The sequence below is a fragment of the Oncorhynchus kisutch genome, linkage group LG3 (assembly GCF_002021735.2).
Source record: "Oncorhynchus kisutch isolate 150728-3 linkage group LG3, Okis_V2, whole genome shotgun sequence".
NCBI lineage: Eukaryota > Metazoa > Chordata > Actinopteri > Salmoniformes > Salmonidae > Oncorhynchus > Oncorhynchus kisutch.
Genome location: NC_034176.2, coordinates 11803997 through 11948175, shown reverse-complemented (window position 1 = coordinate 11948175; position 144179 = coordinate 11803997). Strand labels below are relative to the sequence as shown.

Genomic DNA, 144179 nt, shown 5'->3' with positions numbered 1-144179 from the left:
ATAATAATACATAAATACTTAGAATGTACCTGCAAGCCCAAAAGCCCGTTGCTTTCTCTCGCATGTTGAATGTGTTTTCAGGAACGAAACTGACTGGTGTGAAGCCCGCAACATTGGCGAGATCGAGGTCGTTAGTTCCGGGTGACGTTTTAGAAAAACCTTCACAATAAAAGTACGGAACTAAAGGAAAGAAAAAAGCACGAACATGACGTCAGTGAAATCAAATTAATGAGGAAGCCAGAGGTCTTAACGACACATTTCGGGAAGTATTATGAATTGTTAGATACTACTGCACTGTTGGAGCTAGGAACACAATCATTCCACTACACCCGCAATAACATCAGCAAAATATGTGTATGTGACCAAAACAATTGTATTTTATTTTAATGCAGGAAATGATGACTGACAATGTTATGTAGCCTAAGTAAAATACTTATTTTACTATTGCATAATCAATATCTAACCTCAAGGAGAATCAAAATGATGTCTGGGTCAAGCCCATGGAACAATTCAGGGCGGATAATCTGGGAAAGAATTTGCAGTTTTAAAGCCAATTTTCTGAAATTCTAAACATTTTGCCAAAGCCATGTTCATATGCTGTCTGAGTGACTCAAACATTAGCACAAAATCAATGGGGGCCCCCTGGAGGTTGGGGACCATGGGCACACGGTCCTGCAGAAAACTCATAGCATGGCATAAGTTTGACAGTAACGTGTCATATAACTTCTAAACAAAACCTCTATCATCGACTTATGGCACAGACATCTGACTTCAATAATATTCATGGCTAGTCATGGCTCATCCTATATAACTACTTTTCTATTCATATAGTATCCATACTGTCTATACATACCATTATATATATTCTGGACTCTGACATTGCTCTTTCTGATATTTCTTAATTTCTTTATTTTTACTTTTGCATTATTTGTGTAGTATTGTTTTGTATTGCTAGGTATTACTGCACTGTTGGAGCTAGAAACACAAGCATTTCACTGCACCTGTGATAATAACTGCAAATCTCTGTATGTGACCAATAAACTTTGATTTGATTTAGAATGTATTTCTACAGAAGTCAAAAAATGTTTTATTTAATCCTGCAGAACAAGCTAAACCTGCACATCCTCCAAAACGATTACCAATTGTTGGTATTGAATGAAAGTTAAAAAATATTTTTTGTGTATATATAATGTTAAATGAGAATCTAACATAAAATACTCCAATACTAAGGCCTTTGTTTTATTGTATGCCTTTAATTCGCGGGACTTATATTTTGAAAGGATCTTGCAGAAATCGTAGCATGTTTGTTGCCAGAAGCTGTTGGTTGGCTTTGCTGGCTTCACACAGATGAAACTCTACGCGGAAAAAAGTTTTGTCTTCATCATTTCCGCTGTCAAAATTGCCGCGGTCGAGTGCATGTTGATGTTGCACATCAAGTAGACGATAGCCTATGCATTTAATATAACTTTTATTATTAAAGGAGCTGATAAAAAGCTGAGTTTATTTCGTATTGATATATTGGGGAAACAAAACAAGTGAGATGTACAAGAATAAAGTTACAAAAATTATTCAATGCTGTATGATACGCAGTTATTTGAATTCGTATTTAGACTACAGTGTTAATTAAGACTAGTGTTAAAAAGTCAGAATCACCTTTATTCGTCAACCATTTACTTGGTGATAACGGTGCTGCTAGTGATAGACAACATTTAAAGACAGAATACGGACAGCAGAATTTAAACAATGTTTACATAGATATTGGTTGAAACTCAGTGTTAAATTAAAATCTCCCTATCATCATATCTAAGCCAATATCACACCAATCTGGATTTTTTAAATTCGCAAGCAACTTGATTGGAGGTATTCAACACACTCTCCACCTCTCCTCGTGAGCCGTCTGTCCATTACTAAGATTCACATACCGGAATTCTTAACAGTGTCATTAGCGATTGAGTTTTACGATTTCTTGCACCTACCTATCTCAAATTCTAGACTTCAGATTAGAACGACGACACTACAGCGTCCATAAAGTGATCATTGGAATTTTAAAAAGCCCAGATTTACTAAATGTATAGGTGCAAGAGTTTTGTATTAAATATATAATTTATAGCTCTCACGTGCTACCTTTTTTGTGACATAGCTAACGTCTTTTCCCAATGAAACGCATAGTTCTAACACAGGTTTGGTTGCTTGGCAACAACACAGCTGCACCATGCTGCCAGTTGTAAGAAGTATATGCGAACAAACCTAGACTATTGTATATAGCTAGCTATATGGTGGTATTCAAACGGAGGTTAATCAATAAATGCAAACGGATATTTTGATTAGCTAGGTAGCTAATGTTACCCTGCTAACGTTAGCATGCTTGTACAAAGTTCAGCAGCTAGCCTCTGTAGCTAGCTAACACCAGTCAGCTAAAAGCTAGCTAACAAACAGGCAAGGTACTGTAACTAGCCAATGAATGTGGTTTTGTTTTGATTAGCTAGCTAGCTAACGTAACATTATACCAGTCAGATGAGAGCTAACATTGGCTAGGTAGCTAACCAACAAGCGATGAAATCTAGCTAGCTATATTTCGCCAAGTACCCAGTCAACACGGTGGGTTCTGACCTATTCCGTTTGAGACTCGGGGGACTTGGCATCGACTCGGACTCTGGGGGCTTCATACGGGCTAAACTCTTCCCGAGTCCGGCAGAATCATATTACTCTGGGTTCCGGCTAATGGTACTCGGGCCGAGTCCAACATATCTGTCCCAATTAACTTTTTCAGAAGTAGGGCCGTATTAAGTTTTATTCGGCAGGTGATGGAAGAATATATATTTTTTAATTAATGTATTAATTTCACCTCGAATTTGCTAGATAATTTGCAAGCTAAAAGTTGGCCCACTAGGCTATTCGATAGAGAAGGAACGTAGAGAATCTATGCTATAAATGAATTCGATTTTACTACTGTGTTAGCTAACTAACTCAGTATCGCTTCTTAAAAATGTCCAAAGATGGATTCATGCAAAACGGCCATTTTATGTTCGGTAAGGAGATGCCACAACACTTCGTGGACAAGAGGCTGACTGAAGAGCATCCTTTTCCTGAGAAGTGGTTGCGCTATGATGCTCAAAATCAAATCAAACTTTATTTGTCACATGCGCAGAATACAAGTGTAGACCTTACCATGAAATGCTTACTTACAAGCCCTTAACCAACAGTGCAGTTCAAAAAGGAGTTAAGAAAATATTTACCAAATAAACTAAAGTATAAAATAATAAAAGTAACACAATAAAACATTTTAAAAACAAGTCTATATACAGGGGGTACCGGTACCGCTGTAGAACTTGTTGTGGATCTTGTTGTTGGGACCCATGCCAAATCTTTTCAGTCTCCTGAGGGGGAAAAGGTGTTGTCGTGTCCTCTTAACAACTGTCTTGGTGGGTTTGGACCATGATAGTTCTTGGTGATGTGAACACCAAGGAACTTGAAACTCTCGACCCTCTCCGCTACAGCCCCATCAATGTTAATGGGGGCCTGTTCGGCACACCTTTTCCTTAGTCCACGATCAGCTCCTTTGTCTTGCACATTGAGGGAGAGGATGTTGTCCTGGCTCCACACTGCCAGGTCTCTGACCTCCCTTTAGGCTGTCTCATCGTTGTCGGTGATCAGGCCTACCACTGTTGTGTCGTCAGCAAACTTAATGATGGTGTTGGAGTTGTGCTTGGCCACAGTCGTGGGTGAACGGGGAGTACAGGAGGAGACTAAGTACACACCCCTGAGGGGACCCAGTGCTGAGGATCAGCGTGGCGGATGTGTTGTTGCCAACCCTTACCACCTAGGGGCGGCCCATCAGAAAGTCCAGGATCCAGTTGCAGAGGGAGGTGTTTAGTCCCAGGGTCCTTAGCTTAGTGATGAGCTTCAGGGGCACTATGGTGTTGAACGCTGAGCTGCAGTCAATGAACAGCATTCTCACATAGGTGTTCCTTTTGTCCAGGTGGGAAAGGGCAGTATGGAGTGCGATTGAGATTGCGTCATCTGTGGATCTGTTGAGGGCGGTATGCGAATTGGAGTGGGTCTCGGGTATCTGGGAGGATGCTGACACATGTGAGCCATGACCAGCTTTTCAAAGCACTTCATAACTACCGGTGTGAGTGCTACGGGGAGGTAATAATTTAAGCAGGTTACATTCGCTTCCTTGGCCACATGGTGTCTGCTTGAAACATGTAGGTATTATAGACTCGGTCAGGGAGAAGTTGAAAATGTCAGTGAAGACACTTGCCAATTGGTCCGCGCATGTTTTTAGTACACATCCTGGTAATCCCTCAAGCTCCGCGGATTTGTGAATGTTGACCTGTTTAAAGGTCTTGCTGACATCGGCTACTGAGAGCGTTATCACACAGTCATTCAGAACAGCTGGTTCTCTCATGCATGCTTCAGTGTTGTTTGCCTCGAAGTGAGTGTAAAAGGCATTTCGCTCGTCTGGTAGGCGCGTCCCTGGGCAGCTCGCGTTTGGGTTTCCCTTTGTAGTCCATAATAGTTTTCAAGCCTGCCACATCTGACGAGCATCAGAGCCGGTGTAGTAGGATTCAATCTTAATTCTGTATCAACGCTTTGCTTGTTTGATGTTTTGTTTGAGGGCATAGCGGGATTTCTTATAAGTGTCTGGATTAGTGTCCCGCTCCTTGAAAGCGGAAGCTCTAGCCTTTAGCTCGATGCGGATGTTGCCTGTAGTCCTTGGCTTCTGGTTGGGATATGTACGTACGGTCACTGTGGGGACGACATCGTCAATGCACTTATTGATGAACTCCTCAATGCCATTGGATGAATCCCGAAACATATTCCAGTCTGTGCTAGCAAAACAGTCCTGTAGCGTAGCATCCGCGTCATCTGACCACTTCCATATTGAGTGAGTCACTGGTACTTCCTGCTTTAATTTTTGCCTGTAAGCAGGAATCAGGCGGATAGAATTATGGTCAGATTTGCCAAATGGAGGGCGGGGGAGAGTTTTGTATGCATCTCTGTGTGTGGAGTAAAGATGGTTTTGAGTTTTTTTTAACTTTGAGTGCACATGTAACATGTTCGTAGAAATGAGGTAAAACGGATTTAAGTTTGCCTTCATTGAAGTCCCCGGACAGCTTCTGATCTGAGTGTGCTAATACCACCGCAGCATAAAGATGCTGATACTCAATGGGAGATTCCAGCACTGACTGATCACAGCTATGTGTCAAGAGAACCAGTCAACAAGCCCATCTGCCACAAACAAACCCAATGTGGTGGTGCAGAGCCATTGACCCACACCATCCTGAAGAATGACACTAGCTCAATGTTGTATACTGGCCTATCTCTTAGTGTTTTCTTTGACCATGCAGCTTTTCTGGAGAAATTCTACACGGCTAACTTCAAAATGCATATCACTGATGAAATACTGATCACCTTGATGAAGCTGAAGCTGAATCTACTCCAGGGTGATCTTGCTGAACGATTTGCTGTGTCCCAGTGAGTAGTGAGCAGAATACTTTCCTTCTGGATTGATACAATGGAGGAGCACATGAAGATCTACATTCCATGCCTGCTGAGGGAGACAATCCAGAACACAATGCCTCAGTGCTTCATAGTGAAGTTCCCCAACACAACTTGCATCATCAACTGCTCTGAAACCATTCTTCAGAAAGCACATCATCTCGATTCCAGAAGGGAGTCATACAGACACTATAATTCCAGCAATACTCCCAAGTATTTGGTTGTCATTGCTCCATGTGGACTCGTTATGTTAATTTCGCCTGCATATATGGAGTGACAAGTTTATCACCCAAAACTCTGGCTTCCTTGGAATACCTTAGGCCTGGCGAATAAGTTATGGCAGACAGGGGCTTCACCATCCATCCATCATCTTGCTCTGCTGTATGAGAGGAAGTTAAACCTTGCCATACCAGCCTTCATTCAAAAGGAGACCAGCTGTCTGATAAGGATGTCACAAGCACGAGAAGGATAGCTAATGTTGAGAGAGTTATCAGACGACTCAAGGTGTTCAAAATCCTCTCCCAGACTGTTCCCGTCAACCTGACGCCCAAAATGGACAGTCCTTAGAATCAGTGCAGCTCTTGTTAACGTGCAGGGTGAGATCATCCATGAGGATGCTGAGTCAGCAGTGAGAACGTTCATACATATGAAATGTAACTTTATACACTATCATTTCATCCACATGAGACTGTACTGTGTGTATATATAGTCATTTTAATGTTCCTTCATTAGAAATGTATTGTAACTTTGCATGTTCCTGGTAATTACAGGAATCCAATAGGTGCTGTTATTATGCCTTCTTCAATCTATTTCAAATACATTTTCTTCAACAGCAAAATGTCTCTAAAAGACCAAGAGGGAAGAAAACTGTTTACGAAGTGCCACATTGTTTTCTTAATTTGTTCCCTTGAAAACCAAACCCAGAATCAAACTGAAAACACATTTGAAACCCTTAGACATGCCTCCTCATCCTTCATTTCAAAATGTGAAGTATCAAAGAAAATGTCAACAAAGTTGAATTTCAAAGTGTTTTTATTAACATCCTAATTTGCCAAGTGCAAGATGAATTATGGTATACTTAGATACGTAAGTTCATGAAGTGCCATAAGAAAATAAATAGATATATAAGGTTGTCGTGACGTGACTTTCATTAATGTGATGATTGTTGTTTATAGAGTTACCATCTCCCGAATTCAACTCTAGACGATATACACTACCGTTCAAAAGTTTGGCCTAGAAGGCCAGCATCCCGGAGTCGCCTCTTCACTGTTGACTTTGAGACTGGTGTTTTGTGGGTACTATTTAATGAAGCTGCCAGTTGAGGGCTTGTGAGGCGTCTGTTTCTCAAACTAGACAATCTAATGTACTTGTCCTCTTGCTCAGTTGTGCCCCGGGGCCTCCCACTCCTCTTTCTAATATGGTTAGAACCAGTTTACGCTGTTCTGTGAAGGTAGTACGCAGCGTTGTATGAGATCTTCAGTTTCTTGGCAATTTCTCACATTGAATATCCTTCATTTCTCAGAACAAGAATAGACTGACGAGTTTCAGAAGAAAGTGCTTTGTTTCTGGCCATTTTGAGCCTTCAATCGAACCCACAAATGCTGATGCTCCAGATACTCAACTATTCTAAAGAAGGCTAGTTTTATTGCATCTTTAATCAGAACAACAGTTTTCAGATGTGATCAAATAAATACAAAAGGTTAAAAAATAATTTTTTTAAATGTACCCCCTTTTTTTGGTATCCAATTATTAGTAGTTATTGTCTTGTCTCAAAGACAACTCGCGTACGGGCTCGGGAGAGACGAAGGTTGAGAGCCATGCGTCCTCCGAAACACAACCCAACCAAGCCGCACTGCTTCTTAACACAGTGCGCATCCAACCCGGAAGCCAGCCATACCAATGTGTTGGAGGAAACACTGTACACCTAGCGACCTGGTCAGCATGCACTGCGCCCGGCCCGCCACAGGAGTCGCTAGTGCGCGATGAGACAAGGATATCCCTACCGGCCTAACCCGGACGATGCTAGGCCAATTGTGCGTTGCCCTAAGGACCTCTCGGGCGCGGCTGCCTGAGCCTGGTGGCACAGCTAGCACTGCGATACCCGGGAGGCCCTCAAAAGGTTTTTTTAATGACAAATTAGTCTTTTAAAATTATAAACTAGGATTAGCTAACACAGGAGTTATGGTTGCTGATAATGGGCCTCTGTATGCCTATGTAGATATTCCATAAATAATCTGCCATTTCCAGCTACAATAGTCATTTACAACATTAACAATGTGTACACTGTATTTCGGATCAATTTTATGTTATTTCAAAAACAAGGACATTTCTAAGTGACCCCAAACTTTTGAACGATAGTATATATATATGTATGTTATATATCGATAACAGTCACTTATTAATCATTACCTCATATCAGTCTCATTCTGGACGTCACAGACTTCTTGAATCCATAAAAGAGCCCAAGCCTTTTCTGATTATTCAGTACTACACAAATTGATTAAATTATTTATTTTCTAACCTATTTTCTACCTAAATAATAAGAGTACACATATACACTTACATGAGACAAAAGTCCCTAGTGGACTGTCAAGATATGACAGCTTATTACACATATGGTGAGAGAGGGGTAGATAGATAGAGGGAGAGACAAAGAGAGTTAAACTTATCGTACATTTGTAAACTACCCTCAAACTAATAATAATACTTTGCTCATGTACCACCACCCGTTTGGGTAAGAAATGTAATGTATTTATGTTTATTTGTCTTTGTTCATCGTCTCTCTGTTGAAACCAATCAGTCCTTCTATGGGAAGGTCTCAATGGGTGTAAGGCTCTGGTTGTCCACCAGATGTCACATTGTCCTTCTTAGTTGTCTTGGTCTTGCAGTGGAGTGTTTTCAGAGCAGATACTCAGATGTTTGTCTGAGATGGGATTCCTTAGGTAGATAGTCAAAGTTCCAAACTCACTTTACACATGCCCAGCTGCAGACTGGCAATGTTAAGGTCTAGTCTTTATCTTCTTCACCTTGTGTTGAGAGTTTCAGAGTTTCTAACCATTTCAACGTGTGGACCACGGTCAAACGTCTTTTTGTCTGGGAATTTCAACTATTTGTAACGTTTAACTTACACTTCACGTCTGCTGGTCTGGTATGTTGATTCTTAGCGAGTCCTTTTAAGCACTCTACTCAAAAAGGGAGGCTCAGTTGCACTGACACACTCTTCTGACCTCATTCGGGACGTGGCTTAGTTAATGTGCAAAGGCCGTGAAAACTGATCTCGTTCGAAAACTAAAATCACATGGCTGGGACGGTTTTATGACACCTCACGCCTGTCGTAAATCTTATGCAGCAGAGAATCCTCTCCAGTATCAACCAAAGGAATGCCTTTGTCTAGAGAGCCTGTCGCCCGCCCAAAAACTGTAACGTCCAAAAAGTGATGATTAGATCAATATATATATTTTTTATAATAGTATTTTTTTATATTTTTTATTTTATTTATTTATTTTTATTTTAAAATTATTTTTCTCCCCAATTTCATGGTATCCAATTGATAGTTACAGTCTTATCTCATCACTGCAACTCCCGTACAGACTCGTGAGAGGCGAAGGTCGAGAGCCCTAGAAAGCCCTAGAAATCACATAGATTAACATATTTGCAGCACAGAGTTAGTCTGCCTGACTGGAACTCATCCACTATCCTTGGCAGCATATGTGTGAAATAGAATGCCTTCAGTTTAGGGACAAGATCAGCACAGAATTTCACATCAAAAGGCACATCAATAACAACCTGTTCGGATGGAGCCCAGACAAGCAGGTTGCATCTCTCCAGTCCTGTGCAGAACATGTCCATTTGGACCTGCATGTAGTACCGACGGGCTCCATTAGGTTGCAGCTGAGGAACCCCATCCACCAGTTTGCCAGAAAACAGTTCAGTCAGAGACTTTCACTTCTTACTCAGAACAGGACATTTGATGTCTATAAGTTCTTGAGAGTTTAACACTCCGTCTGGGCTTGCAGAAAGACATGGCTCCTTGACTCTCACTACTGTGTCTCTACTCTCCAGACTAAACCCACAGCTCTCCATCCATGTGTAGACCACCTGCTCGTTCTCCTTTCCATCTTCAGAAGAAATGCTCCCGCACAAAGTTGTCGGGATTTGCTGAGGTGCGCACAGGAACCTTCTTTGCTGAGCTAGCAGTGATCTGAAGTTTACACTTGTCAAACCGCGCATGGGAGGCATTCTGTGCTTTACTGACCTCCTCCAAGCTGGCACATTTACACTGCTCCAGTGTTTTGCTCTGACTGTGCTGTAAACACTGAAAAATCCTGACAAAATGCATGTAATACCCTGTTAAAACATGTACAGTTGAAGTCGGAAGTTTACATACACTTAGGCCAACATAAGTGTATGTAAAGTCATTAAAACTCGTTTTTCAACCACTCCACACATTTCTTGTTAACAAACTATAGTTTGGCAAGTCGGTTAGGACATCTACTTTGTGCATGACACAAATAATTTTTCCAACAATTATTTACAGACAGATTACTTCACTTATAATGCACTGTATCACAATTCCAGTGGGTCAGAAGTTTACATACACTAAGTTAATTGTGCCTTTAAACAGCTTGGAAAAGTCCAGAAAATTATGACATGGCTTTAGAGGCTTCTGATAGGTTAATTGACACCATTTGAGTCAATTGGAGATGTACTTGTGGATGTATTTCAAGGCCTACCTTCAAACCCAGTGCCTCTTTGCTTGAAATCATGGGGAAATCAAAAGAAATCAGTCAAGACCTCAGAAGAAAATTGTAGACCTCCACAAGTCTGGTTCATCCTTGGGAGCAATTTACAAATGCCTGAAGGTATCACGTTCATCTGTACAAACAATAGTATGCAAGTATAAACACCATGGGACCACGCAGCCGTCATACCGCTCAGGAAGGAGATGCGTTCTGTCTCCTAGAGTACTTTGGTGCGAAAAGTGCAAATCAATCCCAGAACAACAGCAAAGGACCTTGTGAAGTTGCTGGAGGAATCAGGTACAAAAGTATCTATATCCACAGTAAAACTAGTCCTAAATCGACATAACCTGAAAGGCCGCTCAGCAAAGATGAAGCCACTGCTCCAAAACCACCATAAAAAAGCTGCAAATGGTGACAAAGATCGTACTTTTTGGAGAAATGTCCTCTGGGCTGATGAAACAAAAATATAACTGGTTTGCCATAATGACCATCGTTATGTTTGGAGGAAAAAGGGAGGGCTTGCAAGCCGAAGAACACCATCCCAACCGGGAAGCACAGGGGTGGCAGCATCATGTTGTGGGTGTGCTTTGCTGCAGGAGGGACTGGTGCACTTCACAAAATAGATGGCTTCATGGGGATGGAAAATTATATGTATATATTGAAGAAACATCTCAAGACATCAGTCAGAAAGTTCAAGCTTGGTCGCAAATGGGTCTCCCAAATGGACAATGACCCCAAGCATACTTCAAAAGTTTTGGCAAAATGGCTTAAGGACAACAAAGTTAAGGTATTGGAGTGACCATCACAAAGCCCTGACCTCAATCCTATAGAACATTTGTGGGCAGAACTGCAAAAGGAGGCCTACAAACCTGACTCAGTTACACCAGCTCTGTCAGGAGGAATGGGCCAAAATTTACCCAACATATTGTGGGAAGCTTGTGGAAGTCTTCCCAAAATGTTTGACCCATGTTAAACAATTTAAAGGCAATGCTACCAAATACTAATTGAGTGTATGTAAACTTCTGACCCATGTGATGAATGTGATGAAAGATATAAAAGCTGAAACAAATCATTTTCTCTACTATTATTCTGACATTTCATATTCTTAAAATAAAATTGGGATCCTAACTGACCTAAAACAGATAATTTTTACTGGGATTAAATGTCAGGAATTGTGAAAAACTGAGTTTAAATGTGTTTGACTAAGGTGTATGTAAACTTCCGACTTCAACTGCATTTAGAACTATGGTTTAAGTAATAATAATATGTATATTGTAATGAAACATATAGGGAGCAGATCCGAACCCTCAACCTTCTAGTCCGAAGTCCAGCGCGCTATCACCTGTGCCCAAAAAGCATGATCGAGCGGCAGAGTCGATGTCCGGGTTTATAAACCCAGGTCGTTACAATGTTTTGTATACTTTGTATACATTTAATCAGATTTGTTTTATTTTCATAAGCGCAACATTTTACTACAGCCTTCGCTGTTGGGCCTATGTTGGTTAAATTCTTGTGTACTGTTACTTTAAATATGTTAGGGACAGTTTCTGTTCATGTGAAGAGTGTGTGTCCGTTTTGGCCAATCAAGTTGGACTATGAGTTGTGTGCAGAGGGTTCACGGGTTTTTCCGTTGATGCTTAGGAGAGAAGAAAGGGTGAAATATGCTCTTGGGAAGTGGGAATACATGTTGTGTAGTTAAAAGAGGTTTTCCCAAATTGGTTTTAACAGCACCCTACTTTACTTACCTTAAATAAAGAAGATGAATAAGTTAATATTTTAGCAATCGTGTTGTCTCATTTCGCATGAGTGCGCGATGAGACAAGGACATCCCTACCGGCCAAGCCCTCCCTAACCCGGACGACGCTAGGCCAATTGTGCGTCACCCCACGGACCTCCCGGTCGCCGCCGGTTACAGAGCCTGGGCGCGAACCCAGAGTCTCTGATGGCACAGCTGGCGCTGCAATACAGCGCCCTTAACCACTGCACCAGGCCCTTCCCTTCTCATTGAGAACTTGTGGTCAAGCCTCAAGAGGCGGGTGGACAAACAAAAACCCACAAATTCTGACACACTCCAAGCATTGATTATGCAAGAATGGGCTGCCATCAGTCAGGATGTGGCCCAGAAGTTAATTGACAGCATGCCAGGGCGGATTGCAGAGGTCTTGAAAAAGAAGGGTCAACATTGCAAATATTGACTCTTTGCATCAACTTCATGTAATTGTCAATAAAAGCCTTTGACACTTATGAAATGCTTGTAATTATACTTCAGTATTCCATAGTAACATCTGACAAAAATATCTAAAGACACTGAAGCAGCAAACTTTGTGGAAATTAATATTTGTGTCATTCTCAAAACTTGGCCACGACTGTAGATTATTCCATGCATCTGGTGCACAAGATGAAAAGACAGTCTTGCCTAATACTGTGAATGTCTTGGGGATATTTAGTGGTAACACCTAGCAGACTGGGTATGGTAACTGCTGGTGGTGAAGGAGACCAGTCTACAGAGGTAAAGAGGGAGTTTTCCCATAAAGGGCTTTGTAGATGAACACATTCAAATGTATCTTTCTGCGCATATAAAGTGAGGTCCAATCTACCATTTGGTACAAGGTGCAATGGTGGGTGAGTGACTTGGCATTTGTAATAAAGTGCAAAGATGCAATAAATAGAGTCCAGTCTCTGTAGGACAGAGGAGGTTGCATGCATATACAACAAGTCACCATAATCAATTACAGAGAGAAACGTGGCCTGAACAAACTTCTTTCTAGCCATAAGCGGGAAGCAAGCTTTATTACAAAAATAAAAACCCAATTTAAATTTAAGCATTATCACAAGATTATCCACATGAACTTTAAAGGATAACTTGTCATCCAACCAAATACCTAGGTATTTGTAGGATGACACTTTTTCTATGGATAAGCCACCAGATGTGACAATGCTTAATGTTCTCTGGCAGAGTTCTAGCTCTGGTAAAGGTCATGAATTTAGTTTTTTGTACATTCAAGACCAGTTTGAGACCATAAAGGGAGGCCTGCAGTGACTGAAAAGCAGTCTGGACCAGAGAAGGAGCACATGAATATATGACTATCATCTGCATATAGATGTAACATTGCTGGTTGCATCCCATTTCCCAAATCATTCATACAAATTGAGAACAACACAGAAGCTAAAATGGAACCCTGGGGCATATCTCTATTAATCTCAAGAATGCCAGACTTGTGATTGTCAGTATATACACATTGCGTTCTGTCAGAAAGATAGTTCCTAAACCAATTTACTGCCCTTTTACTGAGCTCAATGTTACTGAGCTAGCAACAATTCATGGTCAACTGAATCAAAGGCCTTTGATAAATCCACAAACAGAGCGGCATAATGTTGCTTTTTATCAAGTGCATTAATGGTGTCATTTGCCACTGCTATAGCTGCAGTAGTGGTGCTGTGCCCCGATCTAAAGCCAAACTGAACACCTCTCAGTATGTTCTTTTCAATTAAGACATTTTTTTACTAGGGATTCATAGACTTTGGCCAGGATAGGGAGTTTAGAGAGAAGGTGATAGTTATTAGCATCTGAGGGATCTCCCTTTAGCACCGGGAGGACATAAGCTGATTTCAAAATGCTGGGTATGGAATTGGTCAAGAGACTCAAGTTGAAAATGTGAGCCACAGGTTCAGTAATAATACCAGCTGCTATCTTTAAGAGGTAGGCGTCCAGGTTGCCTGGACCTGCATACTTTTTAGTTTCTATAGCCTTTAGTGCTGCATAGACTTCAGTATAAGAAACTGGCTCAAAGTTAAAATGGTTCACATGAGGGCCTATATCTTAGTTGACGGTAACTGGAGATTACATTAGAGGCCTGGACCCCACCATTATCAACAAACTGAACCAGCAGATATGAAGTGATTGTTAACAACCCCATACAATATCGGCTTTATCCTTCACTTCATTAGAATCCATCATTAAATGGTCAGGAAGACCAGAGAATACATTAGAACCTGACACTGATTTGATTCGCTTCCAGAACTTGGTAGGGTTGATTAGCTTCCAGAACTTGGTAGGGTTGATTAGCTTCCAGAACTTGGTAGGGTTGATTAGCTTCCAGAACTTGGTAGGGTTGATTAGCTTCCAGAACTTGGTAGGGTTGATAAGCTTCCAGAACTTGGTAGGGTTGATTAGCTTCCAGAACTTGGTAGGGTTGATTAGCTTCCAGAACTTGGTAGGGTTGATTAGCTTCCAGAACTTGGTAGGGTTGATTAGCTTCCAGAACTTGGTAGGGTTGATTAGCTTCCAGAACTTGGTAGGGTTGATTAGCTTCCAGAACTTGGTAGGGTTGATTCGCTTCCAGAACTTGGTAGGGTTGATTCGCTTCCAGAACTTAGTAGGGTTGATTAGCTTCCAGAACTTGGTAGGGTTGATTAGCTTCCAGAACTTGGTAGGGTTGATTAGCTTCCAGAACTTGGTAGGGTTGATTAGCTTCCAGAACTTGGTAGGGTTGATTAGCTTCCAGAACTTGGTAGGGTTGATTAGCTTCCAGAACTTGGTAGGGTTGATTAGCTTCCAGAACTTGGAAGGGTTGTTTAGGTTTTCTGTGACTGCATTTAAATAGTCATCTGATTTGGACTTTCTGATCAATCATGTGCATTTGTTTCTTAGCGCTCTGAAGGAGGCCCAGTCAACAGGAGCATTTGTATGTCTAGCTTGAGCCCAATAGATATTTCTCTTTCTACTTAATTCTGCCAAGTTATCTGAAAAGCAGGGATTGTCCCTTCCACTGGTTCTATATTTCTTCACAGGGGCATCCTTATCACAAATCCACACAAATTTCATATAAAAATAGGAATCAGACTTACTCTGTCAATATTATGGTACCGATCATGTAAGAACGTTTGCTCTTCAAACTGTCTAAAATGTCTTTTAAAAATATAACGGGGTTTGGATTTGGTCATTTTTGTATTTCTAACACAAGCAATTGCACAGTGATCACTGACATCATTACAGAATATCCCAGTCAATTTGTATTTGAGGGGTATTCGTTAGAATAATGTCTAGTAGCGTTGATTTGTCAGGTGCTCTGGTATTCGGTCTTGTAGGCGCATTAATTAATTGAGTGAGATGCAGAGAGTCACACAGTTCTTTAAAAGAGTCTGATACAGATGCAAGTATGTCCCAGTTCAAATCTCCTAAAATAATGAATTCAGTCATTTAACTTGTGCAGAACATCAGAAAGAGAGTTTAGTGCATCTCCTGAAGCCGAGGGCGGTCTGTAGCAGCCGACTACAGTGATGTGGGAATCCTTATATATGTTTGTTTTAACCGCAAGCAATTCAAAATGTTTGGCTTTGGTGATCGAGATAATTTCAGAGGTGTTAAACTCGTATTTCACATAAATTGCAACCCCACCTCCTTTCCTCATCCGATCCATTCAAAAAAACGTGTACCCATCAATAGAAATGCAGTTATTTGACACAGATTTCTTCAGCCAAGTGTCTGATAATGAAGCCCTCAGTCATATCAAACCTTTTGGGAAGGCTTTGGTGTGCAATTGATGCTCGCATGCTTCTGGTAAAAAGCACTATGTCTTGGTTGAGAGGTCACAGGATGTGACTAAGATCGTATTACCAGATGTTGTAGGGATACCTGGAGAGGTTGGTCCCTGGCCTGTGCGTGTCATTCTTCCATCACCTGCATCTCCTGCTGAGGGTGAAGATTTCAGTCTAAGCTGCTGTCATTTCCGAGAAATGAAGGGAAGACTGTTGCAGATGTTACAGGTCTGATAAGTCCCTCCCCTTTTGTTGATCTAAACACTGCATTGGTTAGTGCCATTAGTTCATTGGTGGAGAAATGTCACCGTGCGGCTACTGAGATGCAAAGTTAATGAAAGTTACGCATGTTCTCTGGTGTGAAGCCTACTCCCAGTGGAGAAGAGGAGTATGATGCTTGGGCTGAGCAGACCACTCATCTGCTGGATGAATGGCAATGTAGTGTTAATGTGAAGAAGCAGAGAATACTTGAAAGCATAAAGGTTCTGCTGCTGACATTGTGAGGTTTTTGAAGATTGGAAATCCCACAGCTACTGCTACTGATTACATGAATGCTCTTAACTGTAGCCACTGAAAGTGCATCTTGTCTGATGGCAAGGTTCAGAAACATGTTCCAGGAGGGAGAGAAACTTACTGCATATCTGCTGAGATTGAACAAACTGCTGCACAGTGTGCTATGCAAAGGTGTAATTTAACTGTCTGAGATGAATAGCAACCGCATTGAACAGGTTGTGAGACGTGCACTGTCGCATGACATGGTTGCTCTTCGCATACGGATGACCTACAAGCTGCGTGATCCATCTACCTTCTCTGAGCTGCTTCACAAGGTAAGGGAGGAGGAAGATATGCTTCAAGACAGGACTGTTCTCACAAGTGTTGTCATCAGCTCTCACTCCAGTTGTTGCTGCACCCACAGAAGTCAGAGACATGAAGCTGCTGAGGAAAGAACTGAATGGTTTGAAAACTGAGATGACTCGTCTTAGGTCTGCTGCTGTCACCACAGGTAAGCCTGACACGCTCACTCAGAAGACAGATTCCGCATTCAAAGTCAGAAGGAAGAACGCTGATCCACCTAAAGGTCCCACTAAGGATAAAGGCCGACCTGGCATCTTCTGCTATAAATGTGGAGAGGATGGACACTTCAAACGAGACTGTGAGGGTGAAGAAAATTTGAGGAAAGTCAACAAGCGTCTCATCAGCCAGAAACGGTCAATAGGAAACTACAGCGGGACCCAGTAAAGGAGCTGCCTGACGGCATCAGTGAAGATAAGTTTCACCATGTGCAACAAGAAACGTGAAGAAGCTAAATATATACTATTGTACTTACCGGGTGAGTTGGCCCTAGCGCTGTTGTTTCTGTACAGTTTGAAGGCATCTATGCTAAAGCTAGAAAGCGTGTCTCAGATCACCCTACATATCCTTTTACAAGTACTTGACGCCATTAAATCCCATTGAACACTTGGAGCCTTAGCTCAGTGCAATACCCACCCCTATGATGGCTATTTGTTGTTGAAGTTTTCAGGATCAGTAGTAGGTGTAGTGGAGCCCATAGAAGCACTTGTGTTGCTTTATCAAACCCGGCCATGAAGTCTCTATCCTAGTCGGTACAAACACTTCTGTGGTGAGAAGGCTGATGGCCTGGGAAGAGAAAGGAGGTGAAGGCTTCCTGAGCACACTACAAGTTCATCCTGCTATCAAAGAGGCTTATGAGATTTCATTTTATGTTTTATTTCTAACCTTTATTTAACTAGGGAAGTCAGTTAAGAACAAATTCTTATTACAATGACAGCCTACCCCGGCCAAACCCTAACCCAGAAGACGCTGGGACAATTGTGTGCCGCCCTATGGGACTCCCAATCACGGCCTGTTGTGATACAGCCTGGAATCGAACCAGGGTCTGTAGTGATGCCTCTATCACTGAGATGAAGTGCTTAGACCGCTGCGCCACTCAGGAGCACCCTGGAAGAGAAAGAGATCCCAACTGATGTTGATAACCGGAAAAGAGGAACTTTATGGTTTTCATAGACAACCTGTAACATTGCCCCCTGGTGAACTACCAAGAGTCACCGGGACTCAGAAGTTTCCTAGATCACCTTGGTGCTCAGACCATTTTGGTAGATAGGCCTGAAGAATCCCAGTGTCCAGAAGATTCCCGGTTTCCATAAGAACTTCTTGTGAGAGCTGAAATTCAGAGGTGTACGCCTGTGTCATCTAGAAGAATAACAGTTACAGTCAGAAATGTATCGTCATGGGAGATAACCTTAAAAAGTGGTATGCGCATTGCTTACCTGTTTCCTGTAGATGTAGCTCCTGTTCCTGCTGCCCCTGAGGGGAGTAAGCATAACTTACCTGAGAAGCTGACTACTTCTTCATTTAACTTCGGTGACTCACCTTTATGTGATGAATGGAATAGGAGGTTAAGAGGTGTTGAAACACAAATGATAGTCTCACTAAGCTTGTTGTCTCTGCTTGGCCGGTTCCTCTCTCTCCGCTGGGATTATCTGCCTCTAACCCTATGATGGGGGCTGAGCCACTGGCTTTCTGGTGCTCTTCCATGCCGTCCCTTGGAGGGGTGCATCACTTGAGTGGGTTGAGTCACTGATGTGATCTTCCTGTCCGGGTTGGCGCCCCCCGTGGGTTTGTGCCGTGGGGGAGATCTTTGTGGGCTATACTTGGCCTTGTCTCACGGTAGTAAGTTAATGGTTGAAGATATCCCTCTAGTGGTGTGGGGGCTGTGCTTTGGCAATGAGCCCGTACGGGAGTTGTAGCGATGAGACAAGATAGTAGCTACTAAACAATTGGATACCACGAAATTGGGGAGAAAAATGGGTCAAATTCAACAACAGAAAAAGAGAAAAAAGGGGGAGAGATACTCTTGTGAAGTGGGAAAACATTTTGTGCACTAAAAATAGTTTTTTCCTGAATTGGTTTTAACTGCGCCCTACTCTCCTTAAATAAAGGAAATGTATAGTTTAACTTTGCAATCGAGTCGTCTCAATTCGCTTGCTGCTTGGGTGGATTGACGAAGGTTCCAGTTGCTTTGGGAGCTAGTTTGGGTTCGACGGATCGGGAGCTGGGGAGGATGGTTTGGTTTTCGGATACATGCAGGGCACTTTCGGATTATAAATAGGCAACGTCCTTGGAACTATTGGTTTCAAGGGGGTTTCTATGAACCCGTGAGTAACTGCGGGGTTAGTCTAATGTTCCAATGGCGCCAATGACCATTTTCCGTTTAGCAACCGGGTTTAGGTTTAGGCTATTAAAATTGTATTGTATCATGTGTGTTGCAGATTGTTTGCTAGTCCAATAACACAGCAAGAGAGGCAATCTGTGTGTGGGAGATCTTCACCTCGTACTTCTTCAAAGAGGGTGCTGTACCCTGGCAACACCATAGACTACACTATGCACAACCACAGGCTCTTTTAAAAAACGTGTTCAGGATCGGTGTCCCGTCCGTGGGACGGTTGAGCTAACGTAGGCAAATGTGATTAGCATGAGGTTGTAAGAAAAAAAATAATAATCCCAGGACATAGACATATCTGATTTGGGCAGAAAGCTTAAATTCTTGTTAATCTAACTGCACTGTCCAATTTACAGTAGCTATTACAGTGAAATAATACCATGCTATTGTTTGAGGAGAGTGCACAATTATGAACTTGAAAATGCATGAATTAACCCATTAGGCATATTTGGGCAGTCTTGATACAACATTTTGAACAGATATGCAGGATTTCACTGGATCACTCTAAAACTTTACACATACAGTGCTGCCACCTAGTGGCCAAATTCTAAATTGCGCCTGGGCTTGAATAATTCGTTATGCCCTTTCTCTTGCATTTCAAAATGATGGTACAAAAAAATACACAAAAACATATTTTTTTTCTTTGTATTATCTTTTACCAGATCTAATCTGTTATATTCTACTACATTCCTTTCACATTTCTACAAACTTCAAAGTGTTTACTTTCAGATGGTATCAAGAATATGCATATCCTTGCTTCAGGGCCTTAGCTACAGGCAGTTAGGTTTGTGTATGTCATTTTAGGTGAAAATTGAAAATAAAGGGGTGGATCCTATATATATATTTAAGAGTGTTGTTTCATTTACTTAGCTGTGTCAACTGCAGTATTTCAATTCCCAGTTTCTCTCCCTTTGATTTCTACTTTTCAGATGGGTGTGCTGTTTAGGTCAGGGTGATGTCTGTACAAAAACAAAACAGGCTATTTTAAGTCACCCATATTGAAAAGAATTAGAACAATTAGACACCCTATTACACACGCATGTATCAATCTGATTAATGTGTTGTGCGGTAAGCAGGCTCAGGTGTATACAGTGGGGAGAACAAGTATTTGACACACTGCCGATTTTGCAGGTTTTCCTACTTACAAAGCATTTAGAGAGGCCTGTAATTTTTTAAATCATAGGTACACTTCAACTGTGAGAGACGGAATGTAAAACAAAAATCAATTTTCAGTATAGGGTACCCTTCAGCCACTTAGTGTGGACACCAGGTGAGGCCACACACACAGATTCCTTTTGAACACTGTCTCTTTAACTACCTTATATTCTCAATATTAGTCTCTCTCCTTCACTTCACCCCTCTTCCCCCTAAATCCTCTAGGTTATATCAGCTGCAACGGTAAACCCCTCTTGCCTCTGAACTGGCTACATAGAGGGCATAGCATGAGCAGAGGTCACTTGGTCGGGTCAACAGGAAATATTATTAAAGAGATGCTTTAGATAGAGATGTAATAGTCCCAGAGTTAATGATCCAAGGTCAGTTTTGCATTTCACCTCCTGATGATTATGATGACTGACAGAGCCCAAGGCTGGTTAGGAGACGCCACTAGGGACACTTATGTAATTGTGATGAACTGAGAGTATATTAATTCTAGCCCTGTGATTCATTAATCATATGCTGTCTTCCCTGCTCCTCTGTTCTTACCTCTTTCCCTTTCTGTCTTTTACACCTCTATCACCACCTCCTCTTTCCCTTCCTGTCTTTTACACCTCTATCACCACCTCTTTCTTCCTCTGTTTATATAATGCACACCAGATGTGCATTGCCGTACATATTTAACTTGTATTTATAATATATTTATAATGCATGTATTATCTATTTATAACACTTAGATAATGAATGTCGTTCAGAAAGGCGTTTCACATTCTCTACTGGTTGAAATTAAGTCTCTCATTTGATGAAATACTACACATTATCCTGTGTCCTCAGATAAATGCAGATTAAGGAAATTAGATATTGAGATGAATTGGTTTTAGACTATTTACATGATACACATAGGAAGTGTAGTGATGTACTGTTTAAATTTGTATTTGATTTCTGTATATATGAATTACAAATCAGCTTTTAACTAGTTAAATCATGATTCTAGTCTATTGCATAGTTACAATTTGTAACCATTGAGGTCCCAGGACCAGGATTGGTAAACACTGTTGAAGTGTATACCACAGGTATGACAAAACATTTATTTTTATTCTTCTAATTACGTAACCAGTTTATAATAGCAATAAGGCACATCAGGGGTTTGTGGTATATGGCCAATATACCCCGGTTAGTGGCTGTGTCAAGGCATTCCACATTTGGCTGTATGTATTTTTAGATATAGGCCTATTGTAAATGTGCATTGCTGTGTTGTCTTTATTGAAGAAAGAAAAAGTACACATATAACTTGAAGCTACACATTATTGACAGAGGTAATGAACAGTCCATTGATCAGTACAGCAATTGATAAAACAGGACTATGTTTGAAACACAAGTGGTTCTGAGCTTTTGTCAATATTACACAGGTAAGCTAACAGCTAGCAGACATCTGTCTCCATCACACTACCTATCACCTGTTATGTTGGGCACCTGTTGACCAAAAAAGGATGTTATGATCATTTATTGAAATGACATGTATTGCTATAATAAAGGTTTAAGGAAATACAGCCATGCACCAGAATACTACAAGACAAAACAGCTCAATCATGCCTGATGGTCTTGTAAGTGTTGAGCGGAGCGACACGGGGGAACCCAAGAGCAGACTCAGATGAGGACACGGGGGAACCCAAGAGCAGACTCAGATGAGGACACGGGGGAACCCAAGAGCAGACTCAGATGAGGACACGGGGATGAATGAACCAAAATATTTGTTGCACAGAGAGATATGGAGTGCAGATCCAGGGAAGCTCAGATGAGTTGCAGAAAAACAGATGTGGAGACAGGTTGGAGTTGGCTGAGTAGAACAGGGTGAACAGGTCCTGAGGGGAATCAAGGTAGTGATGGTGAATAAAATCCAGAGCATGGTAGATGTGGAACAGGAGACAGAGAGAGCGGTAACTGCAATGAGAGGATAAACCGTGTGAGGGAAACAGGCACAACAGCGTAACAGGATCTTGCCTAATCATACATGGCTAGAATAATAACTGACTGAGCAGAGATTACAATCTGGCAGAGTGGAAGTGGAAGGATTGAGTATTTGTAGAGGTGTTGATTATGGAACGAGTTGCATCTGCTCTGACTCCAGAACACCTGTCTCCAACCCCACAATCACACAGAGAGGGAGAGAGAGAGAGAGTGTACAGGGGGAGTAACTGCAGGTTAAGGAGACACCGGATGAACACCAGAGGGCGTAGCAGGAGAAGATGTGACAGTAAGTATAAAAGCTAAGCTAGCTTTCATTTAATTAAAAAAAAGCTTTAAAAAAGGTACAGTGAGGGAAAAAAGTATTTGATCCCCTGCTGATTTTGTACCTTTTTCCCACTTACAAAGAAATGATCAGTCTATAATTTTAATGGTAGGTTTATTTGAACAGTGAGAGACAGAATAACAAAAAAATCCATGTCAAAAATGTTATAAATTGATTTGCATTTTAATGAGGGAAATAAGTATTTGACCCCTCTGCAAAACATGATTTAGTACTTGGTGGCAAAACACTTATTGGCAATCACAGAGGTCAGACATTTCTTGTAGTTGGCCACCAGGTTTGCACACATCTCAGGAGGGATTTTGTCCCACTCTTCTTTGCAGATCTTCTCCAAGTCATTAAGGTTTCGAGGCTGACGTTTGGCAACTCAAACCTTCAGCTCCCTCCACAGATTTTCTTTGGGATTAGGGACTGGAGACTGGCTAGGCCACTCCAGGACCTTAATGTGCTTCTTCTTAAGCCACTCCTTTGTTGCCTTGGCCGTGTGTTTTGGGTCATTGTCATGCTGGAATACCCACCCACGACCTATTTTCACTGCCCTGGCTGAGGGAAGGAGGTTCTCACCCAAGATTTGACGGTACATGGTCCCGTCCATCGTCCCTTTGATGTGGTGAAGTTGTCCCCTTAGCAGAGAAACACCCCCAAGGCATAATGTTTCCACCTCCATGTTTGACGGTGGGGATGGTGTTCTTGGGGTTATAGGCAGCATTCCTCCACCTCCAAACACGGCGAGTTGAGTTGATGCCAAAGAGCTCCATTTTGGTCTCATCTGACCACAACACTTTCACCCAGTTGTCCTCTGAATCATTCAGATGTTCATTGGCAAACTTCAGACGGGCATGTATATGTGCTTTCTTAAGCAGGGGGACCTTGCAGGATTTCAGTCCTTCACGGTGTAGTGTGTTACCAATTGTTTTCTTGGTGACTATGGTCCCAGCTGCCTTGAGATCATTGACAAGATCCTTCCGCGTAGTTCTGGGCTGATTCATCACCGTTCTCATGATCATTGCAACTCCACGAGGTGAGACCTTGCATGGAGCCCCAGGCCGAGGGAGATTGACGGTTCTTTTGTGTTTCTTCCATTTGCGAATAATCGCACCAACTGTTGTCACCTTCTCACCAAGCTGCTTGGCGATGGTCTTGACATCCTTGGAGAGCTCTTTGGTCTTGGCCATGGTGGAGAGTTTGGAATCTGATTGATTGATTGCTTCTGTGGACAGGTGTCTTTTATACAGGTAACAAACTGAGATTAGGAGCACTCCCTTTAAGAGTGTTCTCCTAATCTCAGCTCGTTACCTGTATAAAAGACAGATGGGAGCCAGAAATCTTTCTGATTGAGAGGGGGTCAAATACTTATTTCCCTCATTAAAATGCAAATCAATTTATAACATTTTTGACATGCTTTTTCTGTTTTTATTCTGTCTCTCACTGTTCAAATACACCTACCATTAAAATTATAGCCCGATCATTTCTTTGTCAGTGGGCAAATGTACAAAATCAGTAGGGGATGAAATACTTTTTTCCCTCACTGTAGCTTAATGGGATAATGTCTTACTGTGGTGTGTGAAGAATCCAATACTTTACCTTGCAGGCAGTACAAATGGCATTCTTGTGGAAACACCTCCTCTAAGAGTGTGAACTAGGCTGTTTGAGAAGGTTTGAATCCTAAGCAACCTGCCTACACACGGTTTGAAGTACAATACCAACATAGCTACTGTAGTTGGTCAAAGCTGTGTGCTGGAAAACCTTGGTAGAGCATGGATGGAATAGACATTGTGGTGCTCGTGAATTTCCTTCCTTTTTCGGGCTTCAGACCAACAACTAGGTAGAGTGAGCATAGAGCTATAAGAGAATTAGTAGATATACAAATATACTGTGGGTATACACAGTTGATATACAGTGGCTGTACAAATGTGCAGTATCAATATGAATATATCTAAATGCAGAAGTGCAAATGCAGTACAGCGCAGTTATTTCTGTGTAGGCTACCGTTCAGAGAATGCTTGATGCAGTGTGCAGCATAGAGTGCATAGTGCATAGGATGTTTTCAGGTGGTGTGGTTCTGGTCATGAGTGAACTGAACTGCCTGCCAGAGGTTCATTTTTTTCTTCTTTCCTGCACGCTTCCTTGCTCTGGAGCTAGGTGCATGACCCTCTGCAGACAGAACAATGCGTGGCAGTTTGCCCTTGTAGCGGACAGACGCAGACCCAAGCCAGACTGTGATGGAGGAGGTGAGGATGGACTCAACGATTGATGCGTAAAACAGGCTTGACTGGGAGACATTGAGTTTTTTAAGCTGTCACAAGTAGGTAATACATGTATCTGCTGGTGTGTGCCTTCTTGGTGACTGCTATGATGTTGCCTTCTTGGTGACTGCTGTGATGTTGCCTTCTTGGTGACTGCTGTGATGTTGCCTTCTTAGTTGTCCTCCCACTTGAAGTTGTGGGAAATTATGGTCCCCAGGAATTTTTATGATTCAGCAGTGCCATCAATCTTCAAATCAAATTTTATTTGCCGAATACAACAAGTATAGACTTAACATGAAATGCTTACTTACAAGCCCTTAACCAACAATGTAGTTTTAAGAAAATATTCACTTAATAAACTAAAGTTTAACACAATAAATGAACAATAATGAAGCGTCATACAGGGGGTACCGGTACCGTGCGGTAGCAGAGAGAACAGTCTATGACTTGGGAGAACATTGAGGAGGGAGAGACGGTGGGGGTGTTTTCTGAAGTCAACCACCATCTCCACAGTTTTGTCTGTTGAGTTCCAAGTTATTGCGACTGTACCATTAATCTTGAGTCATCCTGATCTCGCAAGCTCACATTCCATTTCGCTACACGGGTCATCCTGATCTCGCACACTCACATTCCATTTTGCTACATGGGTCATCCTGATACATCTGTGTAGTGAAAGAGAATGCGAGATCAGGATGATATCGTATGAAGCTATTGCACCAGGCCACCAGCCAGTTGACCTCTCCACGGTACATGGACTTTCACCATCAGTCATGAGACCGAACAGTGGTGTCATCTGCAAACTTGAATAGTTTGACAGATGGGTTGGAGGTGCAGTCATGGCAGTAGAGGTGAGAACATGCATCCTTGAGGCTTACCGGTGCTGAAAGATAGTCAGAAAGGTGTTTTCCCATCTTCACGTGTTGTGTCCCGTTTGTCAGGAAGTCAGTCATCCACTGACAGATAGCGCTGGACACATTCAGCTGGGAGTTTTGTTTTGTAGCAGTTCTGGGATGATGGTATTGACACAGAGCTGAAGTCCAATAACAATATCCTTGCATATGTCTTTGGGTTATCGAGGTGTTTGAGGATGTAGTGTAGGCCCATGTTGACAGCGTTGTCCACAGACCTATTAGGTCTGTAAGCGATCTGCAGTGGGTCAAGGGAGGCGTCAGTGATGGTTTAGAGAGGGGACAGTACCAGGCTCTCAAAGGTTTTCATGATGAACGAGGTGAGCGCGACAGGTTTGAAGTCGTTCAGGTAGGACACTTGTTTTTTTCAAGACTGGAACAACAACGGAGGATTGGAAACAAAAAAAATACAATAAGTCCTTGTAACACTAAATACAAAAATGTAATACATTGTCAATGTAGATTTGGTCATAGTGTTTTAATCATCTCTATAATATATGTATTGATAAATTAAAAGGACTAGAAATTAGGCCCGACTACCCATTCCATACACCTCGGTCGTCAGTAGTTACAACAAAGTCATAAACCCCCCCATTACTACAATATACCTTCTTAAAATGTGATTTTAAACCTAACCTTAAAATTAACCACACTGCTAAACGAATTGACCCACAATTCTAACCTTAATTTAAGATCCAAAAGCACATTTTTGTTTTTATGAATTTTTACAATATAGCAAAGTAGAAATTAGTTTGTAGCGACATCTGGTAAAGTGAAGCATTTTGCTTTAATTTAGAGACAACACAACCCTATTGTCCCATCTGGAATTGTCACCTGATGTTGAATTTAATGCCAACCATTTCAGTTTCCTCGCTCACATTAAATTCACATTTATTCTACAGACATTGTTATACCTTTAACTAGGCAAGTCAGTTAAGAACACATTTTTATTTTCAATGACTGCCTAGGAACAGTTAACTGCCTTGTTCAGGGGCAGAACGACAGAGTTTGTACCTTGTCAGCTCGGGGATTCGATCTTGCAACCTTTCAGTTATTAGTCCAACATTCTAACCACTACGCTACGCTGCCAACACAGAAACTCGCATCAGTTTAGCATCAAAAAAGTTTCCAATTCAAGAGAGGAAAACAGCCCAACATGAACAACTGTATTCATTCGAACATTGAAATCAAGGAGACACACCTGGACAAAACAAGAGAATCTTTCAGCTGTTTATTGATTTGTTTAAATTACTTATAGGTAATGCTCATAGTATTATAAGTTCAGTCATTCATTCATTCATTCAGGGGTGAGCAGCTGAAGGTAATTGCATTACTGTCTCTAGACACAATCCCATCTTGCCACATGGAAACAGGACATTCTTCTGGCAGTAGTGTACTAAAATATTTTGGTATTCTTTCCATGAAGTTGACCACAAACAGATTACAAAAGTATAAAGAAGCCTTGGGTTGTCATCATTCCATTTTTAGCACACTGGATATAGAGGTGTCATGCTGTGCAATGTCTCATCCAATAATTTGACATACTCCAAATGTCATAGAATTAAAAAAGGGAACTGTAACTCAGTACAAAATGTCCTCCTAGTGGCAGATTTTTTAAAAACATAGTAATTAATAACATACAACTGATCATTCACTCAGTCACAATCACATCTATACCAACCACCTGTAGCCTGTTCAGGATCTTTACTGGCTTTCCACAACTTGATTTTCCATTCCTTGTCCTGCCATATGTTTGGCACAAGTAACAGACTTGTCTAAATCTACCAGTCTAGTATGGTATGACCAGGAAACAGAAAAGGCCCCCCTAAAAAATATAAAACATTAAAACTGGGTTATGCCATTATCGGTAAATGTATATATAAAAAAAAGTGACTAATGAAAATACTGTGCGTTAGATCTGGCCAAATGGATTGAGCCATTGTCACAAACGAACAAAAATTGCACTAAAGGTGTGGTTTGGCAAAAACGAAAGGCAGATAAAAGCATTGGGTAGGCCTACACTTATTAGATTACTGTCAACGACAGGTTTGGGAGGAAAATCATAAGGCACAGGTTAAAAAGAGAGAGAGAAGAATGTTCTAAATATGTAAACCATTGCTTGAGCAAAATTAATGTGGTATAAAGAATGAATGCACCGGTGTTCATTCTTCTATGGTCCCCCTTTCAAAACCTCCGGTGAAATGGAATGAAATGCATTTTCTCAACTATGTATATGTACTGATTTCTATTACGTGTCAGAGACACTCAATTCAGGAACAATCAGGGGTCATCCTTTCTTTTGTGAATATAACAATGGTAGAACACAACAACGATAGAGAAAGTGATAAGTGATCGTAGTTTCTGATTGAAAAAAAACTACAACAAAAGACAGTAAATACAAAGGTTTTCCTTAAAAAAAAAACATCCAAAATGTACCATAGACTCATAGAAATGTAGTGACAGACAGTCATAGGACAACACATCATATTCCCACTGGCCCACAAGACCTAAAAATACCAGGAAAGTGCTGCTTTTAGAAAATCAACCAGCTCCACAGACTGCCCCAAGGGTTTGGAATTTTAAGGACACGCTCTCTGGCATTAAAATCAAGGTATTTCGGGGTGAAACAATCCTGCGAAGTGACAAGTGCCCTTTCTAATAATGGCTAACAGCTTGGCTGTGAGGTGAGGGGGAGGGAGGGGCGCCTCAATGGCTCTGAAGCCACTCCACCCTCAGTTCAGCCACCTCTTTTCCGTACCAGTCGTGAAGTTTGGAGAAGCACCCAGTCCCGGGGGAGACAGGACTCTCAAGAGATGCACCCCTCCTGCGCGGAGGGACGGGCGGAGGCCTGAACCCATCGCCCCCTCCATTCCCATTTCCCTCCCACGGCACACCAGAGTGGGGGCCCTCACCAAACCCATTGACCAGAGCAGAAGGCTTACTCCAGGCCACCCCGTTCTCTTTAGAGGTGCCTGACGGGAGCTGCACCTCCTCCTGAAGGCTGCGAGCATGAGCCGAACCCTGTGCGAGCGCTGCACCTGTAACCTGGGTAGAGGGCACGTGGGAAGCGCTGAATGATGCTCCGGATTTGGAGCGTGCCACCCCCCCAGCCTTCTTGGAGGACTTGGACCTGCCCTGCAGCCCAGCAGCCCCCTCCTGGATTTCTTCCAGCTGCCTCTCCAACTCCCGCACCACCAGCCGCATGTAGTCGAAGCTGGCTCGCGACAGAGCCTTAACCCACGACTCCATGGCCGCCTGGTTCTCCGCCGCCATCTTGTAGACACGCGCCTTGGCGCAGTCAAACTTGATGGCAAAGGCGAACTCCTCAGCTGACTCACAGAGCTCTACGGTGCAGCCCTCCAACACGATGACGCCAATGGGTTCCCGGCTCTCACGCTCCTCAAAGTAGAACAGCATGTTGCCCTTCAGGATCAACCAACGCCGGTGGTAGGCTGTGTTTCGCTCCCCCTTCTTGAAGAGGAAGCCTGTCTTGTCTGGCGGCGAGTCGCAGGTGGCATAGTGAGCCACACTACGTTCATTCAGCTTCATCACACCTTCTCCACAGGGGTGTTCTTAAAAAATAAAAAAATAAAAAAAATCACAATACAGCATCTGGGTACTAGTCCAGCTCATCAATAAGATGAATTAATCAATTGTTTAGGTATACACACCTCACGCAACAAAGGTCAGAGGCATCTAGGATTAGACTACTGTAAACAAATTAAACAGCTCACAAGTCCTATACCTGCCAATTTGTAGTTTACAAGTACTGTCGCTTGCGAACAAAGACAGGGGTCAGGCAAGACGTCACTGTAACGATCTCTGCTAGCTAGAGCAACTTAGCTTAATGCAGCGTTTCTCAAACACTGTCCTGGGGACCCCAAGGGGTGCATGTTTTGGTTTTTGCCCAGGCCAGCAGTCTCGGGAGCTCATCAACTTGATTATTTGAATCAGCTGTGTAGTGCTAGGGCAAAAAAAAGAATATAAAAAAATCCCGAGGACCGAGTTTGGGAAACGCTGGCGTATTGGCACCGCTGTTATTTCATTGAACAGGTGAAAGTGAGTGATCTGCCATATATTTAACCTTTCCAGATAAGTCTAATCAGTGATAAATGTTTTATGTATCACAACAGGTTAGTGGTGCAAAAAAAGTGTTTTACATTTAACAGCATTTTCAGTCAATAGCGCCGAAGACTGGATGTAGACTAGGGATATACTCACAGATCGCTCTCATATCCAGTTGGTGAACCCTTTACCGCAGGCCTGTTTGATCTCACAACAGCATCGCAGGTCAGAATTCACCATCCCCTTTCTCTCCGCTGGAGCTGGAAAAACACCGCAAATCTTACACTGTAATTTCGAAAACAAAAGGACAGTCTCACACCACTGGGAAAAAAAACGGCCTTTAAGTACCAACACATGAATGTTTCAGGAATAACGTTAGCCAGCTATACTTTCAATGGCTTAGATTTGACACGTCACCAGCACAAGGATGCAACGTTACCAATAACTCCCCTTGAAAACAGTACTAGCTAGCCAATCCAACTACTGAAAGAAAGCTAACGTTAGCTAGCAAACACACACCTAGCTTGATGCCCCTAGCTAACTGGCTAAATGTTTTTGGTCCAGACAGTGAAAATTATCCAACGTCAGCAAATACAGTTTCCTCGCCTTAAAACAGGATACTTAATACTATGTCTGACATTTTAAATATATAACATTATATACATACATACAATTGTCCCATTTCCACAAGTGTTTTTTCTCATACCTTGCAGTGTTGTTTTAGCTCTTTTTCACCTTTTTCTCTTTAGCCTTTCATTCCTTTCCCCCCTATTCAGTCACGTGTTCTTTCGACACAGCATCACCCTAACCAGCAGAAGGCACACTTGCTGTCCCTCTCTCCGTGCGGGAGGTTCTTCTTTCAGTTTAATTGGCAAATCACTACCAACTGACATGTGCATACACTGCCACCTACTGTACTGGAGGGTAAGGCTGGTCACGACCGAAAGTTGAAGTCCGAGGTTTACAAACACTTAGGTTGGAGACAATAAAACTCGTTTTTCAACCACTCCACACATTTCTTGTTAACAAACTATACTTATAGGACTATAGTCGGTTAGGACATCTACTTTGTGCATGTAATTTTTCCAACAATTGTTTACAGACAGATTATCTGTTTACAGACAGATTATTTATCACAATTCCAGTGGGTCAGAAGTTTACATACACTAAATTGACTGTGCCTTTAAACAGCTTGGAAAAATCCTGAAAATTATGTCATGGCTTTAGAAGCTTCGGATGGGCTAATTGACGGAATTTGAGTCAATTGGAGGTGTACCCGTGGATGTATTTCAAGGCCTACCTTCAAACTCAGTGCCCCTTTGCTTGACAAGTGGGAAAATCAAAAGAAATCAGCCAAGACCTCAGAAAACAAATTGTAGACCTCCACAAGTCTGGTTCATCCTTGGGAGCAATTTCTAAACGCCTGAAGGTACCACGTTCATCTGTACAAACAATAGTACGCAAGTATAAACACCATGGGACCACGCAGCCGTCATACCGCTCAGGAAGGAGATGCATTCTGTCTTCTAGAGATGAGCGTACTTTGGTGCGAAAAGTGCAAATCAATCCCAGAACAACAGCAAAGGTCCTTGTGAAGATGATGTAGGAAACAGGTACAAAAGTATCTATATCCACAGTAAAACAAGTCTTATATTAACATAACTTGAAAGGCCGCTCAGCAAGGAATAAGCCACTGCTCCCAAACCGCCATAAAAAAAGCCAGACTACGGTTTGCAACTGCACATGGGGACAAATATGGTACTTTTTGGAGAATTGTCCTCTGGGCTGATGAAACAAAAATAAAACTGTTTGTGGCCAAAACTGTTTGGCCATAATGACCATCGTTATGTTTGGAGGAAACAGACGCAGATACACACATATCCACACACACATGCACACAAACAGACGCACACACATGTCCTGCTACGCACACACGGTCTGTCTCACTATCCAGCCGACAGAGATAGTGACCTTGTCCTTGAGACGTACTCCCCGTTCTCTCCCAAATCTCTAGTCAGGTCAGCACCGAGCTCAGACAGTCTGTGTTTAAAATACCATAAAGACATATTGTTTAACCCTAATTCTGACTAGGACTACACATTTATTGATTCTGATTTTATACATTCTAATCAATTCCATACAATTATATGTTTCAGGGTGGGAATATTCTAATCATTCAATGAACAGACAATTCTCACCTATCACAGCATCATGTTGTGGGGGTGCTTTGCTGCAGGAGGGACTGGTGCACTTCCCAAAATAGATGGCATCATGAGGATGGAAAAGTATGTGGACATATTAAGCAACATCTCAAGACATCAGTCAGGAACTTAGAGCTTGGTGGGAAATGGATCTTCCAAATGGACAATGACCCAAGCATTCTTCCAAAGTTGTGGCAAATGGCTTATTAAGGACAACAAAGTCAAGGTATTGGAGTGGCCATCAGAAAGCTCTGACCTCAATCCTATAGAAAATTTGTGGGCAGGACTAAAAAGTGTGTGCGAGCAAGGAGGCCTACAAACCTGACTCTGTCAGGAGGAATGGGCCAAAATTCACCCAACTTATTGTGGGAAGCTTGTGGAAGGCTACCCGAAACGTTTGAGCCAAGTTAAGCAATTTAAAGGCAATGCTACCAAATACTAATTGAGTGTATGTAAACTTCTGACCCACTGGGAATGTGATTAAATAAATCAAATCTGAAAGAAATAATTCTCTCTACTATTATTCTGACATTTCACATTCTTAAAATAAAGTGGTGATCCTAACTGACCTAAAACAGGACATTTTAAATGTATTTGGCTAAGGTGTATGTAAACTTCCAACTTCAACTATATTTATACCACTATATTTTCTTAATTAACTGACCCAGAATTTCTAATAAAATTCCCAACAAACCTCACTACTCCCATTACCCCAACCCAAAATACCAGCCACTCCCCTTTCCCATCCAACCTCTCTGACCCTATCAAACAACCTATCCCTTTCTACATCATACATTTCACAATATAAAAATACATAATCAACCATTTCCTCTACCATACAGCCATTACACATTCCAGGACCATGTTTCCCTATCAATTTCAAAGATTAATTCAATCGCATATTCCTAATGTCATCCTACACAACACAACCTCCTCCCTTCTGTTCCCATTATATCTCCCGTGCAGATTTCATTGTATTATAACAATTTCTGCCCTTACTATTTTCATCCCATTGTCTCTGCCAGCAATCTAACCCATTTTCCCGAATCAATGTTTTATTTTCCCCTCTACCCAACTGCACCATTATATCCACAATATTCTTTCTCACTGCTCTTTTTGTTATTATATCTACTGTGTCATTTCCATTAACTGTATGAGCCGGAATTCAAAAGAACTGAATTTCAATACCATGTCTTTATAAGCCCAACAGCATCATTATTTCTACCCATAAATCCTCACGTTCTAGCGTTCCTGATCTTAAACTACACTAAACTGATGCAGAGTCCCAACATATTACTAGTCTTCTTGATTGTGCCTCTTCTATCCATTGGACTCCAACAATTATAGCAACCATTTATGTTGAATATACAGATAAATCATTTGTTAGTCTCTTGCATAGATTAATATAGAAATCAGGAATGAATACACCTGCTCCTGTCTTCCCATTCATGAGATCCTTTGAACCATCTGTATACACTGCAAGACAAGAATAAAACGTACTACTACTATATTGACCCACTATTGTTTCTACATTATCTTCTCACACCACTGTTTATTTTCTTCTGTCAGGCTCAGATCAACATGTGGTCTTGTATAAAACCACAGTGGCACATTTCCTATTGCCACAGATGGCCTTATAACAACATCTCTGAGTCCATATTCATCAACCCTTTTTCCAATCTCTGGGCCAAAACCCCTCTTTTGATATTGTTCATATTCCCAGCACTCTTCCAGTACTGACAGTATATGATGGTCTACCATACTACCCTTCAATCCAGTATGCCAGGGCTGGCTTAACTCTTCTAAGGGATAGTGGCATTTACCCAGTATCTACTTGTGAAGCCTCAACCGGTGTAGTTTTAAATGAACCATTGCACATCCTGAGTGCCCTCGCTTGCATCCTATCAAGGTGCAACAGCGATGCAAAAGCCGCAGAACCATATACAAAGACTCAATCTAAATATTACATCTAAATATTCAGTAAATATTGCCTATCTGCCCCCCAATCATGCCCAACTATTGTCGTCACAATATGTAAGACTTTCTTATATTTAGTATCAATATACAGTGGGAGAACAAGTATTTGATACACTGCCGATTTTGCAGGTTTTCCTACTTACAAAGCATGTAGAGGTCTGTAATTTTTATCATAGGTACACTTCAACTGTGAGAGACGGAATCTAAAACAAAAATCCAGGAAATCACATTGTATGATTTTTAAGTAATTAATTAGCATTTTATTGCATGACATAAGTATTTGATACATCAGAAAAGCAGAACTTAATATTTGGTACAGAAACCTTTGTTTGCAATTACAGAGATCATACGTTTCCTGTAGTTCTTGACCAGATTTGCACACACCGCAGCAGGGATTTTGGCCCACTCCTCCATACAGACCTTCTCCAGATCCTTCAGGTTTCGGGGCTGTCGCTGGGCAATACGGACTTTCAGCTCCCTCCAAAGATTTTCTATTGGGTTCAGGTCTGGAGACTGGCTAGGCCACTCCAGGACCTTGAGATGCTTCTTACGGTGCCACTCCTTAGTTGCCCTGGCTGTGTGTTTCGGGTCGTTGTCATGCTGGAAGACCCAGCCACGACCCATCTTCAATGCTCTTACTGAAGGAAGGAGGTTGTTGGCCAAGATCTCGCGATACATGGCCCCATCCATCCTCCCCTCAATACGGTGCAGTCGTCCTGTCCCCTTTGCAGAAAAGCATCCCCAAAGAATGATGTTTCCACCTCCATGCTTCACGGTTGGGATGGTGTTCTTGGGGTTGTACTCATCCTTCTTCTTCCTCCAAACACGGCGAGTGGAGTTTAGACCTAAAAGCTCTATTTTTGTCTCATCGGACTACATGACCTTCTCCCATTCCTCCTATGGATCATCCAGATGGTCAATGGCAAACTTCAGACGGGCCTGGACATGCGCTGGCTTGAGCAGGGGGACCTTGCGTGCGCTGTAGGATTTTAATCCATGACGGCATAGTGTATTACTAATGGTTTTCTTTGAGACTGTGTCCCAGCTCTCTTCAGGTCATTGACCAGGTCCTGCCGTGTAGTTCTGGGCTGATCCGTCACCTTCCTCATGATCATTGATACCCCACGAGGTGAGATCTTGCATGGAGCCCCAGACCGAGGGTGATTGACCGTCATCTTGAACTTCTTCCATTTTCTAATAATTTGTTTGAAACAGCCATAACATCGTCCTCAACTAACATAGTTATCTGTACTGTCTTTTCTTTCCCCATCATCCTCTTTAACATTTTCCACACATCCCCCAGTTGTTTCCCTCCCTATAGAAGAACAGAATTCCTGCCATGCACCTTTCTTGGCGCTCTTAAGGATGTCCAACCGCTGGGTTAGGAGAAGGTCCTGATCACTGCAAACAGTACAATTCAGCAAGAGAAAGTTTTGAAATTGAACTTACTAAATGGGGGTCGGGTGGAATGTCACATTCCCAGTACTATGTCTCAAATGAGAGTAGTAATTGTTGGAATGTCAATGGAAATGGAAGAAGTTAAGGCTTCCCTGAAAGGAGGAAAAGTTATTGACGCTAAAAGGATGAAAAGCAAAAGAAGTGGCAGTCGAGTGGACACTACAACTGTACTGTTACAATTAGAAGGGAAGCTGCAGAATAGGGTGCAGCTAGGATCCCTCAGTTATCCGGTTAGAGAGTACGTGTCGCCTCCACTTCTGTGCTTCAAGTGCCAACGGATGGAGCATGTTGCTAATGTGTGCAAAGGTAAAATGAGAAGTGCAAAGTGTGGTAGTGATCACGTGTATGGGAAATGTGGGCCTGATGCTAGAGTTAAATGTTATAACTGTGAGGGCGGATTTGAAGTACAACAGGAAGCCATGGAAGCACAGAGGTACACAATTACAAACAACGTATCCTATGCTGAGACTATTTGGAAAGTGAATGACAAACCTAGTGTTCAAAATACCCCAAATACAACATATTAGCGGATAGTCACCGCTCCTAGGACGCCTGTTGAACCTCAGCCCGATTGATATGCGAGCATAAACGCTTGATTACATAGAAAGATCATGGTAGAAGATTGTGTACACTTCTTGGCCTTCATGTGTAGGGCAATCAATATGACTGCTCCAGGTAAGAACAGGACTGCACAAATAAAATAATTAGTGAAGGCAGCCAAAGATATTCTGGGGATTTCTGAAGTTATGTAGAAATGATACATTGGATGCTGAACCAAAATTCAAATGATGATCAGCATAATACATAGTATTAATAATAATAGTAACAGTATTATGGTGTTTCATGTTGTTCAATGGAATGCTAGGAGTTTGATTGCCAATGGACAAGAATTTAAGAAGTGTGTACATGATTTAGATGTTTTACAGGACGTGATGTGTGAAAAGGAAACATGGTTTAAACCTCAATTGGATTCTATTATACCTGAGTTTATCTCTGTGAGAAGTGATAGAAATTAGAGTTGGTGGGTTTCATTAATTAAAGAAGATGTAGCACTTAGAGAGATTCATGGTTTCAAAGAACATGAATGTGTGGCACTGGAGATTTGTAGAGAAGGGGGTAATATCACATTGTTTAATACTACCATAAACCTTGTAAACCTGTCTCTGAAAACCCGTCTCTGGGTTGTAAACCCGTATCTGAATCTAGTTGCGATATCCAGTAAAGGTGATAATGAGATACAGTATGGTGTGGAGATTTCAGTGTGCATAACAGCTTGTGGGGCAGCAATACCACAGATGCTAATGGTTTAGTGGCTGAAGACTTTATGGAGCGAAGGGGACTAGTTGGTATAAATTATGTTCAGGGGACATGGATAAATGTGACTAAAGCTGCATTGTCATGCTTAGATCTTACATTGGGTCCTCCTCCATTGCTGGTACACAGTATGTACGTGGGGTGTAAAGATAGAATCCACAATAGGTAGTGATCATTTTCCAGTCACATGCAACATAGATCTTGAAGTACAGTATCACTCAAAAGTTCAGACACACCTTCTCATTCCAGGGTTTTTCTTTTTTTTTGCTATTTTCTACATTGTAGAATAATAGTGAAGACATCGAAACTATGAAATAACACATATGGAATCATATAGTAACCAAACATGTGTTAAACAAATCCAAATATATTTTAGATTTGAGATTCTTCAAAGTAGCCACCCTTTGCTTTGCATACTCTTGGCATTCTCTCAACAAGCTTCATGGGGTAGTCACCGGGAATGCGTTTCAATTAAAACATGTGCCTTGTTAAGTTCATTTGTGGAATTTCTTTCCTTCTTTAATGTGTTTGAGCCAATCAGTTGTGTTGTGACAATGTAGGGGGGTATACATAAGATAGCCCTATTTGATAAGAGACCAAGTCCATAGTGTCACGACTACCGCCAAAGTTGGCTCCTCTCCTTGTTTGGGCGGCGTTCGGTGGTCGACGTCACCGGCTTTCTAGCTATCTTTGCACCATTTTTCCATTGTTGCATTAGTTTTGTCTTGTTCCCTGCACTCCTGGTTGTCATTCCCTAATCACACTGCATATATTTATTCCTCTGTTCACCTCCATGTCTTTGTGTGAAATAGTTTTTGTTACATGTTCGTGTGTACGCACCAGGCTGGGTTTTCTCCCGTTATTCCGTGGCTTTTCACGAGGGATGTTGATTGTACAACATTTTCAAAATTTTTGTTTTTGACAGTTTCGCCCATAGCACTTTTACCTTTGGCTGGAGGTTTGGACGCAGTGGCGTCTGACTGTTTTATTTGCCTCTGCCTTAATAAAAAATGGTTTATTAACCATTTTGCCTCTGCAAAAACCATCAAGCGCTATGATGAAATTGGCTCTCAGAAAGACAGCTACAGGAAAGGAAGACCCAGAGTTACCTCTGCTGCAGAGGATAAGTTTATGAGAGTTAACTGAACCTCAGATTGCAGCCCAAATAAATGCTTCACAGAGTTCAAGTAATAGACACATCTCAACATCAACTGTTCAGAGGAGACTGCGTGAATCAGGCCTTCATGGTCGAATTGCTGCAAAGAATCCACTACTCAAGGACACCAATAAGAAGAAGACTTGCTTGGGCCAAGAAACACCAGCAATGGACATTAGACTGGTGGAAATCTCTCCTTTGGTCTGATGAGTCCAAATCTGAGATTTTTGGTTCCAACCGCCGTGTCTTTGTGAGATGCGGAATAGGTGAACGGATGATCTCCACTTGTGTGGTTCTCACCGTGAAGCATGGAGGAGAAGGTGGGATGGTATGGGGGTGCTTTGCTGGTGACATTGTCTGTGATGTATTTAGAATTCAAGGCACACTTAACCAGCATGGCTACCACAGAAATCTGCAGCGATACGCCATCCCATATGGTTTGCGTTTAGTCAAATCAAACTTAATTTGTTACATGCGCCGAATACAACAAGTGTAGACTTTACAGTGAAATGCTTACTTACAAGCCCTTAATAACCAACAGTGCAGTTCAAGAAGAAGAAAATATTTACCAAGTAGACTAAAATTAAAAGTAATAATAAAAAGTAACACAATAAGAATAACAATAACGAGGCTACAGTATATACTATATCTGGCACCGGTATCGAGTCAGTGTGCAGGGGTGCAGGCTAGTTGAGGTAATCTGTACATGTAGGTGGGGGCGAAGTGACTATGCATCGGTTACAAACAACCAGAGAGTAGCAGCAGTGTACAAAAGGTGGGGGGGGGGGGGGGCTCAATGTAAACTGTCCGGTGGCGATTTTATGAATGGTTGGGGGTAGAAGCTGTTGAGGAGCCTTTTGGCGCTCCGGTACCCACATGTCCTCCGGTACCTCTTGCTGTGTGGTAGCAGTGAAAAAAAGTCTATAACTAGGGTGACTGGAGTCTCTGACAAAGGACAATCATTTGTTTATCTCTGACAAAGGATTATCATTTGTTTATCAACAGGACAATGACCCAAAACACACCTCCAGGCTGTGAAAAGGCTATTTGACCAAGGAGAGTGATGGAGTGCTGCATCGCCCTTGCTGTCTCTGCCTGGCCGGTTCCCCTCTTTCCACTGGGATTCTCTGCCTCTAACCCTATTACAGGGGCTGAGTCACTGGCTTGCTGGGGCTCTCTCATGCCGTCCCTGGAGGGGGTGCGTCACCTGAGTGGGTTGATTCACTGTTGTGGTCATCCTGTCTGGGTTGGCGCCCCCCCCCCTTGGGTTGTGCCGTGGCGGAGATCTTTGTGGGCTATACTCAGCCTTGTCTCAGGATGGTAAGTTGGTGGTTGAAGATATCCCTCTAGTGGTGTGGGGGCTGTGCTTTGGCAAAGTGGGTGGGGTTATATCCTTCCTGTTTGGCCCTGTCCGGGGGTGTCCTCGGATGGGGCCACAGTGTCTCCTGACCCCTCCTGTCTCAGCCTCCAGTATTTATGCTGCAGTAGTTTATGTGTCGGGGGGCTGGGGTCAGTTTGTTATATCTGGAGTACTTCTCCTGTCCTATTCGGTGTCCTGTGTGAATCTAAGTGTGCGTTCTCTAATTCTCTCCTTCTCTCTTTCTTTCTCTCTCTCGGAGGACCTGAGCCCTAGGACCATGCCCCAGGACTACCTGACATGATGACTCCTTGCTGTCCCCAGTCCACCTGGCCATGCTGCTGCTCCAGTTTCAACTTCCACCTGACTGTGCTGCTGCTCTAGTTTCAACTGTTCTGCCTTATTATTATTCGACCATGCTGGTCATTTATGAACATTTGAACATCTTGGCCATGTTCTGTTATAATCTCCACCCGGCACAGCCAGAAGAGGACTGGCCACCCCACATAGCCTGGTTCCTCTCTAGGTTTCTTCCTAGGTATTGGCCTTTCTAGGGAGTTTTTCCTAGCCACCGTGCTTCTACACCTGCATTGCTTGCTGTTTGGGGTTTTAGGCTGGGTTTCTGTACAGCACTTTGAGATATCAGCTGATGTACGAAGGGCTATATAAATAAATTTGATTTGATTTGATTTGATCAGACGACCTGGCCTCCACAATTACCCGACCTCAACCCAATTGAAAAGGTGTGGGATGAGTTGGACCTCAGAGTGAAGGAAAAGCAGCCAACAAGTGCTCAGGACATGTGGGAACTCTTTCAAGACTGTTGGAAAAGCATTCCTTATGAGTCTGGTTGAGAGAATGCCAAGAGTGTGCAAAGCTGTCATCAAGGCAAATGGTAACTACTCTGAATAATTTGTTTAACACTTTTTTTGGTTACTACATGATACCCAATGTAATATTTCATAGTTTTGATGTCTTTACTATTATTCTGCAATGTAGAAAATAGTACAAATAAAGAAAAACCCTTGAATGAGCAGGTGTGTCCAAACCTTTGACTGGTACTGTAAGTATACAGGTGGTAGACGAAAGATAGTTCCTTGGTGCCTGAAGTATGTAATAAAGCCATCAATGATCGTGATAATGCTTTTAGAAGTTTGAAGAATAATTTGACATTTGATAGCATGATAGTCTCTCAGGGAAAGAGAGTGTTGGCTAGGAAAGTCATTAATAACCCCAATCTCTTCCCAAATCATTTTTTTGTCAAATGCAAAGGATGGAAGTACTTACTTGCTGGTTCTGGGAACACTACCATAACTTTACAACTTTCTACTCCAACCTCTTTGTCTAGTGGTCCTGCGCTTTACAGATCTACTCTCAACACTCTCACGGTTTCCCCAGCAGTGTTCGTCCCTCCATCACCCTCATTGCCATTTCTCTTACTCCTGTTCCTCCTATTTACAACAGGTGTAAATAGCTGATCATCACTGGTCATATCATCATTTACAATATCAGTTGCCCTAACGCTACCATCTGAACTATCTGCCATGCCGACCCCAGCCACAGAACAAAGATACAGCTTGTTACTGAGCGTCCGTAGGCCCCGTTCGCAGCTACGCTCGCGCCTGGGAGGTTGCAGAATGGTTCTAAACTAGAGCACATGGCATGCCCAGCCTGCCAGACACGCCCGATACGATAAATCAATGGCATTATAGGGGTGGAAGAGGCGGTGAGGGTCTGCAGTCTGTCACACAACGTGGGTGTAAGGTGTTGTTTCTGGACTCTTGTTTTGCTTTTAACCCATTGACAGTAAAACAATAAGGTTGTTAATATTCACTACATGACCAAAGGTATGTGGATACCTGCTCATCGAACAGCTCATTCCAAACTCATGGGCATTAATATGGAGTTGGTCCCCCCTTTGCTGCTATAAGAGCATCCACTCTTCTGGGAAGGCTTTCCACTAGAAATTGGAACATTTCTGCAGGGTCTTGCTCCCATTCAACCACAAGCATTAGTGAGGTCGGGCACGGATGTTGGGCGATTAGGCCTGGCTTGCAGTCGGCGTTCCAATTCATCACAATGGTGTTCGATGGGGTTGAGGTCAGGGCTCTGTGCAGGCCCTGTTCTTCCACACTAATCTCGACAAACCATTTCTATATGGACCTTGCTTTGTGTACGGGGGCATTGTCATACTGATGCTACAACGTTGGAAGCACAGAATCGTATAGAATGTCATTGTATGCTGTAGCGTTAAGATTTCCCTTCACTGGAACTAAGGGGCATAGCCCGAACAATAAAAAACAGCCCCAGATAATTATTTCTCCTCCACCAATCTTTACAGTTCGCACTATGCATTGGGGCAGGTAGCATTCTCCTAAACCCAGATTCGTCCGTCGGACTGCCAGATGGTGAAGCGTGATTCAAATCAAATCAAATTGTATTTGTCACATGCACTGAATACAACAGGTGTAGACCTTACCGTGAAATGCTTACTTACAAGCCCTTAACCAACAATGAGAGAGATAGAAGTAAGAAAATATTTACGAAATAAACTAAAGTTAAAAAAATTACATAACAACAATGAGGCTATATACAATAATTGTTCAGCAGTCTTAGGCTTGGGGGTAGAAGGTGTTAAGGAGCCTTTGGTCCTAGACTTGGTGCTCCGGTAGTGCTTGCCATGCGGTAGCAGAGAGAACAGTCTATGACTTGGGTGACTGGAGTCTTTGACAATTTTTTGGGCCTTCCTCTGACACAGCCTAGTATATAGGTCCTGGATGTCAGGAAGCTTGGCCCCAGTTATGTACTGGGCTGTACGCACTACCCACTGTAGGGTCAGATGCCGAGCAGTTGCCATACCAGGCGGTGATGCAACCGGTCTATAATGCTCTCGATGGTGCAGCTGTAGAACATTTTGAGGATCTGGGGACCCATGCCAAATCATTTCATTCTCCTGAGGGGGAAAAGCTGTTGTCGTGCCCTCTTCACAACTGTCTTGCTGGGTTTGGACCATGATAGTTCTTTGGTGATGTGGACACCAAGGAACTTGAAACTCTCAACCCGTTCCACGTCAGCCCCGTCGATGAGAATGGGGGCCTGTTCGGCCCTCCTTTTCCTATAGTCCCAAATCATCTCCTTTGTCTGGCTCACATTGAGGGAGAGGATGTTGTCCTGGCACAACACTGCCAGGTCTCTGACCTCCACCCTATAGGCTGTCTCATCGTTGTCGGTGATCAGGCCTACCACTGTTGTGTCGTCAGCAAACTTAATGATGGTGTTTGAGTCGTGCTTGGCCACACAGTCGTAAGTGAACAGGGAGTACAGGAGGGGACTAAGCACACACCCCTGAGGGTCCCCAGTGTTGAGGATCAGCATGGCACATGTGTTGTTGCCTACCCTTACAACCTGGGTGTAGCCAGTCAGGAAGTCAAGGATCCAGTTGCAGAGGGAGGTGTTTAGTCCATGTGTCCTTAGCTTAGTGATGAGCTTAGGGGGCACTATGGTGTTGAACGCTGAGCTGTAGTCAATGAACAGCATTCTCACAAAGGTGTTCCTTTTGTCCAGGTGGGAAAGGGCAGTGTGGAGTGTGATTGAGATTGCGTCATCTGTGGATCTGTTGGGGCGGTATGCAAATTGGAGTGGGTCTAGGGTTTCCAGCATGATGGTGTTATGTGAGCCATGACCAGCCTATCAAAGCACTTCATGGCTACCGGCGTGAGTGCTACGGGGCGGTAATCATTTAGGCAGGTTACCTTCGCTTCTTGGGCACAGGGACTATGGTGGTCTGTTTGAAACATGTAGGCATTACAGATTCGGTCAGGAAGAGGTTGAAAATGTCAGTGAGGACACTTGCCAGTTGGTCCGCTCATGCTCTGAGTACACGTCCTGGTAATCCGTCTGGCCCCACGGCTTTATGAATGTTGATTTTTACTCTTTGCGCACCTCAGCACTCAGCGATCCCATTCTGTGAGCTTGTGTGGCCTACCACTTCGCGGCTGAGCCGTTGTTACTCCTAGAGGTTTCCACTTCACAATAACATCACTTACAGTTGACCGGAGCAGCTCTAGCAGGGCAGACATTTGACAAACTGACTTGTTGGAAAGGTGGCATCCCATGACGGTGCCACGTTGAAAGTCACTGAGCTCTTCAGTAAGGCCATTCTACTGCCAATGTCTGTCTATGGAGATTGCATGGCTGTGTGCTCGATTTTATACACCAGTCAGCAACGGGTGTGACTGAAATAGCCGAATCCACTAATTTGAAGGGGTGTCCACATACACGTGTATATATAGTGTAGGCTATATATTTCCTTACACAGTGTAGTATCGTGGATGACACCTCTGGAAGTGTGCTCCAGTTGCATAAAAATCTGCTCTAGCAACAGCTGGGGCTCTTGAACAAAGGTAGACCACTATCAGAGGGATCTATTTGACCCAGTTCCTTTGATTCCAAATGGAGAATCTATGGGTATTATAATTATATTCATTCCATGTTTGTTTTTTACATTGAACGTCTTTAGCTAATTGGGACGATGGTCTTACATGGTACAATGATTACATTTTTTATTTAACCAGGCAAGTCAGTTAAGAACAAATTATTATTTAAAGTGATGGCCTACCCCAGCCGACGCTGGGCCAATTATGCGCCGCCCTATGGACTCCCAATCACAGTCGGATGTGATGCAGCCTGGATTCGAACGAGGAACTGCAGTGACCCCTCTTCCACTGAGATGCGGTGCCTTAGACTGCTGCGCCACTCAGGAGCCCAGATATCAATTGTCTTCCTTTTGCCTCTTGTCTTCATTCACTTTGAAATCGGTTTTTGACTCTCACTGGAAATCTGAGATAACGACAGTAGCACTAGCTTGGATGAACGTTAATAAATACTAACTTGTTCATTTGACTTACAGCGGGGTGATATACTGTAGGTCATTGACCTTTCAAATAGCTTTAGAAGCAAGCATTACCATTTCAAATCAACACAATCAACACATACTTGAAAGATTCTGTAATTAACCTGCTAAACGAAAAACAAAGTATAAAGACTAACATAAGTGCAAAGTGCAAATGATGTCCAAAGATGTGGACATTGTTTCCCCAACACGTCATTGACAATGTTTTTTTTATTTCCCGAGAGAACACAGTCACAAAGTCCGCATCGACTAAGGGTGGGCCGAAGTGAGGTGCACTCCAGTTGGTGGATCCTAACAGCCGCTCCAGGAAATGCATAGCAGACCACAGCGATGACAGGAGGAAGTGGAAAAAGAATCAGTCATGCATTCATTCAGTATCATTCCTCCTCTGATAAGCACAACAATGTATTTGGTTTAATCTAGTTTGCTTTCACATTTTACACAATTTTTTCCGCCCCTATACCATAACAATAATGTGTTTATATATATATATATATATATATATATATATATATATATATATATATACTCTCTCACTATATAAATAAATGATCCAGATATGCCCTGCAGAAACACATGTACTTTCAGAAGAATGACAGCCTTCTTTAAAACACGCCTTTCATCCCACGGAATAAAAAAAATATCCTCTTTTTAAATGTTACAATCTCTGTAGAAAGGTTTTATAAATATATAAATATATACAAATACAATGTAATGCAAGTTATTCTTGCTTTAAGTGCATGCCATATCTTTGCAAACAACTTGTATGACATTGATCACACATAGATTTCTATACGCTCAACATAGCATTCCGAACACAAATTAGTGAACATCCTCAATTCCTATATTTTAGCCATTTAACTTGCCTCATATTGTATGATGGATTTTCAATATGACACATGTATGTATTTCATGTTCCTGTATATTAAGAGCAGTCACTGCAGATCAACAGATCTTGTCCAGCAGATTTTACTGGCTGTTTATGTCTAATATCCCACAATTCACAAAAACCTGTAACCAACACATACAATTATGAACTGAGTGTGTCTGTTCTTGTTCAAATTATGTCATAAGAAAGTAACATGAACATGGTTATGTTTCTCTCTTTCTCACTTTCAATAGGAATGTCTGCTATAAGCAGACTTCCCACCCTTGAAGAGTTCTCAGAATGCTGGGGACATCAGTAATTCCACTGCCTATAATTATACATAGAATCTCCATTTCAATTGTAAATGAACCAGTCACATTTGGATGCAATGTTTTCATCTTATGTTTGCATTACATTTGAACTTTTACCATGCTTATCCCATGAATAAAACTGTGCTACTATGTCTTCCAATTCTCTATGAGGATTAATTATTTGGCCTTGGCTCAGAGGATTTGGTATTCTGTCAAAGGTAGGGAGCCTCGTTCTCAGTGACTGTATGATGAACCAAAATTGATCCGTTTCATGTCAGTAAAGGCTGTTTCGACTTTTACCCAGAAGGACCTGCAGGGGAAACAAGGAAAACACATTAATGTGAGCATTCTGATAGGAAGAGGAAAATGCAATTGAACTTGCATAACAGCAGTAGCCATGGGAATGAACAGATTAAAAAAGAACATGACCACAATTCAAATAAAAGGATGGGGATGTTTTTTTTTCACAATTCCTTTCAGTACATTCAAGGTTACATTAAACTTATTTGTTCATAAAATCACAAAAATGGTAAACAAAATAGTACATTGTGAATTCTCTTATGTTTTTGATGTGCATGCAGCTACACCATAATAGCCAACATCAATAATCCAGTATGTGGTCGGAACCTTACACTTTTTAACTCACAGATAGATGTTGGTCAACTTGAATGCCTTGTACTTTGACAAAAAATCTTTATCTAATCATCAAATTTAAATGGATTACTTCAATGGTGATTACACATTATAGTAGAATGTTGATACTGTCCCTTTCTTTACAGTCTCTGGGTGACATAAAATCTTCTGCATTTTAAGTGTCAGACAGAGGAAGTGTCAGACAGAGGAACTGTGTGTGTTTCGTACATTCTTCATAGTCTCTTGACCAATTCTTCCACTTGACAAATTCTTGACTGTAGATCTGTACAGCTGTATCACCATTTGAAAAACAAACAAGTCCCAATTGCAATATTGTTTATCTTAAAAAAGGAGATGCAGCTGATGTCTCTCCCTTTAGTCTCCAAAGGAGCATCATAATCTGATGTCTCTCCTTTAAATAGTCTCAAAAGAAGCATAATAATCTGATGTCTCTCCTTTTAGTCTCCAAAGGAGCATAATAATCTGATGTCTCTCCTTTTAGTCTCCAAAGGAGCATAATAATCTGATGTCTCTCCTTCAAATAATCTCCAAAGGAGCATAATAATCTGATGTCTCTCCTTCAAATAGTCTCCAAAGGAGCATACTAATCTGATGTCTCTCCTTTTAGTCTCCAAAGAAGCATAATAATCTGATGTCTCTCCTTTTAGTCTCCAACAGAGCATAATAATCTAATGTCTCTCCTTTTAGTCTCCAACAGAGCATAATAATCTGATGTCTCTCCTTTTAGCCTCCAAAGGAGCATAATAATCTGATGTCCCTCCTTTTAGTCTCCAAAGGAGCATAATAATCTGATGTCTCTCCTTTTAATGGTCTCTAAAGGAGCATATTAATCTGATGTCTCTCCTTTTCAGTCTCCAAAGAAGTATAATAATCTGATGTCTCTCCTTTTAGTCTCCAAATGAGCATAATAATCGGATGTCTCTCCTTTAAATAGTCTCCAAAGGAGCATAATAATCTTGGATTACTTCACAACTTTCTCAAAAATGCTTCACAACTTTCTCAAAAATGCCCTCTCTCTCTCTCCCAATATGTATGAGATGTATTATTAGCACTCTAATGTTTTGATAATGTACTGTAGGTGAACATTATTTTGATATCTCCATTATGGACGGAACGCCTCTGGAACAAAACTGTATTATTTGTCTTTTCACTTTCCTTTTTGTTTAATTTCTTTTCACTTTATTTCAATTTAGGAAGCTTGTATCCAATTGAAATTAAAGACCTAACCAAGTGATACATGTTGAGTATATCAACAATTGTGTCTGGCACTGTAGGACGATATGGAAGAGTATGATAGCTAATTGTTAATTGAAACAACTGTAATTGTGTCACACTTATGCATATTCCTCTTTGCCAGGTCGGCAAGTGATGATGTCACGCAGAATTTTTAGCCATCAGTTTTGCACAACAAGTTTTACACCAGCATTCTAAATGTCTAGAATAGTTTCCCACCCACAGGTACATGCAGAACATGTACTGTAGCTGGGTGGGTGGGATTCATCATTGCGATAGATATCTCTATATATAGTTCTGCTGTGGGCACACTCTTGTGGAAGTCTTTTCTAATCACCCTACAATGCCCATTTCCTTTTAGTACATTTATGCATTTCAAGGGAATTGTTCTTAATTTGTTAGTATTCAATATGACATACATAGAGCTGTACTACTTGATGAAGGTTAAGACATTTATTTTATTTCTCCAGAATAAAATGTTTTTTACTAATCTCCTCCACAATGCGACCAGGCGAAGCAAGCCTGCAGGGCATAAGCTGATATCGCTACATCCTTCATGGTATTCCTCATGTTTGTTACATTTCTTCATGTTTCTGTTTATTTAAAATGCTTGAATAAGCACCAATCCCTATCTAAATGTTGAATGTGGGTTAGTAAGCTTGTCCATGAGAGCAAAGACATTGAATCTCAGCAGCGTTCACATCCCACTTTTTTGTCTTTGTTCCCACAGACTCACACACATTTTACACACACATCGCTTTCCCATGTCTACTCTAGAGCATTGTCAACATTTGTGTTGGTACAAAGGCAGTATGAAATAGTGTTATCGGCACAGTAATAGCCTAATCCTGCTCATTAGAAGGCTTGCTAGTAGGAGGTGCTACTATTTCCATCCACCTCCAGGGTATGCCTAATTTCTTCCCTTCCAAAGCACTGAAATGCTTTCATACCCTTTTGATCATTCCTTTCTGAATGACACGATAACATAATGAAGCACCCACACACAGCCACTACTGTTTAATTACAGTTCTATAAATGTATGGTAAATTAAGATTAAAATACCAACATATGTTGAATGGTAATACATCTAACTAAGATTTAACCTCAAAACATCTGAGGTTAAACACTTTCGAATAGTGTCTGTTCAGTTCACCATGGGAGATTTGACATGGTTCGTCTTCGCAAGCTAAACTCAATGTGACTATATTTATTTGACATCTTCCTATAACCTAAGCCACCAGTAGATGTTGCTCTAGATTCAGTAGTGTGACACACCCTCCCCATCTCAAGAAGTGAAGTATGGCAGTGAATCAATATCGGGTGACAAAAGATAGTATATGCCATCATTGTATTACTGTCTCAGCCCTATACACAGAGGTGTACTGTAGAATCTGGGTCAGCGGTCGAATTTGAGGCAAGCTTGATTTGTTGTTTAACCCAGAGCATAAATGTTCTAACACAGCTTCTTGTTTCTGAAAAAATCCCTTAAAAAAATATGATACAATGTTACTTCACATCTCTCAAACCAATCCTGCCAAACCCTTACACTAGCAGGACAGTTGTTAGCTGCCACTCACTCACCTCACCGTTGATTCTCTCCTTGTGCATTTCTGAGCTCAAGGCCACGTCTTCTAGCGCTCTTTTTTCCTCATCGTTTAGATAATCCACGTTTGACTGGAGTAGAAAGTGCTCATGAAATAGAAAACACTATAAATTATTTAGAAATATTTAAATGAAGGGTGATTAACATCAAACCGTTGTGGTGGTTGATTTTCGAAGGATGGTTTTCTGTGGTTTCAGGGAAGGGTTAGAATGAGGCACACAAGGCAGTTTTGTAGGAGGGAAACTATGGCTGACACTTAGACCGCCATTTTCTAACGTGAGCTGGGATGGTGGTGAGGAGGAGGAACACTGATGGACAGGGCTCATGTCATCAGTAAATTCTGTCTGTAAGTGCATATCTGTGTTGTCAACGTCATATTGCAGGTCACAGTCAGGGCAGTACCCGTGATACTGGACCTTTTCACTGAATCGGACCCTCTCCCGGGTTGCCTGGGGGCATTTGGTCTTTTCATGCCGTAGCAAAGGCATAGGCAAAAGTCCTCTCTCTTCCTTTGTACTATTAGAGATGCAACACGATAAGTCTCTGTTTGGCTTCCCTGGGAAAACACCATTACGCATAAGAGTCCCGTTAGCCTTGGCTAGTAGGCTCCCTGATAGTGGGTTCTTGTTGTGCTCCTCTGCTTTGATAGGTGTCAGCCTGGGAGGGGGCAGCGGAGGGTGGGGCTTCTTCATCACGGTCAGGATGGCGTGGCTGACAGACGGGGGCCTAAAGATGGCGATCTTGATCTTGTCGATGCTGGAGGCTGTGGTGGTGGTGGTGGTGCTGCTAGAGCTGCTGTTCAGGGTGTCTGTCTTGGAACTGTCTGTCATCTCCTCCTCCAGCTGTAGGTCACACGTGAGGGAGTCAATCTCATGCACAACCTGCACCAGGAGAAAAAGAAAAGGAGGACAGTACATATTTAGTTTGACAGACAAAGAAATATACAGCAGCAGCCAAAATGTTACCGTATGAAGCACTTGTTGTTGTGCAACCTGGCTAGTAAATAGTTAGGCAGGGGGAGGGGGCTTCTACTAGGCTAACATATGGAATTGTTTTAAGATGGTCATACCAAGGATCATTTACCCATTTGATTTTGAGTTTTAGGAACCCTTTAGGTATATAACAAAAAAATATATGTATACTGTATATAAAAATAATATTTGATCAAACATTGAATTTGGCCTTACTGCTATTAGCCCATAGAAACACATTGAATAACAGATTCATACATAGTCCAAAAAATGTGTGCAAAGGAATTTTGTTTTAAAGTGTCTGTCCTATAGCTGAGAGATATAAGAAAGATACGGAAATTATTTGTAATTTTTTTTAACCCATATTTACCACATTTTTATTTTGCACTGAACTACTTCCATATAGATATACACTACATGACCAAAGGTATGTGGACACCTGCTCGTCTAACATCTCATTCCAAAATCATGGGCATTAATATGGAGTTGGCCCCCCCTATGCTGTCCATTCTTCTGGGAAGGTTTTCCACTAGATGTTGGATCATTGCTGCAGGGACTTGCTTCCTTTCAGCCACAAGAGTATTAGTGAGGTTGGGCACTGACGTTGGGCGATTAGGCTTGGCTCACAGTCGGCATTCCAATCCATCCCAAAGGTGTTCGATGGGGTTGAGGTCAGGGCTTTGTGCAGGCCAGTCAAGTTTTTCCACACTGATCTCGACAAACCATTTCTGTATGGACCTCGCTTTGTGCACGGAGGCATTGTCATGCTGAAACAGGAAAGAGACTTCCCCAAACTGATGCCACAAAGATGGAAGCACAGACTTGTCTAGAATGTCGGAATAGAGCTAAGCACAGGTATGCTGTAGCGTTACGATTTCCCTTCACTGGAACTAAGGGGCCTAGCCACAACAATAAAAAACAGCCCCAGATAATTATTCCTCCTCCACCAAACTTTACAGTTGGCAGTTTACATTGGGGCATGTAGCGTTCTCCTGGCATCTGCCAAACCCAGATACGTCTGTCGGACTGTCAGATGGTGAAGCGTGATTCTTCACTCCAGAGAGCGCCTTTCCACTGAGTCCAATGGCGGCGAGCTTTACACCACTCCAGCCGACGCAGGCATTGCGCATGCTGATCTTAGATTTGTGTGCGGCTGCTCTACCATGGAATCCCACTTAATGAAGCTCCCAACGAACAGATGATGTTGCTTTCAGAAGCAATTTGGAACTCTGTAGTGAGTGCTACAACTGAGGACGGACTATTTTTACGCACTGCGCGCTTTAACTCTCGGCGATCATGTTCTGTGGGCTCGTGTGGCCTACCACTTCGCGGCTGAGCCTTTGTTGCTCCTAGACGTTTCCACTTCACAATAACAGCACTTACAGTTGACCGGGGCTGCTATAGCAGAACAGAAATTTTACGAACTGACTTGTTGTAAAGGTGGCATCCTAAGACTGTGCCACGTTAAAAGTAAATGAGCTCTTCAGTATGGTCATTCTATGGCCAATGTTTGTCTATGGAGATTACTTGGCTGTACCCTCAATGTTATACACCTGTCAGCAAAACAACCAACGTGTATGTGTTTGTGAGAGTCTCACTTTTTCATAGAGGCATATTCATATGTAGCCAAACAGTTTGGATGCTACTGCAGACGTTTTTGTGAGATGTCTCAGGGTCTGACAAACACCGCTGTAGCTCGGCCACCTTCCACCAAAGATGCGGAAGGCCGTCATTGGTGGATGCGGTAGAATGAGACATAGACATGGACATCGACTCTAGGGCGTTATAAAGGCCCACTGCAGTCAAAAACTTGTTTTACAGTGCCTTCAGAAAGTATTCACAAATTTTCCACATTTTGTTGTGTTGAATTTAAAATAGATTAAATTGAGATTTTGTGTCACTGGCCTACACACAATACCCCGTAATGTTCAAGTGGAATTTTGTTTTTAGACATTTTTACAAAGTTTATATTTTTTTGAGTCAATAAGTATTCAACCCCTTTGTTATAATAAGTTCAGGAGTAAACATTTGCCTAACAAGTGACATAATAAGCGACATGGACACTCTGTGTGCAATTGTAGTGTTTAACATGATTTTTGAATGACTACCTCATCTCTGTACCCCACACATACAATTATAAGGTCCCTCAGACTTGCAGTGAATTTCAAACAGAGATCCAACCACAAAGACAAGGGAGGTTTTCCCAATGCCTCGCAAAGAAGGGCACATATTGGTAGATGGGTAAAAATCATAAAGCAGACATTGAATATCCCTTTGAGCATGGTGAAGTTATTAATTACACTTTGGATGGTTCATCAATACCCCCAGTCACTACAAAGAAACAGGCGTCCTTCCTAACTCCGCATGCGGAGAGGAAGGAAACCGCTCAGAGATTTCACTATGAGGCCAATGGTGACTTTAAAACAGTTACAGAGTTTAATTGCTGTGATAGGAGGCTGAGGATGAATCAACAGCATTGTATTTACTTCACAATACTAACCAAAATGACAGAGTGAAAAGAAGGAAGCCTCTACAGAAAGAAAGAATTATGTTTGCAATAAGGCACTAAAGTAATACTGAAAAAGGTGTGGCAAAGAAATTAACTTTATGTCCTGAATACAAAGCGTTATGTTTTGGGCAAATCCAACATAACACATCACTGAGTACCACTCTTCATATTTTCAAGCATGGTGGTGGCTGCATCATGTTATGGGTATGCTTGCCATCAGCAAGGACCAGGGAATTTTTTTAGGATAAAAAGAAACGGAATAGAGCTAAGCACAGGTAAAATCCTAGAGGAAAACCTGGTTCAGTCTGCCTTCCAATAGACATTGGGAGACAAATTCACTTTCAGCAGGACAATAACCAAAAACACAAGGCCAAATATACAATGGAGTTGTTTACCAAGATGACATTGAATGTTCCTGAGTGGCCTACTTACAGTTTTGACTCAAAACGTCTTCAAAATCTATGGCAAGACTTGAAAATGGGTGTTCAGCAATGGTCAACACCCAACTTGAAAGAGTTCGGAAAAGAAGTACTAATATTGTACAATCCAATCTTAAAAAGGTACCCAGAAGGACTCCCAGCTGTAATTGCTGGCAATGGTGATTCTAACATGTATACTTACAGTCAAAAGTTTGGACACCCCTACTCATTCCGGGGGTTTTCTTTATTTGTACTATTTTCTACATTGTAGAATAATAGTGAAGACATCAAACTATAAAATGACTCATGGAATCATGTAGTAGCATAAGAAGTGTTAAAGAAATCAAAATATTTTTTTATATTTGAGATTCTTCAAAGTAGCCAACCTTTGCCTTGAGGACAGCTTTGCACACTCTTGGCATTCTCTCAACCAGCTTCATGAGGTAGTCACCTGCAATGCATTTAAATTAACAGGTGTGCCTTGTTAAAAGCTCATTTGTGGAATTTCTTTCCTTCTTAATGAGACAATCAGTTGTGTTGTGACAAGGTAGAGGTGATATACAGAAGATAGCCCTATTTGGTAAATTACCAAGTCCATATTATGGCAAGAACAGCTCAAATAAGCAAAGAGAAACGACAGTCCATCATTACCTTAAGACATGAAGGTCAGTCAATCTGGAAAATGTCAAGAACTTTGAAAGTTTATTCACGTGCAGTCACAAAAACCATCAAGCGCTATGATGAAGCTGGCTCTCATGAGGACCGCCACAGGAAAGGAAGACCCAGAGTTACCTCTGCTGCAGAGGATAAGTTCATTAGAGTTACTAGCCTCAGATTTCAGCCCAAATAAATGCTTCACAGAGTTCAAGTAACAGATACATCTCAACATCAACTGTTCAGAGGAGATTGCGTGAATCAGGCCTTTATGGTCAAATTGCTGCAAAGAAACCACTACTCAAGGACACCAATAATAAGAGACTTGCTTGTGCCAAGAAACACCAGCAATGGACATTAGACCAGTGGAAATCTGTCCTTTGGTCGGATGTGTCCAAATTTGAAATGTTTGGTTCCAACAGGCGTGTGTTTGTGAGACGTAGAGTAGGTGAATGGATTATCTCCGCATGTGTGGTTCCCAAAGTGAAGCGTAGAGGAGGAGGTGTTATGGTGTGGGGGTGCTTTGCTGGTGACACAGTCAGTGATTTATTTAGAATTCAAGGCACACTTAACAAGCATGGCTACCACAGCATTCTGCAGCGATACGCCATCCCATCTGGTTTGCGATTAGTGGGACTATCATTTGTTTTTCAACAGGGCAATGACCCAAAACACACCTCCAGGCTCTGTAAGGGCTATTTGACCAAGAAAGAGAGCGATGGAGTGCTGCATCAGATTATCTGGCCTTCACACTTACCCGACCTCAACCCAATTGAGATGGTTTGGGATGAGTTGGACCGCAGAGTGAAGGAAAAGCAGCCATTGAGTGCTCAGCATATGTGAGAACTCCTTCAAGACTGTTGGAAAAGCGTTCCTGATAAAGCTGGTTGAGAGAATACCAAGAGTGTGCAAAGCTGTCATCATGGTAAAAGTGTGGCTACGTTGAAGAATCTAAAATCTCAAATATATTTTGATATATACCTTTTTGGTTACTACATGATTCCATATGTGTTATTTCATCATTTTGATGTCTTCACTATTATTCTACAATGTAAAAAATAAAGAAAACCCCTTAAAAGAGTAGGTGTGTCCAAACTTTTGACTGGTACTGTATGTAAATGAGATATTTCTGTATTTAATTTTCAATAAATGTGCATTATACGGTATTGGGGGTAGATGGGTGAGAAAAAAACTTTCTGAAGGCACTGTATATAATGTATATTTCCACACTATGTGGTTGGAATAATATTGTGAAAATGATGATAATGTCCTTCTAGTGTAAGAGCTGTTTGAAAAGTCTGCCTGAAATTTCAGCCTGTTTTGTTGGGATGGAGTTTTGGCCTGCCTGGTGACATCACCAGGTGGTTAATTAGTTAATAGACCAATAAGAGAGTTTTCAAACCTCTTCCAATAACAGCTTGTCTTCCGTTTCCCCTGCCCACTCAGACCACTCGCAGACAGTCCTAGCTACATTTTTGCTTGAGAAATTGCTCATTGCTGAGAAGCTATTTTTGCTTCTTTTTGACTATTTTAGTTGAAAACAATCACAGTAAGGTACTTAATTGTTACCAGAAATGATTTGATATGGAAATAAAAACTGCTTAATTTGGCATTTAAACTAATTAATTATTCTAATAACTTTGTAGACATATGGTCCTCTCAAGCCAGATTCGCATGCAACACAACAATATTACACAGTATTCTCTGATTAATTGCAGGTCGTGTTTGATTAATTAATTTGCTAGACGTGTATTTGTAAGGTAAGGGCAAACTAGAAACTACCCATAATAATCCAATGAAAAGAACACACACCAAACTGTATGAAGACTCTAAATCAAAAGCAAGACCCTCCGGCTATAGCAATACTAACTTGATAACATACATGATCAGTTTATATAAGAATGAATTCTGTGAGTATGCTCTTGCACGTGTTGGACATAATAAGATGAAATTGAAATTGTTGAAAGCACATACTTGGCCCCTCCATACATTCATGGTTGAGGTGATAATAATATACCTACATGACAGGCAGTGAAATGTGCAAAGACATCTCTTTGTAGCAAATGACTACATCTTCCCTTAGGTATGTTTACTAGTTTTGAGTAGAAATAAACCTTGATTACTCTATGTGTATGTGCATGTATAAAATACACAATGTTCAACACTATTATGGAGAGAGTCTGAAATGACTTGTTATTTTGTAATCTATTACTGACACAATACCTACTAATTAAGACCTATGGTATAAGTTGCCTATCATTTCACATTTCAGTGGTAGCCAATACTTTGCCAAACCATATCTGCGAACAGTATCCACATATACCATTTTAAAAGTCATTATATTTTAAAGTAATTGACGCTAGTGAAGTAATATCAGCACATCCACATTTAATGGAATATAAAACTGAGGTTGGGTAAAAAGCTCATGTAGAGTGAAATCTCCATACAGTCTTAAATGGATCATTTAGTGGGACACAAAAGAGAGTCACAGTATCCATTGCAACATGCTTAGGGGCATGATGGTTCTCTCTGTGCCAAGCATCTGGGTTCAGCTCCTCTTAAACATAGGCTTGAATCCAATAATTCAAGTGTGTGAGTTGCACTAGATTAATACTGCATCTAAATGGGATTTACTGAAACATTGGCTTTGACAATGAACTGACAATCCCCGAGGTGGGTTGTTTTAGTAGTGCACACTCTCCTAAATAGAATATTGATTTGTATGTTTTATTTCTTATTTAACCTTTATTTAACTAAGCAAGTCAGTTAAGAAAAAACATCTTATTTACAATGGCGGCCTAGGAACAGTGGGTTAACTGCCTTTTTCTGGGGCAGAAGAACAGATTTTTACCTTGTCAGTTCAGGGATTCGATCTAGCAACCTTTGGGTTAGATCGACGCTCTAACCACTAGGCTACCTTCCGCCCCAGATTGATGTTTCTATAACATTGTGTTTAATTCAAATACTTGTTGAAAATGTTGAAAAAGCAGCATTATGTCAGAGGAAATGTGTGTCATGTATCCATCCATTACATCCATCAATTAAGAAGAACAGTGTAGGTTTCATCTAAAGTGACAACCTGTCGTGTAAGGGTGGGTATTTCAGGACCAGCAGGCCGGACAGTTCCTTTCGTACTAACATCTAGGTAGGCTACATCCACGCGTCAAAGCAGGTTAGATTGCGTGTCATTATAGGGACGATGGAAGACCACAAGGATCAATGTGTGAAATCAACAGAAAACAAATATAGTATGAGTTAAATGAATGAATGCTCTAAAATTGATATTCCTAACAATTGTATATCACTTAGACACAATGACAGCGCTGATACAATCCTGATACTGTAACAAGGTGCCTATCGAGAAGAGAGCTGCTGTATAATTTGACAGGAGACAATTATAATAAAAACAGTAGGCTAGACTGCATTTAGATGATGAAATGCAATGCAAAACCATACCGGTGAACTACACGTGATTAATCATGATACATGTTTGCACTTAAATTATCAAAGCCCAGTGTTCGCACTAAGGCGCAGCTGCGTTGTCATCCTTCGCACATACAACGTGTCCTATATGTCTTTCATGTTCACTGATAAGATATGTGGTCACATACGAAAGGGCAATGCACAGGCCATGGACTTAATTATATCTGAGCCTTCAGATGTTTAATATAGAACAATCTTTTTCCCAATCAGTAAAAAATTAATACCCTAAACATACCTGCATTAAAACAAAAACAATGTTCACCTCAAATAAAAAACATAAGCCAGACATAGGAAACCTATTCCACTAACCTCTTTGAGTTCCTTAGCTACATCCCTCAAGTCTCCCAGTATGGTCTCCAAATCCTTCACGATAGTCTTGATCTGCTTTTTGACTTTAACTTTGGAGACTACTCCTTCAGCAGATTCTACATTTGATGTCCCTGACATTCTTCGTTGGCACAACGTATTTTTAAGGATTACAAGTAAATCCTTCCGCTGCCGTCAGACCACTTTGCCTATGCATTTTAATGTTCTGTTTTCTTCACTTTCCTCCCATACAGGCTAAATCACGCAATAATGTAGCGAAGCGTGGTGACAGCGTCCCGGCCAGCACGCATGCGCAATAGAGCATAGCAAAAATAATATTATCTTAAAAATGTTTAATAAAATAATGTTGCTGAAGAGGTGTTTCTAGACATTCGCTCGTGATCATTCCGCCGTTACCTTTTAACATTTCTGTCAAAAAAACAAATGCTGATATGTCACATTTCCTTGTGGCAAGATGCCTAGTCAGATATTCGGTCCGTCATTTTAATCAGACTGAAATAATAAGAGAATGAAAAGGAACATGGTACATAGTACACATCAATCCAATCCAAGTCCAATATTCTAATCATAATGGTCCATAGGCTGCGCCAGACATCCCCATTGAACGGATTGTCTCTAAAAAAATACATGTATATTCTATAGGTTACATACGACAGGCATAATATATTCATAAACTGCAGTTACTTTGCTGAATAAATGACAAGTGATAATAATCCCTTCTTCACATTGCATCTACATCGAAGCCTCCGTGGTGTCTGATAGCCTGCCCATACACCAGGGGAGAGAATGGTCTCTGCACGGCTGCGCGTGTCATGACACGCGCGCCGCAGAAGCAGGTCACCTTAGGCTGCTCTTCATGTTTTGATTCGAAAAGTGATACATTCGTGTTACTCACCATTATTTCCATATTGTTATGGTTAAAACAATGTTTCCCGAACCGGTACACGTGACGTGTCATTACCCTCAGCCAGCACTTTCACATAGGCTATGTCATCTATTCCAACACTAGCACACCTGATTCAAGTAGCCAACTACAGTTGGATCAGGTGTACTAGATGAAATAGCCTTTAGATCACATTTGTCGAACGGCTGCGGTTCCCGATGACAGGTTCCTGGGTTAAAGCATGGCTGCATTGAAGCAGTTTGGGAAAGTTTTGCACATTTCTAGGCTTTTGTTTGGGGGGTAAATATTACGGCCTCTTTAGACTTTCTAACATAGGAACAACATAGAAAGCTTTCCAACTCACTATTACATAACATTCATCAAGTTCCTGGAATATTTCCCAATGGGCTTGTTTCTTCTGTTGGGACAACTCATCTTATATTGCCTGCATGTTTATATGAGAAAAGCGTTTGACTTCTGCTTTTTGGGTGATTATGCCTATAGACAAACTTTAAGATGTAATGAAATAATATTTCCAACCATACTAATCGGCAATACTGTAGGCTATTTTAATAGGCAGGGTAATTTACTCTCGAAGATCTCACATCCAAGTTAAGCAATCACATCCATCATCATTGACCTGTGTGTGTCTTGCACACAACACAAGGCATGGATGGCTTGCCCAGGGTAAGCAGTCATTTATAATACTTAGGCCCCACTTGGACATCTAGTTCAATTTTGGAATAAGGGTGCTTCTGGTTTGGTCTGTATCCTCAAACCTTGACCCTATAGGCTATTTTTGCCATATATGATCAGAGACAGGTGTGATCAATGATTTCATTTGAATAACTTCATATAGGCCCTATGACACGGTAGGCTATGTGAACAGACTAGAGATATTGGCTTTGTGAAGCTGTGGTTTTTAATTTGAGAAAAAAAATGAAAGGACATTTAAATGCTCCCACTGCTTTTCATTGATTTTCTCATAGTAATGCAAAATGCTGAAGGCATACAATTGCAAGTATGTATCAGTCCAAGTTGAGTCAGTCAAACGCCCACTAAATTGTCATAATTCTTCCTCACTCAAACAAAGTGATTTGGCTGGTAGTGCTGCAGCCTTGGTTGTATGTCAAGGATTTATCTAAGATCCCATGATTGAGGATCCCTTTAAAAAGTGCTCCTCATTGTAATTTTCGAACTATAGCCTAGACTATAGCCTATTAACTCACCTGTATGTCTTATTGGCCAGAGTCAGAGCAGGGTCATCATCACTTATGTTGAGCCTAGTATTAAATTAGGCTACAACCTTCTTAAGATATATTTTGTTTGCTTGGAGAAATCAATGACAATGCCGTGCCATCCACAATGGTTTGGAGAGTTGTGACATTTGTTTGACCAGCTTCTTTTTGTTGTTGTTGTGCATCCGATGCCTTTAATTTGAATTCATTTGTGCATCAAATAAGCACTGGATCATTATAGCAAAAGGTTCAGCTCAAGACGTAAGCACTTTTCAGCAGAGGGCATTTAAGTAATTAACAGGTTAAATTATCTTGGATTTATAATGGTTTGTACTTGGATCTCTGTGATTGGTTGTTGTTACCTTTGATTACCCAGCGCCCCTCTTGCGGAAGTAAGGCAAAGTTCACCCTGATAGCTGTTAACACTCTAGTCGTTGCCCTGCTGTCTTCACATACTACCAGCACAGTTTTGAATCTGGACACAAAGTTAAAATCCAGAACTACTTCATCATGTCTGTGCCTTTGGTTTTCGACGGGAAAGTTGTTATTGTCACTGGGGCCGGTGGAGGTAAATGACTGCTATCTTTTGCTAACATAGCTAGCTTCTTTGGGATATGCTCATCTTGTTAATTGGTAACGTTTCGTTGTGCAAGGTGGTGTTGTGTTTTAGTGGTGGTTGACATGGTTGTGAATCCATTGTAAGGATTATGGCCAGGGTTATTCTTATTTGTCTGGTAGCAACCGTGGCTAACTAACTAGCTATCCTAACCAGTAGTAGTGCTTGGTGGCTATGCGCTTTGTCAGAAAGTAGCCAGCTTGCTAAATTACTGGAGCAAGTTACCCACTGCTGTCATTGTTGCAACACTTTAAACTTGAATCTGACATCGCTCGGCCACACAGGACAAAGTACATTTTGCTAATTCAAGATACCTTATGTGAGGGCATTCTTGCAACAAAGTGCCCAGTAGCCCATCCCATCCACGCATGAATACAACATGTACTGTGCTGGACACTTTGCTGCAACCGTAAGTCTCATTTTACTTTTTCATTTGACCAAGTATTAACTTAAACTTATTTCCATAGGACTTGGGAGAGAATATGCATTGGCTTTTGGTGTGAGGGGTGCCTCAGTAGTTGGTAAGTATTGTGAATATTTTTAAGATGTACATTTTAAATAAGCTGGCAACTATACAGAAAATATGCTGTTCAATGCTTAGTTATTGGTTTAATTGTTTATCTTTTCTCTGCACACAGTTAATGACCTCGGAGGAGATATTAAAGGGGGAGGGAAGAGCTCCAATGCTGCTGATAAAGTTGTGGAAGAGATAAAAGCCAAGGGAGGCAAAGCAGTGGCTAACTATGGTGGGTAGATGGACCAAGTTATCTAACTCCATTTGAACTTTTGCACATGGTTCCAGAGTCTTGCGTGGCCAGCCTTCCAAATCCTGTCTAGAGTCAAAGTCTAAAATCAAAGCCTTGAGTCTCAAATTCCATCCTTCCATTGCCCAATTTGACTTCCTTATGTTTTTTTTGAGCCCTCAATGAAACTACGACTGTAGACATCCAGAACTGTTTAGGAGCATTATTATATCAGCTGTGAAAAGAAGCCATGCACATTTGTCTACTGTTTGACGTTTCCCTTTTTTTACCTTGCCACCCAGAAGAGCATAGACTGGTTTCTTTCTTCCCAGAGTTTCTTTGCCACCCTCACACCTTGGTTAGGCATTTATTTATTTATTATTGTCATGTATGCCCCACAGATTCTGTAGAAGATGGTGAGAAATTGATCCAGACTGCCCTGGATGCTTTTGGGCGAATAGGTGCGTATTTAGACAACTGTTTTCCTTGTTTTAAAACCAATAACACAATGCACATTTTAACAATTTTAAACATAGCATGGCTGATGGTGTTAAGTCAAGCATGATTATACAGTGCATTTGGAAAATATTCAGACTCTTGGACCTTATAAAAACATTTTTTTTATGTTACAGCTTTGTCTTTTTGGGTATGATGCTACAAGTTTGGGGAAAAACTCTCCAAATGCAGATGTGATGTTCTTTGCAGAACCCCTCAAGTTCGGTCAGGTTGGATGTGGAGCGTCGCTGCACAGCTTTTTTTAGATCTCTCCAGAGATGTTCAAGACCGGGCTCTGGTTGGGCCACTCAAGGACATTCAGAGACTTGTCCAGAAGCCACTCCTGTGTTGTCTTGACTGTCCTTAGGTTTGTCCTGTTGGAAGGTGAACCTTCGCCACAGCCTGAGGTTCTGAGCACTCTGGAGCAGATTTTCATCAAGGATCTCTGTACTTTTCTCTGTTCATCTTTCCCTCGAGCCTGACCAGTCTCCCAGTCCCTGCCACTGGAAAAACATCCCCATAGCATGATGCTGCCACCACTGTGCTTCACCCTAGGAATGGTGCCAAGTCTCCTCCAGGTGTGATGCTTGGCATTCAGGCCAAAGAGTTACATTTTGGTTATTAGCCCAGCGAATCTTGTTTCTCATTTTCTGAGTCTTTTGGGTGACTTTTGGCTAACTTCAATGGGACTGTCATGTGGCTTCCCTCTGGCCACTCTACCATATAGGCCTGATTGGTGGAGTGCTGCAGTGATGGTTGTCCATCTGGAAGGTTCTCCCATCTGCACAGAGAAACTCGAGAGCTCTGTCAGTGACCATTGGGTTCTTCGTCAAGGAGGTGACCAAGGCTCTTCTCTGATTGCTCAGTCTGCTAGCTCTAGGAAGAGTCTTGGTGGTTCCAAACTTCTTCCATTTAACATGGCTGGAGAACTGATTTCTTGGGGACCTTCAATGCTGCAGACATTTTATGGTACCCTTCCTCAGATCTGTGCCTCCACACAATCCTGTCTCTGAGCTCTACAGACAATTCTTCGACCTCATGGCTTGGTTTTTGCTCTGACATGCACTGTCAACTGTGGGACCTTTATATATATATAGAGAGAGAGATATGTGTGCCTTACCAAATCATGTCCAATCAATTTAATTTACCACAGGTGGACTCCAATCAAGTTGTAAAAACATCAAGGATGATGACTGGTAACAGGATGCACCTGAGCTCAATTTCAAGCCTCATGGCAAAGGGTCTGAATACTTATGTAAATAAGGTATTTCAGTTATGTTATATAAATTTGCTAACAATATAACCTGTTTTCGCTTTCTCATTGGGGGGGGGGGGGGGTCTGAATAAGGCTGTAACAAAAGTCAAGGGGTCTGAATACTTTCCGAATGCATTGTATGTTCAGGCTTGCTTGATTGTGCAAATGGTTTGTTTTGGTATCTTACAGTACATGATTTGGTGACAAGAATTTTGATTTTAAACAGACCTGTTGCTTATCTTTTCCAGATATTGTTGTTAATAATGCTGGGTAAGGATGTGATTTATCTAAATCCTTTTAATCAGATTTGATGACCACTTTTTACAAAATAAACTAAACTGTAGTGTTTCAGATGGATATGTGACATGGAAAACTATTCCATTTTACTCAATGTATATAATAGAATAGAGGCCAAAGTGAACAACACCCTGTTTAATTGATTTCAAGGATACTTCGGGATCGTTCCTTTGGCAGAACGAGTGATTTGGATTGGGGTAAGGAGTTTATTTCTGAGTACACATTCATTCTGTCAATCATCACGGAAGGAGAATATTGCATATTAAACAGTCCTATGGAATGAATAGTAAATGTCTATCAGGCTGGAGAAGAGCTTTAATTCCAAGGACTTCAGCGTAGAGAAATGAATGACAAATACAGTCTGAGTAGTAATTTGCAAGAACAGGATAACCTCTACATAGTTATTGTAATGCATCATTTGAGCCTGGTTCCTTTCTAGGTTTCTTCCTGGTTCTGGCCTTTTTCTAGGGAGTTTTTCCTAGCCACCGTGCTTCTACATCTGCTTTGTTTGCTGTTTGTGTTTTTAGGCTGGGTTTCTATACAGCACTTTGTGACAACGGCTGATGTAAAAAGGCCTTTATAAATACATTTGCTTGTATTTCAGACCTCATCCATAGAGTCCACCTGAGAGGGTCCTTCATGGTCACTAGAGCTGCCTGGAACCACATGAAGAAGCAGAAGTTTGGGAGGTGATGTCAAGGGTCAGACCCAGCACCATGTTGCCTATGTAAAAGGAAGTAGAGCTGACTGTTCTGCTGAATCCCAAATAGTTCCCATAGACAGGCTCTGCAGTCCTGTAGATCAGTGTGGATTGGATAGGAATAAGCAACATGCCTTCTGATAGCCTGGATGGAATTCTCACCACCGCTTTGCTGTCATCTTTTCCAGGGGTTCTTAAAGTGGTCCATGGAGGTACTTCAGGGGGTTGCGGCTAGACCCCCCCCCCCCCCCCCCCACACACACACAAATTATTATTATTATTATTATTATTTAAAAAAAATATATATATATTTTACATTTGATCTAATCTGCAACTTCTGTTCTCAACTCTGGCCTACATGGGCCTGGTTGGCTCACAGGGATATTGGTGTCCACAGTACTCCACAAATTGTATTTTATTTTCTTTTTTCCAACTCCATACGACAAAATTCCCAATGACAAATTGTGCAGAATTGCAGGAAATTTGCTTGAAAATGGCACAATTTGCAACCCATGCCAAGAGATGGGCCTTTAAAATGTTCCTGCTCTGGACTTGGTTTGTCCGGACATGTACTGCCAAAGTCCTAGTAAAACTCCCTGCATGCTGTTTTTTTATCTCACTCAAGTTGTTCTGATTATGAGGGGGGTCCCTGATGACTCGGTCCAAGGACCCCAAAAGTTTGAGAACCCCTTGACCCACTCAATAATTTCAGCTCATAAGCAGTGCCTAGGGATTCAGAATTCCTTTTGTACATCCAATCAATCCAGCTCTCATACTGAACACACTCCAAACAGTTAGGTAATGGCCGGTGTGGAGTATAGAGCTGTTTCAGGTTTGCGCACATGTAATGTTGAGAAATCATCCTTATGATACCCCTTGATTTGCAGCATCGGCACCAAGAATACGTGAGAAAACGGTCTTCAAATGTTCTAGAATAGTGTTTAGGTGGTTGTTGGCTTTTGACAGGCAGTGAACGTGCCACGTGCCTGAAACAGCCTTGGCGCTTCAGTCTAATTCAGGGCACAGTGTTGAATCAACGTGCCACGGTGCCCTGTCTGTTCCCAGGATCATCATGACTTCATCGGCTGCTGGCATCTATGGCAATTTTGGGCAGGCGAACTATAGCGCGGCGAAGCTGGGTCTGCTGGGATTGGCCAACACCCTAGCCATCGAGGGCCAAAAGTACAACATCCACTGCAACACCATCGCCCCGACCGCAGGCTCGCGCCTCACAGAGACTGTTATGCCCCCAGGTCAGAGGAGCCGCTGAGGAACTGCTCTGAACAGGCTGAGCAGCACACATTACTGGGTCATCTTATTAAGACTCAATGATTTCAGTTGATCTGTTGTGTAATATTGCGATGAGTTACCAGTGCTTGACATGTACTGATGGGTGCCTGTACTCATTGTGGGTGCTGGTATGGTTTTCATTTAGATGCAGGAGCTCTACATACTTTTGAGCTAATATTCTATTAAAGCAATAAGGCCTGAGGGGTTGTGGTATATGGCCGATATACCACGGCTAAGGGCTGCTCTTATGTGCGACTGAACATGGTGTGCCTGGATACAGCTCAGAGCCGTGGTATATTGGCAATATACCACAAATCCCAGAGGTGTCTTATTGCTATTACAAACCGGGTGCCAACGTAATTAGAGCAGTAAAAATAAATATTTTTGGCATACCTGTGGTATACGGCCTGAAATACCATGGCTTTCAGTCAATCAGCATTCAGGGCTCAAGCCACCCAGTCTAATACAGGAACTCAAGCAGGAGAAAACATTTGAGGTACCGGTTCTCTGCTCTAGTGATCTGCCTAAGTCGAGCACTGGTGCATCATGTAATATTGACATGTAAATGTGTTACTGAAGTTTGTCAAACTAGTGCACTCACAAACTGAGTAAACACTGAGATTAATCATGCGTTCTGACAAATGACGTTTATTTATGGGTTGGGCATTTAATGAGGTGTCGTGGATTGCTTTGGTGGGCTTGGCTGACATCTGTGTTTTTCTTCTCTGGTGTCTGCCACGTGATGTCCTTTTCATATCCCATATGAAAGTCGTGTGATACGGTCCCCTTTGCTGGTATAAAAAAAAAAAAAAAAAAGTATCTTAAACTGTAGGACATGGGTGTCAAACTCATTCCACGGAGGGCCGAGTGTCTCGCATTTTCACTCCTCCCTTGTACTTGATTGATGAATTAAGGTCACTAATTAGTAAGGAACTCCCCTCACCTGGTTGTTTAGGTCTTCATTGAGAGGAAAAAACAGATCTGCGGACACTCGGCCCTCTGTGGAATGAGTTCGACACCCCTGTCCTATGGTTTATGAAGATTTAAAAAAAAAAAATGGATATACCAGCATATCCCCACAATGTGCATACCTTTTCATGTTATTAGCAACTTAACATGTAGCTTTTTTTGTCGTAGTTTTGTGTGAGTCCTTGAAAGCAGAATACGTGGCGCCCCTAGTTCTGTGGCTGTCTCATGACCAGTGTCAGGAAAATGGAGGCCTGTTCGAGGTTTGTTTGAGAACTGTATGAAATGTTCACTTATGCCTTAAACTGTGTCGCCTTACTCCCAATCCTTCCTGATTATTCTGTTCATGTTCTCTCCCTGTTAAGGTTGGTGCTGGCTGGATTGGAAAATGTGAGTTGAATTTATTATTCTCATTTGGGAGTATTTTCACCGTTCTACAATATTTTCCATCAATGTGTTTTGTGTAGTGCGCTGGGAGCGTTCACAGGGCCGCATTGTGAGGAAGAAGAACCAAGGCATGTTTCCTGAGACTGTACGAGACCAGTGGGACAACATCTGTGACTTCACCAATGCCACCAAACCTGCCAACATCAATGGTAACCAAGTCAAGCAGCCCTTAGACTGAACACCTATTCTGGCATATTTAGCCTCTGTCAGATACATCAGATATTAGTCATTGACTTATACACAGATATATTGAATTTAAACTTTTTTTTGACAATAGTATAAAATGCAGAAAAAATTACTGACTAGGTAGGTGTCAGTGAAACTTTCAGTAGTCCACCTGCAGTAAATGCTGGAACTCTTTTGGTGTTGTAATAACGACCAATTTCATGGGACGAGGTCTGCAGTGTAAACCGAGTGGCTGACCAGGGATCAAACCTCTAAGAGGAGTGCACAAACTCATTTCCTTGTGCTGTTATGACACAATGTCAATTCCACCACTGGTATTTCCCCCTCGTCTTTGAATGACGAGCACAGTACAGTATCGAGCGGAGCGCCTTTGGGTCAGACACAGAAGAGAACATGACAAGGGTTCATTATTCTCTCCTCCCTCGGCTTGCCCTTGGATGTGCAGCAGCAGCAGCATGGGGGTGGCAGCCTCCAGAGGAGTGCCTCATTACCATGACTTTGTAGTGCTCCTCATTTGTACCTTATTAGAGGACTTTTGGCCGTCTTTGTTCCACAACATCCTTATTGAGTGAAGATAATGATCCTCCTCTTATTCCATTTTTTTTTTTTTTTTAGAGTCCGTGGCCACATTGGTGGAGGTGCTGTCAAGAGTGGAGACTGATGAGGGTATTGCCCCCAACCCCACCAGCGCTATGGCCACTGCTGCATCTGGGATCAGTCCTGTGAGTGGAGAGGTCAACAGTACTAGGCTGGAATGAAGTGGAGTCATGCATGTTGGTGACAGATGGTCTCATAATGATGCTCTGTGGGCCATGTCTTCAAAGATGTCTGTTTGGAGTGTCTTTGACACCAAGGGGCCATGGCTCCAAATCAAACAGTCCGTGGCAGGCTGATGTCAATGTACCCTAGCTGACCTACGGGGCCTGGTTCTACCTAAAGGCATGCTTAGTAACGACATGGCTTGTGTCCACTTCGTTCTGTGCTGATTTGTCGCTGTGCTTCCCCTTCAGCTGGAGGCGGTGGGACAGAAGCTTCCGGAGTCGACCTTCAGCTACTCCCAAACTCAGTGCATCCTGTACGCCCTAGGAGTGGGCATGTCCACCAAGGATGACGACCACCTCAAGTTCCTGTACGAGGGCCACGAGGACTTTAGCTGTCTGCCCACCTTCGGGGTCATCCCCTCCCAGGCAGCCATGATGGATGGTGGGCTAGGTTCCGTGCCTGGACTCAACTTTGACTTCACCAGGGTAAAAGCTCCAGGAAACAATCCCAATCATCTTTATTTCCCCAAGTACAGTAGAATTTACAGTTTTTATATGCATTATATAGAAAATAGATGCAGTAAACTCAGAACTCATCCCATACAGAACTGGCAAGCAACTGTTGCTGTTCTCACACATGTCATTTAGTGGGTAAATAATACATTTTATTTTGCTTGGAGCAAAGACTAACTGAGACCGCTATTGTAACCATAACCAATTTACTCACCTTTGTTCATTCTGATATTGTCACTCAGTTGTTGCATGGAGAGCAGTATCTGGAGCTTTTCAAACCATTACCCACCTCCGGTATGTGTGCCCATTACACAAGTATCTCTGAGAACAACATTTTCTGCTTACAAAAGCCTGTTATTTAAAATAATTTGTCTGCATTTGCAGGAACACTGACGTCTCAGGCAAGAATCGCAGATGTGTTAGACAAAGGATCTGGCGCAGTTATTCTCCTGGATGGTTAGTTTTGTTAAGCTTACTTCCTTGTCCCTGAGAATTAGTGTGGTAGAGTAAAGGGTTTATAAGTGATGTTCCACAGGGTTGCATGAGATGAGCAAAGAAATAGCAGAGGAACTTTAACAATTAGTTATGGACCTGATATTAAAGGAAGGAAATTGAACACATGCAGTCTAAAGATTCTTTCAGAGAAACGTGAAAGAATATTTAATTTATATATATATATATTTTTTTTAAGTTTCATTATTGGTGGAAAAAAAATCCATTTAACAGGCACTTTTATGCAAAGCGACTTCATCTGCACACATTTGAAGTCCACTGTCTTGGCATTGCAAGCACCACGCTGTACCAACTGAGCTACAGAGGACGATTTGGAAGATAACAACATTGTCTTTCTCCACAGTCCACACGTACAGTGGTAAAGAGCTGTTGTGTTACAACCAGTACTCTCTGTTCATCGTGGGGGCTGGTGGCTTTGGAGGAAAGAGAACATCTGATAAAGCAATGGTAACAAGGAGTCTGTTAACACCAATGCTTTCAAACTATTCAGAAGTACTACCATTATTTTTTTCTAGAACAAAATGGTTGACTCTTACTAATTTTCTTTCAACATAACTTAATCTCACTCTTTCAGAGCACAGTAACGCATCCAAACAGAACTCCTGATGCTGTGATGACTGACACCACAACAAGGGACCAGGTTTGTTGTTCCATCTAGTGTATACACAGATTTTTACTACTGGTGCCCAAACTTAAGATTTTTACAAAGGTTGAAGCATCAAATAAGTAGCCATTATGGCTCAACGGGAGCCCGACTCTCAGGATATTTCTAAAAGGAGTGACTTGACATTGATTTCATGCTTTCAGGCTGCCTTGTATCGTCTGAGTGGGGACTGGAACCCCCTCCACATAGACCCCAGCTTTGCAGCAATGGGAGGTGAGTCTTCTGACCTGGTACCAGATCTGTTTTGGCAATCGTGTCAACTCCTTGTCATGCCAAAAGAAGAGTGCCAAGGAGTTGACATGATTGCACCAACAGATCTGGCACTAAGCTTTGACTCTTATATGAATGAAACACTGCACGGTGTTATGCAGGATATTGTGTTGAATCATAAAGACCTCTTCTCTCCATTGTTCAGGATTCAAATCCCCTATTCTGCATGGCCTGTGCTCCTTTGGGTTTGCGGCTAGGCATGTGCTGAAGCAGTATGCCAACAACGATGCCTCCAGATTCAAGTCCATCAAGGTGAAGCACGATCTTGGCAGTAACGTCATAGACTGAATAGAACGGCCGTTCCCATTCAAGTCAATGATGGCATAATGGGGCAACTGGCGGACGTTGCGAGTGTACCCATCAATCTGTGCTATGATTTGATTTACAAAAAAATATATTAAATTGCATGAGCGACATCAGTTAACTTTCTACATTACCATGGAAACCAGGCAGCCATTGTGAGTGTACCCTTGAGTTTACCGGTCAAATTGCCGGGGTTAGAGGTTCGACGCCTGTTAACAGTTCCCTATATCTTTTTGGAGCTTGGCACTTAATCAAGAAAAATAAGAACACCCTACCGCTGCTCTTACCTTTTCTTACACTTGTCTCTTGACTATCACTGACTTTGCTGATAGCTGCTTTGAGGAAGGTTTGACTTATGACTGAGATGTGGTTGTCTCACCTAGCTACCTTTAAGATGGGTGCTCTAGCTGTAAGTCACTCTGGATAAGAGTCTGCTAAATGTCTAGAATTGAAAATGTAATAAGCTGTTTTTAAACAACCTTTTCCTGGTGTATCCTTCAGGTCCGCTTTGTAAAGCCAGTGCTACCAGGCCAGTCTCTACAGACTGAGATGTGGAAAGAAGGAAACCGAATTCACATTCAGTGCAAAGTAAGCAGTTTTATCATGGTTGTGCAAGAGGTTAATAGTGATCCATTAAGATTGAAAGAATTACCCAAATTAAGTCCAGTAAACCTCTTTCCATGTGATACAGAATATCCATGTTAAATTGATTGGGTTATGTCTTATTCCTCAGGTCAAGGAGAGCGGTGCTGTGGTTTTGTCAGGTGCCTATGTAGACTTGCATGCTGCTGCAGATGGCTCCCCACAAATTCTTCCTGAGGTACATCAGTCAGACTATTCATGTGTGATGCAAAATCCCAAAGGTGGAATTGTCCTCTGACTAGTTTTTCCTGTTTTGAACCCTTCTAGGCAGGGGGACTCAAGAGTGAGCTGGTGTTTGCTGAGATCGGCCGTCGCATTAAGGACCTAGGGGCTGAGATGGTGAAGAAGGTCAATGCAGTGTTTGGCTGGGAGATCACCAAGGGAGGAGACATTGCAGCCCAGTGGAGTAAGTGAACACTTGTTGCTTTCCAAGCCCTCCTGTCAATCAATGCAGTCATGTTGAACCTATGCAGCCTGCTTCCCGGGCCCTGATTACGCCAAGTCCTGGACTAAAATTGATTCTCGATGGAGAATTACCATTGTGCACTTTAGTCTACAACTAAACGTAATCTGGATCTGGGAAACTGGCCCATTGTGTTAATGCCTCAACCATAATTTCATTATGCTCTTCCCCCAGCCATTGATTTGAAAACTGGAGCTGGCGCCTTGCACAAGGGCCCATACAGTGGCAAAACCGATGTGACCATCACTGTATCTGATGGTGACTTCATGGAAGTAGTGCAGGGGAAACTCAACCCTCAGAAGGTACAGACATCTCCCCTAGCCTACATGCCTGGCAACATCTGAGACACTGTAGAAAGCTACAAGGTGACTCAGCAGAGAACTGCCAATGTGTAGCACATTCACACTTCAAAACTTTTTAAAACTAAGTACATCCCAGTAAGAGTGGTTTTTTTTATTTTATTTATTTTTATTTCACCTTTATTTAACCAGGTAGGCTAGTTGAGAACAAGTTCTCATTTGCAACTGCGACCTGGCCAAGATAAAGCATAGCAGTGTGAGCATACAACAAAGAGTTACACATGGAGTAAACAATTAACAAGTCAATAACACAGTAGAAAACGAAGGGGGGGTCTATATACAATGTGTGCAAAAGGCATGAGGAGGTAGGCAAATAATTACAATTTTGCAGATTAACACTGGAGTGATAAAAGATCAGATGGTCATGTACAGGTAGAGATATTGGTGTGCAGAAGAGCAGAAAAGTAAATAAATAGAAACAGTACGGGGATGAGGTAGGTGAAAAGGGTGGGCTATTTACCAATAGACTATGTACAGCTGCAGCGATCGGTTAGCTGCTCAGATAGCTGATGTTTGAAGTTGGTGAGGGAGATAAAAGTCTCCAACTTCAGCGATTTTTGCAATTCGTTCCAGTCACAGGCAGCAGAGTACTGGAACGAAAGGCGGCCAAATGAGGTGTTGGCTTTAGGGATGATCAGTGAGATACACCTGCTGGAGCGCGTGCTACGGATGGGTGTTGCCATCGTGACCAGTGAGCTGAGATAAGGCGGAGCTTTACCTAGCATAGACTTGTAGATGACCTGGAGCCAGTGGGTCTGGCGACGAATATGTAGCGAGGGCCAGCCGACTAGAGCATACAAGTCGCAGTGGTGGGTAGTATAAGGTGCTTTAGTGACAAAACGGATGGCACTGTGATAGACTGCATCCAGTTTGCTGAGTAGAGTGTTGGAAGCCATTTTGTAGATGACATCGCCGAAGTCGAGGATCGGTAGGATAGTCAGTTTTACTAGGGTAAGCTTGGCGGCTTGAGTGAAGGAGGCTTTGTTGCGGAATAGAAAGCCGACTCTTGATTTGATTTTCGATTGGAGATGTTTGATATGAGTCTGGAAGGAGAGTTTGCGGTCTAGCCAGACACCTAGGTACTTATAGACGTCCACATATTCTAGGTCGGAACCATCCAGGGTGGTGATGCTAGTCGGGCATGCAGGTGCAGGCAGCGACCGGTTGAAAAGCATGCATTTGGTCTTACTAGCGTTTAAGAGCAGTTGGAGGCCACGGAAGGAGTGTTGTATGGCATTGAAGCTTGTTTGGAGGTTAGATAGCACAGTGTCCAGAGACGGGCCGAAAGTATATAGAATGGTGTCGTCTGCGTAGAGGTGGATCAGGGAATCGCCCGCAGCAAGAGCAACATCATTGATATACACAGAGAAAAGAGTCGGCCCGAGAATTGAACCCTGTGGCACCCCCATAGAGACTGCCAGAGGACCGGACAGCATGCCCTCCGATTTGACACACTGAACTCTGTCTGCAAAGTAATTGGTGAACCAGGCAAGGCAGTCATCCGAAAAACCGAGGCTACTGAGTCTGCCGATAAGAATATGGTGATTGACAGAGTCGAAAGCCTTGGCGAGGTCGATGAAGACGGCTGCACAGTACTGTCTTTTATCGATGGCGGTTATGATGTCGTTTAGTACCTTGAGTGTGGCTGAGGTGCACCCATGACCGGCTCGGAAACCAGATTGCACAGCGGAGAAGGTACGGTGGGATTCGAGATGGTCAGTGACCTGTTTGTTGACTTGGCTTTCGAAGACCTTAGATAGGCAGGGCAGGATGGATATAGGTCTGTAACAGTTTGGGTCCAGGGTGTCTCCCCCTTTGAAGAGGGGGATGACTGCGGCAGCTTTCCAATCCTTGGGGATCTCAGACGAGATGAAAGAGAGGTTGAACAGGCTGGTAATAGGGGTTGCGACAATGGTGGCAGATAGTTTCAGAAATAGAGGGTCCAGATTGTCAAGCCCAGCTGATTTGTACGGGTCCAGGTTTTGCAGCTCTTTCAGAACATCTGCTATCTGGATTTGGGTAAAGGAGAACCTGGAGAGGCTTGGGCGAGGAGCTGCGGGGGGGGCGGAGCTGTTGGCCGAGGTTGAAGTTGCCAGGCGGAAGGCATGGCCAGCCGTTGAGAAATGCTTATTGAAGTTTTCGATAATCATGGATTTATCAGTGGTGACCGTGTTACCTAGCCTCAGTGCAGTGGGCAGCTGGGAGGAGGTGCTCTTGTTCTCCATGGACTTCACAGTGTCCCAGAACTTTTTGGAGTTGGAGCTACAGGATGCAAACTTCTGCCTGAAGAAGCTGGCCTTAGCTTTCCTGACTGACTGCGTGTATTGGTTCCGGACTTCCCTGAACAGTTGCATATCACGGGGACTATTCGATGCTATTGCAGTCCGCCACAGGATGTTTTTGTGCTGGTCGAGGGCAGTCAGGTCTGGGGTGAACCAAGGGCTGTATCTGTTCTTAGTTCTGCATTTTTTGAACGGAGCATGCTTATCTAAAATGGTGAGGAAGTTACTTTTAAAGAATGACCAGGCATCCTCAACTGACGGGATGAGGTCAATGTCCTTCCAGGATACCCGGGCCAGGTCGATTAGAAAGGCCTGCTCACAGAAGTGTTTTAGGGAGCGCTTGACAGTGATGAGGGGTGGTCGTTTGACTGCGGCTCCGTAGCGGATACAGGCAATGAGGCAGTGATCGCTGAGATCCTGGTTGAAGACAGCGGAGGTGTATTTGGAGGGCCAGTTGGTCAGGATGACGTCTATGAGGGTGCCCTTGTTTACAGAGTTAGGGTTGTACCTGGTGGGTTCCTTGATGATTTGTGTGAGATTGAGGGCATCTAGCTTAGATTGTAGGACTGGCGGGGTGTTGGCAGGAATGAGCTACATTTCACCTTTCATTGTTTTGTGACTTTAGATCAGGGATGGATAACTGGCGGCCCTCCTTTCTGTAGGCCCGCGGATCAATTTCGGTAAAATAAAATGAGGGGTGGAAGAATACACAAGTTGCAGTTTTGAGAAACTGCTGATGCACAACAAATTTCAACAATTTCACTTAGGGCCCCCAAAAGGCTAGGATAGCCTTTTACTGCCTGTGTGCCACTGCAACCCATCATGAGTAAAGATTTTTTTTTTGTGGCTCCCACCCCAATCAAAGTTGCCCTTCCCTGATTTTTATACAGAACAAAAATGTTGGTTTCATGTGCTGAAATAAAAGCCCAGACATTTTTCATATGCGCAAAAAGCTTTTCTCTCAAAATTGTGCACAAATTTGTTGACATCCCTGTTAGTGAGCATGTCTCCTTTGCCAATATAATCCATCCACCTGACAGGTGTGGCATATCAAGCAGCTGAAGAAACGGCATGAAAATATATATATTTTTTTCTTCACACAACACAATGCCACGGATGTCTTGAAGGAGTGTGTAGTTAGCATGCTGACTACAGGAAAGTCCACCAGAGCTGTTGCAAGAGAATTGCTCATTTCTCTACCATAAGCAGTCTTGATATAATTTTTTGAGAATTTGGCAGTATGTCACAACCGCAGACCACGTGTAAACCACGCCAACCCAGGACTTCCACATCTGGCTTCTACACCTGCGGGTTGTTCTGAGACGTGCCACCTGGACAGCTGATAAATATGGGTTTGCACAACCAAAGAATTACTGCACGAACTGTCAGAAACCGTCTCTGGGAAGTTCAGCTGCGTGCTCGTCGTTCTCACCAGGGTGTTGACCTGACTGCAGTTCAGCATCGCAATTCCTGGAATCTGAAAATGTCCCAGTTCTTCCATGGCCTGCATACTCCCCAGACATGTCACCGTTGAGTCTATTTGGAATGCTCTGGATCGATGTGTACGACAGTGTGTTCCTGTTCCCACCAATAGCCATCAACTTCACTCATGCCAATGAAGGAGACAACATTCCTCAGGCCACACAAATCAACAACCTGAGCAAATATGCGAAGGAGATGGTATCACCAGATACTGACTGGTTTTCTGATCCGACCCTACCAAAACAAATCTGACCAACCTATTCATATCTGTGTTCCCAGTCATGTGAAATCCATAGATTAGGCCCTAATTTATTTTTTCAATTGACTGGTTTCCTTATGAACTGTAACTCATATTTTTCATTTTATATTTTTGTTCAGTGTAGCTCCAGGAAGTCCTTAGCTTATGACTGTTTTAATATGGGGTTGTAAGAGCATATTTTTCTCAGTGACCTGAGACTTGTACTTGTTCTTCCAGGCGTTCTTTGCAGGCAAGTTGAAAGTGCGAGGGAACATCATGCTGAGCCAGAAGCTGGAGGTGATCCTTAAAGACTATGCTAAACTGTGAGGTTGAGCGAAAGGAGAACCACTCAGTTATCTAACGTGTTTGTTTCACCTGAGGTAGCAGCATTAATTGCCAATGTGCATAAAGATGGCAGAAGTCACGTCATTGTTTTAACACCATCCAGAGTTCTCCAATGTGCCAATAAATCAGCACAATGTTATTTTCTGTTTTTCAAATTGCACCTCTTCCGTTGCAGTAATTTGACCTGGATTTCAATGCATCATATCCGGTGAAATAACCTAAATGCGAGTTTAAATGATAATTTAATGCAATTTCAACAAATAGCCACATTACACTGAGATCATGATTTTTACTTTGACGCTGATGAAATGTATAGGGACGTTTATTAAACAGCTTTGATGGTTAAGATAGTGCTGATGTGCAATTCTGAATGTCAAGTCAGATGACGGGTGCATGGGGCCAATAAATTAATGGGACAAACTGTACATGAACAACATACTATAGTGTCAAGTGGAGATGCTTGCTGTATTCCAGGGCAATGAAGAAAGGTTCTGCTCTGCTAGCCTTGTCTGCTGTAATACATCTTTTCACTAAAATTGCATTTGTCCTCCCAGATTAGGCTTTTTTTTCTAAGTGTCCTGACTTCCCTAAAATCCAATGTAACCCACATTGACAAGTGTTGGCTTGGTGCAACATGCTACACATTTCTAATAAATCTTACGCACTTTCATCATGTGGCTTCTGACGGGGATCAACTTTTTAATACCCTTTAATCAAGGTTCCAAACAGACAAGTGTACATTACAATAAGTTGCTTTATTATATTACACTTGTAAATCTGACTTAATCAACATATTCATAAAATTAGCTTTCTGAGCATATTCACAGTGTAAAGGAAGAAAAAGATGGAACCCCTATTGTATATGATGGTTCTAGTTAAATACTCATCCCTTGTCTGCGATAGCATATTACACTAAGCAATTTGTATCAGGAAATTAACATATCTCCTACACATTGATTAAAGATTTTATTCAATTACTATGCAGTGAAATGTGTTTTACAGGGACAGCCATAGTTGTACTGCACCCCGGGAGGAAATTAGGGTTAAGTGCCTTGCTCAAGAGCACAGCGACCTTTCGGTTACTGGCCCAACGCTCTAACCATAAATCAATGTACTTTGATTCTTATATCTGCATCATGATCAGGCACTATTGTTTAAACACAATCCATAAATATTACTGGTATTTCACAGAATTGTCTTCATAAAGCATCACAGTAAAGTTGTGAGGTGTAGTTTGTTCTATTTACAGAATGCAATAACTTTTAAGAAATCCTTTTCTCCAGCTTATACCCCAAATATAGATTTGTCTACAGCAGCTGTGACACAATATGCAAAGGGGATGAAGTTATTGGGAATAATAGATATCACAATATACATGGGCCTAGATTCAATCTATAAGTTACAAGGTCATTTCCTGAAGGCAATGCATTTTGTAAAAATAAAAAGCTATTGTTCAAACCACACAAGTACCCACATTCTTTCTATACTATATATTCTTTCTATACTATATATTGGTCAAAAGACCAATTAGTGGATAAAAGATTGGGCTGCTTGTCTAAATGAATCCTCACTGACAAGCTAGTTAACCAGTTTGTAAAGTCAATTTCATGTCAGCAAAGGTAAATCCACAATTTAAGTGATTTATCTATGCATGTGGTTGATTTGGGGATGGGAGGAGGAAAGTGCTGTGTTGGAATAAAAGTTTCTTACTCAAGACACTCATTGAAATTAGTGCTCTCTTTCTCTTATTGGCTAAAGAATAGGGTGCTTACGTGGTGTTACTATAAGCTACTTGATAGTTACAGAATTCTCTCTCAAATAATCAAGGGGAAGAACAGACCAATTATATTGGGTTTCCCTGATAAGTGGGTCCTTAAAGCTATGTGTGTACCTCAATAAAATGAAGATCACTTGATTGGTCAATTGCACACAAGGTTCAACCAGAACTAAATACCACTCAACAATACCTAGGGGAAATGGGTGCAGTACCAGTATGAGTTAGATTTATAAGGACACATCACCACTGTTTTGAATCTAGACCACAACAATACGAAACAGAATATTATACTTAAGGCTTGGCTTGCTCTCTGGGATCTAAACTATGCACTGCATATCATTTTACCTTATTTATGAGCAAACAAAGCGAATTCCTTATGATTCGATAATGTGCTTTATATCAACTGGCCTTAACAACTCAAGCAAGCAGGGATGTCAGTATTTTACAGTCTTAAAATGGATGCAGAGGACTGTAGAAACACCTGACATCCCAAATCATACACTGCACAGATCATCTCATCTCTACATGACTCATCTTGACATGTAAGATTCCAATATGATGATTGCCTTAGAAAAGTGATCACTGGTGAGAGGAGGAAGCTTGCGTCCGTTTTTGAGTGTCCTCTCCTTGTGCAGACAGACAGTCCCTCCACATTCATCTTGCAGTAACTTGTGCAAACAAAGGCAGTCTTGGTCACGTAAACCACAAGCTGAGGCTGTGCTTAGTTAGCTAAATGATGAACTTGACGTCGTTCTTCAGATTGCCATTGTTGACGCTGAAGCGGTCAGGGAGAATCCTCATCTTCATGGTACCGTCGGCACCACACGAAAAGATGTGGTTGGCCGGGCCCACCTCGATCTGCATCACGCCCGTGCCCAGATTCCGGAACAGGGACTGGCGAGCGTGCTCGTTGGGGAACTGATGCAGTAAGCACTGCGTGGACAGGCTCCACACCTGCAACATCACACCACAGAGTCAGGGTTGGAGCTAAAGTAACCTTTTCGTTATTTTTGCATACGATTTATGGATTTAAATCTTTATCATGCTATACAGGGGGGAACCAAATATCCAAATATCTAATATCTAGGCTGCTCCCACCACCCTACTCCCCTTGAACCTCCCAAAATCCACCCATAAACCTACCCTATACCGATCCACAACCGTTGTTTTTGACCCATCCTAACCCAGTCACCTGGAAATAATAAACAAGCAACAGGTGCAGTGAGGGGGACTATGTGGCTAGTGAGGGAGGGAGGGCACCTTGATGTTGCCCTCGGCAGAGCCGCTGATGAAGCTGCCCTCGGTGGGGTCCACAGCCAGGGCCTTGACGGGGGAGTCATGGGCCTGGAAGCTCTGGCGCTGGTGCCTGTGGGGGAGCTCCAGCACGCTGATCCAGCCCTTCCTGCCACCTGTGATCAGCAGCTGCTGCCTGGGGGCCAGCGACAGCACTGTGGCCCCCGACTCATGACAACTAAAGGCTGCAGAGAGAGGAGAGGGGCAAAATAGGAACAACTTAAATGTAGCTAACTTGGCTACTTTCTGTATTATTGTTGATGATGTACTGGCTTCAATAGAAAGAGCCAGTGTTTGAGGACTCACCGTGCACTAGACTGTTAATAGTGTTGTGGAACACTCACCGTGTACTAGACTGTTAATAGTGTTGTGGAACACTCACCGTGTACTAGACTGTTAATAGTGTTGTGGAACACTCACCGTGTACTAGACTGTTAATAGTGTTGTGGAACACTCACCGTGTACTAGACTGTTAATAGTGTTGTGGAACACTCACCGTGTACTAGACTGTTAATAGTGTTGTGGAGGACTCACCGTGCACTAGACTGTTAATAGTGTTGTGGAGGACTCACCGTGCACTAGACTGTTAATAGTGTTGTGGAGGACTCACCGTGCACTAGACTGTTAATAGTGTTGTGGAGGACTCACCGTGCACTAGACTGTTAATAGTGTTGTGGAGGACTCACCGTGTACTAGACTGTTAATAGTGTTGTGGAGGACTCACCGTGCACTAGACTGTTAATAGTGTTGTGGAGGACTCACCGTGCACTAGACTGTTAATAGTGTTGTGGAGGACTCACCGTGCACTAGACTGTTAATAGTGTTGTGGAGGACTCACCGTGCACTAGACTGTTAATAGTGTTGTGGAGGACTCACCGTGCACTAGACTGTTAATAGTGTTGTGGAGGACTCACCGTGCACTAGACTGTTAATAGTGTTGTGGAGGACTCACCGTGCACTAGACTGTTAATAGTGTTGTGGAGGACTCACCGTGCACTAGACTGTTAATAGTGTTGTGGAGGACTCACCGTGCACTAGACTGTTAATAGTGTTGTGGAGGACTCACCGTGCACTAGACTGTTCATTGGATTCACCAATGTATCCCAAAGACACACATTCCTATGGAGACAAAACAAAGCATTACTTACAGCGCATTAGACCAACTGAAACAGGCACTCTATAACATCAGCCCATTTGGTCCCCAGTGAAGTGATTGAGAGGTTTGATCGCAGGGCTCTGTAGCAGGGCTACGTAGTGTACCTGTTGTCTGTTGACAGCCCTGCTGTGGCTATGAGGGAGGATGAGCCCACGAACACAAAGTCGTGAGCCGTCTTATTATGGCACTGCAATGTCTGTGGAGGGAAAAACATCACCAATAAACAACAACGCTACCAGACAGTAGGAGGCACAGCTAACTGCCAAAATAAAGTGTACATCAACATACAGTGTACTAATAGGGCATTGGGCCACCACTATGCTCATCAAACCATTCAGTGACCACCCTTGCCGTGTGAATGGGGGATTTGTCATTCTGACCATTTTTATACATGACCCTAAGCATGATGGGATGTTAATAGCTTAATTAACTCAGGAACCACAACTGTGTTGAAGCACCTGCTTTCAATATATGTTATATCCTTCATTTACTCAAGTGTTTCCTTTATTTTGGCAGTTACATGTAGACAGAGACAGACAGGCGCTTTTTGTTCCTACCAGGTAGGGTTTAGGGGTGTTCCCAGTCGTATTGGTCTGCCATAGACGTAGGGCTCCGTCAGCGTCAACGATACCAAACTGGACAACACAGCCAAGAGATGACCATATTAGGAAGATCATTCAAATAAGGAGTAAAAGTAATGTCCAGCAACTACATCATTCCTCAGCGGTAGCCATGTTGTTGAGGGACTGAGTTGGGTGGGGAAAACGTTACTTACTGAATAATTAAATGTAAACTAAATATGCGTTCCAGCGCAGTACTTTTGACCAGATTCTTATGAGCCATGGTCAAAAGTTGTGCACTATAAAGGGAAATTGGGAATAGGGTGCAAATGGGGAAGGAAAATGTAGTCACCTTGTTTCCTTGGTGGTTGAATCGTATCCGTGTGACTCTGGAATTGCCTGGACTTCGGAAGCAGATGATCTGCTGAGAGTGGCCCCACTCAAACATCCGGACACTTCCGTCCTGCGCTCCTGTTAAGTCTGAGGGAGGGAGGGACTTGGTAATCAAAACCACAACAATAGGATTCTCCAATCCCAATGTAGTATTGACAATAAAAGGACGTGTGTATATTCTTGGAATATTAGCACAAGGCAAGGATGATAACATCAAGGTCTAAACAAAATAGACATGGTACACATAACTAGCATGTGTGGCAGTTTCAGTCATTGTATACAAGCAGGAAAGAAGTTACATCTACTTACAGTAAGGCAAGGTTGGGTGGGAGGTCATCCTTCTCACATTGTTGATGTTCCTTTTGATGAGCTGTACCAGGAAATAAAAGGACAAGATACTCAACAAGACATGCTAGTAGAATGTACTGCATTGTGCTCAATATCAGTGGCCAAAAAAAGAAAAAGGAACCGCAATAAAAGTTATATCGGCCTCACCACGGCAGCGCCTCTCCCCGTCTGCAGGCCCCCGAGCCAGGGCATGTTGATGGGCGTCCCTAGGCTGCTGTGGGTATAGGGGGTGGTGCCGTGGAGGGTGTTGAAGTCATCCCGGGCCTGGATCACCAGGAAGTCATCACTAGTGTGAGAGTGCGTGTGTGAGAGAGAGAGAAGAGTTTGAGAGGACACTCCCAGACAGAACAGTATTAACACAGTGCTGACTGCATCCAAGAGCCAAGCTTCAGGCTTTTACTTCTTTCCAATCTAAACATCTCTGATATGGTCAATAGGAGGTATTCAGCAGCCAAATCACAGGTAGGGACACAGAGGGACACTCAAAGTTCCTACACAACTCTAGAAGACACTTTATTTTCTTGTTTGGGTAATTGAGATCCAGGCTCACCCTTTGGCCTCGGCCTCCGTATCGTCATCGATCCACGTCAGAATCTGAGTGGCCAAGATGGAGGACACGTCCAGCTCCTGGATGTCATGAGTGGAGGCCATGACTAAGCAGTTCCGATTAGCCTGGGACACAGAGAGAATAGAGAAAGAGGAGAGAAATCCAAATCTGTCCTTCCACTTCACACAGCCTATTGAGCCAATGTGACACCTTGCTAGTCTAACATAACGATGCAGACATCTCCTGTGGAGAACATGCGTAGAACAGACATCTCCTGTGGAGAACAGACGTCTCCTGTGGAGAACATGCGTAGAACAGAAGTCTCCTGTGGAGAACAGACGTCTCCTGTGGAGAACATGCGTAGAACAGACGTCTCCTGTGAAGAACATGCGTAGAACAGACATCTCCTGTGAAGAACATGTGTAGTACCTTGTTGATGGCGAAGGCGGTAATGATGTCCGAGTCCTTGTGGATGATCCGGGCCTTGCCTCCGGGGTAGCCCAGATCTGCCTCGCTCTGTAGAGCAATGCATGAATCATTACAGTCTCTGCATGTCTGAATCATTATACAGTCTCTGCCCGTCTGAATCATTTCAGTGTGACCTAAAGGAAGTGGTGGGAGATGAATGGACGACGCATGCCTGTTTGCAGTAGGAGGGTGTGTATCTCTAACAGAGCCTTGCCTCAGGGCTACAGGGTGGGAGACTAGAGCATCAAGAACCCACAGTTATCAGGATTAGTGCCATTTTCAACCTCTGGAGACAATGCTCAGCACATGAGGCTCAGCAAACCCACTGAGATGGGCGTCTTATTGTATAATATAAAAGGGGTGTATTGACACGAGACGCCGAACGGAGGCTTTCACAGAACATTAGGTTGAATTACATTCTACATCACAATTAATGAAATGGTAAATACCACATTTCCTCTCAGAGTGTTCGGCTTGACTATGAAGTCTAAATATGGTGACTTGCCATTTTCACATAGTACTTCATCTTAACCTGACGAACATTCAACGTGACACTCTGGGCCTGCTAATCAGAACCTATTGGACTTCATGACAGTCTTATTCTCCTCTGCACATTCTGTGGAATTAGTTTGTGACGAACTATGGCAACCTAATCACTGTATAGACTAGGAAAAGGCTTTATCACAGAGTACAGGACATGCGTTTTAAGTCATAATTTTACCGTCCAAAAAATCACACCATATACATATACCCGTATATATAGTGAATTTTGTCTTAGATCTAGTCTACTGTATAACATTCAGATAAAAGCATGGCAATGTCTTTCATGTAGCTCTATACCATGACAGTATAAACATTGTTTGGTTCTTTTTGAAGCTGTTCATTACAAAATTCATACAAATCTCAGATTGCCTAATGAAAGCAATGCACATGCATTTGATAGCTCATGCTAACAAGATTTCAATAAAACCAATGCAGCTTTTTGAAATGAGCCAAATTGCTTAACTAATTGGTTCAATTATTTCAAACGACTTGGGAAATTTGCCAAATGAATAATGCGCTGGGAAAGTGTGACATTCACTTCCGTGTTTTATTTGTTCCGTTTTTTTTAAATGGTCTTCAAGTGCAAAAAGCACAAAATGCAATGTAAAACCTTCATAAAATGCATTAGTTTGAAGTAAATTCATTCACTAATACAATTTGATATACAATGCATCTGGAAAGTATTCAGACCCATTGATTTTTCCACATTTTGTTACGTTACAGCCGTATTCTAAAATGTATTCAATTGTTTTTTCCTCCTCATCAATCTACACACAATACCCCATAATGACAAAGTAAAAACCAGTTTAGAAATGTTTGCAAATGAATAAAAAAATAACATTTACATAAGAATGTTTGAAATGCACACAACTGTCTATATAAGGTCCCACAGTTGACAGTGCATGTCAGAGCAAAAACCAAGCCATGAGGTCGAAGGAATTATCCGTAGAGCTCCGAGACAGGATTGTGCCGCATTAAAGGTCCCCAAGAACACAGTGGCCTCCATCATTCTTAAACCACAAAGACTGACCGGGGGGCCAGCTCTAGGAAAACAGCGCAATCGAGGGAGAAGGGCCTTGGTAAGGTAAGTGACCAAGTAGCGCAGCGATCTAAGGCACTGCATCTCAGTGCAAGAGGTGTCACTACAGTCTCTGGTTAGAATCCAGGCTGTATCACATCCGGCCATGATTGGGAGTCCCATAGGGTGGTGCCAATTGGCCCAGCGTTGTCCAGGTTTGGTCGGGGTAGGTCGTCATTGTAAATAAGAATTTGTCCTTAACTGACTTGCCTAGTTATATGATGGTTAAATGTAATTATTATTTTTGTTTTAACTCGATGGTCACTCTGACAGAACTCTAGAGTTTCTCTGTGGAGATGGGAGAACCTTCCAGAAGGCCAACCATCTCTGCAGCACTCCACCAATCAGGCCTTTATGGTAGAGTGGCCAGACAGAAGCTACTCCTCAGTAAAATGCACAAGACAGGCCGCTTGGTGTTTGTCAAAAGGCACCTCAAGACTCAAGAAACAAGATTCTCTGGTCTGATGAAACCAAGATGAAACTCTTTGGCCTGAATGCCAAGCGTCACGTCTGGAGGAAACCATCCCTATGGTGAAGCATGGTGGTGGCAGCATCACTATGGTGAAGCATGGTGGGCAGCATCATGCTGTGGGGATGTTTTTCAGCAGCAGCGACACTAGTCAGGATTGAGGCAAAGATGAACGGAGCAAAGTACAGAGAGATCCTTGATGAAAATCTGCTCCATAGCGCTCAGGACCTCAGACTGGAGCGAAGGTTCACCTTCCAACAGGACAACGACCCTAAGCACACAGCAAAGATAAGGCAGGAGTGGCTACGGGACAAGTCTCTGAATGTCCTTGAGTGGCCCAGCCAGAGGCCGGACTTGAACATCTCTGGAGAGACCTGAAAATAGCTGTGCAGCAACGCTCCCCATCCAACCGAGAGAGGAATGGGATTAAGTCCCCAAATACAGGTGGGGAAAGCTAGTAGCATCATACCCAAGAAGACATGAGGCTGTAATCACTGCCAAAACAAAGTACTGAGTAAAGGGTCTGAATAGTTATGTAAATGTGATATTGTTTTTTTATTTGTAATAAATTAGCAAACAATTCTAAAAACCTGTTTTTGCTTTACCCTTATGGAGTATTGTGTGTAGATTGCTACAAATAAATAAAACAGAATAAGGCTGTAACTTAAAATGAGGAAAAAGTCAATGGGTCTGAATTCTTTCAGAAGGCACTGTGTGTGTGATACATACATAAACTCAGTAAAAAAAAGAAACGTCCCTTTTTCCTGTCTTTCGAAGATAATTCGTAAAACTTTCCCATGCTTGTTGAATGAACCATAAACAGTTAATGAACATGTACCCGCGGAATGGTCGTTAAGACACATAACAGCTTACAGACGGTAGGCAATTAAGGTCACAGTTATGAAAACTAAAGAGGCCTTTCTACTGACTCTGGAAAACAACAAAAGAAAGATGCCCAGCGTCCCTGCTCATCTGCGTGAATGTGCCTTAGGCATGCTGCAAGGAGGCATGAGGACTGCAGATGTGGCCAGGGCAATAAATTGCCATGTCCGTACTGTGAGACGCATAACACAGCACTACAGGGAGACAGGATGGACAGCTGATGGTCCTCACAGTGGCAGACCACGTGTAACAACATCTGCACAGGATCGGTACATCCGAACATCACACCTGCGGGACAGGTACAGGATGGCAACAACAACTGCCCGAGTTACACCAGGAACGCACAATCCCTCCATCAGTGCTCAGACGGTCCGCGATAGGCTGAGAGAGGCTGGACTGAGGGCTTGTAGGCCTGTTGTAAGGCAGGTCCTCATCAGACAAACCCACCGTCGCTGGACCAGACAGGACTGGCAAAAAGTGCTCTTCACTGTGGCGGTTTTGTCTCACCAGGAGTGATAGTCGGATTCGCATTTATCGTCGAAGGAATGAGTGTTACACCGAGGCCTGTACTCTGGAGCGGGATCGATTTGGAGGTGGAGGGTCCGCCATGGTCTGGGGCAGTGTGTCACAGCATCATCGGACTGAGCTTGTTGTCATTGTAGGCAATCTCAACGCTGTGCGTTACAGGGAAGACATCCTCCTCCCTCATGTGGTACTCTTCCTGCAGGCTCATCCTGACATGTCCCTCCAGCATGACAAAGCCACCAGCCATACTGCTCTGTTCTGTGCGTGATTTCCTGCAAGACAGGAATGTCAGTGTTCTGCCACAGCCAGAGAAGAGCCTGGATCTTAACCACATTGAGCACGTCTGGGACCTGTTGGATCAGAGGGTGAGGGCTAGGGCCATTCCCCCCAGAAATGTCTGCGAACTTGCAGGTGCTTTGTGGAAAAGTGGGGTAACATCTCACAGCAAGAACTGGCAAATCTGGTGCAGTCCATGAGGAGGAGATGCACTGCAGTACTTAATGCAGCTGGTGGCCACACCAGATACTGACTGTTGCTTTTGATCCCCTGCTTTTTCAGGAACACATTATTCCATATCTGTTAGTCACATGTCTGTGGAACTTGTTCAGTTTATGTCTGTTATTGAATCTTATGTTCATTCACATGTTAAGTTAGCTGAAAATAAACACATTTGACAGCGAGTACGTTTCTTTTTTTGCTGAGTTTACATACATACATATAAATAAATAAAGTGCCAGTCAAAAGTTGACACACCTACTCATTCCAAGGTTTTTCTTTATTTGTACTATTTTCTACATTGTAGAATAATAATAATAGTAAATACATCAAAAATATGAAATAACACATATGTAATCATGTAGTAACCAAAAAAATGTCAAATACAAAATATATTTAGATTGTTTTAAGATTCTTTAAAGTAGCCACCCTTCGCATTGAGGACAGCTTTGCACACTCTTTGCATCCGCTCAACAAGCTTCATGAGGTAAACACCTGGAATGCATTTCAATTAACAGGTGTGCCTTGTTAAATGTTAAATGTTAATTTGTGGAATTTCTTTCCTTCTTAATGTGTTTGAGCCAATCAGTTGAGTTGTGACAAGGTAGGGTTGGTATACAGAAGATAGCCCTATTCGGTAAAAGACCAAGTCCATATTATGGCGAGAACATATCAAATAAGCAAAGAGAAACAACAGTCCATCATTACTTTAAGACATCAAGATCAATCAATGCCGGATAATTTGCAGTCACAAAAACCATGAAGCGTTATGATGAAACCGTCTCTCATGAGGACCACCACAGGAAAGGAAGATCCAGAATTATCTCTGCTGCAGAGGATAAGTTCATTAGAGTTACCAGCCTCAGAAATTGCAGCCCAAATAAATGCTTCACAGAGTTCAACACATCTCAACATCAACTGTTCAGAGGAGTCTGCATGAATCAGGCCTTCATGGTCGAATTGCTGCAAAGAAACCACTACTAAAGACACCAATTAGAAGAAGAGACTTGCTTGGGCCAAGAAACACGAGCAATGGATATTAGACCGGTGGAAATCTGTCCTTTGGTCTGATGACCCAAATTTGACATTTTTGGTTCCAACTGTGTCTTTGTGAGACGCAGAGTAGGTGAACAGATGATCTCTGCATGTGTGGTTCCCACCGTGAAGCATGGAGGAGGAGGTGTGATGGTGCTTTGCTGGTGACACGGTCTGATTAATTTAGAATTCAAGGCACACTTAACCAGCATGGCTACCACAGCATTCTGCAGCGATACGCCATCCCATCTGCTTTGCGCTTAGTGGGACTATCATTTGTTTTTCAACAGGACAATGACACAACACACCTCCAGACTGTGTAAGGACAATTTGACCAAGAAGGAGAGTGATGGAGTGCTGCATCAGATGACTTGGCCTACACAATCGAGATGGTTTGGGATGAGTTGGATAGCAGAGTGAAGGCAAAGCAGCCAACAAGTGCTTAACATTTGAGGGAACTGCTTCAAGCATTCCACGTGAAGCTGGTTGTGCCTAGAGTGTGCAAAGCTGTCATCAAGGCAAAGGGTGGCTATATAAAATATATTTTGACTGAACACTTTTTTGGTTACTCCATGAGTCCATATGTGTTATTTCATAGTTTTGATATCGTCACTACTATTCTACAATGTAGAAAATAGTAAAAATAAAGAAAAACCCTTGAATGAGTAGGTGTGTCCAAATGTTTGACTGGTATTTTCTACATTGTAGAATAATAGTGAAGATATCAAAACTATGACCGTGTTTTTATGAATTTCATGATATAATCTTGAAGTTAAAAACAGAAAATGCGGACATGGAAGTGGACGCGGAAATAGATGACATTTTCCCAGCGTAAAACACAGGTGTCAATTAAAAACAGGAAAAAAACTGAAATGATTTTACTGGTCAATGAGCATGATAATTACAACCCATAAACCCCCACCACCAAAATTATCCAAAGCAGTACCTGGTTACAGCTAGGCTCCTCCATCCCTGAACATTTGTCATTTTCATTGAGGTCCTCAACCGACTTAATTATTTGAGAAGCCCCCAAGACATCAGACAAAACAATGTGATGAATCATGCAGAGTCAACAGGAAACACAATCTAGAATTAGACGGTTAATTATCAGGGTTTAAGAACAATATTATTCACCAGAAATCCACAAAGTAAAAGGCAATTAGGATATAAATACAGGAACCATGCAAAACAAAAGCACAAATGCGTCAACTGGGATAGAAAAAGTTAATGACGCTCTCTGGGACTAGAAATGATGTTTTAGGTATTATTCAATGGGAAATGTTATTTAGTGACAGTGTGCAATGTGTCAGTGCTCAGACTGCTCAGCTGTCTGCATGCGGTGGGTGGGTGGGTGAAGTGGAGCGGTAGCTACCTCGTTTTGGTTTCGTTTCTTGGTGAAAATATTGCGGATGAACGTTTCCTGCACCTCTTCCTGTTTGACCAGGTACTGCCACAGCCTCTTCACAGGCAGGGCAGAGTGGTGACTGGACCTGTAGCCACACAACACTCCCCTCGGTTATACAGCTCACTTACAAAAGGTATTTATGACGTTGTGTGGATCATATCAGTGTGTACCGAAAACCTACATTTACAGCAGTGGTCACTAACCTTTTCGGAGTCAAGATCACTTTCGATGTCAAAAAGCAAGACTAGATCTGACACTCAGATTTATTTAGAAAAGGACTTGTAATGCGCATATGCAACATTAACTTAATAAAAACAGTTCTGTAGGAAAGTTTTGTGCAGTAGGACTGATACATTATCACAGCATATTGACTATGCTTGGCCTGCCAATATTGTTCTTCTCAGGCCATATTATATTTTAAAACTCAATCTTTTCTAACAAATTAGATCATTTGTTGTATCAGTTGGGAGGCACAGCTGAGAATAAATTGAAATAATTAGCTTTTTTATTTTACTGGACTGATGGTCAATCTCAGTGGTGGGAGAGAGAAGCAGAGGGTCCATCCCTCACTGTCCTCTCTTTTTCTCTGGTGAAACTGACCAGAGAGAGGAGACACTGTCTTCCTCCTGACGGCCCAACTTGAGACACACCACATTATTTCTGTCTCATGCACAAATTCATGTTGTTTTCCTATGACCAGAGAAAGTGAAATATCCCTTGATATTAAAATATACACGACGAGCTGCTAATAATACAAATACTGGCCTATCGATACACTTGGCTACTCATGTACTGCAGCTGCAGTGCTGGTTGTAGCGTGAGTGGAAGTAGCGAGAAACACGTTTTATGTTCTGTAAAAGTGCTGAATAAAAACAGTGTTAACAGTGTTGAATAAAAACGTAAACATGAAGTCACTTATAAAAACAGCAGCTCTTTGCTGTATTGTTTGACAGTCTCTCTCTGGTCGTGGTTTTAAAAGTTATGAGATCTCACGTAAGCTAGTATCAAACTCTACTGTTGGGTCGTGAAAGCTGTAGGCATGGTATTTTGAGCTATCCGACTGGCCAGAGCAGTAGGCACACTTGATTTAGCTCTCCTGGTCCATCTGGTAGGCGGAGTTTGTCCCTTCAGACAAATGAAACGGTTCAAAATGGGAACACTTCGCCTACCTAGCGCGGAGGGCCTCTGAATCAAGTGAACCTACCATCAACCTCGCAAGACGAATAGAACAAAAAAAATAGCGCGCAAGGCTTTGGGGAACAGCATCGTTGGCTTTTCTACAGAAATGCGCCCTGATGATCGACTAGGAATGCGCCCTGATGATCGACTAGGAATGCGCCCTGATGATCGACCAGTCGAATGCAATTGACCGGTTGGTGACCACTGATTTACAGAATGTTATGGCAAACATATCAGTATACAGAGAATTCCTGTTTGGCACTCACCTGAAGGGTGTGTTGGAGGGCTCAAACAGGGCTTTGTGTCTGAGGATGGCGGGGCCCGAGGCAGCCGTCTCGTCCAGAGGGTGTGTGGAGATGTACTTGGAGGGCGGCCCCCCGAAGATCTCCAGCCTCTTCAGCAACACCTGCTCCCAACGCTGGAGGGTTTTCAGCACCGCGTGACACAGAGGAGAGCCCACAGGTAGATCTAAGAGAAACACACAAATACTAGGTGACATTAACAACAGTACATTCAGAGACGTGAGACTTCACAAAAAGGGCAGGCAGTTATCTAAAAGGGAGTCTGGTTCAATATCACAAAATCCCTCTCTTAGTTTAGACTTCACAAGCACTAATGCTTCCAACTAAAATTGTCTCCACAAATAGACATTAGTCCAGTGGTTGTGAAGGCTAGTTGTCGTTACTGTACGGTACCTAGTAGGTCGTGTCCTGCCATGGGGTAGAATGACTTCAGGTTGCCTAGGACCAGCTGGACCATGGCCAGACGCATCAGACACCAACTGGACACACACACACACAAATCACCATTGTTATGTCTAACCATCACTGACAAGAGTAACGTCCATTTGCTTTGATAGTGCTGCCCACCGACTGTACCTGTAGGAGTTGGGATTGGAATGTTCTCGGCTAGGAGAGTTGGGGTCAAAGTCTCCAAACTCGTCTTCATCATCATCATCCTCGTCCTGACTGCCCTGGCTCTCCTCCGAGTCGTACTCCACCCTGCTCTCTGACGGAGGGAGGAAAGGCTGTGGGAGGAGGAGGAGAAAACACTATAAACACAGACATACAGTTGAAGTCAGAAGTTTACATACACCTTAGCCAAGTACATTTAAAATCAGTTTTTCACAATTCCTGACATTTAATCCTATCCTAATTCCCTGTCTTAGGTCAGTTAGGATCCCAACTTTATTTTAAGAATGTGAAATGTAAGAATAATAGTAGAGTGATTTATTTCAGCTTTTATTTCTTTCATCACATTCCCAGCGGGTCAGAAGTTCACATACACTCAATAAGTGTTTGGTAGCATTGCCTTTAAATAGTTTAACTTGGATCAAACATTTTGGGTAGACTTCCACAAGCTTCCCACAATAAGTTGGGTGAATTATGGCCCATTCCTCCTGACAGAGCTGGTGTAACCGAGCCAGGTTTGTAGGCCTCCTTGCTCGCACACACTTTTTCAGTTCTGCCCACAATTTTTTCTATAGGATTGAGGTTTGGGCTTTGTGATGGCCACTCCAATAAACTTGACTTTGCCAAAACTTTGGAAGGATGCTTGGGATCATTGTCCATTCGGAAGACCCATTTGCGACCAAGCTTTAACTTCCTGATGTCATGAGATGTTGCTTCAATATATCCCCATAATTTGCCTCCCTCATGATGCCATCTATTTTGTGTCCCTCCTGCAGCAATGCACCCCTGCAACATGATGCTGCCACCCCCGTGCTTCCCGGTTGGGATGGTGTTCGTCGGCTTGTAAGCCTCTCCCTTTTTCCTCCAGACATAACGATGGTCATGATAGCCAAACAGTTCTATTTTTGTTTCATCAGACCAGGGGACATTTCTCCAAAAAGTACGATCTTTGTCCCCATGTGCAGTTGCAAACCGTAGTCTGGCTTTTTATATGGCGGTTCTGGAGCAGTGGCTTCTTCCTTTCTGCACGGCCTTTCAGGTTATGTCGATATAGGACTCGTTTTACTGTGGATATAGATACTTTTGTACCCGTTTCCTCCAGCATCTTCACAAGGTCCTTTGCTGTAGTTCTGGGATTGATTTTCACTTTTCGCACCAAAGTACGTTCATCTCTAGGAGACAGAACGCATCTCCTTCCTGAGCGGATGATGGCTGCGTGGTCCCATGGTGTTTATACTTGTGTACTATTATTTTTACAGATGAACGTGGTACCTTCAGGTGTTCGAAAATTGCTCCCAAGGATGAACCAGACTTGTGGAGGTCTTGGCTGATTTCTTTTGATTTTCCCATGATAACAGGCAAAGAGGCACTGGGTTTGAAGGTAGGCCTTGAAATACATCCACAGGTAAACCTCCAATTGACTCAAATGATGTCAATGAGTCTATCAGAAGCTTCTAAAGCCATGACATCATTTTCTGGAATTTTCCAAGCTGTTTAAAGGCACAGTCAACTTAGTGTATGTAAACCTCTGACCCACTGGAATTGTGATACAGTGGGTCGTTAAATAATCTGTCTGTAAACAACAGACTTTCCAAAACTATAGTTTGTTATTAACAAGAAATGTGTGGAGTGGTTGAAAAACTAGCTTTAAATGACTCCAACCTAAGTGTATGTAAACTTCTGACTTCAACTGTACATACATGTTAGAATGAGCTGAATGACTGGGTATTTTAGAGGGGCATGGTTTAAGTGAACTATGAACCTGGAAGTGTACACTACTACGGTACCTTTGCGATAAAGTAGTCCCAGATGCTGAGCTCCGGGGGTACAAAGTGCTCTTTGAAGATGGAGGTCTCTTGCTCCACCACAGGGCTGGTTGGGCTGGAGGTCTCTGGCCCCTCTCTGGAGGCACTGCGTGGTGACGACGACAGCAGCTTGAAGCGCCTGGGCTTCCTATCGAACTCCTCATTGGCTGCTGAGACAACCACACACATGCCATATTTATTGGACATACTGGACTTATAATATTACGGATAATATTGAGACGAACAAGAGCTGCAGTGTGTGTAGACTGTTGTTCCAGCCCAGCTGTAATACGCCTGATTCAACCAATCACAATCTTCAACAGATCTTTGAATCAGGGGTGAAGGCTGCCCACACGGCTCCGAGTTGCCCACCCTTGTGTTACAGTTACATCAGCCTCTACATCTGACGAGCACACACACACACCTGGAGGTGACTTGGCCTTACTGGGCTTCTCTGTGATGGGGGTACGCGCCCCCCCTCCGAACACAGCCACCCACAGCTTGCTGTTGAGCGGGTGGGCCACGATGCGGAACAGCTCGTTGCTGGAGTGAGTGGCCAGGCCGTGCACAAACAGGCTGAGGAAGACAGCCGTCAGGATCTCACACAGTAACACGGCCAGGCCTGGCTGGCTCTCCTCACCAGCAGAGTTCAACAGGCGGATCAGGGTACTGATACCTGACACACAGAGACCGTGAGGGAGTGCGAGTGAATGAATTGACTAGAATTAAAGAATCACTTTATTCAAAAAAACATTATTTCAGTATGTTTTTTAGATGGAGCACTTTTACTGATGTAAAAGGCATCACACTTTTTTGCTTTTTAATGAAAGAACAAAATACTAATTAACAAAATATTAACTAATTGTAATTAACAAAATACTAATTAACAAAATATTAACTAATTGTAATTAACAAAATACTAATTAACAAAATACAAAAATGTGTTTGTGTTTAAAGGGATCCTTTAAAAGTTGTATGTTTAGGACTGTGGTGTTAAAGGGGGAATCTGCAATTGCTACATACATTTGACTTCTACATTAATACTATGTACCCATTGATTTTTGAAGAATATTATTTAGAAATGCTTCATAAGATTAGTTCAACAATCGTAACCCATCAGAAGACAAAACAGATTTTTTTTTTTATTCCAATGTTTGTAAACAAACACTATCGCCTCAAGCCATGGTTAAAACTGTCATTTTGATCTCATGGATGGTCAGTCCTTGCATCCCATAGCTGTCTATGAATTTGAGAGTGGTTACATTTGTCCAGACCCATCCCTCAGCGGGGTCTACACTTTGTTATTGTTTGAACTGCAGATTGCCCCTTTAATGTAGCAATCAAGCAATGGTTCTCCAAACAGGGTACAATTTCTGTGAAATTAAGTGAAAACTGGTGGAAGTAAAGTGGGATTACCTGGCCACTGTGCTGGGTGGGTGTTGGGCAGTACAGTCTCCTCCATGCTCACAGTGCGTACCGAGTGGTGCTGGAAGGAGAGGATACTCTGGTACACTATCCCAGTGAACTGGTTCACATGGCTGGGAGGAGAGAAAGACAAGGAAGTACACCCACTCAGTCATTTAGCAAGAAGGAAGGGGACGTTCCATTAAACAAGGGATTATCAACCAGGGGAAACGGCGACGTGTACATAGGCCTATATGGAGCGGACTGTAAATGTTTTAACTTCTCTGAATCCAGAGAACAGCAGACCCATTTAACACATAAAACACTAATACACTGCTGTGACTCCTCACCCTCTGGTTACAATAAAGAATTCAGGAGATCTATAGATGAAGAGCAGAAGTGTATTCTGACATCAAAGAGCCTTCTCTAGATATTTAATGAGTTGGGAGGCAGCACAGAGTTCCATCTCTCACAGGGGGGATATATAGCTCTCTCAAAATGATGGTTCTATTTCAGTATACTGACGGGTTTATTAGAGTGCATTGTATATCTACTAAGTCCTCTATTAAGCTTGCATGAAAGAGCTGATTCCTGTCACATAACACAGAATTGAGTTACTGGAAGTGTACAGGCTAAATCTGCAATATTAGAACATAAAGTGCTTCTTTAGTGGACAGAGCAGGTTGAAAAGGACCGTGAAACTGCAACATAAAAAGCCAGCGTTTCGAAGCCTTTCACATGTTCGCCAGATGGAATCACCTACCATGAGTTGAATTTAGAGTCAACGTTTCGACAAACCTCTAACACGACTGCGGCGTGAGTTTTCATTAGCATAACAAAAGGAGAGTGTTGAATTAGAAAAAGCTAATTTAGTCGGACTGCACCGCTTCATTCTCCACACGAGAGGGGGAACTGTTGGGCACGGCTCAAAACAAAGTCCTTACTCGTTTACAGATCTGTGAGCTTTGAAATGCCAAGGTCAGGCGGAGGGCCGGGCGCAGTCACGTGATTCCTATTTTAAGGTCATTCAACTATTAGATGAGACAAAGAAAAAAGCCTTTTCTCTACTTTTTAACATCATACACTTTTCTCCTTGTAGTAGTACAGCTGTTAGAGAATCAAAAAACAGGACAAGGTTTTAATGATCATTATCCCAACATTATCATACACATACACTGACAGGCAGATTCTCAAAATCAGATGCATGGTGCAGTTGAAATGTCTGAACTGTTGCCTAATGCGCATTTCCCAGCATGCTGTTGGTTGTGAGTCGTTCTAGTACAGAGATCAGGAGCACAGATCAAAGTTGGCGGTGTTAGGATTCAGACTAACCTGTGGTTGTGGCCGTCGCAGAGACACTGGTATATGCAGGCGGACAGCGAGGCTGCCAGTGTGTGCATCACATAGATCTGGGAGAGCAGGAGGTATGAGACACATTAGGAGCAGCAGAACAGCACCATCAACTCACCTTATATTACCAGTGATATCCATCTATCACAATATCTCCACTAAAACACTTCTGATAAGATATGACCCCTGTCAAATTCACAGCACATTACCGCCCCTGTCAAATTCACAGCATATTACCACCCCTGTCAAATTCACAGCACATTACCGCCCCACATCCACCCCGCACAACCAACACAAGTACCACTCTGATCTCTCAACATGCTCTTTGTTTGGAGCACACAGCATGACGATAGCCTTGGCTGATGCACGTGTGTCTGACCTCGTTGTTGACGACGTCTGGGTGTGGCGGGGAGTCCAGTGCGTTGATGGTGTGCAGGATGTCGTGGGTGAGGTTGGTCAGATGGACGATGGGGTTGGCCACAACTGTCTTGGCACTGGCAGTGCAGGCCAGCAGGAGAGGAATGGAGGCGTGGTGCAGGTAGGGGGCGACGGCTGACTGGACACCGTCATCCTGTGGACATAGAGTAGCATGGCGTGAAGTGTGGCTCCAAGACTAACAGACAAAATACATAAACAACTGAGCTGGATCTGTCTGAGCGAACTCTGTGTGTGTGCTGAGCCATATGGCAGACTGAGCATCTACCACTATAACATTGTTTTTTGATCCCCCCCCCCCCCCCCCACACTTTTTATCTGAAATCATCATCACCAACTAAGTAACTTCTCATATAAAAGTTTAAAATGTTTTGAGCTAGTAATGTCAATATTTATCTTTAGAAATGAGCTATGACATACATAGACCATTTATGTAATGCAGCTTTGGATTTCACCCTTCTCAAAAACAGGGAATTTCACCCCCATTTGGAACTTTACAGAGAGCCGTTCTCTTCTCCCGTTCTGACCAGTGCATCTTGCACTTGCAAAAATGATTGCTGTCCTTGTTATGACATTTCATCTTTACCCTGTTCAGTTAAAAATGACCAAATGCACTGATTGTTTGAAGCAGAACTACCAAAAATATTTTGTATAGTGAACCTGGCAATCGAAAAGCCCCAATCATCAGTTAAATGTGCAATCAGCAGCAAGATGAGAGTTGTGTCCACGATGGTAGACTACACAGCCATGCTGGTAAAACACCATTTTCTACAGCGCATTTGGTAACAATGACATAGACAATTACATTGGTTGTCCCTAAAGCCTATGATTTATTATTGCAAAAGCCATTTTCCAAAAATCTGAATGCTGAAGGTGTGAGGCAGATATAGCCTACACATATTGAAGCAGGGATGGGGGACGGCCTACTTCTCGTTGGAGCGAGAAGCTGCTTCTCCTGCACTGTGCGCAGTTATCTGAATTTTAGATCAATGTCAAACGCAGATACAGGTATAAAAGTCCAATAGGCTGAAGGAGAGGACGCATCAACTCAGTCACAACATGAGGTATTTTCGTAATAAGGCAGGAAAAATAAGGAACAAAACACGTTAACGAACAGCCGATTCGGTTTTATTACCGATTAATGCTTTACTTGCTTTACTTTATCCGCGGACCGATGCATTCGCATCTTAAACATTTGAACCAGTAAACGATGCGTATCGGCAAATTTTTACATCCCTAAAAAGAAAATGCAACAGAATTACATCCTGGCTCCTATTCTGCGGTTCACTCATCAGATCAGATGCTTTGATGTCAAACTTAAAGTAAGTCATCTCAGACAGAGGCATTACTGTCATGTGGTATGACAGGAGCATCTGATGTTCCAAACGCTCCAGAGGAGAGCAGTGTTTGTGTGTTCCTGGTTTGGAGACTCGATGCTTGTCTCCCTATAAGTAGGACGAGACGTCAGAAGAGAATTGGAATCAGTCTTGTCTGTCAGACAGCCAGCCACTCACTACAGAAGTCACTGAGTCCAACCATCAGCAAAACCCCAGCCCGGCAAACACGAGGCTGAAACAAAATGGCAAGCTCCCCTTTCTTTGCTTCAGTTTTTGTGTTGCCCTTCCTTCGTATCCCTCAGAGAACTTGCTGTCAAGTACTGAAATGCAAGAGCCTTTTTCTTAGTCTTGTTAACAACAAAGATACTTTTTTGTTAGAAGAGTTTTAATGCTGCACTGAACAAAAATATATATAAAATGCAATGTGTAAAGTGTTGGTCCCATGTTTTGTTAGATGAAATAAAGTATCACAGAAATGTTTAATATGCACAACAAGCTCATTTCTCTTAGATTTTGTCCACAAATTTGTTTACATCCCTGTTAGTGAGCATTTCTCATTTGCCAAGTTAATCCATACACCTGACAGGTGTGGTATATCAATAATCTGATTAAACAGCATGATCATTACCCAGGTGCACCTTGTGCTGGGGACAATAAAAGGCCACTCTAAAATGTACAGTTGTCACACAACACAATGCCACAGATGTCTTGAGGGAGCGTGCAATTGGCATGCTGACTGCAAGAACATCCACCAGAGCTATTGACAAAGAATTGAATATTTATTTCTCTACCATAATGTTGTTTTAGATCATTTGTCAGGAGGTCCAACTGGCCTCACAACCGCAGACCACGTGTATGGCGTTGTGTGGGTGAGTGGTTTGCTGATGTCAACATTGTGAACAGAGTGCCCCATGGTCGCGATGGGGTTATGGTATGGGCAGGCATAAGCTACGGCCAATGAACACAAATGCATTTTATCGATGGCAATTTTAATGCAAAGAGATACTGTGACAAGATCCTGAGGCCCATAGTCGTGCCATTCATCCACCGCCATCACCTCATGTTTCAGCATGATAATGCACAGCCCCATATTGCAAGGAACTGTACAGAATTCCTGGAAGCAGAAAATGTCCCAGTTCTTCCATGCCCTGCATACTAACCAGACATGTTAGCAATTGGGCATGTTTGGGATGCTCTGGATTGACGTGTACGACAGAGTGTTCCAGTTCCCGCCAATATCCAGCAACTTTGCACAGCCATTGAAGAGGAGTGGGACAACATTCCACAGGCCACAATCAACAACCTGAGAAACTCTATGCGAAGGAGATGTGTCGCCCTGCATGATGCAAATAGTGGTCACACCAGATACTGACTGGTTTTCTGATCCACGCCCCTACCTTCTATTTTTAAGGTATCTGTGACCAACAGATGTATATCTGTATTCCCAGTCATGTGAAATCCATAGATTAATTGATTTCAATTGACTGATTTCCTTATATGAACTGTAACTCAGTAAAATCTTTGAAATTGTTGCATGTTGTGTTTATATTTCTGTTCAGTACAATTATAAAACTGGGTGGTTGGAGCCCTGCATGCTGATTGGCTGAAAGCCGTGGTATATCAGACAGTATACCACAGGTATGGCAAAATGTAATTACGTTGGTAACCAGTTTATAATAGCAATAAGTCAACTCGGGGGTTTGTGATATGGCCAATATCGCTATGATCCTTATTGATGTCACTTGTTAGATCCACTTCAATCAGTGTAGATGAAAGGGAGGACACCGGCTAAAGAAGTATTTTTAAGCCTTGAGACATGGATTGTGTATGTGTGCCATTCAGAGGGTGGGCAAGAAAAAATATTTACGTTTCTATAGGGTATGGTAGTAGGTTCCCAGGCATACTGGTTTGAGTCAAAAACTGCAACGCTGCTGGGTGTTTCATGTTTAACAGTTTCCCGTGTTTATCAAGAATGGTCCACCACCCAAAGGACATCCAGCCAACTTGACACAACTGTGGGAACCATTGGAGTCAACATGGGCCAGCATCCCCGTGGAACACCTTGTAGAGTCCATGCCCTGACCAATTGAGGCTGTTCTGAAGGCAAAAGGGGGTGCTAATGTTCCTAATGTTTTGTACACATTATATATGGCTATTGTATCCAGTTGTTACTCATTTTAATAAGATTGACAACATACAGTGTGTGCGTTGGTGTGTGCTGTACCTGTTGAGACTCCTGAAGCAGCAGGATGAGTTCCATGCGCACCGAGGCCAGGCCTCCTCCGTGGGAGCCGTGCAAGCTGCAGTAGCTGAGGAACATGCGCAGGAGAGGCTGGTTGCTCTGTAGCCAGTGTCTGCGGGTGCGCTGAGCCTCACCAGGGTGGGCCTGGGCCTCCTCCTCTCCACCCGGCCCTGCCATTCCCAGGGCCAGCTCTGGCAGGCAGGGCTTGTAGCTGCAGCACCTCTGCAGGGCCACCACCTCCCTCTCCAGCCACTGGCACAGCTGGTAGCGGAGCTTCCCCCCGTCCAGCTCGTAACCTGTGGACAGAGTCCGCAGCTCCGTGGTCAGGATCTTTAGGCAGGCGCTGAATTTGAGTTGAGCGGCCAGGATGTCCTCAGAGGGCATGAGGAAGTCACCCTCGTCCAGCAGCGTCTCCGTCAATGGAGAGATGGCGTCTTGAAAGACACTACTGGTGTTGTCGGCACTCTTCATGGCCAAGCCCTGTGGTTCGTCGTCTTCGTCCTCTTCCTCCTCCTTGTCGCTGTCCCATTTCAACTCCAGGGCTTCATCCTGAACCGACACAGAGGGCTGGCCCCAGTCAAAACTCAGCACAGAGTCCGATTGGCTATTGGACAAGCTGTCTGACACAGACTCGAAGCCGTTCAACGCGGGCTGAGACCAGTCCAAATCTGACGCCTGTTCCTTTTTCGTCTCGCTCAGGTCGGGGTTGGTGGTATCGTCCTGGGGGAGCTTGGATCTTTTGACGACTTTGGGCATTTTGGAGAGGACCTCCAGGGCCAGCATGGGGCAGCCGGCCTGCAGGTGAGCGTAGGCTGCGGTGAAGAACAGCCTCCTCTCCACCAGGCTGATTGAGTTTGCCATGCGACCCTCCGCTGTCAGACCCACCCTGGTCTTCTCAGACGAGCCAAAATGGCGGCGCAGCAGTAAGGGATGTGTGCGGAGGTAGGTGTAGAAGTTGAAGACCTCCGGGCTACAGAGGGACGTGGACGAGGTACCTGCAAATCACAGCTCTGTCATTTCCCCAGGCATTCACATCATCAATTTATCTTAAAATAATCAAACGTCAAATCTAAGAAGGGAAAAAGCATCGTTCTCTTACTACTACCTGGTTGAGTTGTGTGGCCAGCCTGAGTAGAGGACGCTAGGTTTGGGGCAGCAGGCTGCTCCAACAGAGTATCCAGGGCCCGGCTGTAGTCCTCCAGCACCCAGTAAGCCGTGCTACGCAGGAAGGGGTCCTGGTGGGCGGGGAGCTGGCGGTCTTGGCCCAGCACGTGCCTCTGCAGGATGCGTTTGTAGGTGGAGGACGTCTCAAACTCGGACTCATAGAGCCGGGAGATCACCAGGGCCAGCTGCAGGTCCTGCATCTTCTCCAGGCAAACCTGTACAAGGCAGGCCAAACCTCATCCAACAGTGTTGAAAGCATTTGCAGTAGCAACACAGAAAAATACCTCACAGGAATATCAAATAAGGTCACCTCTACCCTTTGCATGGCCAGATGTAATTTGTATAAATGCTCAAAGATACAACTTTGTATTTAATTATATATATTTTTTAAAGAGAGAGCTACCTCTCTCCTGAAAATCTTTGTATGAAAAAGGTGGACCTCATATCTACTGTAGCTGCTGACAGCGAAATTAGGCAATTTTTTTTAACCTCCACAGCGTCCTTGAGGGAGCCTGCCAAAAGAAAGAAGGCTGCAGAGTGCTGGAAGCGCTGCTTCCCCAGCAGAGAGAAGGCGTTCTTCAAGGCAGCCCTCCTCCACCTTTCCTCACCGAAGTTGTTGCTGAAGAACGTAGTCATTTTAGCATTCTTCTGAGACCTTGATGGAACAACACACGTTGGCATTAGACTATCTGTAATGTGAAATAATTGTTTCAATCTTTTCAGGGGATATGGGAAATTATATTCAAGAACTTCTCAAAGACGTTACCTGTACAGTCCCCAGACCACCGCTTTCTTTTTCATAGCGAGATAGAAGATGGCGGCGTCCAGAGGATCGTTCTGCCTTTGAAAAGACGCTTTTGCGACCTGATGAATAACGGAGGTAGAAAAACACATTTGTATATAGGTCATTCCACATTCTCTGATTTATATTACTGAATTCTGTGTTGCAGCAAAATCTGACTCTTGTTCTCCTTTTGTATTTCAAAGGCAACCAATAACTCTTAACTATCTATCTATCCACACACGTTCAAAAGTTAGGGGTCACTTAGAAATGTCTTTATTTTTTTTAAGACAAGCACATTTTTTGTCCATTAAAATAACATTGAATTGATCAGAAATACAGTGTAGACATTGTTAATGTGGTAAGCCATCACTCCTGTGTTCCAATGGCACATTGTGTTAGTTAATCCAAGTTAATAAAGGCTAATTGATCATTAGAAAACCCTTTTGCTATTATGTTAGCACAGCTGGAAACTGTTGTCCTGATTAAAGAAGCAATACAACTGGCCTTCTTTAGACTAGTTGAGTATCTGGAGCATCAGCATTTGTGGGTTCGATTACAGGCTCAAAATGGCCAGAAACAAGGAACGTTCTGTCTATTCTTGTTCTGAGAAATGAAGGCTATTCCATGCGAGAAATTGCCAAGAAACTGAAGATCTCGTACAACGCTGTGTACTACTCCCTTCACAGAACAGTGCAAACTGTCTCTAACCAAAATAGAAAGAGGAGTGGGAGGCCCCAGTGCACAACTGAGCAAGAGGACAATTACATTAGTGTGTCTAGTTTGAGAAACAGACCCCTCAGAAGTCCTCAACTGGCAGCTTCATTAAATAGTACCAGCAAAACACCAGTCTCAATGTCAACAGTGAAGAGGTGACTCCGGGATGCTGGCTTTCTAGGCAGGATGGATGAGTCTCTCCAGAGATGTTCAATCAGGTTCAAGTCCGGGCTCTGGCTGGGCCACTCAAGGACATTCAGAGACTTGTCCCGAAACCACTCCTGCATTGTCTTGGTTGTGTGCCAAGACAATGCCGTTGTCCTGGCACAGGGTCGTTGTCCTGTTTGAAGGTGAACCTTCACCCCAGTCTGAGGTCCTGAGTGCTCTGGAACAGGTTTTTATCCAGGATCTCTCTGTGCTCCGTTCCCTCGATCCTGACTAGTCTCCCAGTCCCTGCCGCTGAAAAACATCCCCACCACATGATGCTGTCACCACCATAATTCACCCTAGGGATGGTGCCAGGTTTCCTCCAGACATGACGCTTCGCATTCAGGCCAAATCTTTGTTTCATCAGACCAGAGAATCTTGCTTTTCATGGCCTGAGAGTCCTTTAGATGCCTTTTGACAAACTCCAAGCGGGCTGTCATGTGCCTTAAAGGTCTGATTGGTGGAGTGCTGCAGAGATGGTTGTCCTTCTGGAAGGTTATCCCATCTCCACAGAGTTACTCTGGAGCTGTGTCAGTGTGACCATTGGGTTCTTGGTCACCTCCCTGACCAAGGCCTTTCTCCCCCGATTGCTCAGTTTGGTCGGACGGCCAATTCTACTAAGAGTCCTGGTGGTTCCAAACTTGTTCCATTTAAGAATGATGGAGGCCACTGTGTTATCGGGGGACCTTCAATGCTGTATACATTTTTGGTACCCTTACCCAGATCTGTGCCTTGACACAATCCTGTCTCGGAGCTCTACGGACAATTCCTTCGACCTCATGGCTTGGTTTTTGCTCTGACATGCACTATCAACTGTGGGACCTTATATAAAACAGGTGTGTGCCTTTCCAAATCATGTCCAAATCAATTGAATTTACCACAGGTGGACTCCAAATTTTGAGTCTCATAGCAAAGGGTCTGAGTATTGATGGAAATGTCATATTTCAGTTTGACATTTTTTATAAATACGCAAACATTTTTTTAAAAACTTTTCGCTTTATGGGGTATTGTGTGTAGATTGATGTATTATTCTTGTTTTTAAATTAATTTAGAATAAGGTTGTAACATAAGACAATGTGGAAAAAGTCAAGGGGTCTGAATACTTGCCGAATGCACTGTATGTATGCATGCATGTATATATTTATTTAAAGGGAGGAAAGATGATCGCAATAGGTATATGGGACATATGGGCTCACTTTTTCTATACACCTCCGGAGTTTATTGGTGCTCCTGAGCCACCAGCCCATGCCCATGGCGCGGAGCTCGGGCCAGGTGGGGTCTCCTTTCTGCAAGGCAGGTAACATGTGGAGCAGCTCGTCCTCAGCCTCGGAGTGGAAGGCCCAGGCGTAGTGACATGTGGACAGACCTGGAGGACCAAACACAGGTTGTCAAGACAATCAAATGTCACACTAGTCTACACAGCACCAGGCTGGAGGAACTAGAGTTGTTTGACTATGTAATAATGTTAATTTACCCACATTGATTTAATTTATATGTATTTTTTTACAAAAATAAATAGGCTAATCAGCATAGGTCAGCCATGCAGGAATTAAACCCACAAGTCTAGTGTTGCAACAAGAATCATGTTCTAGCCATCTGAACCTCAGTGGGCTGCTGTGCTCAGTTGTGTTGAGTTCAGCCCTGCTTACCTTGGCGAAGCAGCTGAGCGCGATGGGCAGGAGGCAGGGTGGTCAGCAGGAACGTATGGAGCCTCACAGCCAACAGGAACTTCAGACCGCACTCATCCAAAGTTTCTCCACCTAGTCAATGGAAAGAACATGACCATCTGCAGTATTCCTCCTCACAGGGCTTCTACTAGAATAAAACAAATACACACCCTTTGTTCATAGTAGTCCATTGAACAACATTTTGTAAGGAGAAGGACTATAAAAGGACAGTTTGTGTTGGGTTAAATGAGATACAGTACCTTTACCCCTGCTCTGGCTCTCCCGGATGTCAGTGCTTGTGGTGGCGATGGTGTCAGCCAGGGCCATGAGGGACATCTGCTCCATGCGGGTCAGGCCCGGCAGGCTGGAGTGGAGCAGGTGGCTGGACAGAACCTGGGCGTGCTCTGGCCCAAAGAAGGTGGGGCTATATTGAGACAGGTCTATGACCTTAGCACCGCCGTCCTCCTGGTCGCTATCCATATGCTCCAGGTCGTCCACACCCACCCCGCTGCTCTGGAAGAGCTCATCGTAGGCGTCCGTCTGACTGGACCCGTGGCCACTGTCTCCACTCAAGCTGGCCACCTTGTCCTTGGGCTTGGGGGAGCAGTCCTCGTCGGCCGCCAGCAGCGCGTACAGGGGCAGGGGAGGGATGGAGTCAATCTCTGTGTAGTCCGAGCTCTCGCCCTTGCTGAAGAGCTTGGGGTCTCTGGAGGTGCTGCCGCCGGCGCTGATGGTGCGCGAGCGGAGACGCTTGTCTTGGTTGGTGCCGTTGTCTTTGAGGGCCACAATCTCCCCGGCAATGCATTTGACGAGGTGGGAGAGGATGGCCTTGGCCCGCCGGACCTTCCCCAGGTCCATGAGCTCCAGCAGCTGTACCGGGTGGTACTGTGGCAGGGTGGGGAACAGGTGGTGTGCCGCCTCAAACAGCCCGTAGTCCTCCATCTCCGCAGGCAGGTCGTACACTGTCCTCTTCCCACTCAGCTTCTGGGCCAGGCTGGTCATGGACCTGGTCAAGCTCTTCTTGGGAGGAACGGGGTTCAGGCCCTCCTCATGGCTCTGTTTCATTGCAGCCAGGAGAGATGACACGCTGCCCATGTCTGTGGTGGTGGTGTTCGAGGCCGTGGACTTGGCCAGGGCCGGGGGTTGCCACTGGGAGTACACGTGCATCTCACAGTCCATGCCCACCACCAGGATGCCGTCTCTCACCCAGGACAGGGAGACGGGGATGGGCAGGGAGCCTTCCACGGAGGAGACCAGGTCCACGGAGCGCAGGAGGACCAGGCGGGAAGAGCTCTGCTCCCTGGGGCCCTCAGACAGGCCCAGTTCAGGAGGTTTGCCAGAGAGCAGGCCATACATGTAGAGTTTGGAACCAATCCCCACAGTAAGAATGTGGGAGCCGTCCTCCCTGGAGACCCAGTCCAGGTGGACCAGACTCTTACCAGAGGTCCCCAGGCAGTCGTCATTGGGCAGATAGATGTCCAGGTTATTATTCTCCACATTCAGGTCCTTGACGCCACTCTCCATGTTATTGTTGTTGTTACCAGTGGGAGTGGAGGCATCCAGGACGAGGGTCTGCTCTAGCACCCAGTGGGAGCCACCTGTGGACTCACACTGGAATAACCCTACATGGACCAGTGGTTCCCTGACACCCTGCTGAGGGTTAGGGCTCAGGTGGTTAGGGCTCAGGTGAGGGCTAGGGTTGTGTCGGTAGGCCACTGCAATGCGGCTGGTGTGACAACAGCTGACCGTGACTGGTCTGCCTGACACGGTCACAGCACTGCTGTTGCCCAGCCCCTCCTCCACCAATAGAGGCCATTCCTCCCAGGTGTACGTCAGCTCCTTGGTGTCTGGCTCCACTGCAGCCACCCTGCACCTCCAGAACCTCACCTTCCCGTCTGAACAGGAAGTGGCCAGGAGATATGGAGCGCCACCTGCCGGCTGCAGGGAGGATGCGCTCAGATGACCTGGAACAAGACCAATCATTGGTTAGTTAGTTTAGCCATACTTCCTGGGTAGGCTTGTACACTTGCGGCGGCAGGTAGCCTAGTGGTTAGAGCGTTGGGCCAGTAACCGAAAGGATGGTGGATCGAATCCCCGAGCTGACAAGGTAAAAATCTGTCTTCTGCCCCTGAACGAGGCACTGTTCCTAGGCCGTCATTGTCAATAAGAATTTATTCTTAACTGACTTGCCTAGTTAAGTTTTTTTTAAGACACAAACTCAATACAATTGACTTAAGCTATATCTATGCTGAAATATAACAGTTTGATGCCAGCAAAGTAACGTGAAACAACGAAAGGTGTATCCACCACCCAAAACCTTTCCAAACAAAGGGCTGTTAATGATCTCTTATCCAATTTCAGTTGAACTGGTTCCATTCTCTAGAATTAGCCAACTTTGTGAGTTACATTCCTGTGGAAGAACAAACAGGATTGTCCCATTATACAGGAGAGGAGGGCAGTGTGACTGTGGTTCAGTTCCCTCTCACCTGCTGAGGGCGTGACACTGATCACCTCAACACCATCTGGAAGAGCTAGCTCCTGGCTGTACAACCTGTGAGTGGCCAGGGTGAGGCGACTGGCACTCTGCAGGTTGGACGTGTAAGGCTTGTTCTTCTGGGCCGAGGGGGAGCTGAACGTCTCAAAGCTAAAGGAGCTGTTCATTGGCGACGAGGTCATATTCTCCTTTTCAGGCGGAGCGCCGGTCTCGTCTGTAAAGACACATAAAAACAAATATGTTTTTTTAGAGCCAGGTTAAAGCTGGCTGGCTGGCACACAATGCCCAACAATGCTGTAACATAGAAATGGATCCTTGAGGTCACACACCCATAGTGATTTGGCCAGCTGCCAGTTGCAGGTGCCACATATGCAGGAAAGACCTGCCAGTCTTGGTGAACTCTACCACCACCAGGAAGAAGCGGGCGGAGAAGCCTGGCTGGCTGGAGGCTGCAGGAGCAAAAACAAAACAAACACAAGGACACGTACATCACACTGAATGAGATAAATGAGTAAAGTGAAGGTTATATTAGTGAGTGTCTCCCCTAATCCTACCAGTCTCTATAGCGGGAGCTTCCTGAGTGGCTTCTCTCCGCTCACTGCCCAGAATCAGATCCTCTTCAAACACATGCAGCAGCTGAGTCTCCTTTCCTTGCTGCAGAACACACATTTTGCAGTTATATTTTTTGTCATTTAGCAAGACGCTCTTATCCAGAGCGACTTATAGTAGTGAGTGCATACATTTTTATACTTTTTCCAGTTGGTAGAGCACCATACTCTACCAACTGAGCTAGACAGGACACACAATAGGACAGGATATACTTTGTCACCGAGGGGAAAAGTGTCTTGAACAATTAAAAAGAGTGTGCTCATGCTTCCATACATAAATACATAGAATCTAACCATGCATAATCATCATCATCATAATACACACACACATACAAAAAGTGAATTATTTCATGCCAAGGCCAGGCTGTGACTTGGTGGTAGCTCCGCATGATTTAAGGCCTACTGGCTAGGCTACAGTGTAAAACACCTACAGCATGGCTGACCTTTTCATTAAGATGGCAAGAAGCCATTAAACAATGTGTTAAATAGAATTCAGTCATGTATTGAATATTGGATTGCGATTACTATGCCTAGCAAACCCCAATCATGGTGCTGAAAAAGGTCAGTGAAAATCTGTGTGCACTCAATAGAACATATTTCCTTCTTCCATAAACGTATACTTACGAAGTCAGTAATGGCATCTAGCTCGATGATACAACCTGGTTTAGCAGTCGATTGCTGGCTGATGATGTTAAAAACTTTCCCGACATATTTCTGAGACAAAGTTAAAAAAAATATATATATATTTGTAAATGTTTAGATATCGAGAATAGTGAGGGTAAATAAAAATGATGTTGATCTGAGATATCAAAAAAAAGACATTGTGCTGGTGGTCGACTTACTGAAATATCTGGGTTGGAGAGCTCACTGAGTAGTTTCTTGGCTTCAATAACAGCCTGATAAAGCCTCAGCGAGTGACCGTCACTGGCCACGAAGCAGGCACTGGGAGAGTTGCAGTAGACACCTGCAGTAGAGAAGAAAACTATTGCAACAAGCCATCTGCTGACAGATATTGTAGCTACCAGAGTTGTCAAAGGTAAATCCCACTGACGGTCTCCTTCCTTACCAAGGCAGTTGCTGGGGATAAGTGTGGGCAGCCAGGCTACATTGGAGAAGGCGGAGGAGTGGAGAGAGTTGATCCTGGCCAGCTCAGACACCCCTCCAGAGAAGGACAGAGGTCCCACTGGATCCACCCTCCACAGAATGAGCTCGCTATAGATGGCGTTGGGGTCCTGCGACACAGCGCCCAGGGACACCCGGCTGGGCCCGCCCCCAAAGGGTTGAGAAAGGGTGGTCAAGGGGGCGGGGACACTGTCCACGTCAGGGGTACGCAGAGCATTGTGGTGTGAGGTGGTGAGCAACAGGGGCAGCAGGGAGTGGCAGGCCAGGTCGTTGAGGTGGAAGCGGTGGCCGCAGTAGCGTGACTTGTGGGACACGCTGAGCACAGTGGAGAAGGCCGACTCCTCTGCGAAGCTGACCGCCCACTGGTTGAGGGAGCCATCGGAGTGCGTGGAGATCATGAGCACGTTGGGGGTGAAGATGCTGAGGCGGAGGCTGCTGGAGTAGGAGGTCGCCTTGCTCTGGCCATAGGGAATCAGCACCGACGAGGAATGTGGCAGGCCGGCAGGCCGCTGGCGGCCATGTTGGATGGCTAGGTCCACGTTCTTGTTACAGGCGTACATGACCACGCTGCGGCTCAGGGAGTTGGCGTCGCCCGTGGGGAAGGCCACAGGAATCCGGGACACAAAGGACACCTGTCACGGGACAACGGAGACATGATTGGTCAGTTGGTGCTGCTTCACTTCTTCACCAAAGATAATTAGCATATTATTATGCATTACGCTTTCTGACATTTTTATCAAATGAAGGCAGCCAGCCCTAATAAATGTCATTGAGATTCCATCAGCAGCGTTGACTGCCGGATCAAAAGAGGCCCAACCATTATACTGCAGATAAACGCATTTCCAATTTCAAATCATGTCAGACTTAATTATAATATAATTAACACAGCGTCAGTGAGAATCCATTAAAATGTAAGCTGTACAACGCAACTGTCAAAATGATTAGTTTCTTGGAGACAGCTAATGTTGTTTTCAACTAGTAGCACGTTGATTTATGTTAATATTCTACGTATTAAAAGACGCAAAAAAGAAACGAAAATGAAATCAGTCAGACCACATAAGTGCCTACAGAAAGTATTCATACCCCTTTACTTATTCCACATTTCGTTGTGTTACAGCCTGAATTCAAAATGGGTTAAATCAATCTGTCCTCACCCATCTCCACACAATATGACAAAGTGAAAACATTTTTTTATTTTTTATGTTTGCACATTTGTTGAAAATGAAATACAGAAATATCTCAATTACATAAATATTCACACCCCTTTGCTGACACTCCAAATTGAGCTCAGGTGCATCCGATTTCCTTAGATCATCCTTGAGATGTCACTACAACTTGATTTGAGTCCAGCTGTGGCCAATTCAATTGTTTGGACATGATTTAGAAAGAAACACACCTTTCTATATAAAATTTCCAACAGTTGACAGTGCATTACAGAGCAGTGCATTTGTTGTCTGAAGAAATAGCCTTGAATTTTACATATTGTCTCATACAATCATTGGTTCCTGTAGATGCTGGGTAGAGATATGAAGGGAAGACCGTCATGACCCCCTTTTCAGACCTTTTGTCAGAACGCCCAGAATATGTTCTATAAGTTAAGATAGGAGACGGTGCCAGTCACATACAGGAACCAACCCTATGAACCATGCCCGTGAAGCTTGTTTGTATAGCCGTAAATAAGAGAACTAACGGGACTGACCCGACAGAGCTCCTGGCAGACTTCAGACTGGTACTTTAGGGACTGAGTGTCCGTGTTGGATTTCCACAACAATCTGGAGTCAACGAAAAAGGATGACTGATTCTGCCTGCGGAGCTTTCTAGTGAGGGTCTGCGAGGAAAACCGGTGGGGCATTTTATGAAACGTGAGGGAAATTCCCGTCTGACCAAAAGATGAGGACCCGCCCAGACCCATACTGCGAGCTGCCCAGGAGGAGACACATCATCTGCAAATAATTGAGGGACAGAGAGTTTTTCGACCTATAACCTTAGTGAGGGGGTTCCATCCACCACTGCCCATCGTAGCCTGGGACTACTAGTAATAGCACGGGGTGTTGTTTTATATCTATGGGAAGTAGAAGTCTATAGGCATTTCTGAGAATTGTCCACGTGATCTGGGACCACTGTACCATAGTTTCTGGGAGGCTAGAGAACCGTTGAAGATACATATGGTGCACAGGATGCAGATGGGGTGGTGTGGATATAAATACCTAAATTGTTTGATAACGTTACAGGGATTCTGTGTGATGTGAAGATATAGAAGGAGAGAATACTAAACTGAGCAACAACAAAAAAACATCCTCACTGTCAACTGCTTTTATTTTCAGCAAACTTAACATGTGTAAATATTTGTATGAACATAACATGATTCAAGAACAGACAAACTGAAAAAGTTCCACAGAAATGTGACTAAAATAATTTGAATAATGTGTCCCTGAACAAAGGGGGTGTCAAAAGTAACAGTCAGTATCTGCTGACACCAGCTGCATTAAGTACTGCAGTGCGTCGCCTTTGATATATTATCGAATATATATTTTAAAAACGTTTGACATGCTTCTGTGGACATTATGGATATTATTTGGAATATACGTCTGCGTTGTCGTGACCGCTCTTTCCTGTGGATTTCTGAACATAACGCAACAAACAAACGGAGGTATTTTGGGTATAAAAATTTTCTTTATGGAACAAAAGGAACATTTGTTGTGTAACTGGGAGTCTCGTGAGTGAAAACATCCGAAGACCAAAAGGTAAAAGATTAATTTGATTGCCTTTCTGATTTTCGTGACCTAGCTTACATAATGTTATGCTATGCTATCGATAAACTTACAAAAATGCTTGGATTGCTTTCGCTGTAAAGCATAATTTCAAAATCTGAGACGACAGGTGGATTAACAAAAGGCTAAGCTGTGTTTTGCAATATTGCACTTGTGATTTCATGAATATGAATATTTTTTTGTAATATTATTTGACGGTGGGGCTATGCTATTCAGAGGTTTCTGGCGAAAATGATCCCGCTAACGGGATGGGTAGCGTCAAGACGTTAAAAGGGCACACAAATGACATTTTCTGAAGTATCTATTGTCCGGATTTTGGGTTTTATACATGCAAATTCTTTATATAAGAAGTTCACTGAAAAACCCGGTACACAAAATGTTTTAAAATAATGAGTGAGGTACAGGGAAAGAAAAGGGAAACACTCAATGAGGTTGAACGACCTCTGTTCTGACTTTGTGGTGAGGCCTGATCCCCCTCACTAAAAAGGCTAGAGACATTTGGTGAGATTTAAATGTAATTTGTAAACGCTGATAATTAGGAAGAAGTTTATAATTGATCAATAGTTCTGTGTGTGATTCGGCCCAATCGTGGTGGTGTTATTTTTGGATTCATAAATCACGATATAAGTCATGTCAAAAGGGAAGAAATTGCATGGTGTTGTGTGTGTATTGTTTTGTTTGTCTTGCTTCAATACAAATCTCACCAGATTGGGTCTGTTGGATGGTCGGAATTTCTTAACCAAATAACCAAATTAATAAAATGTAAATAATTATCAGTGAGAAGAGGGAATGTGAAGGAAATGTCTGATGACAACTAGTCCCGTGTAGCTCAGTTGGTTGCAAGGCCAGGGTTGTGGGTTCGATTCCCACAGGGGACCAGTATGAAAAATATATATATATATATAAATGTATGCACTCACTATTGTAAGTCGCTCGGGTCTGTTAAAGTGTGCAAAGGATGGCTACTTTGAAGAATCTCATAAAATATTTTGATTTGTTCAACACTTCGGGTTACTACATGATTCCATGTGTGTTAGTTCATAGTTTTGATGTCTTCGCTATTATTCTACAATGTAGAATATAGTAAAATAAACAAAAACCCTTAAATTAGTAGGTGTTCTAAAACTTTTGACTGGTACTGAATATAAATGAGATTTCTGCATTTCATTTTGAATAAATGTATAAATACTTTTTTTAAAAAGTGTATAGAAGGGTGCAATTTTTATTTATTTGAATAAATTCTGAATTCAGGCTATAACAACAAAATGTGGAATAAGTCAAGGGATATGAATACTTTATGGCACTTTATATCCAATTTATTATTTTATTGCAGTGGTCACCAACCGGAATTCCTAGTCGATTACCACACATTTAAAAACATTTTTCAACCCTTTTTCTCCCCAATTTCATGGTAGTTACAGTCTTGTTCCATCGCTGCAACTCCTGTACGGACTTGGGGGAGGCAAAGGTTGAGTGCCGTGCGTCCCCTGAAAACAAGACCCTGCCAAGCCGCATTGCTTCTTGACATAACTGCTCGCTTAACCAGGAAGCCTGGCGACCGTGTCAGCATGCATGCGCCCGGCCCGCCACAGGAGTCACTAGAGCGCGATGGGACAAGGACATCCGGGCCGGCCAAACCCTCCCCGGACGACACTGGGCCAATTGTGCGCCGCCTCATGGGTCTCCCGTTCGGGGCCGGCTGCAACACAGCCCGGGATCAAACCCAGCTGCCCCACTCGGGAGGCCTCACCACACATTTCTGTAGAAAAGCCAACGATAAAGGCTTGCGCTGTTGGCGGAAGGTGCCCTTGATTCAGAAGCCCTGTGCACCGGTTAGGCAAAGTGTTCCCGTTCTGAACCATTTCATTTGCCTGGAAATAGTTTTTTAAATCTGCCTACACAAAGAATTCCCGCAAAGAGCTGCTGTTTTTGTTTCTCTTTTATTCAACACCATTACAAAACATCTCTTCTTCTGCTCGCGCTGCAATGAATGAGTAACTAAGTGTATCAATAGCCCGGTGTTCTTTATTATATTAGCAGCTCGTTGTGTCTATTTTAATATTAAGGAATTTCACTTTCTCTGGTCATAGGAACAACATGAATTTGTGTATGATTTGGATGCGGTGCAACTCGAGTTTAGCCGTCAGGTGGAAGACTGCGTCTCCTCTCTATGGTCCCTCCGCTGAGACTAATATATAGTGTTCAAAACAACTGGGAACTCGGAATTCTCAGACTTCAGTGGGTTCAACACAACCAGGAACTATGAAGAAAAAAACTAGATCCGACTTGGAAGAATCTTATTGAACGGTCATCCAACTCGGAATTCAAAGTCGGAAACTCTGGCATCTTTCCAGAGCTCAGACCTGAAGATCACTGACATCATGATTTGATGTTCTTTTTTCACAGTTGTCTTGAAAGCACCATGACTATCAGATGCAGGAACAATTTAATCAATTTTAGAATAAGACTAATGTAACATAATGTGGAAAAAGTCAAGTGGTCTGAATACTTGCTGAAGGCACTGTATTGTGATGCAAAACAACAGAAATGTCAGTTAGGTTGCTTTACTGATGAAGATAACATACCTGGACCTGCCGGAACATGCCGGGCTGGTATTCATCCAGCCAGTCCACATGCCACACCAGCAGAGAGCCATCCATGGGGTGGATACTGAACAGCATGTCTGCCCCTCTGTTCCAGTCCTCCAGTAGCACCTCTACCTGGTGCTCCACCGCTGCAGCAGGCAGCTGGGTGGACGCCACATCGGGTCCTCCCTCTGCCGCTCGCCTAGAAGCCTCCTCTACCTCCTCATAGTCAAGCTCTGGGAGACAGACCGACAGGAGAGCTCATATCCAAAGACCTTTAATTTCTAGGTTAAAGCGGCAATCAGCAGGTGAAACAATAAAGCGATCCCCCCAACCATTTCGTTAAACAGCTGAGGGATGGGGCTGGAGAAATGTAACCACTCAAATTCATAGAGCTACGGATGTAAGGGCTGACCATCCATGACAAAATGACAGTTTTAACCATGTTTTGTGACTATATAGTGTTTCTTTACATTTACTTGGTTTACAAACAGTGGAGTAAAACAAGCTTTTATATTGGGTTCTGACGAGGTACGACAGTTGAACTAAGCTCATGAGGCAGTTAAACAATATGTTATATTGTTCAAGAAACAGTGGGTACGTTTCATTAACTCCAAATCGGATGAAGCAACTGCAGATTGCCTCTTTAAATAAGTGTATAATAATTATATATAATAATAATAATAATAATATATATAATATAATTATGTATTATAATTGCTCTATGACATGTTGTGCAATCTGGTAAAGTGTGAGAATGAAATCATTTAGGTCACGTGTCAATTCCCTCCATTCCATGGAGGTCCGGGTGATTACGGGTTTTTGTTCCACCCTTATTTGATGGATGAATTAAGGTCACTAATTAGTAAGGATCTCCAGGACAAGGGTCGCCTACCCCTGGTGTATTCACTAAGAACCAAATCTAAGAAAACAGCCAAAACTCTGAGGTACTAACATGAACTTGTCCAATTAAAAAAAAGCTTGTTTTCTTTACAAAGCATTTTCCGTTGCAAAACATTGTGTCCTAATGAATGCACCCCTGCTCTCTACCTAGTACCTACCCTCCTGGGAGTTTTCCGAGTGGTTCTGCTCCACACTGCCTCTGAGCTGCTGCAGGAACACCTCCATGGCCAGGGTGAGAAGCAGCTCCTTGTTGTTGAGCCAGTGCACGGTGAAGGGCCCGCCAGGCTCCTCGTCATCTCCCCCACACAGCGACGTGATAGAGGGCAGCAGGGGGATATCTGCTCCAAACAACACACCCATACTGGATCACTTAACTGGCGTACAGTCATTTGTGCACACAGTTGGTCCTGGTTGCAGAGCCTTGCATTACCCTGGGACTCTCATATTGCCCGACAGAAAAATGTGCGGTGCAGTCGGAATGTTTCATGCTGCGGGGCAGGCAGCGGACGATCAGAAAGACAAATTCAGGATGAAAATATTAGTTTATTTCTGCAAATGATTTAATAATGGCCGTGTCGCCATTTAAAAGCACTGCGATCTGTTATAAAACCACTTATCATACGAATCCCTCTCAGTCATTCTGGCACCTCTCCTCTGAGGCTCGTTACACAACCGGCTCACGCCTGCTTCAAACAGTAGTGGTGGAAAATATATATATATTTTTTATCTGATGTGATGTGATTGAGTTTGTGGCCACTTGTGATGAATTATAAAAGCAATTATCAGCTTGCAGTTCTCACTGGAAAGTATGTTGTTAATCATTTTCTACAGGTAATGAAATAATGGCTATTATGATCGGGCACTAGTCAGCCTATCAGTAGCCTATTTGTTGCCTTTCCATTTGCTTACTGACAGTTTGAATTGAGATGATTGGAATTGGAAGTTTACAAGGTGAACAGGGACTTTCTGGAACTTTCCAACCAGCAAATGTCTTATGAAATCATGCATTCATTGCACATTATAATGCATAAGATAGAGGTTTTGAAGATGTGTAATTTTAACATTGCGGGACTGGGTACAGGAGCTGGAAGAGATTTGGCAGGAGCAGGTGGGATGTCAGCAAAAAAAGCTGCGGGGCAGGCGCAATATGAAATCCTCTACCTCACGATACAATATTTTCTAGAGCCCGACCGATGTGGTATTTTTGGTCCGATATCGATTCCGATTTTTTGGGGGGGACAAATCGTACCCCTACCGATATATCTACCGATATACTGTTTCATAGTGGGGAAATGAAAAAGTGTCATTTTTCCACACTGAATTCTCCTGAAGTGGCATCCAAAAGAGCAATTGGCCATTAACTATGCTTAAAAATGTCGATTTCATACATTGTGACAATGACATCATGAGTACGGCTGCAATTGTTCAGATAAACATGAGATTCCCTTTTTCCATCCCATTTATTGAATATCGTTTAACGGTTGAATTATCGTCCGATAATGTCAGTGAACCGATGTCACAATACTTAGGTGCCGATACGATTGTATACGTATTGCGATCCAATACTGTGATTTTATTGCGATTCCATGGTCCAAACACTGCTCACAAAATGTCGGCTGCAGAGGGAAGCGAGAGCCATGAGAAAACGAGTTTTGATCAGTCATGGAAATAAAAGTGTGGGAAACAAATTAGCTGGGAGTACAAGCTATGAAGGAAAAATACTGGTATTTTGGTGCAGGTACAGCCTAATAATATCACGATGTTGTCAAAACGATACAATATATTGCCAAAAATAATATCCCGATATGTAACTATCAACTCCACCCTCCATCACTAACGGTCAGTTAGATGGGCTTATAATATTGACTCTTAGGCATAACCTCTGCATTGTCATTCTTATGAATGAAGTACAGAAGGGGTTTACGACAGGCTCTGTTATCCTAAAATCAACTGTTAAGCAATGTAAACATCCTTGAATTAATGCCACTGAACCACTGTCTGTGTGCGGTACCTGTGGCAGGGTTGATGCTGGCAGCGATGTGGAAGTGGCAGAGAGCGTTGGCATGGGGCACGCTGTTGGTCTTGTGGTTGTGGTGACTGTTCTGCTGGGTCGGGAGGCGGCCGGTTAGGGAGGGCTGGGCCACACCTCTCAAGGGGGCTCTCCACGACTCCTGCAGATTCAACTGAAGCAACAAAATAGCTCCTAAGTAGGGATCTCGCTCTCATATGCTTTGGAAAACCAGACCGGAGTGATGTTAATGAATAACTCTGCAATGTTAGCAGACTTTCCTCGGGGCATTGAATATACATTTGCATATCTATTTTTCCTGCAATGTAATTTGTCCCTTGATCCTCAATATTTTCTGGCAAGATGCATAACCATGTAATGACAGTCGTCCAATAAGGAAAAGTTCTTTACACAACTAAAGTGAAGGCAATGCATCTGATCATATAACTAGTTACTAGAGCACCTCAACAAAAAACGAAATACATTTGTCCTCAAAATGAACAGACGTACTTTAATCAACAGATGTACTGTATAGAAACAATATCTTTTTTTTGTGATCTTGTCAAGGGCTGCGAAGCCTAGAAAATGAGCTTCCTGGCAGATATCCTTATAGCTCTAAGCCTGTTACGTCTCTTAACTTCTCACCAGCCTGATAGACTACGCGGTGGAAACATTCTTCCTACCTCCAGGGAATTCCTGTCCTGTGTTTTGATACGAGAGGGAGTCTTCTTGCTGCTTGACGATTTCAGTGAGTCGCTGCTCTGTCCGTTATTATGAATGTGACTGAGCGTGTGTCCGGACAGCAAGCTGTCACTGGGAAGCAGGGTCTCGGCCCACAGGCGACACACACTGTCCTTACAGCATGTCAGTAGAACATTGCACACTGAACCCCTGGAGGGAAAAACACAAGAGGACACAACTCCATCAGGTCAGGTATGGAGAAACATATTCTAAAGACTTAACGATGGGCCTTACCGTGGCATGTACTTGCTGGTCTTCCTCCAGGAGAAGCCTGTTACAGTGCGTGGGTGTGCCAGGTAGACAAAAGAGAAGTCGAGCTCGCCCTGAGCGTTGTGCTCCGGTGGGGTGAACAGCTTGGTCACGCCAGACTGCCATTTGCTCGTGCCGTACCACACTTTGACCAGACAGTCGTCCTGAAAACAACGGCATCACTGGGAGTTAGCACACGAAGGGTTACATGGCTGTTGTTAGAATGCATTTCTCTGTAAGGTCTTTACTTTCTTTTTAAAGAACATCTTTATGTGCATGAATGGACACCAAAGGCCACCCACCTGTCCGGCAGTAGCAAAGAATTCTCCATCTGGAGAGAACTTCATGAGCTGAATTGGGGAGGCGGTTCTATTAAGATGAGGGAGACACAACAATACATCAGATGGAACCATGAGAATATTTTTTTATTTTGTCTTCTTCTTCTAAACAGGCTACATTAGGACTATTTAATAGTGCAGTTCTTACTTGCAGTGCCAGATACACCTCCAGGGACACTGAGGGTCACCAATTGTCATGTCTGTCTGTTCCCCTGCCTCATCAAAACCATCGCTGATATTGGACCACAGCTGCAGGCTAGCGGACCCAGTTAAGAGACGAGTGCCTGTGTGCAAAATATAAAACAAAAATCAGACAAATGGAGAGAGAAGATTATTTTTAAAGAACACAGGACGTTTTAATTTGCAAAGATAGTATCAAGAGCCGTGTGTAATCTTAACGTGGATCCATAAAGCTTATTACAGAGCAGTGATACTATCAAGAGCAGTGTGTGGGTTTCTTATTTTTTCTCACGTTATTCAACTGTTACTATGCACCTGTAACAAAAGATAGCTCAGATGTTCGAGTGCCTTTTGAAGTTGGAAAGATAACAAATATACATAGAATAATGGATTTACCTGTGGGGTCCCAGGCCAGGTTACGCACTATGGACTGCAAAACAAACTGTCCACTCTTCTGCCACTGGTAGCTCAGTTCCTGTAAGAACACAAGCATTCAAACGATCAAATCCAAATTGTTAAAACCAAGTCATTAGGAACAATACATTTATAATTTCCTCACATATTATTTGTATCAGAAAGTGACACTGCAGTGCAGTCAGTAAGAATCAATTACTATTAGAAAATCAATACAATTAGCACTTACTGCTGATGTCCTGTCCTTCTGATTCATGAGCTGAACCGGCTCAAAGACACAGACAATACTTCCATAGGAAGCTGCAACCTGTCCGCAGCAATTGAAGAGAAGGGACATTTTATTCAATGTGAAGGATTGACCTTCTCACTCTCATTATACCGTAACAAGTACCAAGCACAATACTTGTGACTTTTGAAAGGACTGTGAGCTGCAGCCTAATGGTTAAGAGTGAAGACGATTAAAAGATGTGAGTATTGCAATTATGACTTAAGATAGTTGTGGTAATAGCATCCTCACAAATTGTAAATAACCACATGAATTATAAAACATTTCTTGGCAACCTTAGAAACGTAATGTAAATTTACTGTAGCCCTTTAAACTCATACCTGTATATGGGTTGAATATAATAGATTAAAGACACTGATACATTTTTTAATTGGAATGAAATGGCTGTACAGTAACATGCTTTATATGACAGAACTCTGGCTCTGCGGTTCACATCGGAGTATGGGTTTTGACTGACAGATGTCCAGAACTTGGGTGACAAGCCAATCCCTCCCACTAATTGGGCAACTTCTGCAAATGTTTTGCTGTCTGAGGGAGGTAAATGCTGTAAATTAACAGGCCTATGCATACTGAACAAAAATATAAACACAACATGTAAAGTGTTGGTCCCATATTTCATGAACTGAAATATAAGATCCCAGAAATGTTCCAAAAAGCTTATTTCGCTCAAACTTTGTGCACAAATTTGTTTACATCCCTGTGAGTGAGCAGTTCTCCTTTGCCAAGATAATCCAGTCACCTGACAGGCATGGCATATCAAAAAGCTGATTAAACAGCGTGATCATTACACAGCTGCACTTTGCAATTGGCATGCTGACTGCAGGAATGTCCACCAGACCTGTTGCCAAATAATTGAGTGTTCATTTTTGTAACCAAAGCTGCCTCAGATGTCGTTATAGAGAATTTGGCAGTACGTCCAACCAGCCTCACAACCGCAGACCACGTAAGCCCAGGACCTCCACATACGGCTTCTTCACCTGTGATGATGGACATGCTACCTGTCCCAGACCTGCTGTTTTAAACTCTCTAGAGACAGCATGAGTAGTAGAGATACTCTTAATGATCGGCTATGAAAAGCCAACTGACATTTACTCCTGAGGTGCTGACTTGCTGCACCCTCGACAACTACTGTGATTATTATTATTTGACCATGCTGGTCATTTATGAAAATTTGAACATCTTGGCCATGTTCTGTTATAATCTGCACACCGCACAGCCAGAAGAAGACTGGCCACCCCTCATAGCCTGGTTCCTCTCTAGGTTTCTTCCTAGGTTTTGGCCTTTCTAGGGAGTTTTTCCTAGCCACCGTGCTTCTACACCTGCATTGCTTGCTTTTTGGGGTTTTAGGCTGGGTTTCTGTACAGCACTTTGAGATATCAGCTGATGTACAAAAGGCTATATAAATACATTTGATTTGATGAAACTGGGTTTGCACAACCCAAGGATTTCTGCACAAACTGTCTCAGGGAAGCTCATCTGCGTGCTCGTCATCCTCACCAGGGTCTTGACCTGACTGCAGTTTGGCTCCGTAGTCGACTTCAGTGGCCACTGACACACTGGAGAAGTGTGCTCTTCACGGATGAATCTCGGTTTGAACTGTACCGGGCAGATGGCAGACAGCGTGTATGGTGTCATGTGGGTGAGCGGTTCGCGGATGTCAATGTTGTGAATAGAGTGCCCCATGGTGGCGGTGGGGTTATTGGTATGGGCAGGCATACAAAGTATTCAGACCCCTTGACTTTTTCCACATTGCTACATTATAGCCTTACTCTAAAATGGATTCAATTATTTTTTCCCCCTTTACACACAATACCCAATAATGACAAAGTGAAAACAGGTTTAGAAATGTTTGCTTATTAAAAATAAAAACCAAATACCTTAAGCATTCAGACCCTTTGCTATGACTCGAAATTAAGCTCAGATGCATCTAGTTTCCATTGATCATCCTTGAGATGTTTCTACAACTTGTTTAGAGTACACCTGTGGTAAATTCAATTGATTGGACATGATTTGGAAAGGCACACACACCTGCCTATATAAAGGGCCCACAGTTGATCCATGAGGTCGAAGGAATTTTCCAGTTGAGCTCCGAGACAGGACTATGTCGAGACGCAGACCTAGGGAAATGTACCCAAAAATGTCTGCAGCATTGAAGGTCCCCAAGAAGACAGTGGCCTCCATCATTCTTAAATGGAAGAAGTTTGGAACCACCAAGACTCTTCCTAGAGCAATCGGGGGAGAAGGACCTTGGTCAGGGAGGTGACCAAGAATCCGATGGTCACCGAGTTCCTCTGTGGAGATGGTTTTCCCATCTCTGTAGCACTCCACCAAATCATGCCTTTATGGTGGAGTGGCCTGAAGAAAGCCACTCTTCAGTAAAAGACATGACAGCCCTCTTGGAGTTTGCCAAAAGGTACCTAAAGACTCCCAGACCATGAGAAACAAGATTCTCTGGTCTGATGAAACCAAGATTGCACTCTTTGGCCTGAATGCCAAGAGTCACGTCTGGAAGAAACCTGGCACCATCCCTAAAGTGAAAAATGGTCAAGGCAGCATCATGCTATGGGGGATGTTTTTCAGCAGCAGGGACTGGGAGACTAGTCAGGATCAAGGGAAAGATGAACAGAGCAAAGTACAGAGAGATCCTTGATGAAAACCTGCTCCAGAGCGCTCAGTACCTCAGGCTGGGGTGAAGGTTCACCTTCGAAAAGGACAATGAATCTAAGCACACAGCCAAGACAAAGCCGGAGAGGCTTTAGGACAAGTCTTTGAATGTTCTTGAGAGGCCTAGCCAGAGCCCGGAATTGAACCCGATCGAACATCTCTGGAGAGACCTCAAATTGCTGTGCAGCGACGCTCCCCATCCAACCTGACAGAGATTGAGAGGATCTGCAGAGAAGAATGGGAGAAACTCCCCAAATACAGGTGTGCCAAGCTTGTAGTGTCATACATAAGACTCTTGGCTGTAATCGCTGCAAAAGGTCCTTCTAGTGGTTAGAGTGTTGGGCCAGTAACCAGAAGGTTTCTGGATCGAATCCCCGAGCTGACAAGGTAAAAATCTGTCATTCTGCTCCTGAGCAAGGCAGTTAACCCACTGTTCCCCAGGCGCCGAAGAGGTGAATGTCGATTAAGGCAGCCCCCCCCCCCTCCCATCTCTCGGATTTCCCTTTCAACAAAGTACGGGTCTGAATACGGGTCTGAATACTTAAATGTGATATTTCAGTTCTTGCTTCGTCATTATAGGGTATTGTGTGCAGATTGATGAGAAATAAGGCTGTAAAGTAACAAAATGTGGGAGAAGTCAAGGCGGCTGAATACTTCGAATGCACTGTAAGCTACAGATAATGAACACAATTGCATTTTATTGGTGGCAATTTGAATGCACAGAGATACCGCAATGAAATGCTTTCAGCCCATTGTCATGGCATTAATCTGCCAGTATCACCTCATGTTTCAGTATAATAATGCATGACCCCATGCCTCAAGGATCAGTACACAATTCCTGGAGGCTGAAAATGTCCCAGTTCTTCCATGGCCTGCATACTCAACAGACATGTCTACCATTGAGCCTGTTTGGAATGATCTGGATCGATGTGTACGACAGCGTGTTCCAGTTCCCGCCAATATCCAGCAACTTTGCACAGCCATTGAAGAGGAGTGGGACAACATTCCACAGGCCACAATCAACAACCCGATCAACTCTATACAAAGGAGAGATTGTGCTGCAGGAGGCAAATAGTGGTGACACCAGATACTGACTGGTTTTCTGATCCAAGCACCTACCTTTTTACATATCTATATTCCCAGTCGTGAAATCCATAGATTAGGGCCTAATGAATTTATTTACATTTTATTATTATTTTATTTAACTAGGCAAGTCAGTTAAGAACAAATTCTTATTTACAATGACGGCCTAGGAACAGTGGGTTAACTGCCTTGTTCAGGGGCAGAACGACAGATTTTTACCTTGTCAGCTTCGATCTAGCAACCTTTGGGTTACAGGTCCAACGCTCTAACCACTAGGCTACCTGGTTTTCTTATGTAAATGGAGTATTTTGAAAAATGAGACATTTAGGATTATAATAAATACCCCGATGATGTCATACAAGCAAGCCAAATACCTGTGAGTCCAAAAGTGCACATTTCCACATGATAAAACTCATGTAATATGCAGTGTCAGATTGTGATCACGATGTTTGATGTACATTTACAAGGGTTGTTCTGAGCCGAATTAGTCTGTCTATTAGTAAGAAAATTCACCATGGCACAAGCTAGTGTTATCATGATAACAGAATTTTGACTTCCATATCAATACCAGGTTTAGTATCACGATACTAAATATCAAAACGATACCTGGAAAAAAAAGACTACATATTAGCCAGTCACAGAATGGCACTTGATCCAGCCAGATAAACTCAGCTACAGCTCTGTTAAATCGTTAGTTCAATATCATTACATTTGAACATTGTCAAATTTTTGGAGACAACCATGTATGCATAAATTGAGTAAATGATACAATCAATTTGACTTTGTAACTTCAAAACAATATATTGGTAATCATTTATTTAAATGACAAAAATATCTATTGATAAACTGGGTATATCAAGATGGAGCCTAGGTCTATTCACAATACAGGTGAATGCATATTATTCAGTAGGAGTGTGTGCATGCATTGAGTTATTGGACTGCTTTGCGATCACAGACTGGAACATGTTCCGGGATTCTTCCAACGACATTGAGGAATACACCACATCATTCACTGGCTTTATCAATAAGTGCATTGAGGACGTCGTTCCTACAGTGACTGTACGTACATACCCCAACCAGAAGCCATGGATTACAGGCAACATTCGCACTGAGCTAAAGGGTAGAGCTGCCGCTTTCAAGTTGCGGGACTCTAACCCGGAAGCTTACAAGAAATCCCGCTATGCCCGGCGACGAACCATCAAACAGGCAAAGCGGCAATACAGGGCTAAGAATGAATCATACTACACCTGCTCCGACACTTGTCGGATGTGGCAGGGCTTGCAAACTATTACAGACTACAAAGGGAAGCACAGCCGCGAGCTGCCCAGTGACACGAGCCTACCAGACGAGCTAAATCACTTCTATGCTCGCGTCGAGGCAAGCAACACTGAGGCATGCATGAGAGCATTAGCTGTTCCGGACGACTGTGAGATGACGCTCTCCGTAGCCGACGTGAGTAAGACCTTTAAACAGGTCAACATACACAAGGCTGCGGGGCCAGACGATTTACCAGGACGTGTGCTCCGGGCATGTGTTGACCAACTGGCAGGTGTCTTCACTGACATTTTCAACATATCCCTGATTGAGTCTGTAATACCAACATGCTTCAAGCAAACCACCATAGTCCCTGTGCCCAAGAACACAAAGGCAACCTGCCTTTGGTTCAACACTAATTCCCTCAAAGCTCATCACCAAGCTAAGGATCCTGGGACTAAACACCTCCCTCTGCAACTGGATCCTAGACTTCCTGACAGGCCGCCCCCAGGTGGTGAGGGTAGGTAGCAACACATCTGCCACGCTGATCCTTAACACTGGATCTCCCCAGGGGTGCGTGCTCAGTCCCCTCTTGTACTCCCTGTTCACTCACGACTGCATGGCCAGGCACGACTTCAACACCATCATTAAGTTTGCTGACGACAACAGTGGTAGGCCTGATCATCGACAACGACGAGACAGCCTATAGGGAGGAGGTCAGAGAACTTGGCCGGGTGGTGCCAGAATAACTACCTATCCCTCAATGTAACAAAGACTAAGGAGATGATTGTGGACTACAGGAAAAGGAGCACGTCCCCATTCTCATGGACGGGGCTGTAGTGGAGCAGGTTGAGAGCTTCAAATTCCTTGGTGTCCACATCAACAACAAACTAGAATAGTCCAAACACACCAAGACAGTCGTGAAGAGGACACGACAAAGCCTATTCCCCCTCAGGAAACTAAAAAGATTTGGCATGGGTCCTGAGATCCTCAAAAGGTTCTACAGCTGCAACATCGAGAGCATCCTGACCGGTTGCATCACTGCCTGGTACGGCAATTGCTCGGCTTCCGACCGCAATGAACTTCAGAGGGTAGTGCGTACGGCCCAGTACATCACTGGGGCAAAGCTGCCTGCCACCCCGGACCTCAACACCAGGAGGTGTCAGAGGAAGGTCCTAAAAATTGTCAAAGAACCCAGCCACCCCAGTTATAGACTGTTCTCTCTACTACCGCATGGCAAGCGGTACCGGAGTGCCAAGTCTAGGAAAAAAGAGGATTCTCAACAGTTTTTACCCCCAAGCCATAAAACTCCTGAACAGGTAACTAAATGGTTACCCGGACTATTTGCATTGTGTGCCACCCCTCCCCAACCCTTCTTTTACGCTGCTGCTACTCTCTGTTTATCTTATATGCATAGTCACTTTAACTATACATTCATGTACATACTACCTAAATTGGCCCAACCAACCAGTGCTCCCGCACATTGGCTAACCGCATTGTGTCCCACCACACGCCAACCCCTCTTTTTACACTTCTGCTACTCTCTGCTCATCATATATGCAGTCACTTTAACGATACCTACATCTACATACTACCTCAATAAGCCTGACTAACAGGTGTCTGTATATAGCCTTGCTACTCTTTTTTCAAATTTCTTTACTTACCTACACACAGCAGGGTAGCCTAGTGGTTAGAGCGTTGGACTAGTAACCGGAAGGTTGCAAGTTCAAATCCCTGAGCTGACAAGGTACAAATCTGTCATCCTGCCCCTGAATTTGTTCTTAACTGACTTGCCTAGTTAAATAAAGGTGAAAAATAAAACACACACATACCTTTTTTTTGGCACCATTGGTTAGAGCCTGTAAGTAAGCATTTCACTGTAAGGTTTACACCTGTTGTATTTGGCGCACGTGACAAATAAACTTTGATTTGATTGAGCTTGTTTTAGCTGATTCCATTGGGCTACAAATGACAATCCCTTCCATTTAGGACTATTTTATTGGCAACTGATAAGATAACTTACTACTTTATTGTGCTGATTAACAATATTTGCATAGATGGGTTAGCTGCCAACGTCACAGAAACAATGCACACGTTTCTATGGGGCAGAAGTCCGGGTGTTGTTGAGATTCTGGATGGCGTGAACGACAAGAAACTGCCATGTGGGGAATCGTTTCAGCTTGTTCTTCATACCATGTCTTATTTTGACTGACCTCAGGTCTATGCTAATATGGGTCAAATTCACTAACTAACAACAACTGTAAAGAGGTATTTCACAACAAGTGCTCATTGTGCAAATGTATTTACGTGTTCAATAAACATTGGCGACGAAATACAGTTTACATGTCATCAATCTAAGCCAACCGCGTCTGATTTGCCCCATAATTGCGCACGCGTCAAATGTTGCTAGACAACCAACCCTTTCTATAGGATAAGCAATCTCTTATTTTCTAAGTGTGCCTGTATAAGAAATGAATGACAATTTGTTAGGCAGAATGTGGTTGTGGAATCTGATTTGGTAAAGGAAGATGAAGAACTGAATGAGTTTTTGGTGGCAAGGAGACAAAGTGAATTAATAAAATGTTGGAGGGTCAACTTTGAAATCAGCTATTTTTGGCATTATGGTTTGCATATTATCACAAACATAGTACTAGGGTCGTGAATTCAACTGTAAACTAACAAGGAAAGTCAGCTTACAATTAAAGCTGGAAGCTACCTGCATCGTCTTGCATTGTAAGTGTTCTAGCCTGTATGGACATTGTTTTTGCAGACAGTAACGAACAGTTTCAACATTTCAACATAACGTGTTGCATTATTCAAGTTAACTTCTGTGCAGCATGTGGGGACTAGGGAGCTAATGCAGCGCAGACAGCTCTAGCGATGAATGAGTAAGTAGAGCAAGCTATTTGCACTATAAAAGGGACTGCGCTGATACAGACTTGATCCTCTCAAGCACCTGAATGCACTCATGACTACTTTCTATGAATGGCAATGTGAAAGCCTAACACCGTCATGCTAGTCCTGTTGACAACAGAACAAGCTTTCAAAATGATGCCCGCTTGACCCAGATTGCGATTTATAACGGGCGTTCTTGGATTACGTAAACAGTAATTGTGTGATGGCGGCGATGCAGGGTCGAGTTCCAAACAAAACAACTACAAGTGTGCTTGCTCTAGTTCAACGGCATGCTTGGAGAGTAAACAACAACAAAAATAGTTGAAGACTTTTCTTTGGAGTAAATAAATAAAAATAGAGAGAGAGAGAAGAAAGAAAAGAAAGGAGAGAGGAAAGAGAGAATGGGAGAGAGAATTTTATGGTTTTATGTGGCATCTATCCCACATTTTCCATAAATATTCTTATCATGTTACTGAAAGTAACCAGAGTACATTATGATTTATCAACAAACGCGGCGAAAAGTACATTAAATGTAAAATGCACATAAAATCAGTGTAATGTTCAGATTCAGTCTCGTGTCAGTTGTGTCCTCAATTTTGGTCGAATAATCTTCCCACAATCTTCAAACTGTTCCCTGTCAATTGCTACCATGGTTATGCATATGCTTTTCATATTTATTCTGTAAGAAACATTTCAACTTATCATATAGGCCAATTCCCATGAGTGTAAAGGGTTAAGCATTTTACCACAAGCTAAATGTCTACTTAGCATAATTTGAAATATGCACCAGACCCAATAATTAACACATAGGAATCAAGTATATTGGCCTCTTTCTAACTCTGAAAGTTACTGGTTGATCGAAAACGAGGTAGTCCATAGTCAGGCACAAAAATAACTATAGGCTAACTTCCTTAGATAATACAGGTTGTGTCTAATAAGGACAATATTCCAACAGTCAGGAGAGCTACATGTCATGGGTAGTGACTCGTGAGCCTGAGTCACAACATACAACATTTTCCCACCATGTATTGGCTGGCTAAGTTTGTTTCTCTTTCTTCATTTCCTTTTTCTGAAATATTGTGATATCTATTGCATTTGTAATATTGCATCATAATTCACACATTTTGCTGCTTAGAAACAATATAGCAAATAAATGCTCAATATTGCTCAAGGTTTAGCTACAATATAGCCTATAACAAATTGATGGTCAATATTGATACAAAGCAACGGCCATGTAAACAATATGACATGGATATACAAATAGGGTCATAGTAGCATGCAAACTCAACTGGTTCTTCGCCAAACAGCATTGCCTATAAGTTGCAGTAACTACACCAGACAAGTAACACAAGAAACAATGTCTCTTACCTGGCCTCCCTGTAGTGAGCTGTCCACACAGCCCACCTGGATGTTCCCATGCTTCGCTCCTGGGATGATCTGTAGCCTTTCAAAGTCACTGCCCAAAATCACAACGTCACAGCCAGAGGCATATGCCTATCACATGAGAGGGTGGGATGAGGGAGGAATGTCACTCATTTAGGACAATAATCACAAAGAACTGTCAAGTGTGATTTAATGAAAGTTGAACTTCTAGTATGACTTTGCATTGCATGACACTGACAAGCAGATGATATCTGTAGTATGCATACTAATTCCATGAATAAATATACGGACAAAATGCAGACTGTCAACACGGCATAAACAGCACAATGTAACTTTTGCTTGCACTAGAGGACAGGCACAAAAATAGTCTGATATTGATCGGCTCAGTGAAAGACTGTGGGTATAGTATCAGATTCTCTTCTCTGAACAGTGCTGCTGGACTAGCACGGAGCACTCCCAAAGCATGCTTAAAATGTAGGGAGACTGACTGTCTGAAATATCTTACCGTGAATGGTTGGTTGTTTATGCTACCTACAGAAAAACAATTGTCCCCTGGGTTGACGGCCCCAGTAAGGACTTGGTGAAGATTCATGGTCCTTTGTAACGCTGTCTTCCTGCCCTCACAATGTGGCCTTGATCCAGGACAAATTCATGAGAAACCAATGCAATGACGTGGTCATTGTGCTTCAAATCATAAAGTCAGTTCCCCTGTGAGAAAGAGAAACATGTCCGTTGTTAGTTGTGCTACTGACAGTTAAGACACTAGCTAGGTAACTTGTAGCCATCGCACTCAATGTCATATTCTCAGCAAGACAATCTTCAGTGGCAAACATCACCAGACATGTCAGTTAGTGAGACAACTAACGCTGGGTTGATAACTTGGTACAGTACAATATTACTAGATTAGCAAGTAAACAAAAATGACTACATACCTAGCTTGCCAATGACAGCAAACTAGCAGTAGCAGGTAGCTAGCTGTAGCTAAAGATTACAGCTAGTTAGTTAGCTAATGACAATGTTGAGACATTAGCCCATAAGTGCATTGGATAATTTACAACCCTCATCCCATGAAATCATCGCTCCTACATGGAAAACCAACCTGAATGTAGAGGTGTTTGGCCCGCAAACTAGAACGGACACCGGCATAACAATCGTTTCTAAACTGGAAAGAGGTGAGCAAGTTCCGTGTGCCAACTCACGTGACACCATCACTCGGAAATAGATGACAGATAGCAACCCATTTAGCTAAATAAAAGCAACATATTGTCTATCATTGTGATTTTTTTTAAAGATATAGCTATAAATAAGCAAGTGGTCAACTATCAAGTCCATTCACGCAACAACCAACTAGCTAGCTAGCAAAGACACGAGCATGCTACCTAGCTTTGGGACACATCGGGAGTCAGTAACTAATATATAGATTACAGATGTTTCCCATAGCTAAGCTACCTAACTAGCCATGTTGTTGCGTCTCTACAGGCTTACTAGCTAGTTATCGTCAACTAAATGAACTAGTTAGCTGCAGTTTCGATACAAAATATTACGTTACAGTATAGAACACTATTGGGCGAAATCCGAAATGTAACGTTACAAATGTAGCTAGCCTAGTGTCAAAATGCACTTACTTCTCGTCGTTTGGTTTGACTCATGAATGCATTGCGACCTGCTATCATATGACTGCTAGCAAGCAGTCTGTCATTCAGTCACGTTGGTTGTTAGCTATTCTTCTTGTAAGATAACGGACAATTTCAAATAATATGCTAAATACACACGTTAAACCATTTAGCTAGCTGTGGTATAGAGTTAGCTAGTGGCGCTCCTCTCCCGTGTGACGGTCATGAAACCGTGCTATGGATTGTGGTCATTGTAGTAATTGATGGTGCGTGATTTCATCAATGACGATGCTGTTTGCGGAATATGTTTGCCCTTTACGGATGCCCTCTACATACGGAGAGAGAGGTGCTTATGATAAACTCTCGAAGTTTCAGAATGGATTGAAAATGGCAGCCATATTGGTCAGGGAGAAATCCTAACCAGTCTAGGTAAAGGGAGATACCTAGTCAATTGTACAACATAATCCAGATGTTTCTTCCACAGGAAAATAAAAGTAAGGCCTGTGATTTATCAGAAATTGTGTAATAGAATTATTGTCAACCTAAAATCGTGTCATATAATTATAAATACAGTTTATATAGGTTTTATACAAATTGTATGTATAAGTAGTCTCTAAAATATATGTAAACAGATCATAAATGTCTCAAATTGTGTTGTCTTGGAAAGCTGTGAGTGCTATTATATGATAAAATATCAGTCTTACCATCAGCTGATTTCAGCCAGTGTATGGCTGTGTATTGACTGCATTGTTTGAATGGAATGCTGGCATATTGTCAGTTAATACTAACAAACATATGGTGCAAATACATTCTTAAAGTACATTATTTTACACAATTTCTTATCACAGAACTGGCAAACCATGGTTGACCAACTCCCTGACCAAAATAGCTGACCTTTAGACCATCAGAAGAAGGTTCATGTCCAGTATTCTAAATTATAATTCCTTACTTGCTACACCATTCAATATCCTCATGCCTTCATAACTTGGGGCTCCCGAGTGTCACAGCAGTCTAAGGCACTGCGTCTCAGTGTTCAAGGCATCACTAGACACCCTGGTTTGATTCCCGGCTGTATCACAACCGCCTTTGATTGGGAGACCCATAGGGCAGTTCACAATTGGCCCAGTGTTTTCAGAGTTTGGCCGGTGTATGCTGTCATTGTAAATAATAATTTGTTCTTAACTGACTTGTCTAGTTAAATTTAAAAAATAACAATGCTGGCCCTCACACAGTCAACTAAAATAGCATGCAGTGTATTGGGTCCAATTCCCATGTCATTCCCCATTCCCCAATAATGATAAAAAACAACAAGGGAGTTGTACTCTTTATGTCCAAAAAGGTCATTTCTGGACAATATTTCTGTCCATTTAGGGGACAGACCCCTTTTGGCTCAAGAGCACCCGCAGAGGCAAGAATTCTGTACAGTTCTTTAATTTTCTCTTTTCCTCGGACTCTCCTCCTCACTGCTGACAGCGATGGGTAAATCAATGATGCTGATCTGGGCCTATAATTTGTATGAACATTAAATGTTTTAATTTCTTTTATCAAGGGAGAGCTTAGACGCAGTCACCCACTACCAAAAATTATGCAGTCGAGATTCCCACTTTTTTTTAATTGACAGAAGTCAGCACGGCCTGAGTGCAATGGTCGAGCCTTGTCCTGGGTGATCAAGGAATCTCACATGCCAGGTAAGTTTATCATGTTTTATTACCTCTTTCAACCCTTACGACAAGTCCTACAGGATTTTGAGTGCATTTTTCTGTGGGACAACCTTCAGAAGTAAAAAAAATTTAAATTAAAAAAGAGAATTCTTGCAGGAACAAATATCATGCAGGAACATTTTACATGTAGGACCTTTTTTTAAGGGAAATATTTCACTCCTTTATTCTTATTTAAGACAAACATCAGCCTTGCAACTTGGTTTGCTGTAAATGCGGAATAGGCATATAAATGGTTTGTTAACAAAAACACTATTTAGAAACAAAACATAACTCCATTTTGCGTTATGATTCGGTTAAAACCAATGTAGAAAATATAAAAAAAAAAAAAGAAAAACCCTTGAATGAGAAGGTGTGTCCAAAACTTTTGACTGGTACTGTACATGTCCTGTATGTTGAAATGACCATTGTAAATATGGCAGATTATACCTTTAAATCTAGAAGAGTTCATTGAAATAATAACAAAGCATTTACCTCACCTCTGTTAGTCCAAAGCTGAGAGACGGGCCTGGAGAAATGTAACCTCTCTCAAATTCATAGACAGAGCTATGCATGCAAGGACTGAATATACATTATATAAAAATTATAGTTTTCAAATTAAATACAATTTTGCAAATGTTATCGCAACGGCAGCAAAATGCTTATGTTTCTACGTCCGACAGTGCAGTAATACCTAACAATGCAAAACAATACAGATACATCCAAAAAATGTAAATAAAGAAATGAATAAATATCAGAATGAGTCTGGAATGTATGTATATAATGTATATAATGCTGTGAAATGTATATATATTATGTATGTATGTAATGCTGTGAAATAGACTGTTTGGGCAGCATATGAATAGAAAAGCTGTGTACAGCAGTAGTTACATTGGATGAGCCTTGACTAGAATACAGTTTATACGTTTGAAGTCAGAAGTTTACGTACACTTAGGTTGGAGTCATTAAAACTAGTTTACGTACACTTAGGTTGGAGTCATTAAAACTAGTTTACATACACTTAGGTTGGAGTCATTAAAACTAGTTTACATACACTTAGGTTGGAGTCATTAAAACTAGTTTACATACACTTAGGTTGAAGTCATTAAAACTCGTTTACATACACTTAGGTTGGAGTCATTAAAACTAGTTTACATACACTTAGGTTGGAGTCATTAAAACTAGTTTACATACACTTAGGTTGGAGTCATTAAAACTAGTTTACATACACTTAGGTTGGAGTCATTAAAACTCGTTTTTCAACCACTCCACAAATTTCTTATTAACACACTATAGTTTTGTGCATGACACAAGTAATTTTTCCCACAATTGTGTTTACTGTTGTTTATTGTTTTCATTCTTGGGAGCAATTTCCAAACGCCTGAAGGTACCACTTTAATCTGTACAAACAATAGTACGCAAGTTTTAACACCATGGGACCACGCAGTCGTCATACTGTGTCACGAATTCCACCGAAGGTGGCTCCTCTCCCTGTTCGGGCGGCGCTCGGCACTCGTCGTCGCCGGTCTACTAGCTGCCACGATCCCTTTTCTTTTTCGTTTGGTTTTGTCTGTCTTGTTGTTCACCTGTGTCTAGTTTAGGTTATTAGTGGGGGTATTTAATCTTACCCTACCCTCTTGGTTTTGTGCGGGATTGTTCATGTAGCTGCCATTTTGTTTGGGTTGCGTTTTTGTTTGTTCTGTTGAACAGGTGTTTTTCTGGACTGCGTTCCTGTCGTTTTGTAGCTACTGTTGTGGTCCTGTTCCTGTTCTTTGGACATGTAAATAAACACCCTTTCTTGCAATTAGCTCTTTCCTGCACCTGACTCCACACCCACCTCTCCTAGGGAGAACTTGACATACTGCTCAGGAAGGAGTTGTGTTCTGTCTCCTAGAGATGAACATACTTTGGTGCGAAAAGTGCAAATCAATCCCAGAACAACAGCAAAGGACCCTGTGAAGATGCTGGAGGAAACAGGTACAAAAGTATCTATATCTACAGTAAAACGAGTCCTATATTGGCATAACCTGAATGACCGCTCAGCGAGGAAGAAGCCATTGCTACAAACCCGCTATAAAAAAGCCAGACTACGGTTTGCAACTGCACATGGGGACAAAGATCATACTTTTTGGAGAAATGTCCTCTGGTTTGATGAAACAAAAATAGAACTGTTTGGCCATAAGGACCATTGTTATGTTTGGAGGAAAAAGGGAGAGCCTTGCAAGCCGAAGAACACCATCCCAACCGTGACGCACGGGGGTGGCAGCATCATGTTGTGGGGATGCTCTGCTGCAGGAGGGACTGGTGCACTTCACAAAATAGATGGCTGCATGAGGGAGGAAAATTATATGGATATATTGAAGCAACATCTCAAGACATCAGTCAGGAAGTTAAAGCTTGGTCGCAAATGGGTCTTCCAGATGGACAATGACCCCAAGCATACAACAAAGTCAAGGTATTGGAGTGGTCATCACAAAGCCCTGACCTCAATCCTATAGAAAATTTGTGGGCAGAACTGAAAAGGCGTGTGCGAGCAAGGAGGCCTACAAACCTGACTCAGTTACACCAGCTCTGTCAGGAGGAATGGGCCAAAATTCACCCAACTTATTATGGGAAGCTTGTGGAAGTCTACCCGAAACATTTGACCCAAGTTAAATAATTTAAAGGTAATGCTACCAAATACTAATTGAGTGTATGTAAACTTCTGAGTTCCTGTGACACCGGGTGTAGATGTCCTGGAGGGCAGGCAGTGTGCCCCCGATGTGGATTGGGCTGTGACCGCACCACCCTCTGGAGAGCCCTGTGACAGTTCAATTACCGTACCAGGCAGTGATACAGCCCGACAGGATGCTCTCAATGGTGCATCTGTAGAAATTGGTGAGGGTCTTAGGGACCAAGCCGAATTTCTACAGCATCCTGACGTTGAAGAGGCACTGTTATGCCTTCTTCACCACACTGTCTGGGTGTATAGACCATTTCAGGTTGTCAGTGATGTGCATGCCGAGGGACTTGAAGCTTTTCACACTCTCCACTGCGGCCCCGTCAATGCGGATGGTGGCGTTCTCTCTCTGCTGTTTCCTGAAGTCCAGAGAGGTTATTTTCCTGGTACCACTCCGCCAGGGCCCTCACCTCCTCCCTGTAGGCTGTCTCATCATTGTTGGTAATCGGGACTACCACTGTTGTGCCGTCAGCAAACTTGATGATTGAGTTGGAGATGTGCGTGGCCAGGCAGTCATGGGTAAACAGGGAGTACAGGAGGGGGCTGAGCACACACCCTTGTGGGGCCCCCGGGTTGTTGCCTACCTTCACCACCTGGGGTCAGCCCATCAGAAAGTCCAGGACCCAGTTGCACAGGGCGGGGTTCAGATCCAGGGCCCCGAGCTTAGTGATGAGCTTGGAGGGTACTATTTGGTATTTAATAGGATCCCCGCTGCACAAGCATCAGCTACACTTTCTGGGGTCCACATGAAACATGACATAATACTTAGTGCAGAACATTATTAGTCAAGGACTGAAATACATACATTTAAAACATCACACATAGCCTATATATCAGTACATACACACAATATGTAGGTCTAATACATAGTACAGTGCACATTACAATACAATATATATAAAATGACTGTGTCTCTTCACAGACCCCTTTCTGCAGTAAGGTGTTGTTTTATCTGTTTTTTTAAACTGATTGTTTTTCTAGCTTGAGTTACCTAGGGTGGCATGTTGTCATGGGCATGGCTCTATTTAGTACTTTGCGTTTCCCAGCCTCTGTTCTGGACCTGGGGACTGTGAAGAGACTGGCTGCATGTCTTGTGTTTTACCGATGAGTGTCTGAACCTTGTGCCAACTACTTGAACAGAAAGTTTGGGTACCTTCAACACAACACCCCGCACAAAGACCAATAGCGATGCAGTCAATCTCTCTTCAAGTTTGAGCCAGCAGAGACTGATATGCATGTTACTGACTGTCACGTTCTGACCATAGTTCTTGTGTGTTTTCCTTGTTTTAGTGTTGGTCAGGACGTGAGCTGGGTGGGCATTCTATGTTGTGTGTCTAGTTTGTTTATTTCTATGTTTGGCCTGATATAGTTCTCAATCAGAGGCAGGTGTTAGTCATTGTCTCTGATTGGGAACCATATTTAGGTAGCCTGTTTTGTGTTGGGATTTGTGGGTGGTTGTTTCCTGTCTTTGTGTTCTCTGCACCAGATAGGACTGTTTCGGTTTTGCCACATTTGTTATTTTGTATTTGTGTTCATGTTTAGTTTTTCTTATTAAAAAACATGAACTCTAACCACGCTGCATTTTGGTCCTCCTCTCCTTAGACGGAAGAAAGCCGTTACACTGACACTTTCCCTCCATGTCCATTGGCAAGAAAAAGTATGTGAACCCTTTGGAAATACCTGGAATTCTGCATAAATTGGTCATAAAATGTTCTGACCTTCATCTAGGTCACAACAGTAGACAACCACAATCTGCTTAAACTAATAACACACAAACAATTATACATTTTCATGTCTTTATTGAACACACCGTGTAAACATTCACAGTGCAGGGTGGGAAAAGTATGTGAACCTTTGGTTTCAATAACTGATTGACCCTCCTTTGGCAGCAATAACCTCAACCAAACGTTTTCTGTAGTTGTGAATCAGACCTGCACAACGGTCAGGAGGAATTTTGGACCATTCCTCTTTACAAAACTGTTTCAGTTCAGCAATATTCTTGGGATGTCTGGTGTGAACTGCTCTCTTGAGGTCATGCCACAGCATCTCAATCGGGTTGAGGTCAGGACTCTGACTCGGCCACTCCAGAAGGCGTATTTTCTTCTGTTGAAGCCATTCTGTTGATTTACTTCTGTGTTTTGGGTCGTTGTCCTGTTGCGTCACCCAACTTCCGTTGAGCGTCAATTTGCAGACAGCCTAACATTCTCCTGCAAAATGTCTTGATAAACTTGGGAATACATTTTTCCATCGATGATAGTAAGCTGTCCAGGCCCTGAGGCAGCAAAGCAGCCCCAAACCATGATGCTCCCTCCACCATACTTTACAGTTGGGATGAGGTTTTGATGTTGGTGTGCTGTGCCTTTTTTCCTCCACACATGGTGTTGTGTGTTCCTTTTTTCTGTCCCGGTACACTTTTGCAAACTTCAGGCTTGCGGCAATGGTTTTCTTTGGACGGCAGACTCGTCAACAGAGATGTTAGCGTGTTCCAGAGATTTCTGTAAGTCTTTAAGTGACTCTCTAGGATTCTTCTTAACTTCATTGAGCATTCTGCACTGTGCTCTTGCAGTCATCTTTGCAGGATGGCCACTCCTGGGGAGAGTAGCAACAGTGCTGAACTTTTTCAATTTATAGACAATTTGCCTTACTGTGGACTGACGATCATCAAGGCTTTTAGAGATACTTTTGTAACCCTTTCCAGCTTTATGCAGGTCAACAATTCTTAATCTCTTTAGTTTGAGGCATGGTTCACATCAGGCAATTCTTCTTGTGAATAGTGTTTTTTATAGGGTAAGGCAGCTCTATCCAACATCTCCAATCTCGTCTCATTGATTGGACTCCAGGTTAGCTGACTCCAATTAGCTTTTGGAGAAGTCATTAGCCTCGGGGTTTACATACTTTTTCCAAACTACACTGTGAATGTTTAAATGATGTATCAATATAGACAAGAAACCTACAATCATTTCTGTGTTATTAGTTTAAGCAGACTGTGTTTGTCTATTGTTGTGACTTAGATGAAGATCAGATCAAATTTGATGACCAATTTATGCAGAAATCCAGGTAATTCCAAATGGTTCACATACTTTTTCTTGCCACTGTACATCTAAGTGTGATACGTGCTGCTTGGTTCTGGACCAACTGCAATTTACCTATGTCTTTTCCGCACATGACCACACAGCTGGGTATTAGTCCAGGTGCGACAAAACCAGGGCCTGTAGGACCTGTCTGGTCAACAGAGATGTCAAGAAGGCAAAGCAACGCCCTATCGTGGACAGACCTCTTCCCACTATGGTGTTGAAGGCTGTGCTGTAGTGGAAGAACAGCATTCTTACAAATGTAGATGGGATAGGGAAGTGTGCAATCAATGGCGATTGCGTCATCTGTGGATCTGTTGGGGCGGTATGCAAATTGTAATGGGTCTAGGGTGTCGGGTAAGGTGGAGGTGATATGATCCTTAATTAGCCTCTCAAAGCACTTCATGATGACAGAAGTGAGTGCTTTGGGGAGATAGTAATTTAGTTAAATTACCTTCGCTTTCTTGAGTACAGGAACAATGATTGACATCTTGACACAATGGTTACATCAAGCTTGTGACTCATTCAGGACTATCCTTAATTATTGTAGCATCCACATTCATTTAGAAGTGTTTAGATACATATTCTGTTCTTATTTACAATAAATAAAACTCAAAAATGACATAATGCATTATTTACCAATAATTTTCTATTGGGAACAAAATAATCTGAAACACAACCAAAACAAACAGCAAATCCATCCAACAGATGGAGAGTCACAAGCTTGATGTAATCATTGTGTGCTATGAATATGGGACCAAATACTCAACTTTTGACTACTTCAATACACATATAAGTGAATTTGACCCAATACTTTTGGTCCCCTAAAAAGTGGGACAATGTACAAAAAGTACTATAATTTCTTAACGGTTCACCCGATATGGATGAAAATACCCTCAAATTAAAGATGACAGTCTGCATATTAACATCATATCATTGAATCATTTACAATCCAAAGTGCTGGAGTACAGAGCCAAAACAACAACACAAAATTGTCACTGTTCCAATACCCCCCCACCCACCCACCTGGAAGCCCTCTAGGTTGTGGGTTCGTGGTATTATCAGGCCGTCTGGTGTTATTACCACGTGTGTCCCCGCAGGGATATTTGGTCAAGAATCGCTTTATTAATCCCTGTGTATTGTCATAATGACAGTATGCCTGCCTTCATTGTCAAGGCTAACGTCACAGTGGAAATGCATCGAACGTCATTTCAAGGTCAGCTAAATAGTGCAGAGATAAGTGGGACAGACAGTCTCCTGAATAATGAAAAGTCTGACATGTCATTGACATTAAGATGGTTTAGGGATATATTGTTTTCTACGGCAGTTGGTGAAACTGTTGACTGTGCTGACCAGAAGTAGGTCACAACGTCATTAAAGATGCAGTCCATGCCTCACACTAAATATTACATTGCTTAGAACACACACACACACACACACGGCAAGAATTCCTACCAAAAAAAACTATGTTTAAATGTATTTATTTTTAAACGACCTGTGTCCTCATGTGTAGCTACGGGCCTGCACACACCACAGGTTTAGTCTCCCTCAGTATAAACATGTCACATTATCTGTGTGTACATGATAGTACCCCCCCCCCCCCCCATTGAATACGGCTTTGAATAGAAACACGCTGACTGGAAAATGCTAGAGAAAAGCTGTGCCCCAAGTGTGTTATGTCAGGTAATCTGCATAAGAACTTGTTTTTTGGGAATAAAATGTAATTCTCTTAGGCCTCACTGGTGGCTAACTTTGTTAGTGAGTGCACGGATCAGACTTCTGCAAAAATAGATATTCTATTTTGACATGGCAAAGAATTGCAGTTGCAATAAGATATACATTTTTTTTTAAAGATGATTTTATATCTTAAGAGTCTAAGCCGTTGGTGGGTGGTTGGGTGGCGGTTCTAAGCTGACATATGGAATTGTTTTAAGATGGTCTTAACATGGATCATTTAGCAATTTGATTTAGAATTGTAGGACCCCTATTGGTATACAAAAAATATATCTAAAAAAAATGATTTGATAAAATATTGAATTTGTCCTTTACTACTATAGCCAATAGAAACACATTGAATAACACATTCAGAAATGGTGAAGACATCCAACAAATAAATCATAAGGAATAAGGGTTGGAAGTGTCTGTCCTGTATCTATGATACATAAGAAAGCTCACATATTTAACCCCTTATTTTTGTTGGCACTAAACTACCTCCGTACTTCCATTCATTTTATAAACCACTACTGGTTACCTTCAGACGAGTCCCGTGACACTTGGTGGGGGTCGTAGAACAAAACGGAGACGACCATCGTGTTTGTGAGAGTCTCATCCTTCCACAGACAAACATCTCTGTAGTTCGGCCACCTTCCACTGCAGATGCAGAAGGCAGTGGGTTGAGACGCAGCCCAGATATCTCTAGCTTAAACTGACAGATTTTGATGGGGATTTTTTAAAATTATGCTACTTAGATTGATGCACCGGTGCGTCAATAGACTAGTTTTTAAAGACATCTATCACTATATTTCATAGTTGCCGCTGACGCGTCTATCATCTGTCTGGCAACCCATCTGCCAGATATCCTCCATTGAAAAGATCACACATCATCTCCATCCCAAACACATGGTCCAAGTAGCCTCAGTGCTGATAAAAAAAACATTGGAGAGATTTGTGATTCAACATCACTTACTTGCCACAGTGGAAATGAAGCTGGACCCATACCAATTTGCTTACAGAAATGAGTTCAGCCAGCACCTGATCCTCAAACAGACAGATCGATCAAAGACTAACGCCAGAGTCTCTTTATAGATTTCTCCTTCGCTTTCAACACCATCCAACCCTACATCCTACATGCCAAAATGCAACAGCTGGACAGTGGACATTTAACCCACCTGTCATCTAACTGGTACCATTGGTTCCTTGCTGATTGAGCTCAGCTAGTACAGCTAGTAATCCACCTTGGTCTGTGTGTACAAACTGTGTAGCACCAGCATGAGTTATCTCACCTGTACTTTCCATATGGCACACCAAGGACTAAATGGGGTTGACCATCAATCATGACATCATTTTGTTCTTCAAGTTCCTCAGGTCCAACAGGTTTAAAACCTCATACTCAATTGACCTGCTTAACAAGTATCAAGGAGGACAGTTGGGGTATATAGGGATGTATAAGAAGACTGGTGATTCATTATTCTGGAGTGTGCAGTGTACAGGGATCATGGATGTGCAATGTATTAATTAAGAACATACATACAAAAACAACAGAAAGTAATAGACTTGTATTTGTAGGGGAAGCAGTAAGTAGCAGGATGTGTTAGATGTATTGTGCTATCTGCTTGTTGACCATGTCTGTTTGTTTGTTGACCATGTCTGTCTGCTTGTTGACCATGTCTGTCTGTTTGTTGACCATGTCTGCTTGTTGACCATGTCTGTTTGTTGACCATGTCTGTTTGTTGACCATGTCTGTCTGTTTGTTGACCATGTCTGTCTGTTTGTTGACCATGTCTGTTTGTTTGTTGACCATGTCTGTCTGTTTGTTGACCATGTCTGTCTGTTTGTTGACCATGTCTGTTTGTTTGTTGACCATGTCTGTTTGTTGACCACGTCTGTTTGTTGACCATGTCTGTTTGTTGACCACGTCTGTTTGTTGACCATGTCTGTTTTTTTACCACGTCTGTTTGTTGACCATGTCTGTTTTTTTACCACGTCTGTTTGTTGACCATGTCTGCTTGTTGACCACGTCTGTTTGTTGACCACGTCTGTTTGTTGACCTTGTCTGTTTGTTGACCACGTCTGTTTGTTGACCATGTCTGTTTGTTGACCATGTCTGTTTGTTGACCACGTCTGTTTGTTGACCACGTCTGTTTGTTGACCACGTCTGTTTGTTGACCATGTCTGTTTGTTGACCACGTCTGTCTGTTTGTTTACCATGTCTGTCTGTTTGTTGACCATGTCTGTCTGTTTGTTGACCATGTCTGTCTGTTTGTTGACCATGGTTCTTGTTGATCTGGCTCGGTTTAGTTTGTCACAATACACCTTCGTACACAAAGCACATTTGTGAGCAAAGATCTAATTTTGTTATATAAATGAATGTTCCAACAGTATAATTATCATGTCTGACAACAAAAAAATGAAGAGCACATTGAAAGCATTTTTATTGTGTACATTTGCATGTTAAACATCATGCACAAGAGGGCAGTGTTGAAACATGACAGTACTTCAGTGAGGAGAACTTCCTAGCTTTACAAAACAGTCAAGGCTTTCTAAACAAATGCAATGCTTAATGGAATATTCATTTTGTAACAACCATAACTCTCTCATGGAAAAACGTTTTTTTATGGAAGTTGTTCATAATGGGGTTTCCCCAAAGACCATTGGCCCAATTAACAGTTGTATGATTGTATGAGAAGTACAGCAAGCTAGAATATATTATTAAAGGTATTGTTAATCTTCTTTATGGTTGACATACAAATGCTCCCATTAGCTTTGGAGAGGTCGAACAATTCCTAATACATAATCCATGGCTTTTATTTTCCCTCCTCTTTAAAGTGTTTTGTAGTGTTATTATATCCAGACTTGATGGGTAATAATGTTGTCTTTTCCGAGCTGTAATTACTGCGTAAGAGACAGGAGGGAGGGCAATGTCAAAATGTGCTTGTTTCAGTGTGCCCATCCTTTGATGTTCAAGGAACAAAAATGCAAGCCTTCAAACAAGAGAATGCCCACAGAAATATCTGAGAAGGCCAAACCTTAATGACACATAATGACAAATAAAACAACAAATTATTTGAAGAGTAAACCATCATCATTTGGCCCCAGTAATCATAAAATAGGAAATTATGTAATTTTGGTGAATTAGTGTACTTTAAACACCTTTTCAACACTAAGCTTTGTTCTTGGCATAAATGTGTGAAACTGTACTTAGAGAAAGCTTTGTGCTCTTAGCAGCTACTGCATGTTCAGGGGATTCCTAGTCCAACTGATGATCACATTGCTTTTGTTATCGGCATTTTTGTTAGATTGTGTGAGATTTGAATTCCTCTTTTCTCTGTTGCAGTGTCAACGCTGTCTGTCTGAGTGAAAGCGTCCTCGGCTGTGTCTGTTGAGTCACCTGGAGGTGTCTGTGTGCGCTTCAAGTGCAGCATCCTGCAAAGGTGACTCGGACTGTGGGAACAATTAATTACTGTATGAGGAAGAAGGGCTGGCAGCAGCAGGAAATCCCATCACATTAACTGCACCCACTTCCTGAATCGTGTCCCAGCAGCAGCATCCAGGAAGAGGTTGCCAGGGGTCAAGTAGCCTCCTCCCACAGTTATTATCCTTCCATCACCTGCATGCCTGCCGTTGTTATGCTGACAACAACAGAACTACAGTACTTTCTCTCTCACAGAGGAGAGTTCAGGGAGTGTCTGCTGTGTTCTCTTTTTGTTATTCTGGGTAGCTTGTGGCTTTCTCTCTTACAGAGGAGAGCTCAGGGAGTGTCTGCTGTGTTCTCTTTTTGTTATTCTGGGTAGCTTGTGGCTTTCTCTCTCACAGAGGAGAGTTCAGGGAGTGTCTGCTGTGTTCTCTTTTTGTTATTCTGGGTAGCTTGTGGCTTTCTCTCTCACAGAGGAGAGTTCAGGGAGTGTCTGCTGTGTTCTCTTTTTGTTATTTTGGGTAGCTTGTGGCTGTGTTTCGAAAATACTGAGACTTAAATAAATAACTCATCATATGATTTGATGAATTTGTTTTGCTGCTGAAAATGGCTATTTACATTTGAATTCAATTGAATGTTGGTAATGAACAACAATATATAGTATAATGAAGTATTATAATGTATGCATAAGGTCAACTGTCAAGAGGCGGAAGGGTAGCCTAGTGGTTAGAGCGTTGGACTAGTAACCGGAAGGTTGCAAGTTCAAACCCCCAAGCTGACAAGGTACAAATCTGTCGTTCTGACCCTGAACAGGCAGTTAACCCACTGTTCCTAGGCTGTCATTGAAAATAAGAATTTGTTCTTAACTGACTTGCCTGGTTAAATAAAGGTAAAAAAAAAAAAGGACAATTTGGACAATTTGTTAACTAGTCATTTTCAATTATGCAAATTGATGTAAAATGTATTTCGGTCTCCACCTTAGATTTTGTTTTGGCACAAACTTGGTTCCTAAAAGTTTTTTTATTTTTAATGTAAACAGTTTTTGAATTATAAATGTTACACAGCTTAATTTCACGGCACTTTTCATGATGATAGTCTATGCCTTTTGAGTATAGCTATGAATTGATGGGTTGTTTTCTGGTTCTTCAAATGCCTTTGCATCACTCATTGTTTGGCAGCCCCTCTCTTGTCTCTGAAAATGCTAAGTGAACTAGGCTTCATGAGGAAAGGAGTATATATTTTTTTTACATGATTTAACAGTAGGACATAAGCAGATGCTCTGAGCACTTCTCACTCAGATAGCGTACTTTCACCAAGGCATCTGAAACCTAGTTGAGAATGAAAGACAGGTGTGCAGAGGTCCTTTTCCACATACAGTAGATGCTCTGAGCACTTCTCACTCAGATAGCGTACTCTCACCAAGGCATCTGAAACCTAGTTGAGAATGAAAGACAGGTGTGCAGAGATCCTTTTCCACAGTAGATGCTCTTTCATGAACGTGTTTATAACTACTATATATAAGAGGAAAATAAATGTGATTTTGTAAATGTACTTATTGAAAAGAAAAGCAGCATTACATGGGCTTGCTCCTACCTATCTTTCCGATTTGGTCCTGCTGTACATACTTACACGTACGCTATGGTCACAAAACGCAGGCCTCCTAATTGTCCCTAGAACTTCTAAGCAAACAGCTGGAGGCAGGGCTTTCTCCTACAGAGAAATTTTTATGGAATGATCTGCCTACCCATGTGAGAGATGCAGACCCGGTCTCAACCTTTAAGTCTTTATTAAAGACTCATCTCTTCAGAAGGTCCTATGATTGAGTGTAGTCTGGCCCAGGAGTGTGAAGGTGACCGGAATGGCACTGGAGCAACAAAACGCCCTTGCTGTCTCTGCCTGGCCAGTTCCCCTCTCTCCACTGGGATTCTCTGCCTCTAAACCTATTACAGGGGCTGAGTCACTGGCTTACTGGTGTTCTTCCATGCCGTCCCTAGGAGGGGTGCGTCACTTGAGTGGGTTGAGTCACTGACGTGATCTTCCTGTCTGGGTTGCCCCCCCCCCCCCTTGGGTTGTGCTGTGGTGGAGATCTTTGTGGGCTATACTCGGCCTTGCCTCAGGATGGTAAGTTGGTGGTTGAAGATATCCCTCTAGTGGAGTGGGGGCTGTGCTTTGGCAAAGTGGGTGGGGTTATATCCTGCCTGTTTGGCCCTGTCTAGGGGCATCATCGGACGGGGCCACAATGTCTCCTGAACCCTCCTGTCTCAGCCTCCAGTATTTATGTAGTAGTTTATGTGTCGGTGGGCTAGGGTCAGTCTGTTATATCTGGAATAGTTCTCCTGTCTTTTCCGGTGTCCTGTGTTAATTTAAGTATGCTCTCTCTAATTCTCTCTCTCTCTTTCTTTCTTTCTCTCTCTCGGAGGACCTGAGCCCTAGGATCATGCCTCAGGACTACCTGGCATGATGACTCCTTGTTGTCCCCTGTCCACCTGGCCGTTCTGCTGCTCCAGTTTCAACTGTTCTGCCTGCGACTATGGAACCCTGACCTGTTGACTGTGATTATTATTATTCGACCATGCTGGTCATTTGTGAACATTTGAACATCTTGGCCATGTTCTGTTATAATCTCCACCCGGCACAGCCAGAAGAGGACTGGCTAAACATCATAGCCTGGTTCCTCTCTAGATTTCTTTCTAGGTTTTGGCCTTTCTAGGGAGTTTTTCCTTGCCACCTT

General features: G+C 42.8%; 5 protein-coding genes and 1 pseudogene across 15 annotated transcripts in view; 1 reads left to right on the top strand and 5 right to left on the bottom strand.

The window, feature by feature from the left end:
* The window catches only part of sh2b3 (SH2B adaptor protein 3), a 65164-nt gene extending 65023 nt beyond the window's left edge, over positions 1–141 (bottom strand). The window contains exon 1 of one of the 2 annotated variants that reach the window (XM_031817387.1): positions 30–141. The gene's annotated coding sequence lies outside the window, so the exon portion shown is untranslated. The other variant, XM_031817396.1, reaches the window with a different exon arrangement.
* A 26718-nt stretch (positions 142–26859) lies between these two features.
* Positions 26860–44439, bottom strand: pheta1 (PH domain containing endocytic trafficking adaptor 1). 4 transcript variants are annotated; one of them, XM_031817327.1, is made up of 3 exons: positions 43790–44439; positions 29865–29968; positions 26860–29215 (listed from the first exon to the last, which is right to left on the bottom strand). In XM_031817327.1, the coding sequence occupies exon 3, from the start codon at positions 29190–29192 to the stop codon at positions 28350–28352; it is 843 nt and encodes a 280-aa protein (XP_031673187.1). In that variant the 5' UTR covers positions 29193–29215; positions 29865–29968; positions 43790–44439; the 3' UTR covers positions 26860–28349. The 4 variants fall into 4 exon arrangements, with proteins under 4 accessions (XP_031673187.1, XP_020323309.1, XP_020323303.1 ...); XM_020467720.2 differs by lacking the exon at positions 43790–44439 and adding an exon at positions 30380–30594; XM_020467714.2 differs by lacking the exon at positions 43790–44439 and adding an exon at positions 30415–30594 and having other exon boundaries at positions 29865–29993.
* A 215-nt stretch (positions 44440–44654) lies between these two features.
* On the bottom strand, positions 44655–59510 carry prr16 (proline rich 16). 2 transcript variants are annotated; one of them, XM_031817318.1, is made up of 3 exons: positions 59228–59510; positions 48731–49633; positions 44655–45572 (listed from the first exon to the last, which is right to left on the bottom strand). In XM_031817318.1, exon 2 carries the CDS (start codon positions 49580–49582, stop codon positions 48899–48901), a length of 684 nt encoding a protein of 227 aa, XP_031673178.1. In that variant the 5' UTR covers positions 49583–49633; positions 59228–59510; the 3' UTR covers positions 44655–45572; positions 48731–48898. The 2 variants fall into 2 exon arrangements, with proteins under 2 accessions (XP_031673178.1, XP_020317828.2); XM_020462239.2 differs by lacking the exon at positions 59228–59510 and adding an exon at positions 57098–57859.
* Positions 59511–59612: 102 nt separating this feature from the next.
* Positions 59613–76045, top strand: hsd17b4 (hydroxysteroid (17-beta) dehydrogenase 4). The gene is made up of 24 exons (XM_020467693.2): positions 59613–59804; positions 60320–60373; positions 60491–60598; positions 60997–61056; positions 62594–62615; positions 62793–62839; positions 63247–63331; positions 64408–64595; positions 65770–65861; positions 65964–65988; positions 66066–66194; positions 66847–66953; positions 67242–67478; positions 67748–67799; positions 67890–67961; positions 68362–68465; positions 68593–68658; positions 68826–68895; positions 69098–69204; positions 69757–69843; positions 69989–70075; positions 70165–70303; positions 70535–70662; positions 74959–76045. The coding sequence occupies exons 1-24, from the start codon at positions 59747–59749 to the stop codon at positions 75046–75048; spliced, it is 2214 nt and encodes a 737-aa protein (XP_020323282.1). The 5' UTR covers positions 59613–59746; the 3' UTR covers positions 75049–76045.
* Positions 75803–129124, bottom strand: dmxl1 (Dmx like 1). 6 transcript variants are annotated; one of them, XM_020467627.2, is made up of 45 exons: positions 128843–129119; positions 127723–127925; positions 127203–127328; positions 117882–117959; positions 117635–117713; positions 117207–117342; positions 117023–117089; positions 116706–116884; positions 116414–116621; positions 115734–115905; positions 113881–114060; positions 112820–113055; positions 107408–108095; positions 107184–107305; positions 106966–107055; positions 106288–106387; positions 106063–106182; positions 105726–105947; positions 103500–105203; positions 103222–103332; positions 102769–102938; positions 100634–100731; positions 100357–100522; positions 99806–100082; positions 98686–99698; positions 95069–95260; positions 94672–94748; positions 93352–93473; positions 92360–92611; positions 91918–92105; positions 90098–90246; positions 89915–90000; positions 89486–89687; positions 88008–88125; positions 87582–87644; positions 81570–81656; positions 81144–81265; positions 80741–80879; positions 80555–80615; positions 80205–80332; positions 79850–79927; positions 79397–79488; positions 79203–79255; positions 78104–78321; positions 75803–77797 (listed from the first exon to the last, which is right to left on the bottom strand). In XM_020467627.2, exons 2-45 carry the CDS (start codon positions 127807–127809, stop codon positions 77573–77575), a joined length of 9081 nt encoding a protein of 3026 aa, XP_020323216.1. In that variant the 5' UTR covers positions 127810–127925; positions 128843–129119; the 3' UTR covers positions 75803–77572. The 6 variants fall into 6 exon arrangements, 5 of the variants coding, with proteins under 5 accessions (XP_020323216.1, XP_020323241.1, XP_020323232.1 ...); XM_020467652.2 differs by having other exon boundaries at positions 91918–92102; XM_020467643.2 differs by having other exon boundaries at positions 99809–100082.
* A 1251-nt stretch (positions 129125–130375) lies between these two features.
* Positions 130376–130526, bottom strand: LOC116372005 (uncharacterized; annotated as a pseudogene).
* Between the last annotated feature and the right edge of the window lie 13653 nt (positions 130527–144179).

Excerpts from the sequence above, each read along its gene's own strand:
- pheta1 (XM_031817327.1), bottom strand. The coding sequence starts at position 29,192 with ATGAAGCTGAATGAACGTAGTGTGGCTCACTATGCCACCTGCGACTCG.
- dmxl1 (XM_020467627.2), bottom strand. The coding sequence starts at position 127,809 with ATGAATCTTCACCAAGTCCTTACTGGGGCCGTCAACCCAGGGGACAAT. Across the intron at positions 88,126-89,485 it reads CCCTCCAACACACCCTTCAG|GTCCAGTCACCACTCTGCCC; the intron begins GTGAGTGCCAAA and ends GTGTGGCTACAG. Across the intron at positions 79,489-79,849 it reads ACACCCCTAAACCCTACCTG|ACATTGCAGTGCCATAATAA; the intron begins GTAGGAACAAAA and ends TTCCCTCCACAG.
- hsd17b4 (XM_020467693.2), top strand. The coding sequence starts at position 59,747 with ATGTCTGTGCCTTTGGTTTTCGACGGGAAAGTTGTTATTGTCACTGGG. Across the intron at positions 64,596-65,769 it reads AGAGACTGTTATGCCCCCAG|TTTTGTGTGAGTCCTTGAAA; the intron begins GTCAGAGGAGCC and ends TTTTTGTCGTAG. Across the intron at positions 70,076-70,164 it reads CCCCACAAATTCTTCCTGAG|GCAGGGGGACTCAAGAGTGA; the intron begins GTACATCAGTCA and ends GAACCCTTCTAG.
- prr16 (XM_020462239.2), bottom strand. The coding sequence starts at position 57,235 with ATGTCAGGGACATCAAATGTAGAATCTGCTGAAGGAGTAGTCTCCAAA. Across the intron at positions 49,634-57,097 it reads TAGCTAAGGAACTCAAAGAG|GTTGTGCATGAGATTGACTC; the intron begins GTTAGTGGAATA and ends CTCCTGGTGCAG.